Source organism: Aquarana catesbeiana, linkage group LG01 (genome assembly GCF_042186555.1).
Source record: "Aquarana catesbeiana isolate 2022-GZ linkage group LG01, ASM4218655v1, whole genome shotgun sequence".
Lineage (NCBI taxonomy): Eukaryota > Metazoa > Chordata > Amphibia > Anura > Ranidae > Aquarana > Aquarana catesbeiana.
The window spans coordinates 462,677,292-462,821,470 of NC_133324.1; positions in this window are offsets into that span (position 1 = coordinate 462,677,292).

Sequence of the window (144,179 nt, forward strand, 5' to 3'; positions counted from 1 at the left end):
GCAATTTCTAGCACAGGTACTGCAGAAATTTGGTTTTGAGGGCTCTATATACTCAGCCATTATGGCCCTTTATTCCCAGCCCTCAGCTCAAGTATTCATTTCAGGTGCACTTTCTACTCCATTTACAATTAGCAACGGGACTAGGCAAGGGTGTCCCTTATCCCCTTTGATATTCAACCTATTAATGGAACCATTGGCCTCCCATTTACGATCAAACCAACATATCACTGGTATACATATAGGCTCAAGACAACACATAATTAGTCTGTTTGCAGACGACATAATACTGATGCTCACGAAAGTTGACACCTCATTGAACATGGTTCACAAAGCACTACAAACATTCAATAGAGTGTCGTGCTACAAAGTGAACTAGACCAAATTATATATCCTAAATTTAGGAATCCCGGAACAAACCAAACAAAACTTAGAACAACAATTCCCTTACATATGGAAGGCAGAAGGGATCAAATACCTAGGTATCATACTAACCCCTAAAACAGAAGACCTAGTAGCCGCCAATTATACCCCATTTCTGAAATCCCTAGAAGACAAACTAAAGGCACTAGCCAGAAATGAATTATCATGGCTAGGTAGACTGGCAGCTTTCAAGATGCAAGTACTACCACAATTATTATACCTCTTTAGAACCCTTCCAATCCCACTACCGAATTCATACTTTAATACCCTACAACCAATACTGGACAGATATTTATGGCAAGGGAAAAAAGCCAGATGTGCTTTCAGCAAATTAATCAAACACAGAAAAGCAGGAGGGATGGGTTATGTACACCTACAGGACTACTACTTTGCAACGGTACTGGCGCAACTTCAACACTGGCTAGTCCCGGATTCTAAGACACTATGGACAGAAATAGAGCAAACACAAATACCAAAGGGCTCTTTGAGAGACTTCCTAATGACAGCTCACCTTAACACCTCTTTAGACAGCAAACTAGCCCCCCCATACTAGCCTCCATAAGAGCCTGGGTCCAACTCAGAAACTACCCAAATTGGTCAGGCACAACACTACCACTAAAACTTCCTATCTCAGGACTTAGCCAATTAATTCCAGACATCAACTTAACAACATGGCAGGATAAAGGAATCCATTATCTGGAAGATATATTACATACTATCTCAAATAAAACATTTCATACATTAAACTTTGAGTTTCAACTCCCAACAACGGAACAATATAAGCACATACAAATCTCACAACTTCTTAAGAAGAAACCTCATATACTCACCATACTACCCAAACAGATAACCCAATACTACCTACAAACCCTGAGAATACATAAAGGAATATCAATTTTATACTCTCCAAGAGAAGATCATGTGTGTAAAGTCAAATTCTATGATAGCATGGGAAAGAGAACTGGGAATAGATTACCCACTAAAACAATGGGCGAAATCATTTAAATGTACCTACGCATCTACCAAAAGCACAGATTTGTGGGAAATGCAACAAAAAATTTTCCTTAGATGGTACTTGACCCCAAGTCGTATATCAAAGATTTACCGGAACACCTCACCGAATTGCTGGAGGCTGTGTGATGGATCTGGTACATTGATACATATATTATGGAGCTGCCCCAAGCTGAGAAAACTTTGGTCCCAGACCGAAAACATCATAAGTAATATTACACAGGTGAGCCATACACTTATACCAGGAATGGCCATACCATCACTGAAACTAGAGTCCATACCACCTCCCCACAGAACTATAATATCTTACATTATGCTAGCCACTAGACTGACAATTCTCAGACACTGGAAAGACACAGAGATACCAACAATATCGGAAGTAATAGCAACTGTCCATACACATGGCACATATGAAGTCTTACATTCTTCTGAAACGGGGAAATATGACATGGTGTCCAAACTGTGGACACCATGGCATGACTGGTATTCCAAAGGAATAGTGGTATAACAAGCTGATAATACTGTATTAATACAAAAGATATGTAACACATGCTGACTGATTTCCATTTTTATTTTCATTTTTATTTCCATTTTCATTTCCATTTTCACTTTAGTTTATTTGTTTAACTTCCAGAAGTTATTATAGAATCGATTGATTCCTTTAAACCATACACAAACCATGGCAATCCTTTAAAGCATTTGAATAGACACAAGATCAAAAGGGATATTTGTATGATAGTATATAGCGAGTCCGGTTGAGGCGACCATAAAGAGAGATCGCATAAGACCGTACTAGTTGAAAGACCTGGTTACTAAATATGAATTGTATATTCCTTATGCTATATAGATCGTTAACTTAGATAATTACAAAATGTATAACATAATTGATACTTATATGAGGACAAATGGAATGTGTATAATGTTAAACCTTTTTGTAAACCTTTTGTTGTCTCAATAAAAAAGATTGAAATTAAGAGGGAAAGAGAAGCTGATATAAAGAGATTAGAGGATGAGTACTCAAAACTCTGGGCTCTTCACAAATTAAACCCCTCCCCTTCCATGGTATCCCAACTTGACAAGGCCAGGTCGGAGCTCAGCCTAGCTCTGACAGCTAAAGTGGAAAAACAAATCCGTTGGAACAAACACAGGTACCCAAGGGGACAGGATGGGCTCCATGCTGGCCCGCTAAATTAACACCCCAAATTAAGTCATATATAATGCCAAAAATAAGAATTCCGGGCCAAGGCACCACGGCTGACCCCTCCAAAATCCTGAAAGCATTTCATGTTTTTTTTGACAACCTTTACTCTCCATGCATGCCCCCCACTGACGCTTCATTAGGCACATTTTTAGACGGCCTCTCTATACCATCGCTCTCAGCAGAACACAAAGACAGCCTAGAAGCCCCATTCACAGAAGGCGAGGTGCTAGGAGTGATAAAGGCCTTGAAGACTGGCTCTGCCCCTGGCCCCGATGGCCTGTCAAATCCCTATTACAAAGCCTTCTCCAACATCTTAGTCCCGTATCTAACAAAATTCTTCAATGCAAAAACGAAAGGAGACCCACTTGATCCACAACTCAATACCGCGTACATTGTAGTGATACCTAAGCCGGTCAAGAATCCGGAAGAAGTAGGAAATTATTGCCCTATATCTCTTATTAACTGCAAAGTCAAGATTCTAACCAAAATTCTTGCTAACCGTATAGCTTCCTTTATCAACACATATATAAACAAGGATCAAGTGGGTTTCATCCAGGGCAGACAAGGCCCAGATCAGATAAGGCGGGCAATAGATGTGGTATCCATTCTCCAAATTAATTGGGAGGGGGGCCCTAAACAATCAGGGATGCTCCTGTCATTGGACCTGCAAAAGGCCTTCAACTTGGTCTCATGGCCCTACATTTTTGCTATTTTGGAATGTTGGGGCTTTGGCCAGCGATTCATGGGCCTGATGCAGGCACTATACTCCAACCCCACAGCCCGTATACAGCTCCAAGGCTACTATTCCAAGCCCATAATGATAAAAAAGGGGACTAGACAGGGATGCCCACTCTCGCCGCTTATATTCGTGATAGCTATAGAAACACTCGCCATAGCAATTTGCCAAAACACGAATATTAAGGGTGTGTCATGCGGCTCCCAAACCCACAAATGTGGCCTTTTCGCGGACGACGTACTGCTTTTCCTCACCTCACCCATAACCTCTCTTTCCAACTTTTGCCAAACCTTGGATGCCTTCACTAAGATATCAGGCTTACAAGTAAACTATTCTAAATCCCAGGCACTAAACATTTCCCTACAAACCGACACAGTGGCTTTTTTACATAAATCCTTCAAATTCAAATGGAGCAACTCCTCCATTAGAAATTTGGGAATTAATTTAACAGCTAAGACTGTGATATGACTGATTTCTGATTGGGACTCTAAAACAAAGTTAATACTGCAGCTACAGGAACAGATTCACAGGACTCAATCACTGTGTTTAAAATGTCCGTTCAGTGAAAATTTATTATCACATGTTATTTTATACATAGATAAGAAAGGGGTGGTGTGAGATGTTATTAATAACTAACAAATAGAAATATGTTATTAAAAGCTAACAAATAGAAATATATTATTAAGAACTAGCGAATAGAACAATTGCAAAAGTAAAACCTTGAGAAGGGAGGGGGGAGTAGAGAGCATTTAGTAGGAGAAGTGTCTGTGCGTTAGGTGAAGGTTACAGAACACATTTCAACAGTGTGAACAAAATGTAGTCTCTTGTGCTTAAATGAACAGTACAGTGAATGTCCATGTCAACTGAAACCATGTATAATCATAACTATCCTCCCATGTACCGCAAGCTAGAAGCAGATCTATGCACCTGGTCTCAAAATAACATATCTTGGCTGGGGAGGGTAAATTTGATTAAAATGACGCTACTCCCAAGGTTATTATATCTTTTCCGCTCTCTACCCATCCCCATTCAGAGGGACCATATTAAATCTTTCCAAAGCAAACTTCTGAAGTTCACTTGGGGGCTATAGAATCCCTCAAAGAGCCCTATACACACATAGGAAAAAGGGGGGCCTGGGCCTGCTCCACCTCTACAAATATTAGCAGGCTGCCAGATTAGCCCAATTGTCAATAGTTTACTCTAGGTTCGAGAAACCTGATTGGGTTCAGATAGAAAAACATGCTGTCCCTAACTTTACTTTAGACTTCCTGCTTTGGAGTCCCCTGAAAAATAGACCCTCGATCCTTGCACCTACTCTGTCCCACTCCTTTGCCCTCTGGGACTCCCTACGCTCATTACCGGCACTAGTCTCAGCCTATTAAACCCATGATTCATCTATATAATAATACAAAAAAAAACCTGGAAAAAATGTCCTAGCTTTTAAATGGTGGGTGGATAAAGGACTCTATAGGATAGGCCATTTCTTCACTGCTGTAGGCCCCTTCACCCTAAAGCACTGCATCAAAAAGCTTGACCTTCCAAACTCTGAACAATATAGAGGGACCCTGGACCCTCTGTGTTTTAGGGGCTGTCAACTCACAGGCACAATGTCCCATATTTGGTGGGAATGCCCCAGAATACGTTCCTTTTGGAAAAAAATGTTCAACATAATTGACAAGCTGGTGGGGACCCGGGTTCCCAGGACTCCTATGGTGGCCCTCAAACTGGTACATTTTGTGCTCCTAGGGGCTAAACTCATGATTGCCAGGGCCTGGAAACAACTGAGAATTTCTCTCTTACCAGCAAAAAGGAAAATATCCTGGATAATGTCCCAGGAAAATCTATCCAGTATTGTGCAAGATACAACCAATACATTTGAGACTACCTGGGAACCGTGGGCTCAACTGGTGGGCACACCCCTTGGCCCTTCTAATATGTCAATATAAAATGCTCTCAGAATGAATAGTGATGCTCCTTTCCTTCCTCTACCCCTTTTTCTTTTTTTTTTTCGGTCCACTCTGGACCTTGGTTTTATTTTTACTTACTCAGTGTCTTTGTTAGTCTAGACATGAAATTGAACAGTTAAAGTGCTAAGGGTTGGGTAAAGAGTTGATAACCCTTTGATTTTTAGCTCTCTGATCTATATGCCCTGACGTTTCACCTTTTTTGTATTAACGGAGCTCGGGCTGCCAGTGGTGATCGGGGGCTTCCCCTTCTGGCACAGAATGCTCCCGTTAGGGGTGCCAGGAGGTGTGAAACCCTCTGTCAATCAGGCTGACTTACTCTTTAGCTTGTCCGACAGTCGGTGTGCTCCTATGGCTTGACATGGATCGAAGGTTCCTGAAAAAGTCAACTCTCTGCCTACAGATAACCTATGTATATCTCATATTTCATCTGTTGCTTAATTTTTTCTTATATATGATAAAGTATATTTCTGTATTTTAAATGTGCTTTAATTCAAAATAAAAATCTTTTGAAATAAGAAAGAGAGCTTCTGCTAAAGCCCCCCTCCTTATTACTAGACCCTACAATCTTTAGACATATAAACTGATAATATTTAAGATGATAATACATTAGTATTATCAGTAGTAGCAGTAATAGTACCACAACTACTATTACTATATAAAAAGAATATTTTTTGTATTTTAAATAAAACCAGAACTTAGATAATTAAATTAGTAATCTACCAACTTGTCCTAGTTGCTTAAGTTCCTTGCCGGTTCAGGCTTTTGAAATATGTCTCAAAGTGAAACATAAAAAAAGATTCATAAAGGTTATGAATGTCATTTATGTTCTCATAAATTTTACTTCACTAGGCTTCTGGAATTTACAGTTATGAGGTATTGGGGTTGATTAACTACAAAGCAAAGGCATATATTCTAGTATAAGTCAGCAAAATCAAGAAAATTAACATGCTTTTGCCTCCTGCAGAATTTTCATTCTGGTTTTAGAATTGTTTTTAGAACTGTTTAAACATGTTAATATTGTGGAAAATGCCAGTGAAGGTGTTTTGTGGAGACATTTAAAGTGGATGTAAACCCTAAATTTTTTTTTTTTCTTTTTTTATATCATACTGTAGAGTATACGATTTCCTATCATTTGAGCCCAGTCTTGCCACACAGAGTTAATCTCTCTGAGCAATCCTTTTTTATTGTTCAGTGAGAAAAATCTTGACAAACTGAGAAAAACTTTGTCAAATCCTCCCCCTTGCTGTGAGTGACAGGTGATTTACATCTCGTGCACTAGCCTAAGACACAGGCATTATTTTAAATTCCCTCCCCCACTCCTTTCTTCAGCAGCTCTGCCAGGATTGGCTGTTCCACACCTCAGCATGATTTGGCATGCTGAAGTCATGTGGTTACTTTCCTGTCTTTTTCACTGGATGTTAGAGATCATAGCAGAAGTTCAGCAGAAGTTCAGTGTTAGAAATACACAGGAGAAATGCATATTGACAAGGGGAGTGTAGAGGTGGGCGGGGAGTCTACTGACATCACGACTCCACCCACCGAGCTCCAGACAACAGACCCACCCACAGAATATGCAGTTTTTCGGGTCTAATAACAGACAGAGGGGAAACATTTGACAGGTAAAGATACATGCAGGAGGCATGTATATCCTTATAGATAACCCCTATGGCAGTAGTTTAGAAAGGATGACATTGGGTTTACATCCACTTTAACTGCTTCACCCCCTTCCTGCCCGGACCAATTGTTAGCTTTCGGCACTGTCGCACTTTGAATGACAATTGCGCATACACTGTACCCAAATGACATTTTTATAATATTTGGGGGACAGATAGAGCTTTCCTCTTATAGTATTTAACCACCACTGAGTTTTTTTTTTTTTGATTAAAAAAAAAGTTTTTCTTAGTTTCTGTTAGAAAATTTTGCAAATAAGTAATTTTTCTCCTTCACTGGTGTGTGCTGATGAGGTGGCACTGATGGGCACTGATGAGGTGGCACTAAAAATGCACTGATGAGAGGGCACTGAAGGGCACTAATGAGGAGGCACTAATATGCAGCACTGATGGGCACTCTATTGAAGCTAATGGAACACAGATTGGGGAAAATGACAGCCAACCCAGGAAGTGATATGTGGCTTCAAGGTTCTTACGAGATAGTGAAGATAAGCGAATGAACATTCACTGGTCTCCTTCCCCTCTACCCAGTCACACTGCAATACCAGTCCTGGGTTTGCAGTTGGGAGGCGCACTACCAGGGGTGCATGGAAGAAATTGGGCAGCTGTACAGCCACCTGATTGTTTTCACCTTGCAGCCAACAGTTGTTATGTCAAATTACACACTTTCCTATCTGCTATAGCAGCCAGGAGTGTGTGAAATGTCCCCTGCTGCTGCAGAAATATGCCATGCATCAGTGGCAGGGAAAGGGTTAGTTTACACATATTTCTTTATGCATGCAAAGGATTTCATACAGAGTGTCCCCCCATTTTTCATTCTGGTCTGATGAGCTGTGATTAAGTGGTAAAGAAGCATGAAATGCGTTAGATGGTGATGCAGTTCCCCTCTATTTGTTTTTTTTGGATATGTTTTCATGGACTTGCTGAAATAAAGGTGACTTCTTCTCCTCTCCCTCCCATTGGCTTTCAGCTGCTGCAGAGAGAGCCATACAAAGGATCAGATCCAGTAATTGCACCCCCATGCCACACCGATCACCCTCTCTGTGCACCATACATTTCTCCCTGCTGCCCAGACCCTTCTGTGTGTACCCCCAAAATACTGATTGCTTCCATCCTCTCCTTTCTACTGAATGTTTGAGAGTGGGGGAAGGGTCTGGTAAAAATATCATATTTACCAGCCCCTTCCTTTCCTGAATGAACACAGTGAGTGACCAGTATGGGGCCCCATGTCAGATTGTCTGTATGTGGCCCTATATCAGGTTGTCTGTATGGGGCCCGTGGTTTCTAACAGCAGCATGCTGAGTGTGTTTTCCCAATATGCCTACATTGTCTGCAAGATAGAGGTTGCCAAAGTGGTCTGAAATGTACAAATCTCTGGTTTGGTATTTGTGAGCTGCTTGAGCTCATAACAGCTGGGAGTTTAAGCTTTAATCTCTCTACAGTAGGTCAATAATCTAGGTGCCCAGGTCTCTAATTTCGTTAGTCATTTTTGTAGTAGGCTTTTCTGCAGCACAATTAAGTTCTCTCTGTAGCAGGAGATTACATTTTTCTAATAAAGCAAAATCTCAACATGTCACTTCATCTGGACTGTTTGACTGAGTGGCAGATATACCAAAGTTAGATGTGTTGCCTAAGTCGTTAAATAACTCTTATAAAGAAAGCTGTAGTGCTGGAAAAAGTTGTTTGACAGCCACTTGCTGGTGTGTAGTTCTTTGGCGAGCAGCATTTGATTTGGTTTGCTTTGCTTTGGCTAGTTCTACAAGGGTTTTTCTCCATGAGGTATATCATAAGATAAGAGCAATCAGTACCATATACCACTGACCAAAAATGGCATAGATTTTGTTTGAACAGTATGTCCCATGATTATTGCAGCCCTGAGGCCCTGTGGATACCATTCAGTGTTAGTAATGGTATGGTTAAGGAGTATTGTCTCTTGCCTGTTTTGCCTGGGAAGCCTTGGGACCCTATTGGGCACAATGTTATAAATAAAATTTTAGGTCAGTGCAATGAAGGTGTACTGGCTGGAAGAAAGATGGTCATGTAGTGTCATATGCAAGGGGAATGTAGAAACATGTTTATTCAAGGGAGAATAGGCAGTGGGCAATGTTGGTAGGACCCTGTAGGCACTTACCTCCTGGTAGCCACATTTTAAAAATCCTTACACTTCTGTGGGCCAAGGGAGCCAAGCCAGTTGAGGATAAGGGGACTCAACCTTATAACTGGGTATGTATCAGGACCTGGATAACTTGCTGGTGGCACTGTGCTTCCCAGAGTGGAAAATTGTAGTTCCGATGTCCATCAGGGGCATCTCCCAGCAGATCCCGGTAATCAGTTTCCACCTGATGCTGGCTGCTGGGAGGGTTTTGGGGTCCTCCCATATTAGTGCCCCTCACTCCAGTGTTTTGCTGCTGCCAGATTTTGTTTGCCATTGATCCTGATCTTGCTACTGCCCTGTACCTTGCACACTGTTGCCTTGTACCTGCTCTCCCTTGTTCCTGATCCCAGTTTTGGTTCCTCCTTCCCATCTGCTCCCTGTACCTCCAGTTTTCCCCTACTTTTCTGTGTTCCCCATTTTGTATGTATTGTATATCGTTAATTGTTAGTTAGGTTGATTAGTTAGATATTCTGTCACTGGGTTTTCGGTTCACTTATATTTTCATATTTGTTGTGTGTTTGTGTTTGTATGGATTTTGTTTCACTTTAAGTAAATCTCACTTAAAGAATACATAGTCTGATCTGACAGGCGTGTGGCCACCCAGATATAACCATCCCTGCTGCTCATTCCTGATAGTATATCTGGAAATGCCAGGTATAAAGGAAAACTGGTTGGGGAGGTCTGGGATCATAACAGCTGATAGATAAAGTAACAAACACACCTAGATGGAGTAGATCATTATATGGGCTTGTTCAGCTGCTTATTTGCACCCCCTCCCCATTCTGGCCTATTTCAATGCTAATTTACAAACAGGACTAAGCTCAACTTATGTTTGGACCAAACACTGGCCGATAGAGCATTCTTCCAAGTGCTGAATGTTTAGAGTGTTTGGTGTAAACGAACATGACAGCTTCCAGCTCTCATTGGTTGCTAAAGAAGTAGATGGTGCTTGCATCCGCCATGTCCATCTGAACCACTGATGTTACTCATCTCATTTATCTACATGGCTAGGAATCCCTGGCCTCATAAACAAATAGGTGGAAATTGGAGTTGTTACATCATTTCCTATATATTGGCACATGACTATATTTGGACAGTAAGATTACCTAAATATGGCCATATTTGGACAATAATGTCAACACTATCCCCTCCCCTTTCCTTGTGTAGCTTTGTGTAACATTGGGATTGGTCACGTGCACTGGGTCATTGTTTTTTTTCTGGCGAGTCGGTAGGTGTCTGGTATCATGATTGATGATAAAGTTACAATAAAGGACTTTTTTGGGGGATTTTTATTTTTTTAATAAAGGACTTTGGGTGTCTTTTTTAGGTTACATTTCTTTTTTTGAAGGAATGGGAAGAGACTTATCAGAATAATAAAGGGCCCTGGATATTGTCCCCTTCCGAGGGGAATGTATTTAGGGTACAGCATCACATCCCCATCCAACTCTTGCCATAGCTGTTAATAATGCCAGGAAATCACCCATTAACACCATGTATGGAAGGCCTAAAAGGAAAGGTAGCGGTTGTTTCTGTACAGCTATTAGGGGTGAGCAAATTCTGTATCCACAGGCCAAAGCAGTGGTCAGGGTACAACATCAAGAGGCTTGGAGACTTTGTCCTTCTTTCCTGACTGTGAACATGCTATACAGCCAGAGCATAAGGAGGAGATGGTGGAGTAAGTAATCAAGCCTATATCATCTTACTCCTCCTTCTCCCAGGTTCCAGATAATGTCCCGGCCTTCCTTCTTATCCACAGCTAATCTTGCAGTGGAAGAATCACCTGAATTATTTGAGCTCAGCATCAGTAACTTTCTGGAGGAATACATGCAGTAGGTAATTTTGGTAGAGGAGGAGCATAATGGGAGAATAGCATGGGACAACAGGCAATAGAACAAATTGGCACCAAGGTTCCTGCAACTTACTCTCAATGGCTAAGCAATGAGGGGTGTGGGAATAATGAGAAGGGTTTTGACCATATCTTGGTGTCAGAGATAGTAGAGATGAAAAGTAGGGATGAGCCGAACACCCCCCTGTTCGGTTCGCACCAGAACATGCGAACAGGAAAAAAATTTGTTTGAACACGCAAACACCATTAAAGTCTATGGGACATGAACATGAATAATCAAAAGTGCTAATTTTAAAGGCTTATATGCAAGTTATTGTCAGACCTGAAGGGTCTGGTATGGAATTTAGGGGGACCCCCCATGTCATTTTTTTTTTTTTCATTTTGGCTGGGGTTCCCTTTAATATCTGTACCAGACCTGAAGGGCCTGGTAAGGCATTTAGGGGGACCCCCACATAATTTTTTTAAAAATTTTGGTTCGGGGTTCTCCTGTGGGGAATTCCCATGCCGTTTTTATCAATGAACTTCTATGTGTATTGTCGGACCAGCAATGCATTAATAGCCGCGAGTAGTTTTAAATGACTTTTTTTCCTTTGAAATGTCATTTTGCTGTCAGACTGTTCTACACACAGGAAACATGCACCCCTTTACAGGCATACTATAGACACCCCCCAGGTACAAAATTTAAAGGGATATTACACTTTTATTGTTTGACTTTAAGCATTATTAAAATCACTGCTCCTGAAAAAACGGCCGTTTTTAAAACTTTTGTTTGCATTGATCCATGTCCCCTGGGGCAGGACCCAGGTCCCCAAACACTTTTTATGACAATACCATGCATATAAGCCTTTAAAATTAGCACTTTTGATTTCTCCCATAGACTTTTAAAGGGTGTTCCGTGGCATTCGAATTTGCCGCTAACACCGCAAATTGTTCGCTGTTCGGCGAACTTGCGAACAGCCCATGTTCGAGTCCAACATGAGTTTGACTCGAACTTGAAGCTCATCCCTAATGGAAAGTGAGGTAGAGGCATAACATCAGCAAGAACAAGAGGAGTGAAGAGGAGTGAAGGGAACAACTACTCTATTCCACTGGATTGCATTTCTCAATGGGTGCTGACCACTGTTTTGCTCCTGTTCACTCCTGTAGCTCAGCTATGTGGGCCATTTTCCACACATGTGCTGCAGACAGCACCATAGTATTTTGCAATCCATACCAGTTGTACCTCAAGTGTGGTAATTCCATCAGTCATTTGGGTATCACATGTATGATAAGATACATGACTGCTCACCAATATACTCAGTGGGAGCAGCATATGAATGTTAGCAGTCAGAAACAAAAAGGCTGCACTCTTTCCTGTTACTCATTTTCCACCCATTCCCACACAATACAAGATTCCCTGCCTGCACCCCCCAGAGATAGAGATGAAACTCTTTCAAGGAGGGTTATAGACTTACCTTACAGCACTTCCAGTGCAAAAAAGGATCGACATGGGGCCACACAGAAAAGGGGCGAGCAGATGCTGAACTTTGTTTCTGCACATCCCACCCTACCCTTTACAGCTTTATCACCGAGCAGGCAGGCATATCTGTCCCAGCTGCTTGAATGTAAGAAAAAATATGCATCCAGTATCTCCCTGTCAGCTTTGCAAAATGTATGTCTTTACAACTGCTCCCTTTTCAGGTAAACATAAGCAAAAGCGAAGAACACACAGGCTCTGGTGCAAAACATTTTTATTAAATGAGAATAAATAATTTAAAATCAATACACTCACAAGCATGGGTGAGGATAGGCATATTATCCACAGTAACCCAGAAGTCCACAGCTCCATGTGCCGGATGTATCCCAGGTACTCAAGATGAATGGTTTGGGAGACCAGGTCAGCTGAGTATGCGTGTGCAGCTGCTGCCAGGCTGCACTCTGACAAGTCTCAGTGACAAGTCCTGCTCCCTTTTCAGATAGTGGCGTCTGCCTCCTTCTGTTTGTGGCCTGTGCTGTAACACAGTGGCAGGTTCCCAGCCAACATTTTTTATCTCCCAGAAGGCCATCCCTGCCTTCCACCTTTACATGGAAGGTAATATTTCTATGTTGCTGGATTATGCGCTTAGTTGCAGTGTCTACATGACCACTGACAAGTAGTCAAGCAAGGATAGACAGGAACATTATGGGATAGATTTACTAAAGGAAAATAGACTGTGCACTTTGCAAAGTGCAGTGGCACTCTGCGAGAGCAGTTGCTTCAGAGCTTAGTAAATGAAGAAAAGCTCTGCTGAATTTCATCATCCAATCATTTGCAAGCAAAAAGGCTGTTTTTAAATTTTTACTTGCACCTGATTGGGTATTCTTTGCAAAGTGAAGCTTTACCTCATTTACTAAGCTCTGGAGCAACTGCACTTGGAGAGTGCAATTGCACTTTGCAAAGTGCACAGTCTATTTGCCTTTAGTAAATCAACCCCAAAATCTCATTCACAGCCTACTAACTTTGGTGATGGCCACAAATCATCAACTTGGTGGTGCAGCAGTTCTTAGTTACCCTGGGTCCCAAAATCTTCTTAGACTAGGCAGAGGAGTGTGTAGCCAATTTAGGTTGTCATACCAAGCCAGTTATTAGCTGGGTGAAATTCAACACCAACTCCACCTGCCTGCAAAGCATCTGATATGTGATGTGACTCACTCAGTGGAACTCCACCTTGGCTATCAGTTGTACCAGCAACAGGAAGGCCGCACATTGGGAGGCAAAGTAATATTTTTCCTTTATTATAATTGCTAAAAGGAACAAGTTTTAGTCTGACATGCTTCGTGCTTTTCCAAATATTCTATTTTGATAAAAAATAATATTATTTTTCATCTAAGTGTGCAGCATTCCTGTTGCTGGTACAATTAAACACTTTGGTGGAAATGAGCCTAGTCAGCACCTGAGATGCGATCATAGTGTGTGGAGCTTGATCTTGCCTGAATCAACATGTGAAATATCCAACACTGGCCATGGTGAAGCAACTGCACATGCATCAGCAGGCCATAAATTAGTATCTGTGTGAGCAGGAAGCATATACTGCATTGTCATCATTTGAAGAGGCAATCAAAATGGTGAACCTAGACAAATCATGCATAGGCAATACTATTTCTATAATGTTCCTGCTGGAGCACACACTGCATGATTAATAAACATACAACTGGAGGCACAGAAGCAGGAGAAAAAATAATTTCCTGATTTGTCATGGCACGCTTTATCTTGACTTCCTGTGAGGTCTCACCAGGCACAGGTGAATAAAAAGGAGGAGGATTATGAGTATGTTTGCAATTCCAGTTTTCAGGTGGAGGCAGATTTTGGGCAGGCTTCCAAGGGTGAAGTTCAACCCTCACTAACCCCGCAAGTTGTGTGTAGTTGGGGGGAGGTAGCTGAAAGGAACCTTTAGGATTTGTGCCATCAAGTAGAAAGACCATTACTGGTTGGCCACCCTATTGGATTCAATATTATAAAGGGAAGTCACAGAGCTCATATTGCCATTACAGAGAGAGCAAAAGATAAAAACACCTTGAGGATATGCTGTACTGGCTTTCCAAAGCCTGGCAGTATATCCTTTAATGATCAAAATGGCCTGGAGCCTCTTGTTTATGAAATGAGGAGCAGTGTCTTCCTAAATGAGGCTTTTAAATCATTCTTCAGTACTCCATCCAGGGCTTTGTGCTGCCAGCATCTATAAAACTCACCTGAATCATATGGGCAGATTACATGGGGCCAAGGCTGGATGTAAACACCTTTAGAACATATTACTCCCTTGACTATAGGGGATTAAAGTGATCAAGACACAGACCCAAACAATAGGCACCATTGTCCCTTAAATGAACAAAGAAGAAAAACCATATTGGGGAATATGGGACTTTAAGGGTGCTTGTTAGTATAAATGGATATCACACTAAATTTAATTTAAAAAAAAATATTTTTATTACAGAAAAGATAAACATTAAAAAAGTCACTTCCTTCATACAGTTTTCCACACAATCATTTTACATGTTTCACTCTACGGCTTCTTCAAGAAAATGCGTGGACTTTATTTCTAGTAAATACAGTGGGGACGGAAAGTATTCAGACCCCCTTAAATTCTTTGTTATATTGCAGCCATTTGCTAAAATCATTTAAGTTATTTTTTTTCCTCATTAATGTACACACGGCACCCATATTGACAGAAAAACACAGAATTGTTGACATTTTTGCAGATTTATTAATAAAGAAAAACTGAAATATCACATGGTCCTAAGTATTCAGACCCTCTGCTCAGTATTTTGTATAAGCACCCTTTTGATCTAATACAGCCATGAGTCTTTTTGGGAAAGATACAACAAGTTTTCCACACATGGATTTGGGGATCCTCTGCCATTCCTCCTTGCAGATCCTCTCCAGTTCTGTCAGGTTGGATAGTAAACATTGGCGGACAGCAATTTTTAGGTCTCTCCAGAGATGCTCAATTCAAGTCAGGGCTCTGGCTGGGCCATTCAAGAACAGTCACAGAGCTGTTGTGAAGCCACTCCTTCATTATTTTAGCTGTGTGCTTAGGGTCATTGTCTTGTTGGAAGGTAAACCTTCGGCCCAGTCTGAGGTCCTGAGCACTCTGGAGGTTTTTGTCTAGGATATCCCTGTACTTGGCCGCATTCATCTTTTCCTCGATTGCAACCAGTCGTCCTGTCCCTGCAGCTGAAAAACACCCCCACAGCATGATGCTGCCACCACCATGCTTCACTGTTGGGACTGTATTGGACAGGTGATGAGCAGTGCCTGGTTTGCTCCACACATACCGCTTAGAATTAAGGCCAAAAAGTTCTATCTTGGTCTCATCAGACCAAAGAATCTTATTTCTCACCATCTTGGAGTCCTTCAGGTGTTTTTTAGCAAACTCCATGCGGGCTTTCATGAGTCTTGCACTGAGGAAAGGCTTCCGTCGGGCCACTCTGCCATAAAGTCCTGACTGGTGGAGGGCTGCAGTGATGGTTGATTTTCTACAACTTTCTCCCATCTCCCAACTGCATCTCTGGAGCTCAGCCACAGTGATCTTTGGGTTCTTCTTTACCTCTCTCACCAAGGCTCTTCTCCCCCGATAGCTCAGTTTGGCTGGACGGTCAGCTCTAGGATTAGGGAGGCCACTGTGCTCTTAGGAACCTTAAGTGCAGAAGAAATTGTTTTGTAACCTTGGCCAGATCTGTGCCTTGCCACAATTCTGTCTCTGAGCTCTTTAGGCAGTTCCTTTGACCTCATGATTCTCATCTGCTCTGACATGCACTGTGAGCTGTAAGGTCTTATATAGACAGGTGTGTGGCTTTCCTAATCAAGTCCAATCAGTATAATAAAACACAGCTGGACTCAAATGAAGGCATGGAATCATTTCAAGGATGATCAGAAGAAATGGACAACACAAAAGGACCTAAATACTTAGGACCATGTGATATTTCAGTTTTTCTGTTTTAATAAATCTGCAAAAATGTCAACAATTCTGTGTTTTTCTGTCAATATGGGGTGCTGTGTGTACATTAATGAGGAAAAAAAATGAACTTAAATGATTTTAGCAAATGGCTGCAATATAAGAAAGAGTGAAAAATTGAAGGGGGTCTAAACACTTTCTGTCCCCGCTGTAGATACAGAGATAAATCAGCAAAAGAAAAAAGTGCATATGCAAAACAAAAAAAGAAAAAATTCAATAAGAACATGTTAATACATACATAGATGCATCCATGTATATAGCAGGAATTTCCCAACCAGAGGTTCTAGCCCCAATGTTCTGAGTCCCCAAAACATTGGGGCTAGAACCTCTGAAATTGGGGCCTATAACAATGATTAAAAACGGCACAGATAATCTGTACAATATTTTGCACCTTTGTCATAGCAACACAGTTTTTAAATTACAGATGGAGCCTGACTGCTTTCTCCTTATGGAATTGCCTCCTATTATACAGGATGAGATTTTGTGCAACAATTGAATACATTTTTTTATATTATTTCTCAGAAAAATACAGTGTAATTAAATATTTATTGGCTTTTAGAAATTGCAGCACATACAAAAAGACCTAAAAATGTGCTTAGAATCTGTACATTTTCCTTTAATTCTAGATGCAACCTGCTTATTTTCTACTTCAAAAGTAGCAGCATGTCCAAAGTTGTGCTTCAATACTATTTGCAGATGCCTGCTCATTCCTATAGAAATCATGGTCTGTCCAAAAGAGATTAAAAACTGTAGTGCAAATGTGTGCAATTTTTACGTCTCCAGTCTCTAAAAAACGCAATCTTTTTTTTCGGATGGAATCTGCATGCTCTAATCTTCTGAAGTTGTAGCCTATCAAAAAAAGCTGAAAGCTTGTGCTGCAAATCTCCTTGCTCCCTCCCTCTGAAATAATGGATTATCAAAAGGATGAAAGGCTGTGCTACAAATCTGTACAATTTCTCCGTCTATGGTCACAGAAAAAACACACTTTTTATTTTCAGATTAAATCTGCTTGTTGAAATTGACAGGGCCTGGATCTGAAACCAGGACCTCCGCTGCATCTGGCTGTAGCTCTTCTTACTGTGCCGAAAATCAGCACAGCTTTCCTGCCTTTAGTTTCAGAAACATTTTTGTTTTTATTGCCAGATGAAATCTGCTTCCTCTCTCCCTCTGAAATAGTGGCCCATCAAAAAGAATGAAAGGCTGTGCTGAAAATCTGTAATGTTTTTCTGTCTTCAGTCTAAAAAAGACACAAATGTTCTATTTACAAATTAATTCTGGTTTCCTGCTCCCTCTGAAATGGAAGCCCCAAAGGTGAAGCTTGTGCTGCAAATCTGCAATTTTTTTCTGGATTCAGTGACAGAAAAAAAAACTGCATTTTTTCATTTCATGATAAATCCTCTCTCCTTCTATTGTAGCTGTTTGCAGCATGCCCTATGCAATATTTCTGGGTTTTGACTCAGACATATTAAAATATCATTAAAAACTGCCTCATCGATTCTTCTAACTTAGTGACCTAGTAAAACTGCTTTCATAATGTGCAGATATTTTATGCAATATTTCTGCCTGCTGTCATTGAAATAACAGATTCTTAATAATATTTTTTTTTCTTAAAAATTGACAACCAAACATGGCACTGCATTTTTTTTGTGGTATAAAAACTGCTTAACTTTTGGAATTTGTGTTGGTGGTTTTTAGGTGTTTTGGTGCACTCTGTGTTGACAATTTGTTAAGCTTTGTACTTAATACAATGTGGTAGTGAAAGGAAGATCATAAACTATATTATGAAACTTATTTTGCCACTTTTTGACAGATTACATGTAGTTTATGTCTCCTATTTCCACCACCCAAGTCTGGCCTAGTATTGCTATAAAAAGTACATAAAATACTGTATATTATCTAAGAAGAAAAAAACAATTTTGGAAGGAAGATTAATCATATTGGGTGGGTTTTTGCTGCTGTATGTACCCTAAGGAATAATTTACAGGTAAACAATATTATTACACATCTAATTTTTGTGATGTCAGAATATGGTGTTGTGGATGCTGTCCCAGAGAATCATAATGTTCTGAAAGACCATGTACAGCTTTAAGGCTTCCTTTAAGTGTGTTATTTGAATAATTTGCCCTTTAGGCCTCCTGAAAATGCCTTCTCACTGCCATTGTTTTATTAAAAAGGCAGTTTACAGCTCTGTATGCCCTTTGTTTGACTATAACCAACCTGTGCTAAAAATAAAATAATAATAAAAAAAGAACATTAACTGGGAGCTTGCTGACACTACAAACCTTTAATCAAAAACCAGTGTAGCACTGCCCTATTATGAATCAGCAACCAATTCCCAACTGATATCAATATATAAATGAACAAGTGTATACCCAAATCAAAATTCTGTGTCACAGTATGATACAATAATCATAAACAAATAGTTGCAAATCAGTGCATACAATAAATGTGCAACAAATATTCACAAACGTAAATCACACGAAACACTGAAATTAAATATTTAATAATAGAGAACAAGTCACCATGATGTGTAAGACAGAGGAGTGTGTTCAGTAAATGGTGTCTCTGCATTGTCCTGTGATGTGTCTGGACTAGACGGATTACATGTATTATATATATGCACTATTTCTGCACAAAGCTGTGAGTGTATTTTTATTTTATACAATAAAACCATTTAGTAAGCACGGTGAGAGCACTTTTCTCTTACTGTATATATGGGTCTGATAATGCTGAGATAATAAGTTAATATAGGTTTTAAATCATATGAATATGAGGATGGATATTAGCGGTGAGTATAATGTAGATTACAATTAATATATTAGTATATGAAAATAAATAGTATTTTAGGGGTTGTTTAATATGATGTTTAATTTTTCTTTGTTTTTATTTTGCCACAGTGACTATAATGTGTAATAATGAAGATCAAAATTTGTTACGTAGCCGATCATCTTATCACTTGGTGTGGACTTCAGGGATATGAAGGATTGAGTGAGAATAGTAGAGTAAGGCTCCATAGAAAATGGAGGTGTTAAAAAAAGAAAATTGGTTATAGTAGTTTGATGTGTACTTCAATAATATGGTGCCAGATAGTCTAATAGAAAATAGAGGATTGGTTGTAATATAATGAAGCAGGCTACAACAAAATGGTGCTGACTACTGGGTCTATAACATAGTGTAGGATGTTCAATCACAGTCCCCCTGACAAAGTCACATATCCCAGTGACAAAATGCATAGGGACAGGGCTTATTGGGTGATTTCATCACGCACTGTGAAACCCAGAAGTGTGGTATCTGTACAGTTAGCCAGGGCTGAATACCAGCAAAATATTTTTGATTGTGGCTTTTACATATGGGTGCAATATATGCACCAAGAAATGTGAGTGGCATTTTTTAAACTGGTAGTAAACTGCAGAGAAGAAAAAAATGGGCTCTGGGCATTTTAAGTCACAATGTGCTAGTATGCACCACATACTAGCACATTATGACAGACTTACATGAAAACAAAGCCCTCTAGTGGCATGCTGTGACCGCTGTAGGCACTTCCATCTTCACTCAGGCTTCCTTCTGGGTTCACGGGCTTTGGCAGTGTGAATGGCCCAGCCACGATGATGTCACTCCCACACATGCATGTGGGAGTCGCAGTTTACGGCACAGAGCTCTGAAGGAACGGCACGGTTTTGCTGTTCCTTCAGAGAGCATGCACCAGTGACGTCACCAGCTGCTTCTAAAGTAAATATCTTTTAAACAGTGGACATTTAGGAGACATTTATGGTACCTATAGGTAAGCCTTATTATAAGCCTGTTGTAGGTGACCCCGCCCCCCTCTGATGCAATGCAGGATTCCCATTGCATCAGAGGGGGTGGGGTCACCCATTCACATCACTGGAAGACCTCAGCAATTTCCCCTTGTCAGAGGGGGACGGGGTCATATGATGGGTGACCCCGCCCTCAGCTACATAAGAGCTGTCAAGCTAGCGCTGTCATTGGCTGGGAGGCAGGATCCTGTGCGTGTTCCTCACTGGAGTCGCTGGAGATCATCCATCATTGGAGATCGAGAATTGGATTACATCGCTGGAGTAGGAGCATGGATTTATTGGATTATATCCCTGGAATCTCTTTTTTTTTTTTAATAAAGGACTTGTCCCAAGCCATCTCCTGTGGTTTTTTAACATTTTTACACTTTCTTTTTGTGAAATGGTAGGGGTACAATGTACCCCTTACCAATTCACATGGGGGGGCGGGATCTGGGTGTCCCCTTTGTTAAAGGGGGCTTCCAGATTCTGATAAGCCTCCCACCCACAGACCCCCACAACCACCGGGCAAGGGTTGTGGGCATGAGGCCCTTGTCCCCATCAATATGGGGACATCCTCCCCATGTTGAGGGCATGTGGCCTGGTACGGTTCGGGGGGGTGCTCTCTCATCCCCCCTCTTTTCCTGCGGCCTGCCAGGTTGCGTGCTCGGATAAGGGTCTGGTGTGGATTTTTGGGGGAACCCCACAGCATTTTTTTTTTATTTTGGCCTGAAGGGCCTGGTAATGGAATTTTGGGGGACCCCCATGCAGTTTAAAAAAAAAATTTCAATGACTTTCAATGACTTTTATGTGTATTGCTGGGACCGACAATTCATTAACCTCCCTGGCGGTATGATTATTTCAGATTTTAGGTGCTGAAAGCAGTACCATTATTTTGCACAGAAATTTGGCGTTTTATATTGTAGGCCTGTAATTCTTAGGAATAATTCACTTAAATCTGTCCAAACAAGAGTCTAGTAGACATCCCGGGTATGATAAAGTTTGAAAAACAAAATAAAAAATTATAATATAATAAATAACTATAAATAATTATAACAAATAATAATATAATAATAATAAAAATTATTCAATAATGTAATCAAATCAAAAACCCTGAAATTTGCTCAGTTGCAGAATTGTCACTTTCGTTACTTTTAATGTTTGGTGACGGATTTCCCCAGAAATCACTGTCGCTCAATTCTGCGAGTGATTCTAATTTATTATCACTGTTTTCTAGCTGGTCTAAAGCCACTTTTTGATGTAAAGGGCCAGTTTTGGTTGCTATGGACAATCTCCAGTTTCCAGGCAGAAAGAACAGTTTTTATAATATAAAACTGCATGCAGGACACTAGGCAGACCACTAGGGACAAAAGGGATGTGTAATTATTTGATACAGTACTGTAATCTGTAAGATTACAGTGTACTGTATCTATACTGTGTGTTTTACTTTTTGAATTTGCCGCCGAACTCCGTCCCCGTGTGTTGCAACACTCGCAGGGAACGGAGCTTGGCACTGTGAATCTAATGAGACACGGAGGCTCGCTGATCACAGCGGGGAGACATAGCAGGATCCAGGAAGCTCTTCCTGGATCCTGCAATGCAATCCCGAATCTGGCTCGGGGATACCGCTTTTGGTATTGAAAATCCACCCCGAGCCAGACTCGGGAATACCGCCAGGGGGGTTAATAGCTGGCACTAGCACCAGCACTTTTAAATTACTTTTTTTTTCCTTTAGAAATGTCATTTTGCTCTCGGACTGTTGTAAACACGGGAAACATGTGCTACTTTACAGGCATACTATAGACACCCCCCCAGGTATGAAATTTAAATGAATATTTCACTTTTATTGTTTCACTTTAAGCATTATTAAAATTACTTCTCCTGAAAAAACTTTTTTTAGTTTTTAAACCTTTATTTGCATTGATACGTGTCCCTTGGGGCAGGACCCAGGTCCCCAAATACTTTTTATGCCAATAACTTGCATATTAACCTTTAAAATTAGCACTTTAGATTCCTCCCATAGAATTTTAAAGGGTGTTCCGCGGCTTTTCGAATTTGCCGCGAACACCCCAAATTGTTCGCTGTTCGAACCAATGTTCGAGTTGAATTCATGTTCGACTCGAACAGATAGCCCATCCCTAGTCCACAACAATAACCATTTCAAATTTGAAGATACAATACATAAACATAATTGTGGAACAGTGATAGGCGACTCAGTAACTCCCTCATTTGCCAATTTATTTGTGAGCTAACTTGAGGAAAAATAACATATGTATTCACCACTGGGACCATGTAAATGCATGGTTTTAGTAAATAGATTATATATTTGTGGTGTGGACATATACATAGATGATATATTTGTGGGCTTGACCCAGATTGATCAAGGCTTTTTAATATTGTTGAATTCAACCCTGTTTCTTCCATAGTTGCAATCCTGAATGTCTCTATATCTATTGATCATAAGTATAAGATTTCCACCAATACATGTGTTAAACCTGCTGATAGGAACACCACTTTACACTGGGGTTCCTTTGTAGACATGTGCACACTGAAATATTTTATTTCGGAATTTTGTTTTTGTCTGAAAAATAAATTTTTTTAGTTACTCCCGAAATTCGTTTTTATTCGTTTTTATTCATTTCATTTTTCGTTAAAAATTGCATTCGTCTGAAAATCCAAATTAATTAAGGTTGAATCTGTCATTGAAGGCTTATGGTGTCTGTCGAATGTTCAAAGAAGATTCGACGGAGCAGCTAAACTGTACGACGCTGTGTAGTTTAGATGCTCCGTCGAATCTTCTTAGAACTTTCAACAGACACCATAAGCCAAAGATTTGATGCTTGCACGTTTTTCGCTGCTCATGTTGAATGTATATAGTTCAACCAGAAAATGGACTGGTGATAATGATCACTGATCAGACAGGTAACAAGATAGGGTATAAAGAATCTATATAGAATCTCAATCTATAATATAAAATCTATAATAATAAATCCCTCCCCCACAATATGGGCAGCCTCTGAAGCTATCACAACACTAGCAACACTAGTATCACTATCAAGTTCACAACACTAACACAATAGCAGCAGATTATTATGGAAAAGTTAAGTTGAACTGTAGCTTGCTTCACTATTGTTCTGCTGCTGTGCTTATGCTTAATTGCTAAATAATTCAGGTTCTCTGACAAACGGACCAGCTAAGATTGACTGTCTTCTGAAATGATTCAGTGTGTGTCTCTCTCTGCTAGCAAATCGTAAATGAAAGTAAGTTGGTTGTACATGTGTACTTAGTTCTAGCTATTTTACTGCTCCTCCTCTTTGGTTACAATCAGCCAATAACATTCATCATCATCATTACTTTTATTTTACTTCCCCCACCCAATTCCAGCAGCGATCTTTTCTCCCCTATATCGAATCTTTTCTCTCTATGTCAAATCTTTTCTCTCTATGTAGAATAATCTTGGACTAATAGAGCTAAGGTTAGGCACATTCAATCACACGTTTGATGGACACAGATTGTTATTGTCAGCATCATGTCGAATCTCCTATCTATATCAAACTGTTGTAGCAAGGAAAATGAAAATAAAGAATTTGTTTATGTTGGATCTTTCATTTTTCGGATTCTGCACTTTCGTTATCGTTTTTTAAAACGATAAGGAAAATACCTGAAATTCAAACGAAAATGCATTCGGACGAAAACGAATGCACATGTATATTTCTTTGTTCAAACATATATTTTTTGTCCAAATGCATCAAAAAGCTAAGAAATAGACAAAAACATATCTTGGCAGGTGACAGGGAATTATGTGCAAAGGTGAGAACCCCCCACCTCCCCTGTACAAACACACACACTTATAGTTGGAGTAAAAATCTGAGGGATGCCCTAGTCAGGGCAGACACTAGACCAAATGCCAGAAAATAGCTTTTATGATATTAAAAAAAGGCTGCTACAATTGTCATGATTGCAATATGTGCAATGCATTTTTTAATCAACTTTCTCTCATCCTCATACAGGTCACATTTACCACTGCATTTTGCAACTGCAACAAAGATTTTTGCATTTATTAATTAAATAGTCCATGTTCACACTTCGGGAAAGATTTAGTGAAAATGCCAGTAGCATGGAAGTGACATTCTATCAGTGTTTATTTTGGCAACAAATTTTGATTTAGTTTTAGTCTTAGGACTAAAATGCCATTTTAGTTTTGGTCCCATTTTAGTCTTCTGCAATTGTTTTAGTCATATTAAGTTGACTAAATCTCCAGTACATTTTAGTCGACTAAAATGTCCTATGTTTTAGTCGACTAAAAGTTTGAAAAAAAATAATTTTAGTAAATTATTATAAATTAAATATAATTGTTGTAATTAAATTGTAATGCATTAGTTAACATTTCTCTACAATTTCCAAACTCATTATATACTACTGGAGTGAAACATCCCATATGTTATTATTTATGATTTTGAGGTATGAACATGCACCACAGACCATTGTTAATTTTGAAGTCAAATTTCAATTTAGTTTTAGTCTTGGTCTTTTGACTAAAATGTCGTTTTAATTTTAGTCCCATTTTAGTCTTTTGACTAAAATACCATTGTAGTTTTAGTTATATTTTAGTCATCTCAATTGTTTTAGTTGCATTTTAGTTGACTAAAATAGTATTCATTTAAGCTGGCCATACACCTATAGATTATCTGCAGATTTTCTGTGGTTAGATGGAAAAAGTGCAACAGATTTCTCCATGTTCGCTAAACTGTGTGGGTGGAGGAATCTCCCACTTTTTTTTACCAGATCTTTACCCTTCAGGAGGGTCTGATTTAGATTCTAATGGGGAAACCCCATACAAAACAAATACAGTTGTGTTTCCCCAAAAAATAGATATCAGGCCTTTATCCTTGATGAGTGTCTGATATGGATGTCAAGGGAAACCTCACAAAAGAAAAAAAAGGCATAGGACCCTTCCAAATACCATACCATGCAGTGCACCTGCCCCCCTCCTGAACTATACCAAGCCACAGCACCCCCACCCAGCAAAGCACCTTATCCCCATGTTAATGAGGCCAAAGGCCCCACAAAACCACCCCCATGTGGATGGAGACAAAATACTTATTTCCATAAAAAATGAAAAATAAACAAATTTACAGTTTTTGACAAGCCCTTAAAAAAGTATCACAATGGCGGGGACAATTCCTGCTGGAGGGGCTGTGTTATCGTGGGAACCATGACCATTATGCTTTGGTCCTGTCTCCATATGCGGAACTATTGAAACTCAGTGTATAGACTCCTTGCAGAAGTGACGGGGGTCTTGGTAAAAGCGAACGTAGAACAAGCAATTCCCTCCATTAATGTAGACAGATACCCACCACAGCTGAGATCTATGGTTGTCAACATCTTAGCAGTGGCTCGCCTAATGATTCTTAGAAAATGGAAATCCTCTGCTTTCCCTAACATCACTGAAGTAAAATGTCATACTGACATTTTATATTCCAATATGAGCAATTAATGGCGTATAAAGATGGGTAACAATGTCAGCTTTACCAGCGTTGGAATCCCTGGCTGAAATAAAAATCACAGACCCAAAAAATGTATCTTGTCTCTTGTAAGATTTTATATTCAGATGTGTATAACAGATTTTCAGGAGAAAAATACCACTACTGTTGGTTTCTTCGGATTTGAGACCACAAATGTCTGTTACATGTGATTTTGTTATGTTACTGGACACTTTGTACATCATACAAATGTTATTATTGCCTATGCTTTGCTTTTTTCAATATAACAAGTTGCAACAAAACTTATTTGACTAAAAAAGTCTCACAATATGCATCCATCATCAATCATGTTGTTCAGATCCACATAAATAACAATGAATGACACTTGATGCCTGCTGAAAGAAGAAAAGCCTGCTGACTGGAGGACATGTCTGACCCTATCACTGACTGATACTGAATGACATCTCCATCACTGACCAAATATGGCCATGGCCATATTTTTCAGTGATGTCACACTAACACCAGTCATTTGTTTACATGGATTTCCAGCTAGTAAATGAATGAGGCTGACATCTTAGTTGTATAGATGTGGTGGGTGCCAGCACCTGCCACTTTCTAAACATGACAGCAAGTACACTGTCATGTTTAGTAGCAGTATTTGTACCGATACCATGCATAGGGGTTGATTTACTAAAGGTAAATAGACTGTGCACTTCACAAGTGCAGTTGCACTCATTTTCCCTGGAGCTTTTTTTATTATCCTTACAACTGATTGGGTATTCTTTACAAAGCAAAACTTCCCCACATTTAGTAAACTGGAGAAAATGAGTGCAATTTCACAGTGCATAGTCTATTTGCCTTTAGTAAATCAACCTCATGGTGTTTAACTTCCGACAAATAAACTAACTTCTAAAGTGTGATGTAAACTTATGTTCAGACTGAATTTTGAGCTTATCACAATGTCATTAATACTGTCTGTCACCTGGTGTTTCTGGAATGTTCTGTTATTGACTTAAGACTTCAGTAAACTTCTGGATGTGGTCCTTGTGTGCTGTTTTTAATTACCTGTTGGATTGGATTTACATGGTACTATTGTTTGGCATGCAGTAACCTTCATACCTAAAGTGGTATTACCAACTCTTAAATGTGATGGCTGTATTAGTTTCCTTTTTTTAAGGCTTTCTTTACTTTATTTTTATCTGATGATCCTGCCAGCAGAACAAGCACTCCTGCAAATGTATAATTTAAGAGTGTTGAGACAAACCATTTACTACTGACAGGGGTGCTTACAATGATTAGCTTTTATTTATTCATGTAAAACCTTTATTCCAAAAGAAAAACACTGTTGCTTTAACTGCAATGTGAGCTGGAGTTTGAATTTAATTTGTTAGTGTATTTATATACATCTAACACTCCCCTCCCCATATTAACAATGCTGGGGGCGTGGCTTGACCTTGCAGGAAGATGGACGCCTGAGAGAAGAACTCCCGCCGCTATCCATCCTCCCCACTCCTACAGAAGCCTGATATCACTCTGCCACACGCCGAACTATGTGGACATCATCGCAAAACTCTTCCACCTCCCGCTCCCGCTCTCCACGGAGAAAACCGAGCGGTCTGACTCAAAGCCTCCCAGAGTTGTTCAGAATCCAGAGAATTAACATGGTGGCCTCCAGCCAGGGTCGGTCACAGAGCACCGCACCGTCTCAGCTCAGCGCTCCGCCTGTCAGCCCCACATATGAGTCAGGGGATCATGCCGCCCACCAACAGCAACACCCCAGCCTCTTTGATCTGAGAACGGTGGCGGTAGATATTAAGGACAATCTGACAGCGGCTATAGCAGACCTGCACCTAGACATTCGTGCCCTTGGTGACAGGGTACAAGATGTGGAAAAAGTATCAGCCCAGCAGGGAACGGTCCTCTGTCGAGTGACCCAGAAGGTAAATGCCCACACCTTACAATTGAGAGACCTCCAGCGTCACATGGAGGACCTCGACAACAGAGGTAGGCACCATAATCTGAGGGTCAGGGGTCTACCGGAAACAGTGGAAGCTGAACAGCTGACAGCCACCGTTACTGGCCTGTTTAATAACTTACTAGACAAACCAGCACAGACAATAGTGGAAATGGAGCACATCCATTGCGCGTTTAGATCCAGGGGGAGAGACACTGACCCCCCCAGAGATGTAGTGTGCTGCCTGGTGGACTACAAGCTGAAGGAAGACATACTCCACAAAGCAAGGAACAGGATCCAACTCTCACATGGGGGCGCTGACATCCACATATACCAGGACCTCTCGGGCATCACTTTGCAGCATAGAAGAGACCTGAAGCCATTACTGGATGTTCTGCGTGCCAAGGGCATCCACTACAGATGGAAGTTCCCCTTCGGCCTCTCTGCTACTAACCAGGGCCGCACGGCACTGCTATGAGTCCTGGGAGAACTACAGTCCTTCTGTGAAACCCTCGATATCCCAGTGATGGAGGTTCCAAATTGGTATGCCGAGTTTCACCATCGTCCGCCGCCCAGCAGGGAACAACGACGAGAGGGACCGATGGAAGCTCAAGACACTCGATACCGCCGGCGCAGATCCACTTTGGGTTCCAGGTCTCACGCATCCAGCAGAAGCTCCCACAATGGCTACAGTCCGAGCGACTCCCCGCGATCACGAAGGGCTAGACGTGACTTCGAGCCGAATCATGAACATTCTCCGGGGACCTGAATAGAGGATCACCGTTCCAACAGATAAGTCTCTGACACTGTTTCTTTCTTTTGTTTGTTTAGTAGGTATTTTTCACTTTTTCCTCTGTTGCTCAGTTTTGAGCCTACACAGTTTCTTACTAAAATTGACGACCCTTGTTCTACTGGGTTTTTTTTTTTTTTTTTTTTTTTTTTTGCCTTGGGCAGAATGAACAATGTCTCACGGGTGCGGCTGCATCCGACGCGAACTGCCAGTGTCCCAAGGGAGTATTGTCGGCTTTCTCTGCAGTCTACTACAGGAGTAGGCTGTGCACACAACTGGCAACTATGCAGATGCCCTACCACCTCCTGGAGACAAGGTGCCCTTCATGTCAGCACCAGACCTCCTCCATGGATGAAGGACACGTTTACCCACAGATGCATTAGCAGAGAATGTGTCCAGGTTAGACACTTTCCGTTTTCAGGGTTACAGGGTGTGTACAGTCGGGACTCTAATTAAACATATGTATACATCTCACACAAAACTGCGTGATTGTATGTACAGAGGAGTAGGGTGCAATATTAGGCCGCCCACCTTAATGGTGCTGATTCTATATGTTTGGGTAATGCAGGCATAGCAGGAGATTTAGCGGACCTGCTTGATTCCCCCTATAACCACCTCACCCCATAACTGCAACCATGGGACCTTATGCACTGTGGGGTTCCCTCTAACATTTATATGCACTGCACAGGCTTCCACAATGGGCCCTATGTAGTCCCACCCCTTTCCCCGCTAATCTGTTTGGTTCACAGAGAGCCACCACTACCTACCTCCAGGACTCCACCAGGCCCGCTCAGATATGCCTTCCAAGTTCTTTTCATGGACCATGCCCGTTACTACTGTAATCACCCATCGCAGGTCACAGGGTTTTCGGTGTAGCACACTGTAATAGGAGCAGATTCACGATCCTCACTCTAGGAGGGCGTCTCGGGCACTTACCCTTGACACTAACTAAATTGCATATAGATTGGATAAGTTAATGAACTCCCCTACTGCTCCTAGGAAGGGGACAGATGACCCTGATTATGCACCGAAAACCTGGAAGCCATATTGCTCACCCAGGACGCCAATGGTTGCACCTATCCCCCACTTAGCCTTCGTACTTAATGAGCATGAACACACGTTGCTCGTGCAGACTCCCTTCACGGAAGTAGACCATAATGAGGCTAGATATGCTGTTTACCGTGTATCCCTATTTATATGTGTTCGCAGTGTTTCAACAGTCAGAAATTTTCAGCTTTTGTCTTATTGAGACTTAACATGCAGGTATCCCCATCCCCCTCCAGAGCTTCTCCTTCACTGATTTGTTCTGCTTAGACTGTAGACTGATTCAAAACCCGATATCTCCCCAGTGACAGACATTCTGTCTGACTAACAAGGGAGCTCTGACCAATTGCCCTGCTCCCATGATTTGCAGACCCTGATCACTGGCAGCAGTATACTCTTTCACTCTGCACGCTTCCCAAACGTATACACATATACCTGACGATGGAGGTAATAGCGGCAGGTCACACTGTTACACACTTCGTTCTTCCCCGACTGGTCTTTCTCAACTCCAATACAGTAGTGTAGATTGGAGTGGGTCTCCCTCAGGTAGACACTCTTCATTTTCACTCTGTACCTCACCGACATCTTTCTAGAAGATCGGGCTGGTCCCCCACCTTCTCGGTTTCCAGACTAGGAGTACGATCCTCCTACCCCCTCCTCTATTCCACAATCCTATCCCAAATCTCCCCACCCCTCAGGCCCCCTTGTTACCTCAGCATCTTCTGCTCATACAGACAGTGCCAATGACTCCCCCCCTGCGCCGGGGGTCCTCCCCCTCAGGTCAAGCTATACTCACTAAACATAAGAGGACTCAACACCCCTGAAGAAAGGTCACAGTTACTTCTGCTCTTAAAAAGGACCAAGGCTGATGTGGTGTTTCTCCAGGAAACGCACTTCAGATCGGACAGCATCCCCAAACTTCACAACTCTTTTAATCCTACGGTGTATCATGCGACTAACGATTACTCCAAATCCAAGGGAGTGTCCATTTTAATTTCCAAAAACTGTCCCCTTCAAGTTCAAGACACGATGCTCGACACCAATGTGCACTACATCTTTCTCAGGGGCAAACTACACACCAAACCTATCACACTGGCCAACCTTTATGCCCCCAACAGGCAGCAAGTCCCCTTTTTTCGCAATACCCTCCAACTTCTCACATCATTTCACAGAGGCATGCTGGTCGTAGGGGGTGACTTTAATCTGGCCCTCTCCCCATCTCTTGACTCCTCCTCTGGTTCCTCCACCATAACATTCCGAGCATTGCGCGCAATCAAAACACAGCTCGCAAATTTAACCCTGCATGATGCATGGCGCACATTACACCCCAACACTAAAGATTTCACCTTTTACTCTTTACCACACCACAAATATACGAGAATAGATTTCTTCTTCCTGACTCAAACAGACCTAGACTCCTTACTAACTGCCACCATAGAACCTATGATCCTGTCGGATCACCATCCCATCTCCATCACCATCACTTTGCCTGCAATTCCCACAAGGCCAATGATCTGGTGATTGGACAACTCCCTCCTCAATGAGCCGGAACACATACAGAGAATAAACACATGCCTACAGCAATATTTTCGAGAGAATGCCTCCTCTGATACCCACCCACTGTCCCTTTGGGCCTCACACAAATGCGTCGTCCGAGGTGAACTAATATCCATCGCCACGGAAAGCTAGGCAAGCACGTATCGCTGAACTATCGGAGTGCATTCATTTTCTGGAAAAGAAGCATAAACAATCACTAGCAGATAAAACTTCTAAAGATCTATTGACGGCCAGAGAAGACCTTCTTGAGGAACTAGGTAAATAAACCAAACACAAGTACGCCCTCTCACAAGGCATTTACTATGAATTTGGGAACAAATCTGGTAAATTACTCGCCAGGACCCTTCAAAACAAAAAAGCTACCTCAACCAGCCACTTGATATTAGTTCCTACAGGCCGCAAAATAACGACTTCCACTGGCATAGCAAACCAATTCCAACAATTTTATTCCAAACTCTATAACTTGCCCTCCCCTTCGATGACAGACCCCACCCAGGACAGGAAGAAAATGATAGAAGACTTCTTAACCCAATATGGCCCACAACCCATCTCAGAAGATGAGGCCGCAAATCTAGACAAACCACTTACATGGGAAGAGACTATCATAGCCCTTAAACGAATGAAACCGGGCAAAAGCCCAGGCCCTGATGGCTTCTCCATTAGCTATTACAAAACATTCAGAGACCCTCTAATCCCACACTTCCTGAACACATTTAATGCAGTGCCCACCCCCCTCACTATCAATCCGGACATCCTAGAGGCACACATTACGGTGATTCCCAAGCAAGGCAGAGATACAACATTGGTTTCAAACTATAGACCCATTTCACTCATAAACGTCGACATGAAGCTATACACAAAAATATTGGCAAACCGCATACTTCCTTTACTCCCCACGTTAGTACCTTTGGATCAAGCGGGCTTTATCCCTAGCCACGAGGCCCGAGATAACACCCTGAAGGCCATCAGCATCCATCACTGGCTGTCATCATCTAACACCCCAGGCTTTTTTCTTTCCCTTGATGCGGAGAAGGCTTTCGATAGAGTGGCTTGGGACTACATGACTGAAACATTACGCAAAATGGGGTTTCGAGACCGTATGCTTCAATATATTCTTGCCCTTTACTCGTCCCCAACAGCAAGAATCAGGGTCAACGGTCACCTGTTGGACGCCTTCTCCCTGTCGAACGGAATTCGGCAGGGCTGCCCCTTATCCCCCATCATATTCATCCTCACGCTGGAACCCATGCTTTGCAGGCTTAGGACTAACCCAACTGTCAAAGGAGTTGCAATTAAGGATAACCATTATAAATTGGCCGCATACGCTGATGACATCCTTCTATTTCTCACTGACCCCATAACCATGATTCCCAATTTCCTAAAGGACTTCTCTCTCTTCAAATCCCTCTCTAACCTCCAAATTAATTTTGTTAAAATCTAAGGCCCTTAATGATTCCTTACCCGACTCTTTAATGACGCAATGCCAGGCCAACTTTCCTTTCGGGTGGGAAACACACGCCATCACCTACCTGGGAATCCAGTTACCAGTTAAACTAGATGATCTCTACACCAGAAACTTCTTACCCATTATTAAGACTATTAAAAAAGACCTCCAAGACTGGAATAGGGGCTCTTTTTCATGGTTTGGGAGGGCAGCTATCCTGAAAATGAACATACTCCCCAGACTCTTATATCTATTACAGACTGTACCGATCAAACTTCCTCCCTCTTTCTTCAGCAGTTATAAAAATTTTTGTTTGAAATTTATTTGGGCTGACAAACATCCGCGTATAAGATGGGAAAAATTAGTGACGCCCAAACTGAAGGGTGGTATCGGTATCCTGGACATAAGAAAGTACTATTGGGCATGCCATCTGGCCAGAATTGTAGATTGGCATCTGCACAGCAGACTTAAGACATGGATTGGCCTTGAGGAGGTGTTCTCCCCATTCCAAATCCATCATTTCCCATGGATAAGCTCTCACAGGACCGCGAGGGAGATCTTGTCACATTCCCTAATCGGCCCAACTTTACAGATATTCCTTACTGTCTGCAATAAGAAGGACATTGCTTCCTCACTCGGCCCTCTGACCCCATTAGACTGAAACCCAGACTTCCCTCCGGGAATAACACACCTGAGTAAGTTCGACAGGCCCATAAAGCACTCAATCAGAGCAGGAGCCCTCTTCGACAAAGGGAAGATGATCTCTTTCCAAACCCTCCCGTCCAAACTCCCAGGCACAGATATTTCCTTCTTTAACTTCCTCCAGATCAGACATTTCTTGTTCAATTCCACCCCGCTTCCCCAATGGGATAGAGATCTAACGCCTTTAGAAGCTATGTGCACCAGATCTGAACCACAAAGACATGTCATATCAGATATGTATGTCTTACTGTTTGCTAAAATCTCTACTAAAAACAACACCGCCAGCCAAAAATGGGAAAAAGAACTAGATACTGAACTAACTCAAGATGACTGGGACCGCATCCTTACTCACATACATAAGGATCCCTAAACGTTTCCACTCAGGAAAACAGATACAAAATTCTCTCACGGTGGTATAGAACTCCCAATATAATTCACAGATTCCATCCTGGCATCCCTCCACTATGCTGGTGGTGCAACATATGGTGGGAATGCCCCCAAATCCTACCCTAATGGACAGAGATACACCGTCTTACTTCACAAATCACAACCTACACCCCGGACTTTACACCAAGCCCAGTACTTACTCCACCACACTTCCATCCCACAAGGGGCATACAAAAAGTCCCTTACCTTACATCTGATCAATGTGGCAAAACTTTGCATACTCAGTCATTGGAAGTCTACTTCTCCCCCTAGCATATGCAAATGGTTACGTAGAGTGGGTAAGATAGCTGAGATAGAGGATCTAATTCACCAGTCGAGAGACACCCCTTCCAAATTTCATACATCGTGGGCATGCTGGTTACATTTTAAGGAATCTGCAGAGCACTGTAACCTCCTTTCTGACTCCCTGTAGCTTGACCTGAGGGGCTGAACCGGCTATCTACTGCATGAGCAGGATACATCTCTACAGATACATCCCCTCCCCTTCCCTCTATAACCCTTTTACCCATTTTATATCCCCTCCTCAGCCCCCTCCCCCCTATAATCAAATACTGGCCTCACAGACAGAACTTTAATGTATGACCATTACTCCAAACTCATATGATATTACCTGGACAGAGCCGCCATAACCAAACCACTCTGTTGAAAGCATCACACAACAAGCCAGGCAGAGGAAGCTTCCATCCAGACACAGTAAGATCCCGACGGGGGTGTTTGGGTGCGGTAGCTTAATACCCGATCTCTCTGAGTACTGCACGCTACAAGTCAGTACAGAATCCTTCAAAGGGGTATGATGTACCATTTTAGTTTAAAGGCATCCTATAGTTGTAACTGTTCTGAGTTTTATAAGTTAATATTTGATTGTACATCTTCTGTATTGTATTTGCATACCAAAACTGTCAATGCATCTCAACAGATTTTATGATTTTGAGATTGTAATGACAATGTGCTCAATGTCTTATTTTATGTACGACTCAAAATCTTGAATAAAAACATTGAAACAAGATTAACAATGCTGATGTCTGCTGTGCCCCTGTGCTCCTTCATCCAGAGTGTGGACACTCTAATACAGGAGGTGTGTTACTGGCCAGATCACCAGGTGAAAACAGTGGAAAAGGGCTTAAAAGGAAAACGAATGCAGCCACTACTTTTAAGGATTGGTAAGCTGCATTATATATCATTTTGGTTTTAAGTTTACCAATAACAAGAAGTCAGTGCAGTGCGATTTATTTATAATTGAGGTCTTTACTTCTGACTGTATCCTCACTATGAACATTTTTTTATCTGTCTGTGTACCACCCTTACAAAACATGGGCATGTGGTTGTAATTTGGAAAGGGAGGAATGGACAGCAATGAAAGCATTGGGGGAGATTTACAAAAACTGGAACACTCAGAATCTGCTGCATCTTCTAACTTCAGCTTGCTCACTTAAGCTTTGACAATAAAACCTTGAAGTTGATTGGTTTCTATACAGAGATGCACCAGATTTTGCACTCTCCAGATTTAGTAAATTCCCCCAATTGTTAGACATACTAAAAGTAGCTTACTTACTTAGTGTAAAAACACTATTTGTCTGCATGACTGTTGGATTCCACAGCTGAGAAACAGACTGCAAAAAAAAACATAACATTTGGACTGTTTGAAATTTACTATTGGAAGCTTTTTGTTATAACTCTTTTGAAAGTGCAAAACTAGCTCCTGATCTTGTCATAAATCTTGTTAGTTGATAACTTCCTGTGCCCTTTGACTATGCTGACTCTTAGCAGCTAAATTGTTTTGTGTGGATTCCAAAATGACGCCCTCTATGTTTTCAACAATAACAAGGGGTGCAGTATTGTCTTGTTTCTGTTGGGTAGGGTGAGCGGTGCCATCCATGAAATGTATTTGTGCTACTGGCAGAATTGCCAGGTGAATATAAAGGAAAAAAGTTTGAAATAAGAAAACTAATGCAACCACCACATCTGACCAGAAGTGGTAAGCTTCAACATATTACATTTTTATTTTTCGGTTTATATACCCAATAAAACCTGACAGAAGTTCTTATTTTCACTGCTCCATCAAAGATAAATAAAAAGTGTGGCTGGAGTTGGGATTTAACAGATTTTACATAGTTGTCATAAATGTTTAACAAGCATTTACAGAAATGTTATGAAACTTAAAAAAAAAGAATTATTTTATTTCTGTAAGATATGTTTATGGAAAACAGGTGGTTTAAAATGGCTTAATAATTTTGAAATACAGTATGTGCTGCATGTTTTTTTGATGCTGTATGTATAAACTGTTAAAACTCGCTTAGCTTGGGGTAAAAAAAATAATAATGTTTTGTCAGTAAGAACATAAAAAAAATTGCCACACTGGACATGCCATGTTAAATATTATTTTACACTTAATATTTTTTTTTTAAATAAAGAGGGTTTTAAGTGGCACTTAAATCATGTGAAAATATAGAAATGGATTCCATAAGGAATAGCTATCCAAGAGCCTGTCTTGTTATCTGTAAGGAAAATGTGTTTTATTCATAAGGAAAACTTGCCATCTAATTAAAAGCCTGTAGCATAGGCACTCAAATCCCTTGTGGGCAACACAGCAGATAGATATAATAAATCTGCTGCACTTCTACAGATTTAAAACAACATTTTGGTTAACAAGGCTTTACTTAAAACTTCTTTAAAATAACCATCTTAAGATATACAATTGCACATATCTACTGTTTTCAAGACCGTTCACAAATGAGTTAAAGGTCATCTTTTTACAGTAAATACAAGTCTATTTATACAGACAATATTTTACTCTATAACTACTAATATGTAACTTTAATTTATATTTGCAACTGCAATACTGTGTAAGTTAAAAGAAAAATTGGATCATGAATGCTGATAGAACTAATCAGGTGAACCAGTTTTGACCAGAAGGTGTTGCAAGTGACTCTGTAGTAAGTTCCCCACCAATTCTGCATGTTGGCCTTGTTTCTATGTTTTATTAGAACTAAGATAACTAGGAAAATGGACTTTAGAGGCACACAGGTATTTTATCTAAAAAACGTAAAAAATGATTTTATTGAATGATAATCTACAAAAATGGAGACAATACTATCGATAATACATTTCACAAATAAAAGTTATATGTATTCAATATTTCCTGCCCTGCGTGCAACTAAGACACCACTTAATATAATTTGTAACTGTAATAAAACATTGGAGAACAAAAAGAGGAGCCTGGATTGCCGCACTTCCGTGAAAAAAGCACCTTTATTGTGGTAAAAAAACACAGGTCACATTAAGGATGGATGACACAGGACAACTACTAGCTAACGCGTTTCACATCAACAGATGCTTACTCATAGCTAAGTGGAAGGTTATCACAGCAGAGACATATAACAGGTAGGTGATTAAAAACATATAAAACACCTGACAATAAACACTGAACAAGGCAGAAAAACCTACACCCCATGCTCATTACATATGTTAACCTTCTAGTGCCCAGAAAACAACAAATGTGTAAATAAAGAGATTGGGTTAAAAAACATTATTTTAGTATATGATAAGATTCTGGACAATCGCAAAAAGTCAGCACGCTACTTAGGATTATTGTCAACTAAACCACACATATTGATGTGTTAATAGAACAGTTGTGAGTTAAACGTATCTAAATGGAAAAATATAATGAAAGTAAAAATAAAAAACACATCAAAAAGTGTAAACAAACATGTTGTAAATGTATACACTATGTGGAACAACACTTAGTATCAAACGTGCTGAAAAAATGCGAACCTCATTCACATTCCAGAGGACCCCTTCCGAAAAATGTCAATTGTCGAAATAATTGAAAGACTGCAAGAGCAAATAGCCAAAACTCTGTTATCATATTAATTCCTTTCCCTTAATGCTATGTCCCTACAGTGGGGCGCTCCGCAAAGCATTCAAGCAGTGGGGTACACTGGTGTGTGAATGTGGACAAAATGCTCGAACATATGACTACAATGTACCAAAAATATGGAGCAAATATATACGTAAATCCCTCAAAAACAACATACCAGTAGTAATGTAAAGAGAATTTTTTGTATAAATGTATAACATGGTGAATTATAAACCGACTGAACCACAATATTAGCATCATTAAATGGTTGTCATCAATAAAAATTAAATAATGCTAAAAAACCAAAAAAACAAACCATGTACTACTTGCAAGTAATGTCATAACTCATACTCAGAACAAAAAACAAAAATCAAATCCCAGCACATACAGTGGGCAGCTCTAAAAAGTAGAAAGTCACACTCCGTGTGCCGCAGCACACGGTTGCAGTGCCAGAAAACAAGAAGTCTCACTCCATGTGCAGCAGCACTCGGCTCGCTAGTGACTAGCCATCTGAATCATTGCCATGTTGTGAAAAAGCACAGCAGCATCGGTTGAAATGTATGGACCAAGAAGGGAAAACACACCGTCTAGGCAGAATGTAAACCACAATAACAATGTCATAAGAAACAACAACACAGCCGTAAAATTAGCATAAAAAATCTAGTATCTAAACCGTGTACTGCTACGGGCATATGCTATAACCTATGCTCAAAGCCAGAATTAAATCCCAGTTCACAGGGTGAGCAACGCTGAAAAGCAAGTAGTCTCGCTCCGTGTGCTGCAACACCCTGCTCACTGGCAATGTTTGATCCAACCCAATACCGTGTTATGTAAAGACACTACTAAAATGTATGTCTTACAAAACGGAATGTAAACGAGGGACAGTAATCACTAGAGACTGGAGAGAAAGAAGTCTCCCTCTGCATATTACAATACTCATTTATCTGAAATATCCAACCCCATAAAGGTATTCTTATTGATGGAGGCTACTAAGATATACACTAATATTAATGCGGCTGGTGGTCCTTTGGGTAATGCCATAACTCATACTTAAAGCATAAGATGAAAACCGAAACCCAGCACACAAAGTGAGCAGCTCTAAAAAGTAAAAAGTCACACTCCGTGTGCCACAGCACATAGTTGTAGCGCTGAAACACAAGAGGTCTCGCTCCATAACATATACAATGTATCGTGTATTACAATTTATAAAAGAACGTATCCTATGCGTATTGACCGTAGAGGCTGATACCACGGTGTTACCTTTATGAATGAAAGGGCAGTAGGTACACTCATGGCCCCCACATCTAAAGGTGCCCTGAAACGATAGCCAGGTGCTAGAAAATTCCGTGCTAGAAAAAAGGCTAGGTGATAAAAGGCTACCTAAGGATGCGGGTCTTCTAGAAACAGTACATATCCTTTTTGAAGAATCTGGTAATATATAGGGTCATGTTGCAGTATTGGAAGATACTTCTTAACTATTTTCTTGATTTTAGCAAATTCTTCGCTATAGGGGGGTAGAAAAATAAAAGTTATATGTATACAATATTTCCTGCCCTGCGTGCAACTAAGACACCACTTAATATAATTCGTAACTGTAATAAAACATTCCAGAAACAAAATGGGGAATAAATTCCCAGGCCAATGTTATGGATTGTGACTGTAGAGTGACAAATTGTGGGTCTGATTGCAGTTCCGGGTAGGTACTTTCTTATTAGCTCGACATATAAAATATAAACACAAAGCATATTTCAGGGTAGGATGTGAAGCAGTAAATGAGGTATAGGGTGTGCTCCAACCAAGTGTGACAGTCGCATGGAAACCCCCACATAGGAACTGGTCACCCGGGGGCAAACAGTAAAGCCAGGTAACTGGGGAACCTATTGTGTAATATATATATATATATATATATATATATATGTATATACGGTATGTATCAAGATACTAAGTTCATATAACCCAATATAGGGTAGATTATTTGTTCCTCCAAATCCAAAAAAGGGGAGGTACCAAAGGTAAATATTGATAGGGTGCAGGGATAGCGGTATTTTTGCCACAGTTGCTGAATAAGTATTGATACACAGACACATATACACATATATTAAGGGGAAGTGAATCCAATATACTAATGAATACAGGTATTTAAAAAGAAAATTTAAAAATAGCCAGAAAATGTATATAAACACTGCTTACCCTGTGTAGTCAGGTATGATGGAACACAAATAGATGTAACCTTTCAGCTGGTAGGCTAGATAATCACTTAATTATATTAAAAATAGCGGTATATGGGGCGTGTCCAAGATGGCGACCGTAGCGGACGTGTAGTGAGATAGCTCCGCTGCCTTCCCGACCTACAGTCCTGCTTCCCTGCAGATTATTGCCCCTTACCATTCCAAAACAGCTGCAATCCACAGCGGAGGTGGGTGAGACACAGGGGGGGGGGGGGAAGTCGCACCCCACGGACCCTACAGCGGACACCTGGGACCCGCTGTGGTCGCGCCTGCTGCTAGGCCTAAAAAACGCTCAAAAGACAGCAGCAATCCACAGCGGAGGAAGGTAGGAAACAGAGGGAGAGACTAATATACACCCCACGGATCCCTTAGTGATCGCCTGAGTCCCGTTACGGTCGCGCTTGCTGCTAGGCCTGAAAGCCTACTCCCGGCCTGAAGTCCTGTATCCCTACAGACTGTTGGCATAGACCGTTCCAAAAACAGCAACAATCCAAAGCGGAGGAAGGTAGGGAGAGACTAATATACACCCCACGGACCCCTCAGTGGTCACTTGGGTCCCGCTGCTGCTTCGCCTGTCTGTAGGCCTGAGACCCTGATATATTAAAGCCCGCTCCCTCTACGCGGCCACCACAAGCTGAGGTAGGAGTGGAGGGAGGTATGACCAGAGGGAAGAGTGCTATACCAGCCCGCAAGTCCCAAAAAAGTGCCCCAAATACCCCCGCGCGGACCCCACGCCCCGCCAAGGGCTCCAAGATGGCGACGCAGCCTGAGGACATGGAGCAGGCCCCTCCGGAAGGGGAACAAGAGCAATCTAACTTTGAGGCACTTATGCAGGCCATTACCAACTGCCAGACCACTCTCACGGGGAAAATTGAGCAAGTGCAGCTAGATATTAGCCTCATAAGACGAGACATGGACACATTCAGAATCCGCCTTACTGAGGCTGAACGCCACGTGGGAGACGCGGAAGATGTTTTGCAAGACCATACAGTCTCACTTCGTACGCTGCAGACAAAAATTAAATCTCTTGAAACCCGGGCAGAAGATGCCGAAAACAGAAATAGAAGGAACAACCTCCGTATAGTGGGTCTCCCGGAGGGAACTGAGGGTACTGATCCCACGTCGTTCACGGAAAAACTCCTGCGTGAATTGTTACCTCAAGCGGCATTTTCAGATGTCTTTGTGGTGGAGAGGGCACATAGAATGCCTGCTGCCCGGGGGCCCCCGGGAGCTCCTCCATGCACATTCATCCTGAAATTATTGAACTTTAGAGATCGGGACCTTGTTCTCCGTGAATCAAGGAAGATTGAGCAGCTGCGATATGAGGGGGCTAAATTAATGATCTTCCCGGACTTTTCAGTTGATACCCAAAAGCAACGACGTTCATTTGATCAAGTCAAAATGAACTTACGCAACAAGAAAATAAAGTACAGTATGCTGTTCCCGGCGAGGCTAAGGGTCCAGGATGGAGAGAGGGTGCGTTTCTTTACCTCCCCTGAAGAAGCGTCGCAATGGCTGGAAACCATCCAGAGACACTAACGAGCTCCCTCAGACACAAGATTACAAAGAATAATGCAGCCAGAGAAGACGTGAGATAGAGCATCTCTACTGCTCGTTTTCAGCAAAGCAATCCCTCTGTTTGTACCACTGAGGAGGCCTAAAGAAGATAACAAGTTCAAGTTATGTGCCCCCGGAGGAATGTGTTTATCTCTCCGGGTGAAGTTGACTCTCATATTCTGCAGGGAAAGATCATCCTTCATCAGCAAGGGGAGGCTCGGTCCCCTTCTTGCACATTTCCCCAATTGGCAGTTGCCATGAGGGTTTCTGGGGGTGAAGCACGCCAAGGTTTGGGGGGTGGTGCGGGGTGGGGGGGGGGATGGATGGGGAGCGCAAGTTTTTGCTCCGAGTTGGGACTTTTGACCTTTTTTTTACTTTTTTTTTCCCCTTTTTGCTGCTACATATACTCAATGTACTGTGTTACTATATGTTGTATTGAAGAACAGGGCTGTTCACATATTTGTCCACCAGGTGGCATGAGAAGTCTAGTATTTAATTATCAGGGCAAAAGATGTATACTACTGTTGCTCTCATTTTTCCTCTTTAAGTTTACAGTGACCCCGACGGGGGTTGGCTACCAACCTGCTTTTATATTTTTTACAGCGAACCAATGCCACCACTGACAGTAATGTCGTGGAATGTTAGAGGGCTGAATTCCAAAATCAAGCGATCTCTGGTTTTCAACTTCCTGAAAAAATATAACCCGCATATATGTGTGTTTCAGGAGACTCACCTGGTGGGGAGCAGGACGCTGGCACTACGGAAATCGTGGGTGGGTGCGTATTACCACTCGACTTATTCTTCATACTCCCGGGGTGTCAGTGTCCTGGTCCACAAGTCGGTGGGGTTTACACTGTTGGATCTTCATCTGGATCCAGATGGAAGATATGTGGCTATACATGCAATGTGTGATGGAATAGAGTTACTCATAGTAGGTATATATATCCCCCCCCCGCCACGCTGGAGATCCTTAAGAAAATTACTCCAATAATAGCTCAATACCCTTCAGCTGGGGTAATTATGGCAGGAGATTTCAACATGACCCCAAACCCAGACCTGGATAGGATGGGTGTGAGACCATCCGGGGTGACCCCCTTGACACTATGGGCTGACAATTACGGATTTACAGATGTCTGGAGGATGAGGCATCCGGATGAGAGGCAGTACACGTGCCACTCTGCGACGCATGCATCCTTCTCTAGAATAGATCTGATATACTCCTCTGATTCTCTCCTCCCCAGAGTACTTGAGGTAGATATTCTGCCTCGGGGTATTTCGGACCACGCCTCCCTCCTATTAAAATTGCAGACAGATTCCCCCGTGGGCAACGCCCTTTGGCGACTCTCGGGACTTTGGATTACAGATGAGAGAGTGGTCCCCCTGGTAGAGGGTGAGCTGGGGGTCTACTGGACGATCAATGAGGGTACGGTCTCTCCCCCTACGCTTTGGGATGCCTTTAAGGCCTATACCAGAGGACAATATCAAACGGCAATTGGGAGGGTTAGGAAAGATACCCAGTTAGCATTAGAGGAAGCTGAGAGAAAGGTACTCCTTTTAGAAAATGAATATGTGCACACTAGAGATGTATTAACATATGATGCTATGCAATCCTTGTATAGAGAAATCTCTCTTTTGTGGATTGAGACCACTAAGAAACAGTTGCTGGCTCAATCGCAAAGGATCTTCGAGCAGGGAGAGAAGACAGGTAGAATGCTAGCCTGGTTAGCCAAGGAGCGTTCCTCTTCCATACACATAGCCCATATTAAGGATGACGGGGGCGTGATCCACTCGGACCCCAGGGATATAAATGGGCAATTTACACAATACTATCAACAACTATACACCTCTAGGGTCTCCTCTACTGAGGAAGATATGTGTGAATTCTTAGATCAGATTGATTTCCCCCAACTAACTACAGAGGCCAGAAACAAATTGGAGGAACCAATCACTCTTAAAGAGGTCCAAATAGCAGTGGCATCTCTTCAGTCGGCAAAAACCCCAGGCCCTGACGGCCTACCTGCAGAATTCTATAAGGCAAACAAGGAACTTCTCAACCCTATATTTCACAGACTGCTCCTCACAATGCTAAAAGAAGGCGCCCTCCCTCCCTCAATGTCGGAGGCGGTGATTGTAGTTATAGCTAAACCCAATAAAGACCCCGCGTTATGCTCATCGTATCGCCCCATCTCACTTTTAAATGTGGATGCCAAAATAACTACCAAAATCCTAGCAAATAGACTCAATTCGGTTATTCTATCTATTATAAATGGCGACCAGACGGGCTTTATGCCAGGTAAGGGCACGGACATAAACTTACGTAGATTATACACTAATATTTCACACGCAGAAAGGTCCCAATCCTCGGGCGTGGTGGCCTCCCTCGATGCCGAGAAGGCCTTCGATTCGGTAGAATGGAGGTTCTTGTGGCATGTGTTACAGCGATTCAATTTTGGCCCCCGGTTCATCTCATGGATAAAACTGCTTTACACGCACCCCACAGCAAGAGTCCGAATGAATGGATTACTCTCCCCCCCGTTTTCTTTAGAGAGAGGGACCAGGCAGGGGTGTCCACTGTCCCCGGGTCTGTTTGCTCTAGCCATTGAGCCTTTGGCTATTTTGCTTAGAATGTCCCCGGAGGTTGGGGGCATAAAAGTTGGTCCGCTGAATGAGAGGCTTTCGTTGTATGCTGATGATGCGTTGCTGTACCTTCCCGATGCGTCGGCATCGTTGTCAGCAGCCCTTAAAATCATCGACCAATATGGATCCTTCTCAGGCATTCGGATTAACTGGACTAAATCCATCATATTCTCGCTGTCTCCGACGTTGCCGGATGTTGACCCTTCAAGCCCTCTGGTTTTGGTCTCTAGGTTTAAATACTTGGGGATTGAGATTCAGAGAGAACCACACATGTACTTAATAGACAATGTATATCCAATCTTACACCAGCTTACTGCTCGATGTCAGGCTTGGAGGTCCCTTCCGTTGTCACCAGTAGGTAGGGTTAATCTTTTAAAGATGACGTTCCTTCCCAAATTTTTATACGTATTCCGCAACACCCCAGTCCCTATCCCCAAATCTTTCTTCGACAAGCTGGACCAGGTTGTTAGCTCATTTGTATGGGGGGGATCTTCCCCTAGAGTGGCGGGGACCACCCTTCAACTCCCCTTAACGTTGGGAGGCTTGGCGCTCCCTTGTTTTAAGAAATACTACTGGGCGGCAGTAATAGTTACTGTCCGGTGGTGGTTCTCCCAGCCGAAATCTAACCCCTCACTCAATCTTGAGGCAGCAATAATGGGATCATACTCAGCTTTGAGTAATCTGGTCTTTAGAGGGGTCAAGACACATAAGGATATGACAACTCCGATGCGAACGACGGTCGCAGTATGGGAACAGATGTCAAAAAAGATTGCAGGACCTAATACTATCTCCCCTCACACACCGCTGTGGGGCAACCCTAAACTAAAGCATCTCCGGACAGTCCCAGAACCAGCCCTATGGGCGGGTTATGGAATTAAAACAATGCAGCAAGTGTGGTCTGGGGATGGAGTCATCCCGTATGACACTCTTAAAAATAACTTCCAACTCCCCTCTAAAATGTTCTTTCGTTATCTCCAACTGCGACATGCAGTACGGGCCCAATATCCAGGCGGCGTTACTTTGCGGTCGCATGGGGTAGAGAAGCTTCTCATTTCTAAGCACCTAGATCGAACTTTGTCATCCCTATACAATCAAATCCTCACTGAGGAACAGACTGGGGAGATGAGATTGTACGATAAGTGGAAGAGGGACGTTCCAGACCTGGCGCCAGATGATTGGGAGGAGGGCTTGCAGCAATATATTCCTCTTATGATCTCGGCAAGGGATAGATTCATCCAGCTCAAGTTTATACATAGAGTATATTACACACCACAGAGATTAGCTAGAATATACCCGACACAAACAGACAGATGCCCGAAATGTATGGGGGAGCTGGGTACGTTTATACATGTAGTCTGGGAATGCCCGCTTATACAAAAATTCTGGACAGAGGTGGTTGAAGTGATTAATGCAGTAGGTAATCTAAATATTCAGAGAAATCCGATTATTTTACTCCTCGGGGTATGTGACAATGTTATACCTAGTGTGCACAAAAGACTGTTTGTATTCTATGCCTCATTCTATGCCAGGAAGGCTATCCTCCTCAGGTGGAAACAACCCGACCCCCCCACGGTAACTCAATGGAGGGATATGATAAATTCTGTTCTACCGCTCTATAAAGTCACGTATATCAACCGTAAATGCCCCCAAAAATTCTCCAAGATCTGGGGAGCCTGGACCAAACAGTAGCAAGGTTCAGCAGTGACCCGCCCAACCTAGGCTATTCGCCTTTTTCTTGGTGCCCTCCCCCCCCCTCCCTCCTTTGGCCTTTCCCCCTCCCCTCCTCCCCCCCCCCCTTCTCCCCCTTTTTTCCCCTTCTTTCCCCTTTACCCTCCCTCCCTTCTCCTGCTCCTTATTGACAGACCTATCAATATTTAATGAGGGAATGATATGGCAAGTAGCTAACATGCTGATTGCCTGCAGCTGTTTAAACTACTGTAGAGGTAAACCTGGATAAATTGGTATAAATGATACGGGAGTTCTTCCCTCCAGTTGGGAGGACGCACAAAACAATAATAACACAGTAAGATGTATAGTATGATTTGCACTGTATGACTAGGAACTATGCAATTATTTATATAAGTATATTTGGAAATATGTAGCAACATTATGTTCTCTGTAAAAATGTTTGTATGATGAATCATCTCCGGCTGGAGACAAATAAAAACTTTTCTGTTAAAAAAAAAAAAAATAGCGGTATATGCAGGGCATTGCAGGGGCACCATATGTAGCCAAGGCTCCCGTTTTGAAGGTGGGCGTCAGTAAAAACTCTTGTACGTAACAGTGAGTTAATGATTTGAAGAGGCTAATATTTATAAGGTAGAAAAAGAAAATAGAAAAAAAGAAAAAAATAGAAAAAAATATAATATAAAGTATCCTTTTATATTAGCAATCTCTCAATGAAAATCAAAGTAAGAAAGGTTACAGGCTTCAATGGAAGCAGCTTACCTCGAGTTTGATGTGGGGGGGCTCAGCATCTGCTGACTATGAGGCAACGCTATGTGAATTAAATAGATCCCCCACCGGAAATGCGACGGGCCCAGAAGGGCGCAGCGCATCCCGGTCCGATCCCTGGCTGTTGCGCATGCGCCAAAAGGCGCTGCCAACACAGCTGCGCACGGCTAGCGTGACAACAGCAAGGCGGGGACTAGAGAGAACCCACTGGCTACCGCGCATGTGCCGAGCGACGCCACCAGTACGGCGGCACTCAGCCAATGCAAAAACAGCAAAGGCGGGGACTAGGAGGGAGCCCGAGGGCGCCCCGTGTCTCCATCAATCGCAGCACATCCGGTCGAAGGAAGGGAATGGATGTGCGGCGCTGGGTGGTCGAGTTTACTGACCGAGGACCATAAAGCCAGCCAGAGCGATCAGGACCAGGGGAAGGAACCATGGGACCGTGAACGAGGCAGGAGCAGACAAATAAGATAATATGCAAAAAACACAAACACGATTGAATAAATAACAATATACAAAATAAATATACACATAAGAAAATTATACAATACTCAAAGAGTGTGTACAGTGGTATCCACATTTGGAACTAGATGAGATAGATAATACATTTATAAACCAAGCAAACATCTTTGTAAAATAAAATAAACAGTCTTAAACATAGTTAGTATTTCATTGTAAGCTAGCATGGAAAAATGGCTACAGATTATTGTGTTTATTATGTAATTGATTATGGCTATGAACTAAGTTTAATGAAATATATGAGGTATTGATATAATTACATAGAAAAAGCAATGTTAAAAAATCCAAAACTATGAAATCTGAACAAGATTAGACCCAACTCTAAGATAATTGAAGTATATATGCTGATAGGGGTTCTATTATGGGAGATGGGGTGCATTTAAAGAAACAGTTTATATGATTGGGTCTCATTGAGCCCTGGCGCTCGGGTAGCATTCAGGCGCTCTATCCATAAAGTCTCTTTTTGTAAGATGAATTTATCCCATTCGCTACCTCTGGGGTTCTTATGGATGCCAGCCAGAACAGCGAAAGAGACAGAGGAAATGTCAAAACGATGGTAGAAGTCAAGGTGTCGGCTAATGGGAGTGAGCATTTTGCTGTTCCCCAAATAATATAAGTGGTCACTAATCCTCTGTCTCAGCTGTCTGGCCGTCTTCCCTTCATAGAAGGCCCCACATCTGCATGTCATCAGATATATCACACCTTCTGTACTACATGTAGTGGAAAATTTGGGATAGTAAACCTCACCATTAGGGAGTAAAACTTGGTGTCCAGGTGGTACCCATGGGCAGAATGTGCAGTTACCACAATGTGATGTGCCCAATGGTAATTTGGGTGCATGTAGATTATGAGCGGTGTAGTGACTGGACACAAGTTTATCGCTAAGGGAATTGGTGCATCGAAATATAATTTCCGGGTACGTGTTAACATATTTTCTTAGAACTGGGTCTTCTTGTAAGAGATGCCAATGTGTACCCAAAATGCTCCTAATATCCTCATGCTGGGATGAGAATTTAGTGATTAGTTTGACTGTGGGTTCGTTTGAATGGGTTCTAGCTTTATACAGTAGGTCATTGCGTGTTTTGCGTATAGCTTTGTTGTAAGCCTGACGCAGCAGGGATCGACTATAACCTTGTGCCAGTAAGCATGATTTTAGAAGGTTAGCTTGGTGTTGAAAATCTGATGTATGTGTACAGTTATGGCGAAGTCGAATGTATTGTACATATGGTATGCTTCGGATGAGTGCTGGAGGATGTTCACTGGCGACATGCAGTAATGTGTTTCCAGCTGTCGTTTTGCGAAACAGGTTTGTTGTTAGAGTATTGTTTGCATCCTTGTAAATGACAAGGTCTAAGAAGTTAGTTATTCTAATATCACAATTGTAGGTAAATTTTAAATTGAATTGATTAGTGTTTAGGATTTGAATGAACTTCTCAAGAGATTTATGGGTGTCCGTCCAGATGATGAAAACGTCATCTATGTATTGTTTCCAGCATAGTATATGATCAGTGAATTCTGTCAGAGATTCTTGGGAAAACAAATGGCGCTCCCACTCCCCCAGGTACAGGTTGGCGTAGCCAGGGGCATAACAGGTGCCCATGGCCATGCCCTGCACCTGCAGGTAGTGGGAGTCCATAAATTCAAACCAATTGTGGGTTAGAATAAAACTTAGTAGTCTCAGAATGAAAGCATTATAGTTCCAATGGTGGTGGTCCTCCTCATAGAGGAAAGTACGGACCATCTCGACTCCCTGCTCGTGAGGGATGCTGGAGTACAAAGCCTCCACATCCAAAGTCACGAGCAGGGAGTCGGGAGGGACCGACAGTCCCTCAATCTGTTTGAGTAAGTCTAATGTATCTTTGGTGTATGAGGGTAGGGCTATAACATGTGGCATTAGAATAGAGTCTACCAATTTGCTGGCATTTTCAGTAAGGCTACCGATACCCAAAATTATCGGTCTCCCAGGGGGCGACAAAGGGTCCTTATGCACTTTGGGAAGTGCATAGAATGTCGCCACCCTGGGAGACCAAACATTCAGGTAATCGTAGACATCTTTGTTAATCAGACCCCTAGAGTAGGTGTCATTAATGATGTCAAGAAGTTCATTTCTGAACGAAGAGGTGCGTAATATAGAGATCTGTTGGTACCAATGATGATTAGATAAGATGTTAAGGCACATTGTTTCGTAAAAATTCCTAGTCATGAGGACTATATTGCCACCTTTATTGGCTGCCATAACGACTACATCGGGGTGATTTTGTATTTTCAGAATGGTCTGACGTTGTGTCAACGTTAGGTTGCTTTTTTTGGGAAGAATATGCATACGTTTGATGTCACTAACGACATTTTGTAAAAAGACCCAAGCTTGGGGATTTGAGGATAGGTCAGGAAAATGTTTAGATCTAGGTTTGAATTTAGTGACTGGGGGTGGGAGTGTTTCATGAGTGATGGTATCAGTAATATTTGTGTCATCATTTTCATCTAGGAGTAGCATTAAGTCTCCGAGGGCCTGAAAGTCCTCCATTTTAAAGTGCTTGATGCTTTCTGAAAAAATCTCATTCTTCTTTGGCTCTCAAACATTCTTTGTCAAATAGGAATTTGTATATTAAGTTTCGAGTAAACATGTAAACATCTTTGATGGTTTCATATTTGTCTATTGATTGTGAGGGCCAAAAGCTTAGGCCGAGTTTGAGTACACTGAGTTCTTGCTCAGTGAAGTGGTAGGGGGTGAGATTAATAATATCTAATTCTAAGTTTGGGGCAGCTGCGTCCCCAGTGTTGGAAAATATAGAATAGGTGTGGTTGTTTGATTAATGTGAGAATCAAGGGTACTTTGCTTTTTACACACTTGTAATTGTGTTAGAGAAAGTGAATTGGGTGTATTCAGTGAATTGGAGAAGTTAGGTTGGAGTGTAGTGTTCATGGGTGTATGAATTGGTTGTGTGTTGCTGAATATTCCTCCCACTGCACCTGGTGGTTGTGATGTGGTAGCTAAATTGTTGTTTCGTCCCTGAGAATTTAATATTTGTAGTGCTTTTTGAGCATTAGGTCCCATGTATTTGGCTTGTGAACTATTCCCACCACCTCTATCAGAGTTAACACCATGATGAAGTGAGGTGTCCATTAATCTAGTATCATGATTGTCAGATCTTTTCTTAGGATAGGGTGTGAAGTGCCCCCCATCATGTTGTCTCTTATGTGCACCAGTGTCGTCATACGTCGTGTTTGTTCCTCTTCCCATTGGCAGCTGTGAGGGAAAGGTAGACAGAGAAGAATCAGAAATAACTTCAGTATCCTCATCAGTAGTACCCATTTCATTTCCTGCACGTCTCCTTCTAGGGTTCGTTTTTCTAGGTCCACGACCTTGAAAGGGAGTATGCCAGCAATAGGCAAAGCCTTCAGCAAATGCTGTCCTATCTTTAATTAGTTTGTTCTGTTTTTTGAAAATAATGTCCTTATTGATCTTAGTAATATATTCCTTGACTTCTTGCCATTTTTTGTTAAATTGTACATGGTTTTTGAGTGTTTCACTAACAGCTTGAAAGGCAATGATTTCTTGGTCAAGGTTAGTTAATTCAACCTGATAGTGGACAATCAGAAGATTAATAAGATCAATACTACATTGAGTCAGGATTTTCTCCCAGGAGGAGAAATGGAAATTATGGAAATAATTGAACCCTAAGGCCGATAGGGCTTATATTTTCACGTGCATATTGCTGAAGGAAATCAACATGCCAGTGTAAATTGGACTTTTTCTTAAGTAGTCTTTTCATCTTACTGATGTATTGGTTGAGTCCTATTTCTTGTCCTGTATCAGTTGGACAGCTGGTTTGGATTTCATTGATGTAGCCTAACCAGGCAGTCCCTACAAAGTCCATGATAAGTACAACTATCAACTAGTCAAAAAATATTGGATACCAAAAAATAATATTACATTTGTTAGAAAAAATATTTAATTTTTAAAAACGTCACCTTTGAAAGAGGGAAAAAAATGGGTGCTTCCACCCCGATAGTTATTTGAGAAGTTCCCAAATAAATGTGTACCTAAAAACAGGGTGACACTGTAGGTACACTGTAGGTACAGCTATAGTAGTGTGCCAACGTCCCAATATTGCATTATTAGAACTAATGCTGTCCACTCATGCTGAATGATTTGGGACATCCCAAGAAGTCAGGACTATGAAGTGCCCTGTGTCCTGAAAATGATTAATTATAATTTGTGGTTAAAATAAAATAAAGCACCTTGTCCCCCCATGCTCACGTACAAATGAAAAACACCTATGTAGGTCTCAGAAGCATATGTAAATGGTGATTGCACCACACATGTGAGTTATTGCCCCAAAAAGATGCTATATTGTGTATCTTTAAAATTTGCAAGACAATACTTAAAGCCAAGGACATCTCCACATCAGAATAAAGAAAAGGCAAAATGTGTCCCACAACATAGATCAGGGGAAACCTATCCCGAGGAGACACCAGGTTACTGACAAATAAATAAGGATGTGTAAAAATAAATGGTGCACCATTCCCTTCTAAATGCTGATATAACATGTGATAATTACTATGTGAATCACCAAAACAAGTGAGTATACAAGAGTAAAGTACAACTGCACAGATGAATAACAAACATATAATATTGAATCAAAAAATATCAATAAATCATTAAACTCAAAGTCCATAGGATCCACTTATATCAAATATATAAAAACAGTCCAACACAAATGTGTCAAATAAAGTGTTTGGTGCTTATGGACAAAAATCCACTTTAGAAGGTGCCCCAGTGCTCCAAAAAGTGCTCCTTAGAAAAAAAAGTAGCCTCTTACCAAATAGTATAGATCTCAATTAAAGAGATCAAACAAGCCTGGAGTCTAATGCGTTATTGATATTTTTGATTCAGTATTATATGTTTGTTATTCATCTGTGCACTTGCACTTTATTCTTGTATATCCACTTGTTTTGGTGATTCAGATAGTAATTATCACATGTTACATGAATATTTAAGGGAACAGCGGACCATTTTTTACACATTTTCAACAGTCTAGTATTCAGATTTATTGGGTTGCAGCAGTTCTCAATATTGGTTAAGCACAATGCTTTTTTTCTTTAAATAAATGAGGGTCCCTGGTCTTGGATAGACACAAACCTGTCCAATTTCTTTCTCCCAAATTGGGACACTGTGAGTTGAGGAAATGTGCATAACAGTGTCATGACAGATATACCTCAAAATATCATATTTAGGGGGGGGGGCGTGGCGACCGGACTCCAAGATGGACGTGTAGTCTAGGAGCTCCGCTCGTCCACCGGAGATATCCGCATCCATCGAACACCATCGGCGGTATCAGAGCCCACAAATACCTCCACCGAGACAGCGGATCCCCGCTCTCCGCAACAAGGATGCCCCGGCATCGAAAGAACCCGCAACAGCCGCGGAAATTGGACTCCTTTTTCGGCACAGCGGCGCGCGGCCTACAGCAAAATGGCCGTGACGGAGCTCAGAACACACAGCAGCGGCATCCGTCTGGAGCGCCCATGAGAGGCCAGGGGACATCACCCAAAACTACCCATCCGCAACAGTGCCCCAGCGAATCCTCCTCTGGGACATCCAGCCCCACTACCAGGAGCCCGGCCAAGTCCAGGCAGAGAAGGGATTCCCCTGCTAGGCCGCGACCCGACCTGAGCATGGAGGTAAGCGGGCCACAAAATGCCAGCACAAGCCAGCATACACAGGGGGGGGACCCCATAGCGGACTTTCCCACAGCAGACAGACCAGTGTCAGACACGATGCTTAAAAACATGCTACTGTCTTTGAGATCCTCACTACAGGCAGACATGCTCCAAGGCCTAAATGATTGCCAGAGGGAAGTTCAAGCCATAGGCCACAGGGTAACCCATGTTGAAACTAAAATGGAGGAATACACTTCTTCATATAACCAGCTGGTAGACGCACACAAGGCACAGGGAGAAGATATAGCGTGGTTAAAGGACAAAATGGCGGACTTAGAAGACAGGTCCAGGAGGAACAACCTTAAATTAAGAGGAGTCCCCGAATCAATCCCTCCTAACCAGCTCCTGCAGTTTGCCCAAACCCTTTTTTCCACCCTGATGCCGGGAGCAACGGCCCAAGATTTCCTTGTGAATAGGATCCACAGGATCCCCAAACCTTCATTCCTATCTGACGACACCCCAAGAGATACACTCCTCAGAATGCATTTCTATCACATCAAGGATCAAATCCTTCAACTCTCACGCAAACAGGAGAATTTACCCCAACAATATGCTAACATCAGGATGCTCCCTGACCTATCCAGACACACACTGCAGCGTCGTCGCAACTTGCTGGCGATCACCAAAGCGTTGAGGAACCACAACATTCTACACAAGTGGAAATATCCTGCAACCCTGTCTATTACACACAACTGGAACACAATATCTGTGTCTAAATTAGAAGAAGGCCTCACAGCTCTACGTCAATGGGGCATCATCACTGATCAAAGTCCCCAACCAGCTGAGTCCACAAATCTACAACACATGCAAAACGAATGGCAGGTGGTATCCAAGAAACGTTCACCCAAGAAGAAGAAAGCCGATGGTCTAACATAAACCCACTTACACAATCCAATCTCTCCGGGATAGAGATATCTAACTAGATTCTCATCCATTACCCTCCGCACAGTAGTAGCAGCTAAGACTGCACGAGGATCAGTTTTCAGATCCATTTCTTATGTCCACCCAGTTAACTTTTCTTGTTTTCTTGTTATTTTTCCTTTTGTTTCGTTTTTTGGATATACGCAGCATCCTTTACAACACCATGTTACCCACCGCTGAAGAAGACGTCCACCAGATACTCTTCTCACTTCCATCGTCAGAGACACGAATAATAACCACCAGGAACTGTAAGTACCAACAACACACAGCCACCAAACCTTGTTCCCTCACACTATGACGATTAAAATTTTATCAATCAACGCCAGAGGCTTAAACCATCCGGCAAAGAGATTTTCTCTGTGGAAAGAAGCCTGTAAACAGGATGCGGACATTCTTTGTGTCCAGGAAACACATTTCCAATTACACAACACCCCAAAATGCCTGCATACCGCATACCCAACTATCTACATGTCCTGCGATCCCAAAAGTAAAAAAGGAGGAGTTCTCCTAGCCATAAGAAACTCTCTTCCGTTCCAACCCAAAGAAGTTATTACAGACGTGGGAGGACGTTATATAATTGTCACGGGAGACATCAACTCCAACCCATACACGATTGTCACGCTGTATGCCCCAAATTCACATCAATTGCGTTTCCTAAAGAAAGTCCTCATCAAAACCAATGCCATGAAATATGGTAACCTCTTGATCTGTGGAGACTTCAACGTAACTTCAGATCCTCTCTTAGACTCTTCCTCAGGTAAACCCACCAGCAAGCTGTCCCTCCATAATATCCTGAAACAGGAAGAACTATTTGATGCATGGAGATGTCTCCACGCTAACGAAAAAGACTATACTTTTTTCTCCAGCAGACATGGTTCTTACTCACGTAAAGACATGTTTTTAACAGACAAATGGCTCCTGCAAAATATTGAATCAACAAAAATACACGATATTACATGGTCAGACCATGCTGCCATATCTATGTCTGTTACAGAGAGGGGAGTCTCCTCATCACCACCCATCTGGCGCTGTAATTCACGCATTATCCAAGACCCACACTTCCAAAAGTCAATTTCTCAGCATCTCACAAATTATTTCTCAGACAACACAGATTCAGTCTCAGACCCATATATAGCCTGGAACGCCCATAAGGCCTTCATAAGAGGCATTTTAATACAAATAGGAGCTAGAGAGAAGAAGAGACAGGCCAAAGAATTTACTGAGATTCTCACAAAAATACATACCATAGATGCACAAAACAAACAAGCACCATCAGCACCTCTGATTAAACAACTATCAATCCTTAGGGAAAAGCTAAGAGAGTTGCTAACACAACAATATGATAAACACCTCAGACGCCTGAAACTAAATTATTATCACAATGCCAATAGAGCAGGCAAATACCTGGCGAACAGACTTAAGACGGCCCGTACCAAATCTAGAATAGCATACTTGCTACACCCCTCTGATAAACACAAAATTATCAATCCCAAAGACATAGCGAACCAATTTGCCACATATTATAGCTCACTATATAACCTACACACTGACACATCTACATACCAACCAACAGCAGATAAAATACAAACGTTCCTGGAAAAGATAAACCTCCCATCTCTATCTGAAAATCAACTAAATACTCTTAATAACCCCATCACAGCACAGGAAATAGAAAACACAATATATTCTCTACCAAACGGGAAATCACCAGGTCCAGACGGCCTTTCTAATGAATACTTTAAAGCATTCAAATCCATACTCTCTCCACACATGTCCAAGGTATTCAACAAAGCAACAACCGCCGCAACCCTCCCACAAGAGATGCTGAGAGCACACATAGTGACACTTCCAAAACCAGGGAAAGACCCTAATACACCAGCTAATTTTAGACCCATATCCCTTCTCAACTCAGATACTAAGGTATATGCAAAATTATTAGCCAAAAGACTAACTAATATCATACCTACATTAGTCAAAAGCGACCAGATGGGCTTTGTGAGGGGGAGACAGACCTCTGATGCCACCAGGAGAATCATTAATGTGCTGCATCATGCTGAGCAATCTCGAACGCCTTCTCTGCTGCTATCCATAGACGCAGAGAAGGCGTTCGACAGAGTCCATTAGACATACATGGAAATGGTTTTACACAAATATGGTTTCAAGGGCCCCATTTTAAAAGCAATTATGGCCTTATACTCTTGTCCTTCCGCACAAGTATATTCCAATGGTTTTCTGTCCACAACTTTTAAAATATCAAATGGGACGAGGCAGGGCTGCCCCCTGTCTCCGACCATTTTCAATCTAATGATAGAACCCTTGGCTGAAACCATTAGGACTCACCCGCAGATTAAGGGCTTTCAGTTTGGCTCCAACACACACACCATCAACCTGTTTGCGGATGACGTAATCCTCCTATTGACTAGTCCACTCACATCTCTAACCGAAGTACACAATATCCTCACTGAATTTGGGGATATCTCCTATTACAAAGTCAATTTTACCAAATCAGTGATACTAGATCTGGGAGTACCTCCCAATACCAGAAGCACCCTACAAACAAACCTACCTTATACATGGAGCTCTGGAGGAATCACTTATTTAGGAATAAAAATTACTAATAAAACATCTGCACTTGCTAAGGCTAACATGCCTCCACTAATAGCCAAACTGGAAGCCCAGTTCAAGGACATGTCTAAAAAAGAAACATCATGGCTGGGTAGGATAACTGCCTACAAAATGTTAATATTGCCTCAAATACTCTATTTGTTTCACACCCTGGCAGTACACATTCCAAGTCATTACCTCAAGAGCATTTCAAATCTCAGTTGGAGATACATCTGGGGTGGGAAAAAAGCCAGATGCTCACGAAATAATCTAACAGCACACAGAAAAGCAGGAGGGGCTGGACTAGTAGACATATATGATTACCTATGGGCGGTACGTCTAGACCAGATTAAATACTGGTTTCAAGAGAATGACACCCCATTATGGGTGGACATTGAAAAAACAATTTCACCAACAAAACACCTAGCACTAATGCTTATGAGCGACAGCTGGGACCACTGGGAAACACACAAACTATCACCTACATTGCAGACCTCTCTGAAAGCATGGAGATACATTGTAGAACAACAAAGACAGGATAACCAAATGATAAACTATAAATTGCCACTAGCTCTGTTAGAATCCAAAATACCAATGATAAGAGTCAAAGATTTGACGGATAAGGGCATCACACATATCTCTGACTTATACGAGGGAATACAACACAAATCAGTAGACCGCATTATGACACAATACCAACTCAAGAATGACACAAGATTCCTATGCATGAGGATTGCCCACTTTCTTAAAACACGAGCTACCCCAACCATATCCATACCAAGCACAATATGGCAATTCTACTCCACATCCAAACAAGACACAAAAGGCATATCATTCTTTTATAATTTAATCCAAGGAAAGCTACAGTTCACAAAAACCATAGCAATGAAAAAATGGGAGGCAGATCTCGGTACCACCTTCTCAGATGACCAATGGATGCACTCCTTTAGAGAAACTCACAAAGCGTCTCATTGTGTTAAACACTGGGAACTTATAATTAAAATGGCCAATAGATGGCACTATACTCCGTATAGAATAGCTACCTTCTTCCCAGGTGCATCACCAAAATGCTGGAGAGAATGTGGCCACATAGGAAACTTGATACATATGCTCTGGCATTGCCCAAGCATTAAGAGTCTTTGGAATCAAGTATTCCAATTAATCTCCTCCATAACAGGAATGCTTACAAAACCTGACCCAGCCCTAGCGATCCTACACTTGAACATAGATAAATTCCAGACGGCCTTTAGACCTGTCATAACTCACATACTCCTAGAAACACGTTTACTGATCCTACGCAATTGGAAATCCAGTAAAGCTATATATGTATCTGACGTAATCGCAGCAGTTCACAGAAATTATACGTTTGAACGTCTTATAGCCATAAACTCTATGACCTGTAAAATGTTCGACAACTATTGGTCTATATGGCCTAAAAACTCTGACAAAAAATGAGAAGTTAATATCTCAATGATAAGACAATATAAGTTAACTATGTATATCTGATGATGCGTATGTCAATGTACCTTTCAAAGTACCTTTCATGTTATGTTTAATATGAAAATATCCAAGAAAAAGTATTAAAAAAAAAAAAAAAAATATCATATTTAGATTTAGACTGTTAAAATCTGAGTCAGCACTCTCAAAAGAGCACTTCCCCTCCCAACAGAATTAGGTGACTAATAAATACGACCCATTACAAACAGATTCTAAACAGAAACTTGATAAGAAACCAGTTGCCAAAAAGTCAGAATGGGTGGTCAGACCAAAGTTACAAAACTTTTAATTCAAGAAAGGCTTGGGTAAATATGCCCTATTGTTTCAGAGGATGATATTGCCTTCCTAGCCACACCTCGATATTGACTCAGGCTTTCTCCCCAGACAATGGGTGAGAGGCAACGTTAATATTACATCAAATAACACGCACAGACTTAAATCTCTGAACCGTATATGTGACTAAATTGTCTAACAGGAGAGATGGTTTGAATGTTTAAAACTTGTACATATGTGATATTATATATATATATATATATATATATATATATATATATATATATATATATATATATATATATATATATATATATATATATTTATTTATTTAGAAGTGATGCAAACCCTATATCTCAAACGTTTTAAGAAAACACTGATAACCTATATACATGTTGCATTATAAATACTTGTGATATTAAAAGTAAGAATCTGATGTTTTAATATAGGATGAAGGAAGAACTGTATTGTAGATAACAGCATGGGTGTAAAGACATAGAAACCGTAATCACATCTACATAAAAGTTACATATACGTTTTCACAGGATGGGCAGGAGTCATGCCTCTATCCATATAAGTATCCATTGTGTGTATATTAATAAAATTCTTACTAAATGATTATATTTTATACCAGTTGCTGGGGGTTCATAAACAATTTATACATATATTCATAGCCCCAAAATATAGATAATACCCTTTATGAAAGAAAACATTTTTTTCTTTTAACAAATAAGTAGAACACATTTTTGCCCTCAGACACACCTGGTGGCTGAAGATAACATTACCTAATTGTACTTGGCAAATCGTTAGAATTCCCCAATTAATGGAGAGTTAGCCAACCTTCTGGGCTGAGTTTATGATAATTTTATGAGCTCATTGTCCCAAAAAGGTGTAAAGGTTGTGAGGGCTCTAAGGAAAGGATCACAGACCCATATACCAGATGTACTCCTAGATATCAAGAAGTCTGCTGATATTTGACCCCCCCCCTCTTGCTGGACCTTGTGATTGGAACCACTTGATGTGCTTAGATATTGGTGGACATCTTCCCCTTTTAAGCTGATTGGTAAGATACAGATCATACTGATTTTATTTCATCTTCTCTCTCAAAATTGTAGGGATTATATTTTATAGACATGTGCATTCGTTTTCGTCCGAATGCATTTTCGTCCGAATTGCAGGTATTTTCGTTATCGTTTTAACAAACGATAACGAAAGTGCAGAATCCGAAAAACGAACGATCCAACATAAACAAATGCTTTATTTTCATTTTCATTGCTACAACAGTTCGATATAGATAGGAGATTCGACATGATGATGACAATAACAATCTGTGTCCATCAAACCTGTGGTCGAATGTGCCTAACCTTAACTCTATTAGTCCAAGATTATTCTACATAGAGAGAAAAGATTCGACATAGAGAGAAAATATTCGACGTTGGGGAGAAAAGATAAATAAAAATAATGATGATGAATGTTATTGGTTGATTGTAACCAAAGAGGAGGAGCAGTAAAATAGCTAGAACTAAGTACACACGTACTTTGGCTTATGGTGTCTGTTGAAAGTTCTAAGAAGATTCGACGGAGCAGGTAAACTATACGGCGTCGTACAGTTTAGCTGCTCCATCAAATTTTCTTTGAACATTCGACAGACACTATAAGCCTTCAATGACAGATTCAACCTTAATTTGGATTTTCGGACGAATGCAATTTTTAACGAAAAACGAAATAAATAAAAACGAATTTCAGAAGTAACTAAATAAATTTATTTTTTGGACGAAAACCAAATTCCGAAACAAAATATTTCAGTGTGCACATGTCTAATATTTTATAGGTTATGTACTGACATTGATTGACTGTCTAGGCTGTCATCATTATAACCGCGTTAAAGGGAATTCAGGCAACATATTGACATCAATTTAAAATTCTGTGGTCCCATGGAGAGTTTTATTGTTCCATTTAATTTTAGTAACTTTAGTGTCAGTTTAATACTTATTTCAAATTGACAGTATTGTTCTGTTGACTTTGTGAGACATACTTTGGATTCCTTCCAGACGGAGAAATTCAGAGAACTGTTTCCCCGAGCAACAAGGTATATTGCGTTCTTGAATATAAAGCATAAATTACCACACATATTTTTCCAACAGACCAATTTGGACTCCTCTGAGTAATTATGTATTCAGATATTGTTTCATTGTTGTGTTGATGTTTTGATAATGTATGTGTGAAATATCAATCACCAGAAAATCTAGTTCTGTATGACATTGTATAATTATACTTGTTAATTAATAAAGTCAAATTATTTACTTATTAATTTTGTTGGGAGATATTTATACTTTGGTAAGAACACCCCATAAATTAACAAACTCGGGAAAGGATGGTGGTATGCACTGATATTATGAACTAAGTTCATAAAATTACCGTAAGGTTGGAGGCACTAAAAACTAAACACTGAGATCTTAATTGACATTCCATACCACACTCACAACAACAGAGAGGACTGAAACCTTAATTTCTGCCCAAAACAAGATTAGGTCAGCTTTTTTATGAGCAGGCAGCATCTTGTCCCTCCTTGACAGTAATTTACACCACTAGTGTGACATAGTCCAACTATACTCTGACAGCACAATTACAAAGTTAGACAACATTTGAGCCTTTGGGTTCTTCTCATGTGAACAGGCATGGTGCCGACCCAGGAAAGCTGCCTTATGGAGTCTTCCAAGGCATCTACTGAAAAACATAATGGTCTCCGAAATGTCTCAGAAACTGCTATATGGCAGGATCCTCTGTACCCAATCAATTCTCTGGAATGGAGAATACACTTTTCCCATGCTTTAAGGGTTTGGCAAACTTCCACCACAGCTCTAAGTTGATGAGCTGCTTCTATCAGAGACAAGGATGCCTTGAAGAAGACCTCTTATTTGTGGCTTGCTTACACACTTGGATCTCATCCAGAGTCTTTTTCAATTTCTTGTGGCATTTCTCCATGGGTACTGCTAAGCAAAGTTCTTCAGTGGTCAAAACACCTTCTATGGATTAGCACAATCAGCATACATTTCTTGCTGTAAGTCATGGCAAACAGGAAAAGTCTTAAGATGTTTTTCCCACTGCAAGGACCCAAATCCAATTACTTAAGGAGAAGAGGAGAAGTTAGTGTACACCACATGAGCTCAGCATGGTCTTCTGTGTCAGAAACAGCCCTGTACCATGAGATTCCTCCTGGGGGGCACTTGTCTATAGAGGATTCCCTATACTCAACAGCTTCATTCTCTTCCTCATTCTGAGGATGCTATTTAATTTAACTGAGAAATAACAGGCCACAGAGCACAACAATAATGTCCCATGTTCCCAATGTTATCTAGCTTTGGAAGAGTCTTTTAAGATCTTTAATGACATTTAGGGTTATTACACCATGGGGTGATTCAGACTACTTTCACACTGAAAGCGCTTTCCATTTTCAGTCGCTAGCAGGGCACTTTTAACTCCAAAAAAAGGTTATAAACTCCCATTTTGCAACGCTTTCAAAGTGCTGCCTATTCATTCTAATGGGTAGGGCGTTTTGGGAGCGCTAAATACAGCACTCCCAACCCACCCCAAAGATGCTGCTTGCAAGACTTTTCGGGATGTCCCGCAAGCGCACTGCCCGAGTGTGAAAAGTCACACTGGAAAGAATGGGAGGTGGTTTTCAGGCGCTTAGCAGAGGCTATTTCCAGCACTAAAGTGCCTGAAAACCACCACAGTGTGAAAAGGGTCTAACTGAAGGCAAACAGACTGTTTACTTTGAAAGGGAATTATGTTTTAGCTTAGCTAATGTGGTGAAAATTCACTTTACAAAGAATGCCCTATCACGGAAAGGAGGAAAGGAAAATAAAAACACAGTACTTTTGCTTGCGCATGATTGGATGATTGGCGTAGGTTAATCCTCTGCTCACATCCAAGCAAAAATATTGTTTTAGTGTTTTATGTGATTGGGTATTTTTTGAAAAGTGAATTTTCCCAGCAGTCAATAAGCTAAAAGAAAATTCAGAAATCAGCCTGATATTTCACATGCATATTGTATATTGCAAGTCAAAGAAAAAATCTATCCTTCCCCATGTATTTTTAAAATGCTGATAAAACAGTGAAAGCAGTGTTTCGAGGATAACTATAGCTTCCAATTTTCACAATGCCATTATCCCCAAGGACCAAATCCAAAAGATTGCTAAGGAGGTACATTTGAAAACATAGCTTATAGGTAGAAAGAGTCATTTTATTTATACAATTGCTCTTTTGACACTAATCTTGATGCTGAACTACCTGACATTTATATTCACATGCTGGGGTTACACAAATGTTCATGTTGTTGCTTCTGATTGATAACCCTGGTGTATGATGAACTTGCAGTGTTCTTGTTTTATTCTAAGTAGAATATATAAATGCACCGCATATTATTTTCTGATTATTCACTTTAGTACACATACATTTCTGTTTAATGGAACAGAAAATGAAAGGAAACTGAAGGTCATGCAATCATGAAGCTATAAAGATTTCCATAGATGATTTTCTAGCAGCTGCATTATATTTAAGAGGTGCTGGCAATAAAATGGGACCTAAAAGTAAAATATTGAACACATTTTCTGTATGATTACAGAAATTAGGCCCTAATAATTTTATATGATTCTAGTCTATATAGTTAATTTAGTGATAAGGGGTGCTAGTGAGTTTAATTAAACATCTGTTAAACCATAAGTGGTACTTTTCAACCATAAACACCTAACGTACTTAATAAAGTGCTCTATGCCAAATAATATATATAACAATGTACAAATCATATACTGTATTAATACAGTATTTCAAAGTCAATTAATTCTTCTGTATTGTTTTCAAAGCTCAAACACCATCACCATTTGCAGACACTTGACAGTTGCACCCAATGTGTGTAATTAGATTTCCTACTCACCAGAAGACCATGACCTCTTTAACTAAAGAGAAGGTCACAATGGGCTTTTGTTTGTGGATCTTTAGACTTGTTTCTATGGTAGCTGGACACGAACCATGGTATTTTTCAAACTACAACCTCTTCTCCTCTGAGGTAACCCATCAGAAATAAGATGGGAAAAGTTCCATAGTGTAAAATCATTTATTATAAACTAACATGCATAACAGATGGAGGCGCATTCCAGTCATGTCATTTACGAATCCCAAACTTCCAGTTTATCATACTGCAGCAGTGAAAAGCACGCCATCCCATGAGTCCAGGACAGCCCAAATCCCTGCCATAGTATCATACACAAGTGTCCCCAATGCCAGGAGAAGGCACTTTTAAATGTAAGTAGCCAATTGGCATCTGTTATGCATGTTATTTTTAAATAAATGGTTTTACACAATGGCACTTTTTCCATCTTATTTCTGATGGTTCATCTCCGGCTACCATAGAAGCAAGTCTAAAGATTCACAAACAAAAGCCCACTGCGACCTTCTGTTTAGTTAAAGAGGTCATGGTCTTCTGAGTAGGAAATCTAATCACACACATCGGGTGCAACTGTCAAGTGTCTGCAAATGGTTTTTGAGCTTTTAAAATATTACAGAAGAACTTATGGACTTTGAAACACTGTATTAATATATGATTAGGGATGAGCTTCGAGTCGAACTCATGTTCAGCTCGAACATTGGCTGTTCGCCCGTTCGCCGAACAGCGAACAATTTGGGGTGTTCGCGGCAAATTCGAAAGCCGTGGAACACCCTTTAAAAGTCTATGGGAGAAATCAAAAGTGCTAATTTTAAAGGCTTATATGCAAGTTATTATCATAAAAAGTGTTTGGGGACTTGGGTCCTGCCCCAGGGGACAAGGATCAATGCAAAAAAAAGTTTTAAAAACGGCCGTTTTTTCAGGAGCAGTGATTTTAATAATGCTTAAAGTGAAACAATAAAAGTGTAATATTCCTTTAAATTTCATACCTGGGGGGGACATTTCAAAGGAAAAAAAGTCATTTAAAACTGCTTGCGGCTATAATGAATTGCCAGTCCGACAATACACATGAAAGTTCATTGATAAAAACGGCATGGGAATTCCCCACAGGGGAACCCCGAACCAAAATTAAAAAAAAAAATTATGTGGGGGTCCCCCTAAATTCCATACCAGGCCCTTCAGGTCTGGTATGGATATTAAGGGGAACCCCGGCCAAAATAAAAAAAAAAATGGCTTGGGGTCCTTCTCAAAATCTATACCAGACCCTTCAGGTCTGGTATGAATTTTAAGGTGAACCCTGCTCCAAAATTAAAAAAAAAAAAGGTGTGGGGTCCCCCCAAAAATCCATACCAGACCCTTTCCAAGCACACAACCTGGCAGGCTGCAGGAAAAGAGGGGCCCCCCTCCTGAACCGTACCAGACCACATGCCCTCAACATTGGGAGGGTGCTTTGGGGTAGCCCCCCAAAACACCTTGTCCCCATGTTGATGGGGACAAGGGCCTCATCCCCACAACCCTTGCCCGGTGGTTGTGGGGGTCTGCGGGCGGGGGCTTATCGGAATCTGGAAGCCCCCTTTAACAAGGGGACCCCCAGATCCCGGCCCTCCCCCCTGTGTGAAATAGTAAGGGTTGTACCCCTACCATTTCACAAAAAAACTGTTAAAAGTTTTAAAATGACAAGAGACAGTTTTTGACAATTCCTTTATTTAAATGCTTCTTCTTTCTTCTATCTTCTATCTTCTTTCTTCTATCTTCTATCTTCCTTTGGTTTCTTCCTCCATCTTCTTCTGCTTCTGGTTCTTCTGGTTCTTCCTCCGGTGTTCTCGTCCTGCATCTTCATGTGCGGCGTCTTCTTCCCTTCTTCTCCTCGGGCCGCTCCACATCCATGATGGCATGGAGGGAGGCTCCCGCTGTGTGATGCTTCTCCTCTTCTGACGGTTCTTAAATAACGGGGGGGCGGGGTTACATAACGGGTGACCCCGCCCCTCTCTGACATCACGGGGAATGCCACAGGGAAGTCCCCGTCAAGTCCCCGTGTGTTATAGGGGGGCGGGGTCACCGGGTGGCCCCCCATTATTTAAGAACCGTCAGAAGAGGAGAAGTGTCACACAGCGGGAGCCTCCCTCCATGTCATCATGGATGTGGAGCAGCCCGAGGAGAAGAAGGGAAGAAGACGCCGCGGATGAAGATGCAGGACAAGAACACCGGAGGAAGAACTAGAAGAACCAGAAGAAGAAGAAGATGGAGGAAGAAACCGAAGGAAGATAGAAGAGAGAAGATAGAAGAAAGAAGAAGCATTTAAATAAAGGAATTGTCAAAAACTGCCTCTTGTCATTTTTAACATTTTTGACACTTTTTTGTGAAATTGTAGGGGTACAACCCTTACCATTTCACACAGGGGGGAGGGCCGGGATCTGGGGGTCCCCTTGTTAAAGGGGGCTTCCAGATTCCGATAAGCCCCCAGCCCGCAGACCCCCACAACCCCCCATAGACTTTAACGGTGTTCGCGTGTTCGAACAAATTTTTTGCCTGTTCATATGTTCTGGTGCGAACCGAACAGGGGAGTGTTCGGCTCATCCTATATATGATTTGTACATCATTATATATATTATTTGGCATAGAGCACTTTATTAAGTACATTAGGTGTTTATAGGAAAAATAAATAGCTGGATAGCTGCACTCCAAAAAATTCACCTTTATTGTATAAAAATGGATATCAAAGCATCACAGATGGGTACAGATTAACTGTACAGCCACTGACGCATTTCACACCAAGCACGGTGCTTAGTCATAGCTAGATGCTACATATACAGACACATATATACAGTTTAAACAATTTAACCTAATGGCCAAAACATGTGTACCATTAGTGGTCGAGTTGAAAACACCTGTGAGCGTCTAGAATCTACATAATCACCACTGAATGAAAGTGTGCCCCCCACTGGGGAAACTATATATCAAAGCATATGAAAATAAACACATTTTGCTAGAAAAAAGACACCAAGTGCAACAAAACATACCATAATCTTATAAAATGATCCCATGTATAGTAAAATCAACATGGACCAGCATAAGCGACAAGGAAGGCGACAAAAACGCCTATCACCCGAGCATAAAAACAGGTGCATGATGCACAATGATTTTGATTTTCTACAACATTAAGGCTCTGTTAAGGCTCCGCTTCCACTACTGCGAGTTGTTGTGTGACTTGACACATGTGAAGTCACATGACAAGTCAAAACCCATATAATTCAATGGTGCTAGTTCTAATTGGTGCGATTCAAGTTGCAGCAATGCCAAAAAAGATTTTTGCACTACTTTGATCCGACTTCGGTGCAACTTGTACTCAAATGGTTTTCACCGGTCGCATAACATTGCATAAAAAAAATTGAATTGCAAAGTCGCACTGTAAATCATGCGATTTTGGGGTTGCATTAGTGGAAACAGAACTCCAAGCTATCCCTTCTTATATTTATATAAAAATAATCCTTGGTAAATAATATTTAATATCTAATGACATTATAATCAAATAAATAGTTACATTCTTACAGACTACTGATCCATCCTAATTCCATAAAAACCTCCCTGTTAATTTATAAAAGATAGACCACAGTTAACCAACAAAACAAAACAAAATCGGTCATGTTTGTAATGACTCCCGATATATGCATGTTTCTGTATATACACAGGCATAGGCACATAGCCACAAACAAATGAAGTCACCAAAGAAATAGATATACCCATTAATAAAGCAGTGTACAAATAAGTGTCAATGTAATGGACAAATATGTAACGACAGCAAAAGGGGAATGGTGACTGTGGCTAATCTCCAGAAATATATATACTTGTATATGTGGCTCTAAAAAAAGGTGGGTACCAATCTCAAAAGGAGACAATGAGAACAGGAGAGGCAAAATAAAAATAAATATGATGGGGAGTGATAGGAAGAATGAAGAAGAGAGATATATAGCAGAAGTAAAGCAATGAGTAAAACAGAACTATGATGGAATATTACAGCAAACAGCAGGATGCAAAATGATGTAGTATGAACATCCTGCAAGAGAACACCATAGAACAGATAACCATTCTAGAAAGAGAACTACCCATATCGATCTCAGGCCCAATGTACAACAGAGTCCAAATTACCAGTACGGGGCATACCATGTACAAATCAAATATATCATTCATAAAAATGTGTAATATCCCACTCAAAGTTGAGGGCAATGGGCTGCCTGGTATTGAGGTGGAAAAACCTTTTTGGCACCATGATTTTCTCAACTCCCTTAATGCGTAGGCTACTGACATCCCTATTGTGACACAGGTTCCAGTGCCTAGCTATGTTGGTGGAGTGATCCTTAGAGATGTCATATAGGTGGTCATACAACCTATTCCTCAGCCTTCTGGTCATGCACCCCACATATTGAATGGAGCATTGTTCACAAGTGACCACATATACCAAGAATCTAGTGTTGCAATTAATAAAGGAAGATGCCTTAAAATCCTTATTTAAAGAACATTAGGTGTTTATGGTTGAAAAGTACCACTTATGGTTTGACGGCTGTTTAATTAAACTCACTAGCGCCCCCTATCACTATCACTAAATCACAAAGCTAGTATTGTTTACACTTTGAGGGGAGCAGCTTATATACTATAATTAGACCCCTTTCACACTGGGGGTGTTTTGCAGGCACTATAGCGTTAAAAATAGTGCCTGCAAACCACCCTAAAACAGCTGCTCCATTTACTCCAGTGTTAAAGCCCGTGGGATTTCACACTGGAGCGGTGCGCTGGCAGGGCATCAGAAAAAGTCCTGCCAGCAGCTTCTTTGGAGCGGTCAAGGAGTGGTGAACTCACTGCTCCTCCACCGCTGCTCCCCATTGAAATCAATGGGGCAGAGCTGTGATACCGCCGGCAATACACCGCTCCGGCGGCCTTTGGCGGGTGGATTTAACCCCTTTTTGGCCACTAGCGGGGGGGTTAAAACTGCCCTACTAGTGGCCGAATAGCGCCGCTAAAACAACGGTAAATTGGCGCTAAAAATAGTGCCACTTTACTGCTGATGCCCGGGGCGGCTCGGTGTGAAAGGGGTCTTGGATTTAAAACTACCAAATTCACTTAAATCCATAGAGCGAGGTCTATACAAAATCACTATATAGTTAATTTGCCTGTATTGCAAGTAACTAGGAATTGGGTTCAAAATTTGATGCATTAACCATAGTTTACATTTATGCTGTGAGCTGATCTAAAGCAAAAGTAAAAATGGACATGTTTTTTTCATTTTTTAGGTCTTTACTGTGCTGTCTGCTGTGTGCCACAAATCTACCAATCTAGAAATCTATTTCCTGGGCTGTTATTTTTTCAACCATGCACAGAAGAACCTTATTCACTCTTACACCAAGGCTGTCTGTTGTACATGCCAAAACTGGACAGCCTTTCCACAGGGATTTTGTATCTACAGTTATGATTTATTCTGTTTAACCGCTTCAGCCCTGGAAGATTCTACCCCCTTCCTGACTAGTGCACTTTTTGCGATTCGGCACTGCATTGCTTTAACTGACAATTGTGCGATGTTGCACCCAAACAAAATTGACGTCCTTTTTTTCCCATAAATAGAGCTTTCTTTTGGTGGTATTTGATCACCTCTGCGGTTTTTATTTTTTGCGATATAAACAAAAAAAGAGCAACAATTTTGAAAAAAACTTATTATTTTTTTACTTTTTGCTATAATAAATATCCCCCAAAAATATATAAAAAAAATGTTTTTCCTCAGTTTAGGCCGATATGTATTCTTCTACATATTTTTGGTAAAAAAATCGCAATAAGCGTATATTGATTGGTTTGCGCAAAAGTTATAGCGTCTACAAAATAGGGGATAGATTTATAGCATTTTTATTATTAATTTTTGTTTACTAGTAATGGCGGCGATCTGCGATTTTTATCATGACTGTGACATTATGGCAGACACATCAGACAATTTTGACACATTTTTGAGACCACTGACATTAATACAGCGATCAGTGCGATTAAAAATGCATTGATTACGGTAAAACTGTCACTGGCAGTGAAGGGGTTAACACTAGGGAGCAGTGAAGGGGGTTAAGTGTGTCCTAGTGTGTGTTCTAACTGAAGGGGGATGGGGACTGTGCAGGGAGGATAACAGATCGCTGTTCATACTCTGTATGAACAGACGATCTGTCACTCCTCCCCTCAGAGAACCGGAAACTGTGTGTTTACACACATAGTTCCTGGCTCTCCGTGTCTCAGTGGCGATCGCGGGAGCCCGGTGGTGATCAAGACCGCCGAGCACTCGCATTGGCTCGGGGGGGCGAGCGGGGGCGCGTGCGTACCCCCTAATGGCCACAGGGCGAAGCGATGTTACATAACGTAATTTCGCCCAGCCGTGCCATTCTGCCACAGTACAACTGCGGTGGCTGGTCAGCATGTGGTTAATAACACTCAATTTTCTTATGGACTTTGCTGCTGTAACCAAGTCCATTTACTTAAAATACTTTTGTACACAGTGGTTTGTTCTCTACTTCTGAAATGTTTGTAAAATTTGACTTACTGTACTAAATGAGTAGAACATGTTCAATTTGCAAAATCAATTTTCACTTTGCAAGTGAATTTACACTTAGCTTGGTGGAAGTGGTAAAAAATAAGTTCACGTAGAATTCCCAAACACAAGCAAGATCATTAAATAATATATTTTTACCTGCACATGATTAGATGATGGAAGTCAGCAAAGCTTTACCAGATTCACAAAGCTAAGGCAAAATTGCTGTGCAAAATAAATATTCACTTGTTTAAGTTAACAGCCTAATTGCTTTTGGTAAATTAACCCCATTGTTTTTGCATTTCTACTTTCAAAGATTTGTATTAATTTTTATGAAAGTAGCAAAGCATATTGATGTGATGACATTAAAAAAGATAACATCCATAGAGACTTAAAGTACAGGATATGACCAGAATTATAAGTCTGTAGCAAGGGTGTTGAGAAGCCGGTAAGTGAAATGTAGTAATAAATTAGGATTAGGGTGACTTGAGTGGGTACCCACATCCCACCCACCAACTGCACCCCTAAGGCCCCTTTCACACTGGGGAGGTTTGCAGGCGCTATTGCACTAAATATAGCGCCTGCAAACCTACCCGAAACAGCCGCTGCTGTCTCTCCAGTGGGAAAGCCCGGGGGCTTTCCCACTGGAGCGGTGTGCTAGCAGGACGGGAAAAAAAAGTTCTGCTAGCAGAATAACAGTATACACCACTCCTTCACCGCTCCTGCCCATTGAAATCAATGGGACAGCGCGGCTATACCGCCGGCAAAGCGCTTCTGCAGAGGCGCTTTGCGTGGTTTTTAACCTTTTCTCGGCCGCTAGCTAAAACCGCCTCGACAGCGGCTGAATACCGACGGTAAAGTGCCGCTAACAATAGCGGCGCTTTACCGCGGACGCCACCCTCTCCCCGGTGTGAGAGGGGCCTAAGGGGAGTTAGCTGTGCTGGAGGGGAGCGGAAGGGATCCCCCTTGTCCTTGTCCTCTGTAGACCAACCAGCTTGTATGACAAGAGAAACAAACATATAAAAGACAAAACTTTGCCCCCTGCCTGTACTCTGCTTGGGGATTTGAAGAACATGGGAGTGAAGGTGTCTCACGGAAAAATTATTATCATCGTATGTCAATAACTAAACTTCAATTGGGGTAAGATACCCCAGTGGGGTGGAGATAGGGAAGAAAGAGGACAGGGTCCGAAAAAAGAAGGAAGGAGGAAAAAAGTCAGGGAGGAAGAGGCTCAGCCACCAGAGCTCCATGGTTTGAACTTAGGATTGGGAGAGACTAGGGACTAGGTGAACTACTACGTAGGTGGCCCAAGGTTCCCAAGTCTCCTGGAACTGGATAGAGGTGTCCAGTAATGAGCTCACCAGTCTCTCTTGTGACTAGACATGTGCATTAGTTTTCATCCAAATGCATTTTCATCCAAATTTCGGGTATTTTCATTAACATTTTAACAAACGATAACGAACGTGCAGAATCCGAAAGCCGAAAGATCCAACATAAACAAATGCTTTATTTTCGTTTTTGTTGCAACAACAGTTCGATATAGATAGGAGATTCAACATGAGCCTGACAATAGCGATCTGTGTCCATTGAACCTGTGGTCGAATGTGCCTAACCTTAGCTCTATTAGTCCAAGATTATTCTACATAGAGAGAAAAGATTTGACATAGAGAGAAAAGATTTGACATAGAGAGAAAAGATTCAACATTATAGAGACAATAGCAAAAAAGGTCGAATGTGCCTAACCTAACTCAATTAGTTCAAGATTATTCGACATAGAGAGAAAAGATTTGACATGAAGATTCGATGAAGCAGTCGCCGCGAGTGGACATTTATGGTTAAATGCTCCACCCATAGGCTATAGAAGAATTCTAATGTTGGTTGACAAATAATAATAATTAATACATATAATTACTACTAGTGTCATACAACATTAGAATTCTACTATAGCTTGTAGGCAGAACATTCGACCGGAAATGTACGATTGAGGCGTCGTACAGTTTAGCTGCTCCGTTGAATCTTCTTAGAATATTCGACAGACACCATAAGCCTTCAATGAGAGATTCAACCTTAATTATTTCAGATTTTCTGACGAATGCAGTTTTTAACAAAACAAAATAAATAAAAACAAATTTCGGAAGTAACTAAATAAATTTATTTTTCGGACGAAAACGAAATTCCGAAACAAAATATTTCAGTGTGCAGATGTCTACTTGTGACATGATTCAGGAGATCTTGTGCTTGGCCTCCTGAATGGAGACCTTAGGGAGTTTCCAGGCATTAGCTATGGAAAGTTTGGAGCCCAGGAGAATGAAAAAGATACATTTTGAGAGTATTTCAGGACCTTAGGGATATGGATGTTCAGGAGGGCCGTTTAAGGAGACTTGGGAATCGCGAACCCCGTTACCTTGGATATTATTTGGAAGATTTTGTTCCAAAAACTTTTGATTTTGGGGCAGTCCCACCATATGTGTAACATGGATCCTATCATCTGACATCCTCAGAAACATGGAGGGTTTTGACAGTATTTCAGGACCTTAGGGATATGGATATTCAGGATTGCCATTTAAGGAGACTTGGGAATCACAAACTTCCTTACCTTGGATATTATTTGGAAGATTTTGTTCCAAAAACTTCTGATTTTGGGGCAGTCCCACCATATGTGTAGCATGGATCCTATAATCTGACATCCTCAGAAACATGGAGGGGACACTGAAGGAAAGATGGTTTCCTGGCTTTAATGGAGTCATATACCATCTGGTAAGAACTTTCAGGCTAGCTTTTGTTAGGGAAGTGTTGAGGATACCTTTACAAGATCTAGAGGAGGCCCTATGCCATGTTTCTAGGTCCCAGACTTCGACTGGGTTAAAGCAAGTGACAAGTAAATTATGGATATGCCTCCCCTCTGCTCCATGACCTGACCACACCATAGTTCGTAGGGTGTTATTTGAGGGGGTTTAGGTTTTGTCAACCAGATAGAGTGAAGGAAATGGGATATTTGCCAGAACCTGAACCGTTCTGAGTCAGGTAGATCAAGTTTTCTAACACAGTAGGCAAGCGAGATGGGGCCTGCTGAGGTGAAAAAGTGACCAATCCGGTACATCCCTTATCCAACCACCACTAAGGGGAACCCTGCGCCAAAATTAAAAAAAATTGGCTTGGGGTCCCCCCAAAAATCCATACCAGACCCTTATCTGAGCATGCAACCTGGCAGGCCGCAGGAAAAGAGGGGAGGATGAGAGAGCGCCCCTCCTGAACCGTACTAGGCCACATGCCCTCAACATTGGGAGGGTGATTTGGGGTCCCCCAAAGCACCCTGTCCCCATGTTGATGGGGACAAGGGCCTCATCCCCACAACCCTTGCCCGGTGGTTGTGGGGGTCTGTGGGTGGGGGGCTTATCAGAATCTGGAAGCCCCCTTTGTCAAGGGGACCCCAAGATCCCGGCCCCCCTGTGCGAAATGGTAAGGGGGTACAAAAGTACCCCTACCATTTCACAAAAAAAGTGTCAAAAATATTAAAAATGACAAGAGACAGTTTTAGACAATTCCTTTATTTAACCACTTCACTACCCGCCTATAGTCATATGACGTCCTGGGATGGGATCTCCCATCCTGGGTGGACGTCATATGACGTCCTGGGATTCCCGGCCATCTAGGGGGCGCGCGCCCGCCGCGCTGCTCGGGACCCGGTGCGTGTGCCCGGCGGCCGCGTTGTCCGCCGGGCACCCGCGATTGCCCGTTAACCGGGCCGGACCGTGGATCTGTGTGTGTAAACACACAGATCCACAGCCTGTCAGCTCTGAGGAGAGCGATCTGTGTTCCCAGAATGGAGGAACACTGATCGGCCTCCTCCCCTTGAGCGTCCCCTCCCCCTTCAGTTAGAATCATTCCCTAGGAAACATATTAACCCCTCCCCGCCCCCTAGTGGTTAACCCCTTCACTGCCTGTCACATTTACACAGTAATCAATGCAATTTTATAGCATTGATCGCTGTATAAATGTGAATGGTCCCAAAAATGTGTCAAAAGTGTCCGATGTGTCCGCCATAATGTCGCAGTCACGAAAAAAAATTGCGATCGCCGCTAAAAAAATAAATAAATATTTTTTTTTTAAAAATGCCATAAATCTATCCCGTATTTTGTAGACGCTATAACTTTTGCACAAACCAATCAATATACGCTTATTGCGATTTTTTTTTACCAAAAATATGTAGAAGAATACGTATCGGCCGAAACTGAGGAAAAAAATTGTTTTTTTAAAAAAAAATTGGGATATTTATTATAGCAAAAAGTAAAAAATATTGTGTTTTTTTCAAAATTGTCGCTCTTCTTTTGTTTATAGCGTAAAAAATAAAAACCGCAGAGGCGATCAAATACCACCAAAAGAAAGCTCTATTTGTGGGGAAAAAAGGACGTCAATTTTTTTGGGGTACAACGTCGCACGACCGCGCAATTGACGTTTAAAATGCGACAGTGGTGAAAACTAAAAATTGGCCTGGGAAGGAAGGGTGTGAAATTGCCCTGTATTGAACCGGTTAAAGTCTTCTTTCCATCTTCTTTCTTCTATCTTCCTTCAGTTTCTTCCTCCATCTTCTTCTTCCTCTGGTTCTTCCTCCGATCCTCTGCTTCTTGCTCCAGTGTTCTCGGTTACATAACGGGTGACCCCGCCCCCTCTGACATCACGGGGAAACCCATAGGGAAGTCCCCGTCAAGTCCCCATGTGTCAGAGGGGGGCGGGGTCACCGGATGGCCCTGCCCTCCGTTATTTAAGAAGTGTCAGAAGACGAGAGGCATCACACAGGGGGAGCCTCCCATCATGGATGCGGAGCGGCCCGAGAACAAAGAAGGGAAGAAGACGTCAGGAGGAATATGCCGGACGAGAACACCGGAGCAAGAAGCAGAGGATCGGAGGAAGAACCAGAGGAAGAAGAAGATGGAGGAAGAAACTGAAGCAAGATAGAAGAAAGAAGATAGAAGAAAGAAGATGGAAAGAAGAAGACTTTAAATAAAGGAATTGTCAAAAACTGTCTCTTGTTATTTTTAACATTTGTGACACTTTTTTTGTGAAATGGTAGGGGTACTTTTGTACCCCCTTACCATTTCAAACAGGGGGGTGGGATCTGGGGGTCCCCTTGTTAAAGGGGGCTTCAAGATTCTGATAAGCCCCCCGCCCGCAGACTCCCACAACCACTGGGCAAGGGTTGTGTGAATGAGGCCCTTGTGAAAAACACAAGGGTTAAGGCGCCTCTGGGTGTAGATAAAAAACAATTTATTAAAATCTAATGTGCAAACAGCTCACATTTTTGTAGTTAGCAAAAGGCATGTAGCAGAGTGAAAAGGTTAATCCATCATAGGAACAGTTCATCAGATCGGTCAAATTGCCTCTTCTGGCTTGCCGGGTGTGTGGCTGTGCTATACACCACTAGATAGTAAAGCCGTCCGCGGTGGAGATGGGACCCAGAACAAGGCCAGGAACCCAGATGGAGGGCAGGCGAGGAGAGGTGACGCACTGGTAAGCAACCCCAATGCACCCTCCCAATGGGACCTCAAAGCTCCCTCCCAATGTTGAGAGCATGTGGCCTGGTACAGTTCAGGAGTTGGGCCACTCTCTTGTCCCCCCTCTTTTCCTGTGACCTGCCAGGTTGCGTGCTCGGATAAGGGTCTGGTATGGATTTTTGGGGGGACCCCACGCCATTTTTTTTTTAAATTTTGGCGCGGGGTTCCCTTTAATATCTATACCAGACCTGAAGGGCCTGGTATGGAATTTAGGGGGAAGCCCCACGCCATTTTTTTTTTTTTTAATTTTGGTTCGGGGTTCCCTGTGGGGAAATCCCATGCTGTTTTTATCAATGAACTTTTATGTGTATTGTCAGACCGACAATTCATTAATAGCCACGAGTAGTTTTAAATTACTTTTTTCCTTTGAAATGTCATTTTGCTGTCAGACTGTTCTAAACACGGGAAACATGCATCCCTTTACAAGCATACTATAGACACCCCCCAAGTATGAAATTTAAAGGAATATTACACTTTTATTGTTTCACTTTAAGCATTATTAAAATCACTGCTCCCAAAAAAACGGCCGTTTTTAAAACTTTTTTTGCATTGATCCATGTCCCCTGGGGCAGGACCCAGGTCCCCAAACACTTTTTATGACAATACCATGCATATAAGCCTTTAAAATTAGCACTTTTGATTTCTCTCATAGACTTTTAAATGGTGTTCTGCAGCTTTCGAATTTGCCGCAAACACCCCAATTTGTTCGCTGTTCGGCAAACTGGTGAACAGCCGGTGTTCGAGTCGAACATGAATTCGACTCAAACTCGAAGCTCATCCCTAGCCAAGAGAATCAGTGTCCCGACTTCCCCCAGACATACAGTGGGGACAGAAAGTATTCAGACCCCCTTAAATTTTTCACTCTTTGTTATATTGCAACCATTTGCTAAAATCATTTAACCTCCCTGGCAGTATGATTATTTCAGATTTTTGATGCTGAAAGCGGTACAATTATTTTGCACGGAAATTTGGCGTTTTATATTGTAGGCCTGTAATTCTTAGGAATAACACACTTAAATCTGTCCAAACAAGAGTCTAGTAGACATCTCGGGTATGATAAAGTTTGAAAAACGAAATCAAAAATTATAATATAATAAAAAAATATAAATAATTATAACAAATAATAATATAATAATAATAAAAGCTATTCAATAATGTAATCAAATCAAAAACACTGAAATTTGCTCAGTTGCAGAATTGTCGCTGTCATTACTTTTAGTGTTTGATGACGAATTTCCCCACAAATCACTATTGCTCAATTCTGCAAGTGATTCTAATTTATTATAGCTGTTTTCTAGCTGGTCTAAAAGCACTTTTGAGGTAAACAGACATTTTTTTGGTTGCTAAGGACAATCTCCAGTTTCCAGGCAAAAAGAATAGTATTTATAATATAAAACTGCAAGCAGGACACTGGGCAGACCACTAGGGACTAAGGGGATGTGTAATTATTTGATACAGTACTGTAATCTGTAAGATTACAGTATACTGTATCTATACTGTGTTTTTTTATTTTTTGAATTTGGCGCTGAACTCCGTCCCCGTGCGTCGCAGCGTTTGCAGGTAATTAAGCTCGGCACTGTGAATCGAGCGAGACATGGCGGCTCGCAGACCACAGCGGGGAGACATCGCAGGATCCAGGGAACAAGGTAAGTAACCTCTAGATGGATCCTACGATGCGATCCCGAGTCTGGCTCGGGGTTACCGCTTTTGGTACTGAAAATCCACCCCGAGCCAGACTCGGGAATACCGTGAGGGTGGTTTAATTCATTTTTTTTCCTCATTAATGTACACACAGTGACCCATATTGACAAAAAAACACAAAATTATTGACATTTGTGCAGATTTATTAAAAAAGAAAAACTGAAATATCACATGGTCCTAAGTATTCAGACCCTTTGCTGTGACACTCATATATTTAACTCAGGTGCTGTCCATTTCTTCTGATCATCCTTGAGATGGTTCTACACCTTCATTTGAGTCCAGCTGTGTTTGATTATACTGCTTGGACTTGATTAAGAAAGCCACACACCTGCCTGTCTATATAAGACCTTACAGCTCACAGTGCATGTCAGAGCAAATGAGAATCACGAGGTCAAAGGAACTGCCTGAAGAGCTCAGAGACAGAATTGTGGCATGGCACAGATCTGGCCAAGGTTACAAAAAAAAATTCTGCTGCACTTAAGGTTCCTAAGAGCACAGTGGCCTCCATAATCCTTAAATGGAAGACGTTTGGGATGACCAGAATCCTTCCTAGAGCTGGCCGTCCGGCCAAACTGAGCTATTGGGGAAGAAGAGCCTTGGTGAGAGAGGTAAAGAAGAACCCAAAGATCACTGTGGCTAAGCTCCAGAGATGTAGTCGGGAGATGGGAGAAAGTTGTAGAAAGTCAACCATCACAGCAGCCCTCCACTAGTCGGGGCTTTATGGCAGATTGGCCAATGGAAGCCTCTCCTCAGTGCAAGACACATGAAAGCCTGCATGGAGTTTGCTAAAAAACACCTGAAGGACTCCAAGATGGTGAGAAATAAGATTATCTGGTCTGATGAGACCAAGATAGAACTTTTTGGCCTTAATTCTAAGAGGTATGTGTGGAGCAAATCAGGCACTGCTCATCACCTGTCCAATACAGTCCCAACGGTGAAACATGGTGGTGGCAGCATCATGCTGTGGGGGTGTTTTTCAGCTGCAGGGACAGGACGACTGATTGCAATTTGAGGGAAAGATGAATGCGGCCAAGTACAGGGATATCCTGGATGAAAACCTTCTCCAGAGTGCTCAGGACCTCAGACTGGGCCTAAGGTTTACCTTCCAACAAGACAATGACCCTAAGCACACAGCTAAACTAACGAAGGCGTGGCTTGTCAACAACTCCATGACTGTTCTTGAATGGCCCAGCCAGAGCCCTGACTTAAACCCAAATGAGCATCTCTGGAGAGACCTAAAAATGGTTGTCCACCAATGTTTACCATCCTATCTGACAGAACTGGAGAGGATCTGCAAGGAGGAATGGCAGAGGATCCCCAAATCCAGGTGTGAAAAACTTGTTGCATCTTTCCCAAAAAGACTCATGGCTGTATTAGATCAAAAGGGTGCTTCTACTAAATACTGAGCAAAGGGTCTGAATACTTAGGACCATGTGATATTTCAGTTTTTCTTTTTTAATAAATCTGCAAAAATGTCAACAATTCTGTGTTTTTCTGTCAATATGGGGTGCCGTGTGTACATTAATGAGGAAAAAAATGTACTTAAATGATTTTAGCAAATGGCTGCCTTATAACAAAGTGTGAAAAATTTAAGGGGGTCTGAAAACTTTCCGTCCCCACTGTATTTAACAATTTTGCTTTGGAAGGAGCCCAAGTGGTCCTTCCTGATTAGAATTGGGAGGGAGTGGAAAAGATATAACAGTCTCGGGAGGAGAGTCATTTTAACGGAGTTAATTCTGACCAACCAGGAGAGTTCATGTTGAGCCCAAGCTTTGAGGTTGGTTTCAAGTTTCTGGTAAATAGGGGGATAGTTAGGGGAGTACAGTTGTTCAGAAGTAGGAGTAAGGTTTATCCCCAGGTACGGAATAGTGAATAGTGGAATCGCTTAAAGGATTCCTTCAGCTGTACCACCAGTGAAGGCTGAAGAGAAACATTAAGTGCTTGTAATTTGGTATAATTAACCCGCAGTCCTGAGACCTTGGAGAATTCTTTAAGAGTTTGCATATGACAGGGAGGGAGGTGACCTGGGAGGTGATAAGGAGGAGTAGGTCGTCAGCAAAGAGACCACATTTATGTGTGTTGGGTCTGCACTTGACCCCTGCTATATTTGGTTTTGTTCGGTTGGCTATTGCCAGTGATTCTATTGCAAGGGCAAAGATCAATGGAGATAATGGGCAGCCCTGGCGAATACCTTTTTCTATTTTAATGGGATCCGAGTAAAGGCCCTGCAGGCAAACTCTAGCTTCCGCAGTGGAGTATAATGCCTTGAGGAGGCCTGTAAAGTGGGGGCCGAATCCCCAGTGGTCCATTAAGGCAAACAGGTAGGGCCAAGAGACAGAATCAAATGCCTTTTGCAGATCCAATGACAGTAACATACCTTCTTGTTTAGGACCGCCATCCCAACCAGATTGTAAGAGAGAGAGGATGTCTACTGCTCTTCTAATTTGGTCTGGGCCCTGCCTTCCAGGGATAAACCCCACCTGATCTTTATGAATGTATACACCTATAAAAGAAGCGAGGCAGTCAGCCATGACTTTAGTCATGATCTTTAGATCATTGTTGATCAGGGATATTGGTCTGTAATTGCTCACCTCACCTGGGTCCTTATCTGGTTCAGGGGTAGTAGTTATAAATGTGGAGTTCAATTGTGTGTCAAGAGGGTCTCCTTTGGTTTTAGAATTAAAATGTTTTACCATATAGGGCGCCATCTGGCACTGGGGCTGAGTTGTTCTTTAAATTTTTAATCACCTTTAGCACCTCCTATGTAGAGAAGGGGGCTTCAAGACTGTTTCTGTATTCTGGTGCCAGGGTGGGGATATGGAGGTTGTATAGAAAGCTAGAGATGTTCGAGGGACTTTCAGTGTGCTTTGCGCTGTTTAAGTTATCATAGAACTTATGAAAGGCTTGCATTATAATCATAGGGTTCACTGCTGGGAGTCTACCTGCAATTTTGAATTTAGGGAAGGAATGTGTGCGAGCACGGGGTGAAAGCCTGGATGCCAACAGGAAGCCTATCTTGTTTCTCTGATGGTAATAGCTCGTCCCACTCCATCTGATGCTTTTCTCTGCATTGGCTGTCAGTGCTAAGTTCAGTTCTAGTCGGGCTGTGTCTAGGAGGGAGGTGGGTACTCAAGACAGGTCTTTCTTGTGTTTAACCTGAAGAGAGGAGTAATTTTTCTCAAAATTTTCAATGTCTGCATGTCTCTCTCTTTTTAGTTGGGGTGGCAATTTGAATGATTTTACCTCGAATAGTGACTTTGTGCGCCACCCATAAAGTTTCCAGTGAAATACCATTTACATCGTTTAGGGTAAAGTATTTGATAAAGGCCTTTTCTAGCTCAATTTTCTTAAAAGGGTCAGATAGGATGGCTACGTTAAGTCTCCTGTGAGAACAGTTTGATTGGGGGAGTAGGCTACATATCGTAATAACGACCATAGAGTGGTCCGACCAGATTGTGTCTTTAATTTGTGCTTTGAACACCTTGGGGATTAAAGTGTTGGAGACCAGTAGGTGGTAAATCCTGGTGTATGATTGGTGTGAGTGTGAAAAGTGTGTATAGTCTTTTTGGGTAGGGTTCAGTTCTCTCCAGATATCAGTGAGGCCCAGCTGGAAAAAAATTTTGGCAACCTTAGAGCTGCTCCTGGTTGGGCATATGGTTTGAGAATTGGGAGGTTTAGATTTGGCTAAACCTTGGTCGAGGGCCATATTAGAGTCCCCTCAAAAATTACAGAGCCTTCTAAATGGGGTCCTAGAGTCTTAAAGAGTATGCGGAAGAATTTAGATTGGCCAATATTAGGAGTGTAGTAGGACACAAGGGAATATAGATGCCCATCTAGAGCCCCTTTGATCAGGAGGAATCTGCCCTCAGGGTCTCTGTATTGTGACTTCAAAGAGAATCTACAATTCTTTGAAATGAGAATTGCTACCCCTCTGACAGGAAGAATAGGGGAAAATGAGCGTGGATAAAGGATGGATTGTACCCGGTTGGGGAATGCATTTTTTGTAGGAAGACAACGTCAATTTTAAGTGATCTCATTTAGTCAAGAACCTTTCTGTGTTTGATGGGGGAATTTAGTCCTTGGGCATTATGAGTAGCTACTCTCAAGGGAGCAGCTGATGGTGTGTTACTCATCATGGAGCTGGAAGGAAGGGCCTATACCCAGTTTACAGCCACTTACCTGTGGGGAGCCATTGATCTGGTTCTGGTAGCAGGAGTGTTTGGAAGCATTGATCTCCCAGAAGATGGGTGTACTGCACGGGGTCCGGTGCTTGGCTGAAAAAGAGAAAGAGGTGAAAAAGAAGAAAAGGTGGATATGAAAAGGTAGAATACTCTAGCCCCCGGGGGGGGGGGCAAAATGGCGGCAGGCAAAGAGGGTCCTGCTGCCCATAAAACAGCAAAAAAAGTTCACTCCCTCAAGGAGGGGTGGTGACCTAACCCAGGGAGAAGGTATGACCAAATCCATGGGGTGGGGGGGCATGACTGCCTCGGCCTTGGTGCACCAGTATAACTACTGCAAAATATTTTTAAAATGTGGAGGACCTTCTGGTCCCAGGAATGTGGCCCCAGGGGGTTTGTCTTCCCCCTTGTAGGGGAAGGACCTGAACCCCAAGGAATAAGCCCCAGAGTTTCAGGATTGCGTCATAAAGTGGATCAATGGGAAATTTCAACAAAGAGATAAAGCTGCACAGTTTAGGCAACAAAGTTCAAACCTGTAGACAGAAATAACCAAATAGCATAAGATACGCTAGTAACTAAACAGTGTTAGGTCAGGGAACCCTGGGTTGACCGCCCTGCCATCTCCAGGCCCTGAAAAAATTGACAATGAAATCAGAGTTTAGGGCTTAGAATATCAGGGGGGCCTAGTGTCCTTGGATCGTTTACGTTTAGGTTTGTTCCAGATGGTCATTGGGGGGCTCGTGGGAGAGGGACACTTGGCTAATCCTGAGCAGGAGTTAGCAAAATCCATTGCTGCTTCTTGCGAGATTAGTCTCAGGTCCAGGAGGAGGCGTTCACCTTCTTGGACGCTGTGGAAGGAATATGTCTTGCCTTTGAAGTCGAACTTTAGAGAAAAGGGGAAAGCCCATCTGTACTTAATGTCCTTTTGGGATAGGACTGTTAGGAGGGGTTTTATGTTTCACCTTTTTTGGATTGTAGTGGGTGAGATGTCACCAAAGACCAGTATGGTGTGCCCCCGACATGTCAGGGGAGACTGGAAGTGACACAGCTTCATTACTTCTTTCTTGATGGAGAAGAAGTGGGGTTTCACTACTATGTCTCTTGGAAAGCCTTCTTTTCTGTGTGGGCATGGCCCTATGAGCCTGGTCTAGCTCCAGTTTGTGAGGAGGGATGGTGGGAATCAATTGCTTGATGAAATCCTGCACAACAGTCATGGTGTCAGTGACTGATTCAGGGAGACCACTGATTCAGAAATTTTGTCTTCTAGCTCTATTTCCCAGGCCATCAATCCTGGATAAGGCTGTGTCCAATTGATCCTTGAGAACCTGAATATGATTTGAGTTTTGTTTCGTTTTAGAGACAGTCATGTCCAGCTTATGTTCCATAGCTTCCGTCCTGGACCCAAGGTTTTGGAAGTCTACCCGGATATCGCCAGTGATTTTAGCTGCCGTTTTAGCTAGGCTCCTGTCCAGCTGACAGTTTCATGAAGAGGTCAGGAGCTGTGAGGATGGAGGTGGGGGCTAGGACAGCAGGGGATGAAATGTCTGCTGGTGGGATAGAGGGGGGGCCCCAGGGGGGAAACAAGGAGATCTTCCATAGTATGTCCAATAAGGGATTCTGTGGAGGCCAGGGAAGGAGCCAAAGGTTGGTGATTACTCACATGAGATCCCTAAGGGGGAAAGATCAGGGTGGCTGGTGACAGAGTTTTTCTGAGACCGGAGAGTCCCTCTGTGCCTGGCGTGTGTGGCTGCATGGCGCCCGCCATCTTGGATTCGGTCCGTTCTGCTGCTGTGGCGAATTGCGGTCCCAGGTCTCTCAGGGCCAAGCCCGCGGACATGTAGCTGATCCTGGGGCTCTCTGACATCAGATGATGCCAGTGTGGTGGGACCCGGGCCCTGTATCCCAGGCTGGGTGCACCGTTCAGCCATGGCAGTGCAGATCTCCTGGCTTAAGCGACCATCTGGGAGACTCCCACACATGCGCCTCTTGTTTTTTCATTTCTATTTGAATCTGATGGAGTTATGTATACTTTGTTTATTACAACTTCTGTTTTGGCTTGCTTTTATGTTTGAAATAGCACAGCATGCCCCATTCTGTTCTGTGTAAACTACTTTATTTGCCTTTCTAAGTAAATCTAAATGCAATCAAATAAAGTCAAAAACAGGTCAAAAGCAACTCAAATTCAAGCCAATATACCTAAAAGCATTTTAAAGCATACAATATTTGATGTTTTATGTTTTTCTAATATCCATGTCCATAAACCCTATGGTGCTTCCAAACACATTGCATTTTGGGACTCAGGTTATGTATCATGTGCCAGACTTATGATTAATGTAGCTAATCTCTAAGGCCCCTTTCACACTGATGCACTTCTAAACTGCCAGTAAAACACTGAGCACTTTTGAAGAGCTTTTCAGGTGCTTTTGAAGAGCTTTTCAGGCGCTTTTGAAGAGCTTTCAATTCATTTCAATGGAGAGGGGCATTTTTTTACCGCCCTGCCAGCTCACTGCCCCAGTGTGAAACCATTCATTGATTTTAATGAAAATAGGTTTTCATGAGCTTTTCAGGCGCTTTTTTTAGCGTGAAAGTGCCTGAAAAGCACCTCAGTGTGAAAGGGGTCAAAGTTAAACCTGAGCCTATACTAAGTTTAGTTAAATATTTACAAGGTCCGTAGTCTTGGCACAGATGCATTTTAAGGAAGAACACTGCTATGCTCATTTGCTTTAAACTAGCTGTGTTAAATAGCTGTAGGCCAAGGAGCCTGAATGGTGTTCCTTTTCTCTTCCCAGCTATTTAATAACCTTTAACCACTTCATCCCCGGAAGGATTTTCCCCCTTCCTGACCAGGCAATTTTTTGCGATACAGCACTGCGTCGATTTAACTGACAATTGCACGGTCGTGTGACATTGTACCCAAACAAAATGTATGTCCTTTTTTCCCCCACAAATAGAGCTTTCTTTTGGGGGTATTTGATCACCTCTGCATTTTTTATTTTTTGCGCTATAAACAAAAAAAGTGTAAATTTTGCAAAAAACACAATATTTTGTAATTTTTGCTATAATAAATATCCCCAATTTAAAAAAAAATGTTTTCCTCAGTTTAGGCCGATATGTATTCTTCCACCTATTTTTGGTAAAAAAAATAGCAATAAGTGTATATTGATTGGTTTGTGCAAAAGTTATAGCGTCTACAATATAGGGGGTAGATGTATGCACTTTTTATTATTATTATTTTTTTACTAGTAATAGCGGCAATCTGTGATTTTTATCAGGATTGCGACATTGTGGCGGACAGATCAGACACTTTTGACACTGCTTTGGCACCATTGACATTTATACAGTGATCAGAACTAAAAATAGCCATTGATTACTGTGTAATTTACATTGGCAGGGAAGGGGTTAACACTAGGGGGCGATCAAGGGGTTAACTGTGTTCCCTAGTTGTGTTCTAACTGTAGGGGGGATGGCACTGACTAGGGGAGGAGAGAGATCGGTGTTCATACTTAAGGAAGGAGATTGCTGCTCTGAAATCTCCAGACCTATAGAAACACCTACACGGTGTAAAACGCGTTAGCTGCTTCTCCCTGTTTCTCTTGTATATGAAGTGACTACTTTGGATTTGTAATTATCAATAAAAATGCCTTCAGCAGTGTGAGGTGTTCATACTTAGTATGAACACATGATCTGTCTCCTCTTCCCTGAGAGAACCGGGATTTGTGTGTTTACACGAGCGATTGCGGGTGTCCGGTGGTCATCGCGCCCACCGGGCATGCACATCAGCTCTGGGGACATGGGACACGGGACACGCCGGCTGCATCATCTTAAAGGTGCGACATACAGCTATGGCGGTTTGCCCCTCAAACGTAATTTTTTTGGAAAAAATACACTTTTTTGAATTAAAAAATAAGAAAAAAGTAAAGTTATCCCAATTTTTTTTTGTATAATGTGAAAGATGATGTTACACCGAGTAAATTAATACCTAATATATCATGCTTTAAAATTGTGCACGCTCGTGAACAAACTTTGATACTAGAAATCTCCATAGGCGATGCTTTAAGTTACAGAGGAGATCTAGTGCTAGACTGAATGCTGTCACTATAACAATCACATGTGTGGTTTGAACGTTTACATATGTTAACATATGTGGGCACGACTTGCGTATGCATCCACTTCTGTGTGCAAGCTTGGAGGGATGAGGTGCTTTAAAAAAATGTTCTTATTTATTTTAATTTTAATTTTTTATTTTTAACACTGTCCCTTTTAAAAAAAAATGTTGATCACTTTTTTCCTATTAGAAGGAATGTAAACATTCCTTGTATTAGAAATAAGCAGGACAGGGCCTCTTTAATGTGAGATCTGGGGTCAAAAAGATCTCACATCTCACATTTACACTTAAAAGCAATAAAAAAAATAATTTTTATTTTTCCAAAATAAAAAATGGGCCCTTTAAGGCCTTGCAAGGTCCGAAGGGGCCATCTCGCCCTCATTCGGCTTCCCGCCCCTCTGTCCATCAGATCCATTTCCACTGCTGCTGATCTCTCCAGTAAGCAGTGGGAGGGGGGGCACCTCTCTTGCCACCCATAAAAGTGATCTCATGGTGAATCTGCCACTGAGACCACTTTTTATATGAAAGAGGATCGCTAGCAGTGGATAAATATACTGGGTTTATGGCAGCTAGCTGCTGCCATAACAATAGTATTAAACTTCAAAGTAGTGATGTATATCCATGGTGGGTGGTCCGGAAGTGGTTAAGGAACTCCTTGGGACCTCTTCTCTCTTTTATTGGTGGACTTTCTCCAGTTAAGGTGTATGAGCATATTTATCACAGCTCCCCAACACATGCACATTTTCTATGTTATGCCTTTTTTTTTTTAAATGTTTATTGGGTTTTTTACATAAGTGCATGGTAAATGAGTTTTGACTCATATACAGTCACGTAAAAACATAGAGAAAAATCAGTAGCACAGTAATTACCTGTATGACAATATTATAGCATCAGGATGATGTGACAGTACAAACCTTAGTGCCTTTAGGAGCGGAAGCAATGTTTAGAGTATAAAATAAAAATAATAAAAATAAAATAATAAAATAAAAATATTAAACTGGCTGTATAAGTGACGGTGGGTGAAGTTTACAGGTGAGGGTATGGAAAAATCACAGGTGTCAAGGAGCTTCAAAGATTTGTTTTCATGGTTCAGGGCGGCAGAAACGCAGAGAGGTCAGATAGATTGAATAATTTAAGGTTGCCTAAGGAGTTTGTAAGGTCTCATTTGAGATACCAATCAGTGTAATGGAAAGGTTGCATGAGATTCTGTAGATCCTTTTGGGTGAACATGCGTTCCATGAATTTCCATCATCTCGTGAAGAATCGTGAGGTGGAGCGAAAGTTCAGTACGATGGTGTCTAATCTTTCCAGATAGAAAAGCGTTAAGAGGGCTTTTTTCACCGCCGGTAAATTTGGCGGTGTTGATTTGATCCAATGGGACAATGTAGTCCTGCGGGCCACCAGGAGGCAAATATGCGTCCAGTGTGAGATGCGAAGCGGACTCTTTATTGGTGGCATGGATAAGGGTGGTTCACATCTGAATAGACATATAAGGTAATGTCTTGGGATCCTTATTTTAGTGATCTTGTAGATAAATTTCAGTGCAGCGTCCCAGTATGTAATGATGTGTTGGCATTCCCAGAGGGGATGAAGTAGTGTTGGGCATGGTGTGGAACACCAGGGGCACCGCTCTTGGGCTGGTTCCTTATTGATACGAAAAGGGTAGTACGCCCTGTGGATAATTTTGAATTGCGTCTCACGCCATGTTTCAGATATGGTAAGTTTGTGTACTTGTCTGTATCCTTCAAGGATTTTCTACGATAGGTCTTTGTCCTCAAATATTTGGGACAATTTTTGGAAAGGGTTTAAGATGAAATTTGACAGTCTGATGGGCAATAAGGTGAGAGTATAGGCTGGAAATGGAATACTCATCTCTGCATAGTACAGTATTAATAAAGGACTTTTGGAGGGGATCCTTCCCAGGTCCATAGCATGAGCGTAAATAACTGACCAATTGGTGGTGGAAGAAGGTGTGTGTCTCTGGTAGAGAGAATTCCCTTGATAGGGTTTGGAAGGATTTAAACTCTCCAGGGGTATTAAGGGACATTGAGGTAATGTTGGTAAGACCCTTAGCGCTCCATTGTTCAAAGGCTTTGTGTAGAGTGTATAGGAAAAACATAGGGTTGCCTTGGATTGGCAGGTAGCAAGAAATACTGAAGGGTAACCCCAGCAGTCTCTGCACCTCTCTCCAGGCTATAATTGTGTCCTTGATGAGTACACTTTATTTGAGGTACGTTGGTAGTTTGTTAGAATTTGAGTGGAGAATGGCTGGCAAAGCATGTGGAAAGGTCGAGGCCCCCTCGAGTACGGTATTGGAGTATCTAGATCTGCCAGATAACCAGTTAAGGCCTTGTCTGAGTAGGCAGGCAAGATTGTAAAAACGTATATTGGGCAGGCCCTTCAGACTTCAGGAGACACAGTTTTTGTAAGGCAATGCGTGATTTTTTTGCCATTTGAGACCATAGAAAGGTGGACAGTGCCCTATGAATTTTTTTTACATCCGAGTGCTTCAATAGAAGAGGTATGGTCTGCATAGGGTAGAGTAGGCATGCAAACAACACCATTTTAAAAAGGTGATATCTCCCAAAGAGTGAGAGGGGGAGGGCTGCCCAAGCTTCCAGCTCCTTTAAAAATTTTTTATATCAATGGTGGGAAGTTAAGCATATATAAAGTGGATGGCTCTCGGCCGATGTGAATGCCCAGATAAAAAAAACACCAAAACATAGGTCTGGTGCAAAAAGCATCTATCAAACAGCAAGGACTTCACTTTTTTCCACATGGGGTTAAATCGCATGGCAGAGCCCCCGCCATACGCCTGCTCCTCTCCTAAGGATGTAGTGCAAGCTTCAAAGGAGGAAAGGTGAGGGGAGAGAAGAGAGGAGAAAGGGTGGAGGGGAAAAAGGGAGGATAAAAGGGTGATTACTAGTTGAGTGGGGATTAGTTAGGTAGCAATGCAGAGATGAGTGGGGGGTTTAGTTTCTGGGAGGTCGCAGCACATTTTAAGGGTCATCTCAAGGAGGGAGCAGGATATTCGGTTAACAGTAGGTAACGTGAGGGTGACTGCTCATATAAGCAGAGAGTATTCTAGGTAGTTAAAGAGGGAAAATAAAAACAAAGGGGAAGAAAACCTAGCGCCCACCTTTAGGTGGTGTAGGGTATTAGTCCAGTATGTGGAACATAGAGTTCAGTCAGTGTAATAGTAATAACAGTGGTGTGGGAGATGTAAAACACTGAGAAAAAGGGGAGATGATACTACCCGTCTCTCGTGGGCCTCCGCCGATAGGTAGTCTCTGAGATTCGGGTTCAACGATTGCTGGAACGTTCCACCTGATGGGTGAAGCGACTTTGTTTGTATGGCGGCTGGTGTTGTTTGTGGGATGCAGAGGGAAAGGTAGCCAGAGATGAGGAGGAGCCTTCCGCAGAGTTGGTGTGTTCAATTTCTGTGCCAGCTGCTGCAAGGTATCGATCCGCTTCATCAGGCAAAGTAAAAGTGAGGTGTTCCCCTGACTGCATTTGTATACGTAGGGTGGCCGGATATGCCAGGAAGAATCTCACTTGATTGTGGTATAAAGTTGAACAGATTGTGGAGAATGCTTTACTTGCTTCATCACCTCGACCGAGTCTGCAAAGAGTAAGAGTTTAGTCCCGTCTAGTGATAGGGAGCGGCGGAATGCCTGCATAATGGCGTTTTTGTCGGCGTAATTCAGATACTTTACAATGACGTGTCTGGGTTTGGCACGATTTTCCACGTACTGACCGATGCGATGGGCGCGCTTGATAGTGCAGGGTATGCGGAGTCCAAGTTGTTCAGGAATAACCTTAGCGCAAATGTTTGTAAACTGGTTGTTGGATATTGATTCTGGCAATCCAAGTATGTGCAAATTGTTTCTTCTGGAACAATTTTCAAGATTGTCCAATTTTTCCCATATTTCTCTGTTTTCAGCTGTTATGCGGGCTATTGCTGCTGACCGTGCAGTGGTATCATCTTCCAGGGATGATATTCTGTCCTCTGCCTGTGTGATTCTCTGGGCTTGTGCTTGTACCTCAAGGTGGAGCTGTTCTAGCCCTCTGTGTACTGCGGCATCCACAGTGGCAGCCAGAGAGGGTCCCAGCAGGGTGACTACATCCTGGGCAATACCTGCTGGTGATGCAGGTTTGATTACCTGTGTTGCTGAAGCAGCTGAAATCGGAGGGAGGGCGGCGGGAGCTGTGTCTAGCTACCGCTGTCCCATGTGGCGCCGGAAATGGAAGTCGTTATGCCTTTTTAAAACTACTGAAAAATATTCAAATGGGACAGCATGCAGCTCAGATAAAAAATGGTATAGGTTTGATTGGCAACCCCATGCTTTTTAAAAAAAACATTTTTATGTATTTTTAAAATCCATACCAGACCCCAAATCAGTCAACCAAACCTGAACTCATCACTATCCATAGCTGTCCTGCTTTACATTCTTTATACCTTGCTTTTTTGCCATATCAGTTGTTTCTTCCCTCTTCTGTAATTTCATTGAAGCAATGACAGTGTTGTTAATCCACTTGAGGATTGCATTTTTGTCAAAATATATCAGGTATTTCTTAGTACATATTCAGTCTAGTAAAGGCTGATGAGTTAGAGATTTTGTGTTTTTGACTTCAGAATATTGTGGTTGAGAAGATGATGTGCAGTGTGCCCCATTCTAATGCCCCGTACACACGGTCGGATTTTCCGATGGACATTGTCCGATCGGAGCGTGTTGTCGGAAATTCCGACCGTGTGTGGGCTCCATTGGACATTTTCCATCGGATTTTCCGACACACAAAGTTGGACAGCAGGAGATAAAATTTTCCGACAACAAAATCCGATCGCGTCAATTCCGACCGTGTGTGGCCTGTTCCGACGCACAAAGTGCCACGCATGCTCAGAAGAAATTCCAACACGGGACAGCTCGTTCTGGTAAACGTAGCGTTCGGAATGGATACAGCACTTTCGTCACGCTGCAATGTTCAAAATGGTTTAATACAGCGCACTCTCTTCTTCTTTATAATGTGACAAGAATTAAGTAGTTTTGCTGCTCATATTCACACACACTTCTCACAAACTTATTTTGTTACTATTTATCGGGATTCCCTCAATATATTTAGATTTCTCACATCTGACAACAAAATTTTTTTTTATTTTTGGACTTTAATGTAGATTCTTTTTTTGTGTTTCTCTTTTTTATTTTTTTTTGGTGATTTTGATTTGTACTCCCGAAAATGTTTGTGTGTGTTTTTGGTGACAAGTTCCCACAACACCACTAATATGTTGTTCTATTTAATCTGTAGGAGATTGTTTGGTGTTGTTGTCCCTTGTTAATTTCACATTGTACTTTAGAAATGTACCTGAATCGTCACCAACAAACTGTCCTTTTTGGATGAAAACACACACAGGAGAGTAGAATTTACCCAAAAAAATTTTATTAAGGGGTCACAACTATAAACAAAGAGGGAGGCAACGCTGGAGAAACTGCAGAAGTGGGTGAAGCCTGGGACCCCCAGGGCAGACATCAATTATTTAAAAGCAAAATTGGTGGCCTGAGGAGTCCATATCTAAGGGAGGGCAGTCTGGTCCAGAAGTCCCAGAGATCCGGAAAGCAGCAGATGACATCTGTGTCCCCAGGCTGTGGTCATACGAGAGACTGCATCTTCTGTCAGACCAGACTGAACCCAGGGTCATCACTCTTTGGTCTTCTTTCCACGCTTCCTTACAGGCTTTGGCTGTGGTGGTGGAGTTGTGGCAGCAGGAGGAGGAGGAGGAGGAGGATCGTCCCTCTCAATGACATCCGTCTTGTGTGTCAGTTCCCCACTCAACCCCTTACGAAGGACTTTATAAATCAGGTCCTCAGAGATCTTGCGTTGACCCTCCTGCATGCCCTGCAATTTTGTAGCAGCCATGCAGGCAAAGGCCTCTTCAGGACTGGGGAAGGCTCGGAGGGACGCCGAAGCCTCCTGGATCAGCCTGTACGCTGAATCCTGCACGGGACTCGGAGTGGCCTTCCTGGCTCATTTATATGGCAGGCGGAGGGGAGGGACCTGAGACTCAGTCAGGCTGCGACTTGTCCCAGGCTTCTCTTGGCTGCCACTTAGCCCCGCCTCCTCCTGGCTGCCACTAATCCCCGCCTCCTCCTGGCTGACACTAATAATCCCCGCCTCCTCCTGACTGCCACATTCCACAGCCTCCTCCTGGCTGAGGCCTGTGTATGAAAAAGGGACATAGTTTTAGTTTTTTATTCATCAATCACACACAATTTTCACCTCCTGACTGCTGCAAATTCAATGTTAACAAATATAACAGACTATCCTTCTGAGCCCAGCAGTTTTCATTCTTTTCCCAATTTTGGGTGCCCACTACTGTCTATTGATATGTAAAGCACTTTTTTTAATCAGCAATTAGTGATCAATAATAACATCTAATAAACATCATTTATTTATTGCCCAGAAATCTGTAGAAGAATGCTATACCTGACTCCAGCTGGGCTCCTCCACTTCTTCCTGGCTGGAAGGCCCAGGTTGGACATCGGAAGCCTCAGCTGGGATGGAAGGAAGCATGGAAGGAAGAGTGGAGAGGGATTCCCTGACTTCAGTGTGGTCTGACAGAAATCGCAGTCTCTCGTAGTACCACAGCCTGGGGACATAAATGTCATCTGCTGCAGCTCCGGATCTCTGGGAATCTGTGACCTTCTTGCGCTCCCTTAGATAAGTGCTCCTCAGGCCACCAATTTTTGCTTTTAAATAAGGGATGGTTGCTGTGGGGACCACTGGCTTCACCAACTCCAGCAGTTTCTCCAGCACTGCCTGCCTCTTTTGTTTATGGTTATAGTGGGGGTGTCTCACTTGCCACAGACAGGGCAGCTCCCTGTACTTGTCAATAAACAGGGGCAGGAAATTGTGGTCGTTGAACCCATCCATTTTCTCTGCAAGACACAACACAAGACAAAGCCTAATGTCAGGCCAAACTCCCCTAATCTTGTTACAATATAGGCTTCCATTTCGAAGCAGTATAGGCCCAAGTTTAGATCCTACCTTCGTTAGCACGATCGGTGTCTCCGATGCTCCTTCCTCCGCTCACAGATCGTACGTAAGACGCGCGCGTTACGATTTATACACACTGCGCATGCGTATAACTCCGCCCGCCCCTGGCGTTCTTTCTAGTCTATTCCCCGCCCCTTTTCGTTCGGCGCAGTGGAGGAAGAGCACATGGCGGAGAGACAGCAGGATAGTGCTAAGTACAGCAACGAGGAGGAGGAGGAGGAGGAAAGGCTGGAGCCTGAAACGTCCCGATCCAGAAGGAGATTAAAGGACTCAAATATGTCCTTTGGGGAGATGTTGGAGATGGTGGACATCCTGAAGAAGGCCGACTATGATGGAAAGTATGGGCCTTACCCCAACCCCAATGTCAGAAAGGCCAAGATCATGGCGAAAGTGGTCAGGAGTCTGCACCGGAAATTCGGGGTACGACGATCGAAAGATCAGCTCAGGAAGCGGTGGTCGGACCTGAAATTACGAGAACATGAGCAGTACAGAAAGATCCGGAGAGTGCTGCAAAAAAGTAAGTAGTTGTGCTGTGTTCCTATTCTTTTTGTGTTTATTACGTTCGTGCTGCTCCATGTGCTTTTAGGAACTGTTGTACAGTTTAAAATGGCAACTTTCATGTTCATGGGCACATTATTCGTTCGGATCACACATTGTTATTTCGGACGATAAAATACCATTGTTTAGGCCATATGCATTTGGCCACCATTTTGACGCCCTATACTTGTCTTCAAAGAATTGGGTTGTGTAGATGGCTTTGTTACTAGAATGAAATGCAAACTAGATTGTGTGTAAGGAGAGGACACTGAGCAGCTGTTTTCACATCTGGACACTGGAGCACTAGTGTGGGACACAAGAACACCATTTTTATTAGGGGGGCCACACAGGTGCTCCAGTGTATACTATAGGGGGGTCTCCATCTGTGAAGCTTTTACCAAACAGGTAAAGTATTGCAGCTTGACAAAGGGCACTAAAAAAGCTACATCTTGGAACTTGGCTAAAATAGACAATTGTACCCCACTTCCAAGCAATGTTTCATCTTTATAGTTCTGACTAGGGATGAGCTTCGTGTTCGAGTCGAACCCATGTTCGACTCGAACATCGGCTGTTCGATCGTTCGCCGAATTGCGAACGTTATGGGCCGTTCGCGCTAAATTCGTGTGGCGCGTCACGGCCCATAATTCACTGCGGCATCGCAGTGCATTGCTGGCTGATGATTGGCCAAGCATGCACTATGACCCGCATGCTTGGCCAATCACAGCGCTGTCAGTAGAGAGAGCTGTAATTGGCCAAAGCCAGGGTGGCTTTGGCCAATTATGGCTCAGGGGATTTAGTACACACCCCACACTATATAAGGCCGCCTGCACGGCGGCCCTGTGTAGTGTGTGTTCCGGTGTGCTGAGAGATAGAGAGAGAGAGAGAGACAGTGTCATTTGATTTGAGTTAGATAGATTAGGCAGAACAGTCAGTCAGTTAGCTGCACTTACAGTGTATTGTGTATATATATGCATCCCAGGTGTTGCATATATATATATACACTGTATTCAGTTTAGCTAGATCCGTTCCTGTTATCTTCTATCTAGACTATTTACATTTAATGCAGTGCGTCCTGCTCACAGTGTTCAGCTAGATCCGTTCCTGCTATTTACATTTAGTGCAGTGCGTCCTGCTCACAGTGTTCAGCTAGATCCGTTCCTGCTATTTACATTTAGTGCAGTGCGTCCTGCTCACAGTGTTCAGCTAGATCCGTTCCTGCTATTTACATTTAGTGCAGTGCGTCCTGCTCACAGTGTTCAGCTAGATCCGTTCCTGCTATTTACATTTAGTGCAGTGCGTCCTGCTCACAGTGTTCAGCTAGATCCGTTCCTGCTATTTACATTCAGTGCAGTGCGTCCTGCTCACAGTGTTCAGCTAGATCCGTTCCTGCTATTTACATTTAGTGCAGTGCGTCCTGCTCACAGTGTTCAGCTAGATCCGTTCCTGCTATTTACATTTAGTGCAGTGCGTCCTGCTCACAGTGTTCAGCTAGATCCGTTCCTGTTATCTTCTAGACTATTTACATTTAGTGCAGTGCGTCCTGCTCACAGTGTTCAGCTAGATCCGTTCCTGCTATTTACATTTAGTGCAGTGCGTCCTGCTCACAGTGTTCAGCTAGATCCGTTCCTGTTATCTTCTAGACTATTTACATTTAGTGCAGTGCGTCCTGCTCACAGTGTTCAGCTAGATCCGTTCCTGTTATCTTCTAGACTATTTACATTTAGTGCAGTGCGTCCTGCTCACAGTGTTCAGCTAGATCCGTTCCTGCTATTTACATTTAGTGCAGTGCGTCCTGCTCACAGTGTTCAGCTAGATCCGTTCCTGTTAAATTCCTACTGACCGGCAGGCTTGTCTGGTTACAGTATATAAAGCTACCTGAAGAAAATTACAGGTGTTCTATTTGATCCTATTAGTACCACGGTCAGGCAGCTAGACTATTTACATTTAGTACAGTGCGTCCTGCTCACAGTGTTCAGCTAGATCCGTTCCTGTTATCTTCCTACTGACAGGCAGGCTTGTCTGGTTACAGTATATAAAGCTACCTGAAGAAAATTACAGGTGTTCTATTTGATCCTATTAGTACCACGGTCAGGCAGCTAGACTATTTACATTTAGTACAGTGCGTCCTGCTCACAGTGTACAGCTAGATCCGTTCCTGTTATCTTCCTACTGACAGGCAGGCTTGTCTGGTTACAGTATATAAAGCTACCTGAAGAAAATTACAGGTGTTCTATTTGATCCTATTAGTACCACGGTCAGGCAGCTAGACTATTTACATTTAGTACAGTGCGTCCTGCTCACAGTGTTCAGCTAGATCCGTTCCTGTTATCTTCCTACTGACAGGCAGGCTTGTCTGGTTACAGTATATAAAGCTACTTGAAGAAAATTACAGGTGTTCTATCCCAGCTTAGTGCAGCTACAGGCCATTAGTATGTCTGGAAGGCCAAGAAGGAGAGGCAGACAGTCACAAGCCAATAAGAGAGGGCAAGCAGGCTCTGTGTCTAGTGCTGGTCGTGGAGACGGTGCATCCTCATCAGCACGTGGCCATGGGACACGCTTGGCCTTTTTTTCGGCAGCTGGCCATGTTGAGCCGCAACATGCGGAAGACTTGGTCGAGTGGATGACCAAGCCGTCCTCATCCTCCTCATCCTCTCTCACCCATGCCCAGGGTGCTTTGTCTGGCAAAGCAGCGGCCTCTTCCCTCAGCTCAATGTCATCAGTGACTCCTTCCCTAGCTCCACCATGTCCTCATGAGGATTCCCTCGAACTGTTTGACCACAGTGTTGGGTACATGCTCCAGGAGGATGCCCAGCGTTTGGAAGGCTCTGATGACGATACTGAGCTCGATGAAGGCAGTAACATGAGCGCGGACAGAGGGGGTGCCCAAGAAGGACAGCAATCTGGCAGTCATGCTCCCCCTGCTGCAGCATACTGCCAGGTTTGCTCCAGTGATGAGGAGGGAGGGGATGATGAGGTCACTGACTCAACATGGGTGCCTGATAGGAGAGAGGAGGAGGAGGAGGAGGAGGAGGAGGCGGCAGCACATCACCAACGAGGCAGGATGCCCTCCAGGGGCCAGCCTAAGGGCAGCACATTGACTGCATCACACCCCAAAGCTCCACATGTGCAGGGCGCTGCAGTCTCTGCGCGTTATTCAAAAAGTTCTTTGGTGTGGGCCTTTTTTGAGACGAGTGCATCAGATCGCACCGCTGCTATTTGCAACATATGTCTCAAGCGTATCTCGCGTGGCCAAAACATCTCCCGCTTGGGTACCACATGCTTGACCAGACATATGTTGACCTGCCATGCAGTTCGTTGGCAAGCGTATCTAAAAGACCCACACCAAAGAACAAAGAGGATCTCTCCTTGCTCCTCATCAGCTGAGATTTCCAACCCCACTAGACCTTCAGTCCTCTCTGAGACCTGCAGTGAGAGGAATGAAGGTGTAGAATTAGGTGTGTCACAGCCAAGTACTTGTGGGCAATCTGCTTTTGGTACACCGACGTCAGATTGTACCAGGCAAATTTCCCTGCCCCAGCTGCTGCACCGCCGAAAGAAGTTTGCTCCCAGCCATCCACATGCCCAGCGGTTGAATGCTAGCTTGGCAAAATTGCTAGCACTTCAACTGCTGCCTTTTCAGTTGGTAGACTCTGCCCCCTTCCGTGAGTTTGTGGAATGTGCGGTTCCTCAGTGGCAGGTACCCAAAAACCACTTTTTCTCACGGAAGGCGATTCCGGCTCTCTACCGGCATGTGGAAGGCAATGTCCATGCCTCGCTGGACAGGGCGGTCAGCGGTAAGGTGCATATTACCGCTGACTCATGGTCCAGCAGGCATGGACAGGGACGTTACCTAAGTTTCACGGCGCATTGGGTGACTCTGCTGGCAGCTGGGAAGGATGCAGGACAAGGTGCAGTAGTGTTGGAGGTTGTTCCGCCACCACGCCTCCAAAATGCTGATTGTGACACACCTCTCTCCTCCACCCCCTCCTCTTCTTCTTCCTCCATGGCCTCTTCCTCGGAACCAGCGGTGCTCCGTAGGCATTCAAGGGGCTACGCAAGTACGCAGGCCAAAAGATGCCATGCGGTGCTTGAGCTGGTGTGCTTGGGGGACAGGAGCCACACTGGGGCAGAGGTTCTGTCAGCTCTGCAGGGGCAGGTTCAGAGGTGGTTGACGCCACGCCAACTTAAGGCAGGAATGGTGGTTTGCGACAATGGCACCAACCTCCTCTCTGCCCTCCGACAGGGACAAATGACCCATGTGCCCTGTTTGGCTCACGTCCTTAACTTGGTGGTGCAGCGGTTCTTGGGCAGGTACCCGGGCTTACAGGATGTCCTGAGGCAGGCCAGGAAAGTCTGTGTGCATTTCCGCCGGTCATATAATGCCAGTGCTCGGCTGACGGACCTCCAAAAGGAGTTTAACCTGCCCAAGAACCGCCTAATCTGTGACATGCCCACCAGGTGGAACTCAACGTTGGCCATGCTGCAGCGGCTGCACACGCAGCAGAGGGCCATCAATGAGTACCTGTGCGACTATGGCACCAGGACAGGGTCAGGGGAGCTTGGTTTTTTTTCCCCACGCCAGTGGGCCATGATCAGGGATGCATGCACTGTCCTGTCACCATTCGAGGAGGCCACGAGGATGGTGAGCAGTGACAGTGCATGCATCAGTGACACTGTCCCCCTTGTCCACCTGTTGGAGCACACGCTGCGTGGAATAATGGACAGGGCACTTGAGGCAGAACAGAGGCAGGAAGAGGAGGACTTCCTTAGCTCTCAAGGCCCCCTTTATCCAGACAGTGTTCCTGCGTGCCCGCCGATCACACAGGAAGAGGACGAGGAGGAAGAGGAGGAGGAGGAAGATTGTGTCAGTATGGAGGTGGAGCCTGGCACTCAGCATCAGCAGCAGTCTTTAAGGGATCAGTCCCAAGAAACACATGGACTTGTACGTGGCTGGGAGGAGGTGGCTGCGGACCATGTCGTTCTTAGTGACCCAGAGGACTCCGGACCGAATGCCTCAGCAAACCTACGCTGCATGGCCTCCCTGATCCTGCAAAGCCTGCGTAAGGATCCTCGTATTCGTGGTATCAAGGAGAAGGACCAATACTGGCTGGCAACCCTCCTTGATCCACGTTACAAGGGTAAGGTTGCGGACCTTATCTTGCCATCGCAGAGGGAGCAGAGGATGAAACATCTTCGGGAGGCCTTGCAGAAAGGTCTGTGCAACGCGTTCCCAGAGACTGGGAGGTTACAAACTCCTGTTTCTGGACAACGTGTTGCTGAGGCTTCGGTCAGTCAAAGAAGGAGCGGTGGAGAAGGTGGCCGTCTGACCGATGCGTTCAGACAATTTTTTGGTCCGCAGCCCCAAGGTATGATCGGTTCCAGCAACCATCGCCAGCGTCTGTTTTACATGGTGCAGGAATACCTAGGGGCAAGATCAGACTTGGACACCTTTCCCACCGAAAATCCTCTGGGTTACTGGGTCTTGAGGATGGATCACTGGCCAGAGCTTGCACAGTATGCAATTGAGCTACTGGCCTGTCCTGCATCCAGCGTTCTTTCGGAACGCACATTCAGTGCTGCTGGAGGCGTGGTAACCGATCACAGGGTGCGTCTGTCCACCGACTCGGTCGATCGGCTGACCTTCATAAAAATGAATGAGTCTTGGATCACCACCAGCTACCAAGCACCTGATGCTGATGTAACCGAATAATTTTTTTTGAAATCTCAGATCCCTTCAAAGACTGCCTATGCTGATGCTGAGTGACTATCCCTGAGTAATTATCCTCTTCCTCCTCAATCATCACGCTGATAGCTTGTAAGAACATTTTTGGTTCTGGGCGCCACCACCAGTGCCTAAGGCACAATTTTTCAGCCCCTGTTTAACAGGGGCGTGTAATTACAATTTTTGATGTAATACTTTGCAGCAGGGCTCGTTCCTGCATTCCAACTAGAGTGTCTGTGAGGGGTTGCAGTGTTGTGGCACCAGCACCAGTGCCTAGGGCCCAATTTTTCTGCCCCTGTCTAACAGGGGCGTGTAATTACAATTTTTGATGCAATACTTTGCAGCAGGGCTCGTTCCTGCGTTCCAACTAGAGTGTCTGTGAGGGGTTGCAGTGTTGTGGCACCAGCACCAGTGCCTAAGGCCCAATTTTTCTGCCCCTGTCTAACAGGGGCGTGTAATTACAATTTTTGATGCAATACTTTGCAGCAGGGCTCGTTCCTGCGTTCCAACTAGAGTGTCTGTGAGGGGTTGCAGTGTTGTGGCACCAGCACCAGTGCCTAAGGCCCAATTTTTCTGCCCCTGTCTAACAGGGGCGTGTAATTACAATTTTTGAAGCAATAATTTGCAGCAGGGCTCGTTCCTGCGTTCCAACTAGAGTGTCTGTGAGGGGTTGCAGTGTTGTGGCACCAGCACCAGTGCCTAAGGCCTAATTTTTCAGCTCCTGTTCAACAGGGGCATGTAATTACAATTCTTGATCTAATATTTCACAGCAGGGCCCTGTGAGGGCTTACAGTGTTGTGGCCACAGCAACACCTAAGGCCCAAATTTCTGCTGAGTATATAGGGCAGGACCCTACTTTCAAACATCTAACTTACAAACGACTCCTACTTGCAAACGGAAGGAGACAACAGGAAGTGAGATGAAATCTACCCCTAGGAAGGGAAATTCTCTCCTGTAAGAGTTAATATGGGAAAACAAGTTCTCCTTTCCACTGATGCTTTCCAATCCTTGTTCCACAAAAAAACCCAAATTTTCAAAAAACATTTTTCATTGGGACAAAAAAGTGAGGTGAAATCTTCTGAAGAGGAGGAAAGACAGCAAAACAAATGTCACAGGGGTGATAACCCTTCCCTATGTTTTCCAAAAAGCTTAGAAAAGATTTTTTGGCTGGAGCTAAACACGTTAAAAATGTTCAAAATTACAAACAGATTCTACTTAACAACAAACCTACAGTCCCTGTCTTGTTTGCACCGCCTGTATACTGCTGTTCAGAGTATATAGGGCCTGGTGGCCCCACACCTTTCCTTATTTTAATTTGGGTGCGGGGTTCCCCTTAATATCCATACAAGACCCAAAGGGACTGGTAATGGACTGGGGGGTACCCATGCCGTTTGTCTCACTGATTTTCATCCATATTGCCATGACCCGACATGACATTAAACCCGCAAGCAGTTTTAAATGAGATTTTTTCCTTTAAAAATGACATTTGGTGCAGGGACTGTTCTAAACATGGGAAACACGCGTCACTTTACAGGCATACTATAGACACCCCCCAGGTACGATATTTAAAGGAATATTTCACTTTTTTTTTTTTACTTTAAGCATCATTAAAATCACTGCTCCCGAAAAAACGGCCGTTTTTAAAAGTTTTTTTTGCATTGATACATGTCCCCTGGGGTAGGACCCGGGTCCCCAAACCCTTTTTAGGACAATACCATGCAAATTAGCCTTTAAAATGAGCACTTTTGATTTCGAACGTTCGAGTCCCATAGACGTCAATGGGGTTCTAACGTTCGTGCGAACTTTCGGTCCGTTCGCGGGTTCTGGTGCGAACCGAACCGGGGGGTGTTCGGCTCATCCCTAGTTCTGACATCAAATATCTGTGTGCTAATTATCCCATTTTTGTTTTACATAGGGGAGAAAAAACTCGGAGGACACCCCTCATCCGAGGAGACCAGAGCCCCCCCCTCTGGAAGAAGGGGAAATCCACCCAACACAAGATGAGCAGGAGGATGAAGACGTGGTGGAAGTAGTTACCACAACAGGTGAGTGTCTGCAACCACAGGCTCAGATAAGAGATGGATGGCGGCATTTTTTTGAAAACTAATTTATTTTGGGTTCCTCTCTTTTTAGGTGATCGTGATGTTGTGGATCCAGATCCTTTCACATCCGAAAGTGCCCAGATCCTGATCGGGGAGATCATGGGGTATAATTTACAATTGCAAATCATCAAGCAAAACATCAATGATGTTATTCCAAAATATAAAAACATCATTGATGTTTTGGGGCGAGTTTAAAGCCCCTCCAAATCACTTTCTTCTTTTGTGTGCTACAATGTGCGAAATGTTTTTGTGATTTTTCCCAAAGCCAAATTTGGAGGATGCACACAGTGTGTCAACATGTGCTATCTGCCATCACGGGAGATCAATGGGCGCGTTTTGGGGGTGCAACCCCTTCCTCAATAATAAAGTAGCGGTGAGGAAGGGCTTTCTCCCCCAAAACACGTCCCTTGATCCCCCCTGATGGCAGATAGCACATGTTGACATTGTGAAATTTGTGTGCATCTTCCAAATTTGGCTTTTCCAGGTGTGATTTCCCCCCATCTGAACGCAATATCAAACACAGTTCCTAAATACTCATGTCTGATATTGCCTTCAAGTTCTACCTAATGTGAACTTTGTAAGATCAAGATTTGTGTCTTTCTTGTGGGTTTTACACAGGCCTGTTTTCTATAAAATGCACATTTTGATTTTGGATAATGACACCACAAAAATTGTTATACAACAAACATGTTGGTTTGTCGGAAAAACCTTTGGTAAATGCACATGCGACTGTGCTGGTATTAAAAAGATTGTTCATCAAGAATTTGTGGATTATTGTCTCAACACTACAACACTTTTGGGGTGATGTAATTGTTGTTTTATGAGAAAATGGGGGTAATTTCCTAAGGGGAAATCCACTTTGCACTACAAGTGCAGTTTCAGTGCAGTTGCAAGTGCACTTGTAGTGAAAAGTGTCTTTGCATTTAGTAAATAACAGCCAACAGTGCTTTGTATAAGGTTACCCAATCACGACATTTTCTGCACTCCACACATTTCTGTCAGGGTCAGCTCAAACAAACACAAGCAGTAAATGTCCACAAAGAAGAGCCTGGGGGGAGATGCCTGTCGAGAACTTCAGGTCCTGCAGACTTCTCCCTGTGGCCAAATACCGCAGGGTAGCGATCAACCTCTGCTCCGGAGTGATGGCTTGCCTCATGCAGGTATCCTGCCTGCTGATATAGGGGGTCAGTGAAGCCAACAAACGGTGAAACACGGGGTCCGTCATCCTGAGAAAGTTCCTGAAATCATCAGGATTATTCTCACAGATCTCACGGAGCAAAGGCATATGACAGAACTGGTCACGCTGAAGCAACCAATTCTTGGTCCATGAACTCCTCCCCACCCTGTTCATGGACTGGACTTGTGTCAAGGTCAGGACCCCAACACCAAGCCCCCGCACAGCACGAACTGTACGAGGAGTACGCATACGAAACATGGCTAGAAAACGGTCGGCTGCTCAGAACGAAGTAACAGAACGCACTGAAGAACAGCAAGGCCTGTGAAGAGTGACCTGAAAAACAGCAACGAGCAGGCAAGATCACACAGAAAACTCTGATACGAACTGACTGCACGCACTGAAGAGCAGATACAAACCCACAAGCACAAACTGAACGGAAGAAAACGATCTGAAAGCCACGAGTCTAAAAAAGCGCGAATCGTCTCTCACCAAACTTTTGATAACACGAGATTAGCAAAAGGAGCACAAAGGGTGCCACGCTTGGTTCTGAACCGGCCTTTTCTAGTCTCGTCGTACGTGGTGTACGTCACCGCGTTCTTGGCGATCGGAAATTCCGACAACTTTGTGCGACCATGTGTAGGCAAAACAAGTTTGAGCCAACATCCGTCAGAAAAAATCCTAGGATTTTGTTGTCGGAATGTCCGAACAAAGTCCGACCGTGTGTACGGGGCATAAGGCAGTATAGAATTGCTAGTGCTGCTTTACTAGGAACTTTCAAGTTTTTCTTACTGAGAAAACCAAGATATCAAAGAAAGGTCTCTAGGTTCCTGTGCAGAGTGAGCTGCTTCTGTCACTGTGGCTTGTTATGATGCAAGTGTAATCTTGAGGTTTTCAGAATGTTACATTTACTGTGAAAAGAGACTTTCCAGTTAAAAAAAGTTAACATTTTTGACAAAATACAATTGTGTGAACTCCAATTAATCCTATTGTACCACAAAAAAGTTCACATCTCAAAAATGGGGTAGATTGAGACTATAGAGACTATGATCTACTAAAGGCCAATATAATGTTCCTTTTCCAAGGAAAATTGCACTTTGCAAGGGAGAGAACTTGGAGAGCTTGGAGTTATAGTCAACAAGAATCGATGACCTTCTAAAATTGCTGTTACTCCCTCCTCTCCATGACATCTTTGAAGTGAGAGGGAGGGATATGAGTGGTCATTTATTGCTTATAAACTTGAGAAGCACTAACAGAGTGATAATAAACCTAGGTCCAAATGAGGTCCTATACATGACAGATGAAGGATTTAAGTAAGAGTGCACTGTTTGAAAAGCCCTAGAAATGTGATTTCCATCTGCTGCATAGCCATTCAGATGGAGTTATTGAGGAGAATTCTGTGTTATTTGGTTAATATTTTCATTCTGATTCATTCTTCATAGGGGAAAGCTCTCACTCATTTGCCCGGATCTTTTTCTCTCTAAACCCATGAAAGAAAGTTTACCTATCAACAACAAACGCCATGCCCCTTTATCCTTACATTTAAATCATGCACTCCTGGGGACATGGCTAGTCAGCGGAGCGGTTGGCAGCACACTGACACAGCTCCTCTCCACAGCGGGCCATCAGAGAATACTACACCGACTAGAAGCATTGGATTTAGTGGCCAGAGTTTCTCTGCGCTTCTGGCACACCACCGGATTACATCCAGAAAAAGAAAGGACCGGGCCAAACTGGGAAAAATTACAGATTTTTTCCTCATGCACACCGCTACCCAAACAAAATGGCACCGACGGCCCTGCCAGCCCTGCATGAGGCCCCACAGAAGGACACAGCTCAGCTCCTCAGCATCACCCAACACACAGTAAAGGTTCAGGACACAGGAAGGGTGACTATTCTCACCCACCTTCATCATCCTCAAGCCCAGTGAAAAGCAAAAAGAAGATGCAGGACTCACCAGCGACTAATCTGGAGGTGAGCAGATTCAATTTTTCCCTAGAAGATACAAGGGAACTACAGGACTCCATATCAGAATTTACTACAAAAGACCAGCCAGTCATTGATACCACACTAAAGGACATGCTAGTGTCCCCGCATATTGCCAATGACAGAGTAACCCATATTGAGTAAAAATGGGGAAATTTGCATCCACGTTTAATGACCTAGTAGAAGCTCATAATGACAGAGATGACGAGATATGGTGTATGAAAATTAAACTTTTAGATCTGGGAGATAGATTGCAATGTAATAACATCAAGATTTGGGGGTCCCAGAGTCAGTCAAACCTCCAGATTTGAACAAATACTTCACAAATCTACTAAAAAAAGGTGCTCCCATAGGCACCATTAGAGGATCTGGTCATTGACCATATTCATAGGCTATCCAGACCCAGACATATCCCCTCTCACCTACCAAGAGATACCATTGCAAGAATACATTTTTTTTATATCAAAGAAAAGCTTATGAAGGTCACATGAAATCGAGATAATCTACCATAAAGTTAACAAGATCTTTCTTTCTTTGCGGATTTATCGGCTTTTACAATGCAGCCATCACAAAGCCTCTACACAAACACCTATCGCTGGCTGTACCCTGCCAAATTGCTTATAACAAAAGATGATGCCACCTTTGTAGTTACAACTGTGAAAGAGGAAATACATCTACTGCAAGATTGGAACATACTAGAATCCCAAGGTCCGACTGATGCAGGTCCTCCTCACTCTCCCCCAACTACCCAGGATGAGTCAGATACAGAGGTGGGTTGATACATGTGCTTCATCACCATAGAGTGGATAACCTTATCTCTGGCGGCCCAAGAAAATGCCACATTGTTTACTTCTTTTCGACCCCACTAATTTGAGCAGGTTTATTCACTGTATGCACAGATTCTATCAGAGAATCATCTGTTTTTACCTTTTGTTTATCTTTGTTAATTTTTTTACGTTATATCTGCTATAGTTTTCAATTTACAGCTCTTCACCATCCAGAAGCCTACATCTAACGGTACATAACTTCTATCCTGTCATTCAGCTACCCATTTTCGAAAGCTCTATCATCCATTACCCAAAGCATCCAACTACCAAGTAATTCATATCTGCTGCCTTGTAATTTCTTTACGCTGTAAGGTAACAACGCAACTGGGGGTCCTAGTACAGTAGACAGGCTCAGCAATGGCATGTAATGCCAAACTGCTGCTAACAAAGCAAACAGAATATTGGCATGTGTTAAAAAGGGGATTAACTCCAGAGATAAAATGATAATTCTCCCGCTCTACAAGACTCTGGTCCGGCCGCACCTAGAGTATGCTGTCCATTTCTGGGCACCAGTCCTCAGGAAGGATGTACTGGAAATGGAGCAAGTACAAAGAAGGGCAACAAAGCTAATAAGGGTCTGGAGGATATTAGTTATGAGGAAAGGTTGCCAGCACTGAACTTATTCTCTCTGGAGAAGAGACGCTTGAGAGGGGATATGCTTTCAATGTACAAATAACATACTGGTGACTAGGGATGAGCCGAACACCCCCCCCCGGTTCGGTTCGAACCAGAACCTGCGAACGGACCGAAAATTCGCACGAACGTTAGAACCCCATTGACGTCTATGGGACTCGAACGTTCGAAATCAAAAGTGCTCATTTTAAAGGCTAATTTGTATGGTATTGTCCTAAAAAGGGTTTGGGGACCCGGGTCCTACCCCAGGGGACTTGTATCGATGCAAAAAAAACTTTTAAAAACAGCCGTTTTTTCGGGAGCAGTGATTTTAATGATGCTTAAAGTAAAAAAAAAAAAGTGAAATATTCCTTTAAATATCGTACCTGGGGTGTGTCTATAGTATGCCTGTAAAGTGGCGCGTGTTTCCCGTGTTTAGAACAGTCCCTGCACAAAATGTCATTTTTAAAGGAAAAAATTTCATTTAAAACTTCTTGCGGGTTTAATGTAATGTCAGGTCCTGGCAATATGGATGAAAATCAGTGAGACAAACGGCATGGGTACCCCCAGACCATTACCAGGCCCTTTGGGTCTTGTATGGATATTAAGGGGAACCCTGCACCCAATTAAAATAAGGAAAGGTGTGGGGCCACCAGGCCCTATATACTCTGAACAGCAGTATACAGGCGGTGCAAACAAGACAGGGACTGTAGGTTTGTTGTTAAGTAGAATCTGTTTGTAATTTTTAACGGGTACATTTTTAACGTGTTTAGCTCCAGCCAAAAAATCTTTTTTAAGCTTTTTGGAAAACATAGGGAAGGGTTATCACCCCTGTGACATTTGTTTTGCTGTCTTTCCTCCTCTTCGGAAGATTTCACCTCACTTTTTGTCCCAATGACAAATGTTTTTTGAAAATTTGGGTTTTTTTGTGGAACAAGGATTGGAAAGCATCAGTGGAAAGGAGAAATGTTTTTCCCATATTAACTCTTACAGGAGAGAATTTCCCTTCCTAGGGGTAGATTTCATCTCACTTCCTGTTGTCTCCTTCCGTTTGCAAGTAGGAGTCGTTTGTAAGTTAGATGTTTGAAAGTAGGGGCCTGCCCTATATGCTCAGCAGAAATTTGGGCCTTAGGTGTTGTTGTGGCCACAACACTGTAAAGCCCGCACAGGGCCCTGCTGTGAAATATTAGATCAAGAATTGTAATTACATGCCCCTGTTGAACAAGGGCAGAAAAATTGGGCCTTTGGTGATGGTGGTGCCACAACACTGTAAGTCCTCACTCGCTCTTGGTGGGTGCAGAAATGGGCCCTGCTGCAAAGTATTGCATCAAAAATTGTAATTACAGGCCCCTGTTAAACAGGGGCTGAAAAATTGGGCCTTAGGCACCGGTGCTGGTGCCACAACACTGCAACCCCTCACAGATATTCTAGTTGGAGCGCAGGAATGAGCCCTGCTGCAAAGTATTGCATCAAAAATTGTAATTACATGCCCCTGTTAAACAGGGGCTGAAAAATTGGGCCTTAGGCACTGGTGCTGGTGCCACAACACTGCAACCCCTCACAGATACTCTAGTTGTAACGCAGAAACGAGCCCTGCTGCAAAGTATTGCATCAAAAATTGTAATTACACGCACCTGTTAAACAGGGGCTGAAAAATTGGGCCTTAGGCACTGGTGGTGGTGCCCAGAACCAAAAATGTTCTTACAAGCTATCAGCGTGATGATTGAGGAGGAAGAGGATAATTACTCAGGGATAGTCACTCAGCATCAGCATAGGCAGTCTTTGAAGGGATCTGAGATTTCAAAAAAAATTATTCGGTTACATCAGCATCAGGTGCTTGGTAGCTGGTGGTGATCCAAAAATGATTCATTTTTATGAAGGTCAGTCGATCGACCGAGTCGGTGGACAGACGCACCCTGTGATTGGTTACAAAGCCTCCAGCAGCAATGAATGTGCGTTCCGAAAGAACGCTGGATGCAGGACAGGCCAGTAACTCAATTGCATACTGTGCAAGCTCTGGCCAGTGATCCATCCTTAAGACCCAGTAACCCAGAGGATTTTCGGTGGGAAAGGTGTCCAAGTCAGATCTTGCCCCTAGGTATTCCTGCACCATGTAAAACAGACGCTGGCGATGGTTGCTGGAACCGATCATACCTTGGGGCTGCGGACCAAAAAATTGTCTGAATGCATCGGTCAGACGGCCATCTTCTCCACCGCTCCTTCTTTGACTGACCGAAGCCTCAGCAACACGTTGTCCAGAAGCAGGAGTTTGTAACCTCCCAGTCTCTGGGAACGCGTTGCACAGACCTTTCTGCAAGGCCTCCCGAAGATGTTTCATCCTCTGCTCCCTCTGCGATGGCAAGATAAGGTCCGCAACCTGACCCTTGTAACGTAGATCAAGGAGGGTTGCCAGCCAGTATTGGTCCTTCTCCTTGATACCACGAATACGAGGATCCTTACGCAGGCTTTGCAGGATCAGGGAGGCCATGCAGCGTAGGTTTGCTGAGGCATTTGGTCCGGAGTCCTCTGGGTCACTAAGGACGACATGGTCCGCAACCACCTCCTCCCAGCCACGTACAAGTCCATGTGTTTCTTGGGACTGATCCCTTAAAAACTGCTGCTAATGCTGAGTTCCAGGCTCCACCTCAATACTGACACAATCTTCCTCCTCCTCCTCCTCCTCCTCTTCCTGTGTGATCGGCGGGCATGCAGGAACACTGTCTGGATAAAGGGGGCCTTGAGAGCTAAGGAAGTCCTCCTCTTCCTGCCTCTGTTCTGCCTCAAGTGCCCTGTCCATTATTCCACACAGCGTGTGCTCCAACAGGTGGACAAGGGGGACAGTGTCACTGATGCATGCACTGTCACTGCTCACCATCCTCGTGGCCTCCTCAAATGGTGAGAGGACAGTGCATGCATCCCTGAATATGGCCCACTGGCGTGGGGAAAAAAAACAAGCTCCCCTGACCCTGTCCTGGTGCCATAGTTGCACAGGTACTCATTGATGGCCCTCTGCTGCGTGTGCAGCCGCTGCAGCATGGCCAACGTTAAGTTCCACCTGGTGGGCATGTCACAGATTAGGCGGTTCTTGGGCAGGTTAAACTCCTTTTGGAGGTCCGTCAGCCGAGCACTGGCATTATATGACCGGCGGAAATGCACACAGACTTTCCTGGCCTGCCTCAGGACATCCTGTAAGCCCGGGTACCTGCCCAAGAACCGCTGCACCACCAAGTTAAGGACCTGAGCCAAACAGGGCACATGGGTCATTTGTCCCTGTCGGAGGGCAGAGAGGAGGTTGGTGCCATTGTCACAAACCACCATTCCTGCCTTAAGTTGGCGTGGCATCAACCACCTCTGAACCTGCCCCTGCAGAGCTGACAGAACCTCTGCCCCGTGTGGCTCCTGTCCCCCAAGCACACCAGCTCAAGCACCGCATGGCATATTTTGGCCTGCGTACTTGCGTAGCCCCTTGAACGGCTACGGAGCACCGCTGGTTCCAAGGACAAAGCACAGGAAGAGGCCATGGAGGAAGAAGAAGAGGAGGGGGTGGAGGAGAGAGGTGTGTCACAATCATTAGCATTTTGGAGGCGTGGTGGCGGAACAACCTCCAACACTACTGCACCTTGTCCTGCATCCTTCCCAGCTGCCAGCAGAGTCACCCAATGCGCCGTGAAACTTAGGTAACATCCCTGTCCATGCCTGCTGGACCATGAGTCAGCGGTAATATGCACCTTACCGCTGACCGCCCTGTCCAGCGAGGCCAAGCTAGCATTCAACCGCTGGGCATGTGGATGGCTGGGAGCAAACTTCTTTTGGCGGTGCAGCAGCTGGGGCAGGGAAATTTGCCTGGTACAATCTGACGTCGGTGTACCAAAAGCAGATTGCCCACAAGTACTTGGCTGTGACACACCTAATTCTACATCTTCATTCCTCTCAGTGCAGGTCTCAGAGAGGACTGAAGGTATAGTGGGGTTGGAGATCTCAGCTGATGAGGAGCAAGGAGAGGTCCTCTTTGTTATTTGGTGTGGGTCTTTTAGATACGTTTGCCAATGAACTGCATGGCAGGTCAACATATGTCTGGTCAAGCATGTGGTACCCAAGCGGGAGATATTTTGGCCACGCGAGATACGCTTGAGACATAAGTTGCAAATAGCAGCGGTGCGATCTGATGCACTCGTCTCAAAAAAGGCCCACACCAAAGAACTTTTTGAATAACGCGCAGAGACTGCAGTGCCCTGCACATGTGGAGCTTTGGGGTGTGATGCAGTCAAGGTGCTGCCCTTAGGCTGGCCCCTGGAGGGCATTCTGCCTCGTTGGTGATGTGCCGCCTCCTACTCCTCCTCTCTCCTATCAGGCACCCACATTGAGTCAGTGACCTCATCATCCCCTCCTTCCTCATCACTGGAGCAAACCTGGCAGTATGCTGCAGCAGGGGGAGCATGACTGCCAGATTGCTGTCCTTCTTGGGCATCCCCTCTGTCCGTGCTCACGTTACTGCCTTCATCGAGCTCAGTATCATCATCAGAGCCTTCCAAACGCTGGGCATCCTCCTGGAGCATGTACCCAACACTGTGGTCAAACAGTTCGAGGGACTCCTCAGGAGGACATGGTGGGGCTAGGGAAGGAGTCACTGATGACATTGAGCCAAGGGAAGAGGCTGCTGCTTTGCCAGACAAAGTACCCTGGGCATGGGTGAGAGGGGATGAGGAGGATGAGGACGGCTTGGTCATCCACTCGACCAAGTCTTCCGCATGTTGCGGCTCAACACAGCCAGCTGCCGAAAAAAAGGCCAAGCGTTTCCCACGGCCAAATGCTGATGAGGATGCACCGTCTCCACGACCAGCACTAGACACAGAGCCTGCTTGCCCTCTCTTATTGGCTTGTGACTGTCTGCCTCTCCTTCTTGGCCTTCCAGACATACTAATGGCCTGTAGCTGCACTAAGCTGGGATATATATATATATATATATATATATATATATATATATATATATATATATATGTACTGATACTGCAGCTAGCAAAATCAACTGCCTGCCTGTAGTATGAGAACACCACCAACCTTCTACAGGTAGCTTTAGCTGAACACTGTGCAGAGCTCGCAAAAAACTAACTTGTAGCTTTTTTAGTTGCCTGCGGTAGTGATAGGATCAGGAAAACACCACCAACCTTCTACAGGTAGCTTTAGCTGAACACTGTGCAGAGCTCGCAAAAAAATTACTTGTAGGTTTAACTGGACACTGTGAGGAGGACGCACGACACTAACTTGTAGTTTTAGCTGAACACTGTGAGCAGGACACACCGCACTAACTTGTAGGTTTAGCTGAACACTGTGAGGTGGACGCACCGCAATAACTTGTAGTTTTAGCTGAACACTGTGAGGTGGACGCACCACACTAACTTGTAGTTTTAGCTGAACACTGTGAGCAGGACGCACAGCACTAACTTGTAGTTTTAGCTGTACACTGTGAGCAGGACGCACCGCACTAACTTGTAGGTTTAGCTGAACACTGTGAGCAGGATGCACTGCACTAACTGTAAATAGTCTAGCTGCCTGACTGTGGTACTAATAGGATCAAAAGAACACCAGCAATTTTCTTCAGGTAGCTGTAAATACTGTAACAAGACAAGCCTGCCTGTCAGTAAGAAGATAACAGGAACGGATCTAGCTGAACACTGTGAGGTGGACGCACAGCACTAACTTGTAGTTTTAGCTGAACACTGTGAGCAGGACGCACAGCACTAACTTGTAGTTTTAGCTGTACACTGTGAGCAGGACGCACCACACTAACTTGTAGGTTTAGCTGAACACTGTGAGGTGGACGCACCACACTAACTTGTAGGTTTAGCTGAACACTGTGAGCAGGACACACCCCACTAACTTGTAGGTTTAGCTGAACACTGTGAGGTGGACGTACCCCACTAACTTGTAGTTTTAGCTGAACACTGTGAGCAGGAAGCACCACACTAACTGTAAATAGTCTAGCTGCCTGACTGTGGTACTAATAGGATCAAAAGAACACCAGCAATTTTCTTCAGGTAGCTGTAAATACTGTAACAAGACAAGCCTGCCTGTCAGTAAGAAGATAACAGGAACGGATCTAGCTGAACACTGTGAGCAGGACGCACCGCACTAACTTGTAGGTTTAGCTGAACACTGTGAGGTGGACGCACCACACTAACTTGTAGTTTTAGCTGAACACTGTGAGCAGGACGCACTGCACTAACTGTAAATAGTCTAGCTGCCTGACTGTGGTACTAATAGGATCAAAAGTACACCAGCAATTTTCTTCAGGTAGCTGTAAATACTGTAACAAGACAAGCCTGCCTGTCAGTAAGAAGATAACAGGAACGGATCTAGCTGAACACTGTGAGCAGGATGCACTGCACTAACTTGTAGCTTTAGATGAACACTGTGCAGAGGTCTCACTACGCTAACTTGTAGGTTTAGCTGAACACTGTGAGGAGGACGCACAGCACTAACTTGTAGTTTTAGCTGAACACTGTGAGCAGGACGCACCGCACTAACTTCTAGGTTTAGCTGAACACTGTGAGGTGGACGCACCACACTAACTTGTAGGTTTAGCTGAACACTGTGAGCAGGACGCACCCCACTAACTTGTAGGTTTAGCTGAACACTGTGAGGTGGACATACTCCACTAACTTGTAGTTTTAGCTGAACACTGTGAGCAGGATGCACTGTACTAACTGTAAATAGTCTAGCTGCCTGACTGTGGTACTAATAGGATCAAAAGAACACCAGCAATTTTCTTCAGGTAGCTGTAAATACTGTAACAAGACAAGCCTGCCTGTCAGTAAGAAGATAACAGGAATGGATCTAGCTGAAGACTGTGAGCAGGACGCACTGCACTAACTTGTAGCTTTAGATGAACACTGTGCAGAGGTCTCACTACACTAACTTGTAGGTTTAGCTTAACACTGTGAGGAGGACGCACAGCACTAACTTGTAGTTTTAGCTGAACACTGTGAGCAGGACGCACCGCACTAACTTCTAGGTTTAGCTGAACACTGTGAGGTGGACGCACCACACTAACTTGTAGGTTTAGCTGAACACTGTGAGCAGGACGCACCCCACTAACTTGTAGGTTTAGCTGAACACTGTGAGCAGGACGCACCCCACTAACTTGTAGTTTTAGCTGAACACTGTGAGCAGGACGCACTGCACTAACTGTAAATAGTCTAGCTGCCTGACTGTGGTACTAATAGGATCAAAAGAACACCAGCAATTCTCTTCAGGCAGCTGTAAATACTGTAACAAGACAAGCCTGCCTGTCAGTAAGAAGATAACAGGAACGGATCTAGCTAAACTGAATACAGTGTATATAAATATATATATATGCAACACCAGGGATGCATATATATACACAATACACTGTAAGTGCAGCTAACTGACTGACTGTTCTGCCTAATCTATCTAACTCAAATCAAATGACACTGTCTGTCTCTCTCTCTCTCTATCTATGAATGCCGGAACACACACTACACAGGGCCGCCGTGCAGGCGGCCTTATATAGTGTGGGGCGTGTGCTAAATCCCCTGAGCCATAATTGGCCAAAGCCTCCTTGGCTTTGGCCAATTACGGCTCTCTGTTCAGGCGGCGCTGTGATTGGCCAAGCATGCGGGTCATAGTGCATGCTTGGCCAATCATCAGCCAGCAATGCACTGCGATGCCGCAGTGAATTATGGGCCGTGACGCGCCACACGAATTTGGCGCCAACGGCCCATATCGTTTGCAATTCGGCGAATGGGCGAACAGACGATGTTCGAGTCGAACATGGGTTCGACTCGAACACGAAGCTCATCCCTACTGGTGACCCCACAATAGGGATAAAACTTTTTTGCGGAAGGGATTTTAACAAGACACTCATTAAAATGAGAAGAAAAGAGGTTTAACCTTAAACTACATAGAGGGTTCTTTACTGTAAAAGCGGCAAGGAGGTGGAATTCCCTTCCAAAGATGGTGGTCTCAGTGGGGAGCATTGATAGTTTAAAAAAACTATTAGATAAGCACCTGAACGACCACAACATACAGGGATATACAATGTAATACTGGCATATAATCACACACATAGGTTGGATTTGATGGACTTCTGTCTTTTTTTCAACCACACCTACTATGTAACTATGTAACTTATTCTACAATCTACAACGGTACAAACATGGCCTTCAACATTTCCTCCATGAACATTAAAGGCTTGAACAGCCCACACAAGAGGCGAATGGCTTGGAAAGAAGCCTGTAGTCTCAATTGCGACATCATGTACTACCAAGAATGAAAACCCCCCTCATGGGTGGGTGGGACTTTAAAAGTGACCAGGAACAATACATTTTTATCAAAAATAATATATTTATTGAAAAACACATATTTAAAAGAAACTTAAGTCAAAGAGCGACAGAAAGTACATATAAGAATTGTATTACATAATGTGTGAAGACACAGATAGGCTATGATAGGATGAACCCAACGTTTCCGGCTAGTTGCCCTTCTTCAGGGTTTTTTTTAGCATCCAAAGCCTGGTGTCTAATAAAGAAATATATGTACATATAGAAAATTGTTTAGTAATTCATATAAACATTGTCAGCAAAATAAATCTATAACTGTTTATATATTTAACCACTTGAGCCCCGGACCATTATGCTGCCTAAGGACCAGAGGTCTTTTTCCAATTTGGCACTGCGTCGCTTTAACTGCTAATTGCGCGGTTATGCAATGCTGTACCCAAACAAAATTTGCGTCCTTTTCTTCCCACAAATAGAGCTTTCTTTTGATGGTATTTGATCACTTCTGCAGTTTTTATTTTTTGCGCTATAAACGGAAAAAGACCGAAAATTTTGAAAAAAAATGATATTTTCTACTTTTTGTTATAAAAAAAATCCAATAAACTCAATTTTGGTCATACATTTAGGCCAAAATGTATTCGGCCACATGTCTTTGGTAAAAAAAATGTCAATAAGCGTATATTTATTGGTTTGCGCAAAAGTTATAGCGTCTACAAACTAGGGTACATTTTCTGGAATTTACACAGCTTTTAGTTTATGACTGCCTATGTCATTTCTTGAGGTGCTAAAATGGCAGGGCAGTACAAAACCCCCCCAAATGACCCCATTTTGGAAAGTAGACACCCCAAGGAAATTGCTGATAGGCATGTTGAACCCATTGAATATTTATTTTTTTTGTCCCAAGTGATTGAATAATGACAAAAAAAAAAAAAAAAAAAATATTTACAAAAAGTTGTCACTAAATGATATATTGCTCACACAGGCCATGGGCCTATGTGGAATTGCACCCCAAAATATATTCAGCTACTTCTCCTGAGTACGGGGATACCACATGTGTGGGACTTTTTGGGAGCCTAGCCGCGTATGGGACCCCGAAAACCAATCACCGCCTTCAGGATTTCTAAGGGTGTAACTTTTTGATTTCACTCTTCACTGCCTATCACAGTTTCGGAGGCCATGGAATGCCCAGGTGGCACAACCCCCCCCAAATGACCCCATTTTGGAAAGTAGACACCCCAAGCTATTTGCTGAGAGGCATATTGAGTCCATGGAATATTTTATATTTTGACACAAGTTGCGGGAAAGTGACACTTTTTTTTTTTTTTTTTTTTTTTTTTGCACAAAGTTGTCACTAAATGATATATTGCTCACACAGGCCATGGGCCTATGTGGAATTGCACCCCAAAATACATTTAGCTGCTTCTCCTGAGTATAGGGATACCACATGTGTGGGACTTTTTGGGAGCCTAGCCGCGTACGGGGCCCCGAAAACCAATCACCGCCTTCAGCGTTTTTAAGGGCGTGAATTTTTGATTTTACTCTTCACTGCCTAACACCGTTTCGGAGGCCATGGAATGCCCAGGTGGCACAAAACCCCCCCAAATGACCCCATTTTGGAAAGTAGACACCCCAAGCTATTTGCTGAGAGGCATGGTGAGTATTTTGCAGCTCTCATTTGTTTTTGAAAATGAAGAAAGACAAGAAAAAACTTTTTTTTTTTTTCTTTTTTCAAATTTCAAAACTTTGTGACAAAAAGTGAGGTCTGCAAAATACTCACTATACCTCTCAGCAAATAGCTTGGGGTGTCTACTTTCCAAAATGGGGTCATTTGGGGGGGTTTTGTGCCACCTGGGCATTCCATGGCCTCCGAAACTGTGATAGGCAGTGAAGAGTGAAATCAAAAATTCACGCCCCTTAGAAAGCCTGAAGGCGGTGCTTGGTTTTCGGGGTCCCGTACACGGCTAGGCTCCCAAAAAGTCTCACACATATGGTATCCCCGTACTCAGGAGAAGCAGCAGAATGTATTTTGGGGTGTAATTTCACATATTCCCATGGCATGTTTGAGCAATATATCATTTAGTGACAACTTTGTGCAAAAAAAAAAAAAAAAAAAAAAATTTGTCTCTTTCCCGCAACTTGTGTCGCAATATAAAATATTCCATGGACTCGACATGCCTCTCAGCAAATAGCTTGGGGTGTCTACTTTCCAAAATGGGGTCATTTGGGGGGGTTTTGAACTGTCCTGGCATTTTATGCACAACATTTAGAAGCTTATGTCACACATCACCCACTCTTCTAACCACTTGAAGACAAAGCCCTTTCTGACACTTATTTTTTACATGAAAAAGTTTTTTTTTTTTTGCAAGAAAATTACTTTGAACCCCCAAACATTATATATTTTTTTAAAGCAAATGCCCTACAGATTAAAATGGTGGGTGTTTCATTTTTTTTTTTCACACAGTATTTGCGCAGCGATTTTTCAAACGCATTTTTTGGGGAAAAAACACACTTTTTTAAATTTTAATGCACTAAAACACACTATATTGCCCAAATGTTTGATGAAATAAAAAAGATGATCTTAGACCGAGTACATGGATACCAAACATGACATGCTTTACAATTGCGCACAAACGTGCAGTGGCAACAAAATAAATACATTTTTAAAAGCCTTTAAAAGCCTTTACAGGTTACCACTTTAGATCTACAGAGGAGGTCTACTGCAAAAATTACTGCCCTCGATCTGACCTTCGCGGCGATACCTCACATGCATGGTGCAATTGCTGTTTACGTTTGACGACAGACCGCCGCTTGCGTTCGCCTTAGCGCAAGAGCAGGGGGCGACAGGGGTGCTTTTTTTTTTTTTTTTTTTTTATTATTTTTTTGCTTTTTTATCTTATTTTTATACTGTTCCTTTCATTTTTTTTTTTTTTAAATCATTTTTATTGTTATCTCGGGGAATGTAAATATCCCCTATGATAGCAATAGGTAGTGACAGGTACTCTTTTTTGAAAAAATTGGGGTCTATTAGACCCTAGATCTCTCCTCTGCCCTCAAAGCATCTGACCACACCAAGATCGGTGTGATAAAATGCTTCCCCAATTTCCCAATGGCGCTATTTACATCCGGCGAAATCTAAGTCATAAAATGCTCGTAGCTTCCGGTTTCTTAGGCCATAGAGATGTTTGGAGCCACTCTTGTCTCTGATCAGCTCTATGGTCAGCTGGCTGAATCACCGGCTGCATTCTCAGGTTCCCTGTTGAGACAGGAGAGCCAGAGAAAAACACGGAAGACGGTGGGGGGGGGGGCATTCCCTCCCACGGCTTGTAAAGGCAGTCTAGAGGCTAATTAGCCGCTAGGATTGCTTTTACATGAAAGCCGACCGCTGGCTGAAAAGAATGATACCAAGATGATACCTAAACCTGCAGGCATCATTCTGGTATAACCACTCAAAGTTGTGAATGGCGTACCTGAAGACAAAAAAATGGTTAACAATAAAGCACAGTAAACAATAAAGTATAAATAATTACATACCTGAAAAACAAACATGATAAAACATAATAACAATAACAATAACAATAACAATAAAACACTGCAGAATAGAATACAGTAAAAAAAGAGCAGAACAATAGAGAGAGAGAATAGAGAGAGAGAACAATAAAACGACAACTATTTTTTTTATTTTATATATATATTTTTTTTTTTTACACTTTTTTTGTAACTAACTTTTATAACTGTAACCGGTTCCAGGTTCGGGTCTCTCAAAATGCGATGGCCTCTTGGGAGACCCTGTGAAAGTGTGCCTAGTCTGTGCAATGCTGTACCCTACGCTAATACTCAACTAGTGTATGGTAGCGTTCAAAACATTCACCAATGCAAAGACCAGGATTGTCAGGACAGGAGGGACAATAATAGCGGGTGTCACGCCTATATCCGCGTTTGCTGCAGACACAACATCTTTTTGGGGGGGGTTCGTTGGGTAGGGGTACTCGGGAGCACATAAAAATGCCTCTCATGCAGCCGACTGCATTTCGTTGGGGGATGTGAATGGGGGAAGTACGGGCGCTGCAGAAGTGGTGGGTTCCCAATTAGGATTGGCGAATGCAGCAGGAAGGGCACTATGGGCACGACGGGCCTGTGTTTGTCTTTTTGGTGGCAGCGGGACACTACTTGTGCTTGTCACCTCACCAGCTTGAACTGCACTTATGGGACTCGCCACGTCACCAAGTGTTACTGCAGTGCTGGTTTGACTACGACCGGGGTGTACTAGGCCGCTGGTGCTTGCCAGTTCAATAAAAAGCTTCCAAAAAAAACTGTTAGCGATCGCAGGGATCAGGCCTGACTCTGCGAACGCTGCAGTTATGCGTTTAGTGTTTTGTAAGTGACAGTGATCGATCGATACTGCACTTGGGTGGGCTGGACTGGGCCGGGCAGAGGGGCAAAACGCAGGTGCTAGCAGGTATCTGGGTTGATCCCGCTAACACTGCGTTTTTGGGAACCCTAAACTGCTGGGGACGCTAGTATAGATCTGATCTGATCGGATCAGATATTGATCCGTTCAGATACTATACCACTAAAGGAGGCGTATGCTGCGTGCGTGGGTGTTAGTGGTACTGGCGCTAACCTGACGCTGCCTGGGGCCGGTGCTTGCTAGTTCACCAAAATGCTACCAAAAAAACTGTTAGCGATCGCAGGGATCAGGCCTGACTCTGCGAACGCTGCAGTTATGCGTTTAGTGCCTTGTAAGTGTCAGTGATCGATCGATACTGCACTTGGGTGGGCTGGGCTGGGCCGGGCGGAGGGGCACAACGCAGGTGCTAGCAGGTATCTGGGCTGATCCCGCTAACACTGCGTTTTTGGGAACCCTAAACTGCTGGGGACGCTAGTATAGATCTGATCGGATCAGATACTATACCACTAAGGGAGGTGTACGGTGCGTGCGTGGGTGTTAGCGGTACTGGCGCTAACCTGACGCTGCCTGGTGCTTGCTTGCCAGTTCACCAAAATGCTACCAAAAAAACTGTTAGCGATCGCAGGGATCAGGCCTGACTCTGCGAACGCTGCAGTTATGCGTTTAGTGTTTTGTAAGTGACAGTGATCGATCGATACTGCACTTGGGTGGGCTGGGCGGAGGGGCAAAACGCAGGTGCTAGCGGGTATCTGGGCTGATCCCGCTAACACTGTGTTTTTGGGAACCCTAAACTGCTGGGGACGCTAGTATAGATCTGATCAGATCAGATATTGATCCGATCAGATACTATACCACTAAGGGAGGCGCATGCTGCGTGCGTGGGTGTTAGCGGTACTGGCGCTAATCTGACGCTGCCTGGGGCGACGCATATCACTGCCGGGCGATCAGGGGGCTAAACCTTTATTAGGTAATAAACGGCGGGTGCCCTGACACTATAAAAAATAAACGAACTAACCTGCGTCACCCGTAACGGTTATACGGTGATCAGTGGTGAAAGGGTTAACTAGGGGGCAATCAAGGGGTTAAAACATTTATTAGGTAGTATATGGGGGTCCCTGTCACTATAAAACGCTGACGGCGAACCTAAATATTTACCTCACTAACTAGCGTCACCAGCGACACTAATACAGCGATCAGAAAAATGATCGCTTAGCGACACTGGTGACAGGGGGTGATCAAGGGGTTAAAACTTTATTAGGGGGGGTTAGGGGGGTATCCTAGACCTAAAGGGGGGTAATACTAACTGTCCCAACACTGTAACTGTCACAAACTGACACCAATGCAGTAATCAGAAAAAAAAAAAAAAAAAAAAAAAAAAAAACTGCTGGTGTCAGTTTGTGACAGGGGGGGGGGGTGATTGGGGGGGGATCGGGGGGCGATCGGGGGGGGGATCGGGGTGTTTTGTATGCCTGGCATGTTCTACTGTGTGTGTGTGTGTTGTGCACTCACATTGATGTCTTCTCCCCTCGGCGCTGGAACGGAAACTACCGAGCCGAGGGGAGATGACATCATTTCCTTTGCTGCTGTTTAGCATACAGCAGCAAAGGAGTGTTCCCATTGGCCGGCGGCGATCGCGAGGGGGGGGCCACGAACGGATGGCCTCCCCCTCATCTCGGATCGCCGGGGAACAGAACGGGACCGCTTCGGGCACCGGGGGGGGGTCCGATCGGACCCCCCACCTGCGAGAGGCAAATCACGTACATGTACGTGATTTTGCCTGCCCGTGCCGCCTTGCCGACGTAAATCGGCGTTAGGCGGTCCTTAAGTGGTTAACAAGACAGTAAAAAGTTGAGCAAAGTACACAAAAATACATATGTTATGCACCACATAAGAAAACATACCAGGAGATAGTGTTTATTAGGGATGAGCTTCGAGTTCGAGTCGAACCCATGTTCGACTCGAACATCGCCTGTTCGACCGGTCGTCGAATTGCGAACGATATGGAACGTTCGCGCCAAATTCGAGTGGTGCTTCACGGCCCACAATTCACTGCGGCATCTCAGTGCATTGCTGGCTGATGATTGGCCAAGCATGCACTATGAGCCTCATGTTTGGCCAATCACAGCGCCGTGTGTACAGAGAGCCGTAATTGGCCAAAGCCAGGGTGACTTTGTCCAATTATGGCTCAGGGGGTTTAGTACACGCCCCACACTATATAAGGTCGCCTGCGTGGTGGCCTTGTGTAGTGTGTTGTGGCGGTGGAGAGAGATAGATAGACAGAGAAACAGTGTCATTTGATTTAAATTAGATAAAGTAGGCAGGTCGAGTCAGTTAGCTGCACTTACAGTGTATTGTGTATATATGCATCCCAGGTGTTGTATATATATATATATATATATATATATATATATATATATATATATATACACTGTATGCAGTTTAGCTAGATCCTTTCGTGTTATTCTCTTCCTAATATACTGACAGGCAGGCAGGTGTTTTTACAGTATTTACAGTAATGCCCTGTACACACGGTCAGATTTTCCGACAGAAAATGTGTGATAGGACCTTGTTGTCAGAAATTCCGACCGTGTGTAGGCTCCATCACACATTTTCCATCGGAATTTCCACCACACAAAGTTTGAGAGCTTGCTATAAAATTTTCCGACAACAAAATCAGTTGTCGGAAATTCTGATCGTGTGTACACAAAGTGCCACGCATGCTCAGAATAAATTAAGAGACGAAAGCTATTGGCTACTGCCCCGTTTATAGTCCCAACGTATGTGTTTTACGTCACCACGTTCAGAACGATCGGATTTTCCGACAACTTTGTGTGACCGTGTGTATGCAAGACAAGTTTGAGCCAACATCCATCGGAAAAAATCTATGGATTTTGTTGTCGGAATTTCCGATCAATATCTGACCGTGTGTACAGGGCATTAGTGTACTGTGTACCATGCACAGTTGCACCTACAGTATAGCTACCTGAAGACAAGTGCTTGTGTTCTTCTTCTGATCCTATTAATAGCACAGGCAGGCTCTTGAAGTATTTACAATTAGTGTACTGTGTACCCTGCACAGTTGCACCTATAACTACCTGAACACAAGTGCTTGTGTGCTTCTTCTGATCCTATTAATAGCACAGGCAGGCTCTTGAAGTATTTACAGTTAGTGTACTGTGTACCCTGCACAGTTGCACCTACAGTATAGCTACCTGAAGACAAGTGCTTGTGTGCTTCTTCTGATCCTATTAATAGCACAGGCAGGCTCTTGAAGTATTTACAGTTAGTGTACTGTGTACCCTGCACAGTTGCACCTACAGTATAGCTACCTGAAGACAAGTGCTTGTGTTCTTCTTCTGATCCTATTAATAGCACAGGCAGGCTCTTGAAGTATTTACAGTTAGTGTACTGTGTACCCTGCACAGTTGCACCTACAGAATAGCTACCCGAAGACAAGTGCTTGTGTTCCTCTTCTGATCTTATTAATAGCACAGGCAGGCTCTTGAAGTATTTACAGTTATGCCCTGTACACATGGTCAAATTTTCCGACAGAAAAAGTGTGATTGGATTGTGTTGTCGGAAATTCCGATCGTGTGTGGGCTCCATTGGACTTTTTTCCGCCGGAATTTCCGACACACAAAGTTTGAGAGCTTGCTATAAAATTTTCCGACAACAAAATCCGTTGTCGTAAATTCCGATTGTGTGTACACAAATCCGATGCACAAAGTGCCACGCATGCTCAGAATAAATTAAGAGACAAAATCTATTGGCTACTGCCCCGTTTATAGTCTCGATGTACGTGTTTTACGTCATCGTATTCAGAACGATCGGATTTTCCAACAACTTTGTGCGACCGTATGTATGCAAGACAAGTTTAAGCTAACATCCGTTGGAAAAAATTCATGGATTTTGTTGTCGGAATGTCTGATCAATGTCTGAACGTGTGTACAGGGCATTAGTGTACTGTGTACCCTGCACAGTTGCACCTACAGTATAGCTACCTGAAGACAAGTGATTGTGTTCTTCTTCTGATCCTATTAATAGCACAGGCAGGCTCCTGAAGTATTTACAGTTAGTGTAATGTGTACCCTGCATAGTTGCACCTACAGTATAGCTACCTGAAGACAAGTGCTGGTGTTCTTCTTCTGATCATATTAATACCACAGGCAGGCAGCTTAAAGTATTTACAGTTAGTGTACTGTGTACCCTGCACAGTTGCACCTATAGCTACCTGAAGACAAGTGCTGGTGGGCTTCTTCTGATCCTATTAATACCACAGGCAGGCATTCTGCTAGCTGCTGTATAATCAGTATATATATATGTCATGAATATTGGAATAGTGACTGATGCATAATGCTGGGACAGATACTGTTAGGAGATGCTGATGTAAATTCCAACACCTGTCTGTCTATTGTCTGCTAAAATGTGTATTGTAAATAAGTTTACTATGGGATCTAAGAGTCATTAGATCCCCATTGTTATTTGTGTTAATTAACTCTGCTAATGTGTGAAGAAGAGTCTATGTTGATTGTGATAATGTTGATTGGATTTTCTGAACTTCAAGATGGCCAGTCTGGCCTAACGGTCATGTCTGAGTCATCTAGGCTGTCTAAAGGGATTAGTTAATTAGCTCATGTTAATTAGGTTAATTAGGTTACAGCTGTATTGTTAGAGTAATATGAGCAGGAGGTCTGCACTTCCACTTTGAGTGTATAAAAGCCTGTATTTTGGCAAATAAAGAGATTCCTGGTTGAACTTACATAGAGCCTGCCTGGTGTTTGTTCTGAGCTATCACAACTGGGTTAGAACGGCACATAGCTGTAATTCTTATCCCGGAGCATTGGATGACCGAGCAACCAGATGGTGCGATCTGCAATCTGATTCAATAGCTGCAGAGGAGTGTCAGGAGAGTGGAACCGAGCGAGCAAAGGGGCTCGTTACATTGGTTGGCAGCCGTGGGATTTGCTCTCCAGTTACTGGGACACTCCAAACCACCACAGTGAATATCCAGCTATGCAGCCTGCAGGAGAGCCACGCTGAAAGACTTACTTGAGAGCCGTGGAGGGACTGGTGGGACAAAGAACAAGGCCACCTTGATCAGTGAGCTAGCCAGGATGGATCAGAGGGATGGTGATGCGGGACCCCCGTCAGTTGAAGACTTGTTTCAGCAACGAGTTCGAGAGCGGTTGGCATTATATGGTGCTAACCCATCAGAGACCGCCATACAGAATGCCATTAGAGACATCCAGCTGCAGGATGAGCGACAAGAGAGAGAACTAGAGCGGAACCATGAGCGGAGAATGGCGGAAATACAGCAATTGAAGACAACACCTAAAGATACACCGCCTTTCCGTAAGTTGCCCTTTCGGGCGTTCAAACTATTTAAGGAAGGAGAGGAGGAAATTGAAGCATTCCTGCAGGACTTTTAGAGACTATGCCAGATACATAATGTACTGTCCCAAGATTGGGTTGCCTTACTGGCGAGTAATTTGACTGGCAGAGCAGCCGATGCATATCGGGCCCTGGAGGATGAGGACGCTAAAGATTATGACCGGGTAAAAGAAGCTCTGCTAGCCCGATTTGCCATTACACCCGAAGCCAGTCGGAGTAAGTTTAGAGAATCCCGGAAACAAGCCAACATAGCATACGTGGAGTGGGCACATCGTCTGCAGCGGAACCTTAAGGGCTGGTTCCAGGGAAGCCACGCTCATACCATAGAGGACATCACCCAGCTAGTACTCTTAGAACAGTTCTTTAACCACACCCCTCTGGTAGTACGGGATTGGGTGCGAGATAAGCAACCACAGACTGTACAGCAAGCGGCTACTTTGGCTGATGAATATCTGGACTCTCGAAGGTCAGGTGAAAGCGAGCGCTATCCACTATCTCGGCCCAGTTTACCAGCCTCTAACCCAACTTCAGTACCTCAGTGGTCTGCCTCTAGACCCCCAACCCGACCCAACCCTCCTAACGGACCTAAGTGCTATACCTGTAACCAAACCAGTCATCTGCAGCGATATTGTCCTACCCGATACACAAGGTACCGAGAGACTGCTCATCCATCCAGACCAGTGGCTCATTGCTTCCAGAACGAGCCCAACCATCGAGATGTTCAGGAAGAGTTTGGTGAACTTTTTGAGGCTGACCCCGTCCAAGCTGCTGCCGGAGATAATCGGCAGCACCATCGTCAGGCAGTATGGGTTAATGGGCAGCTGGCCCAGGGACTCTGCAATTCCGGGGCTACGATTACCCTCATCCAGCCTCACATGGTTCCCCAGTCGGCCCAGACTGGCCAGACTGTTGCAGTCAGGGTAGCAGGGGGCAAGGTGCTACGTTTATCCACCGCTCAAGTCCTCTTGGATTGGGGCTCAGGGGAGCGACAAGTGCGAGTGGGATTATTACGTGAGTTACCCGCGGAAGTACTTTTGGGGAACGATTTGGGGCATTTGACTTCCTCATATGCCCCAGAGGCTGCCATGGCCGTGACCACCCGACGTCAGAGCCAACTTCAAGGCAACTCCACTCCTATGGGGACCCAGGTAAGACCAAATCCTCCTACATTACCCCGACTTGACAACCCTGTGTCCTGGGATTCTCCCTCCGACATTAGGCAAGAGACTCAGAATGACCCAACATTAGCTGGTTATCGGGACAGGGCGGGCAAGGATCCAGAGGGGTTGGGGGAAGACAGAATAGAGTGGAAGGGGGGTTTCTATATCGTTACACTGAGGGAATGGGTACCGGTAAGCGACAGGGTCCCCACAAACAGCTAGCTGTACCCCAGAAATACGGACGGGAGCTATTGCGGCTGGCTCACGACATCCCCTTGGCCGGACATTTAGGGATAGCTAAGACCCGGAGTCGGTTGTCTCATGCGTTCTTCTGGCCCAGGTTACATGCTGAGGTGCGAGAATACTGCCAGACCTGTGAGACTTGTCAGAAAGTAGGGAAGACAGGGGATCACCCAAAAGCCTCGCTGCAACCCCTGCCGATCATTAGAGAACCCTTTAGCCGCATTGCGGTTGATATTATAGGCCCACTGGCCCGCCCCAGTGCCACTGGGAAGAAGTATATTCTTACGGTGGTGGATTACGCCACCTGGTACCCGGAGGCCATTCCCTTATCCAATATCCAGGCTGATACAGTAGCAGATGCCTTACTGCAGGTATTCACTAGGGTAGGGTTTCCCCAGGAGATATTGTCAGATCAGGGTACCCAGTTCACAGCCGAGCTGACGCAGCAGCTCTGGCGTCTCTGTGGGATTAAACCCCTCCAGAGCGCCCCCTACCACCCTCAGACTAACGGGCTGTGTGAGAGATTTAATGGGACCCTGAAGCAGCTGCTTCGGGCCTTCGTGGAGAGTAGGAAGGATTGGGAGAAATATCTTCCCCATCTACTGTTCACCTATAGAGAGGTACCCCAAGAGTCCACAGGGTTTTCCCCATTTGAGCTGTTGTATGGGCGAAGGGTTAGGGGGCCCTTAGACTTAGTGAGGGCCCAGTGAGAGGGGGTAAAGGATCCAGAAGGCCTCCCCATCCTTAGTTATGTCTTGGAACTCAGGGAGTGCCTGCGGGAATTTACCGATCTAGTCCATGAGAATATGCAATCGGCCCAGAGTCAGCAGAAGGTTTGGTATGATCGGTCTGCGCGGAATCGCACCTTTTATATTGGACAGAAAGTCCTGGTACTAAAACCCCTGAAGCAAAATAAATTACAGGCCTCCTGGCAGGGCCCCTATCAGGTGGTAAAACAGCTGTGCGATACTACCTACGTGGTTGCCAGCTGTGCAGACACAAACATTAAGAGGACGTTCCACATTAATATGATGAAGGCCTATCATGAGAGGACTGAGGCCGTAGCCGCCATATGCGCTCCTGCCACTGGGGACTCTGAATATCTACCGATGCTGGAGCTTCCCGAAATCAGTAGCTGTTCCAGGGGTGTGGAAGATATACGGCTAGGAGACAGATTAGGATCCCAAGAATGAGAACAGGCCAGAGAATTACTCCAGGACCGGCAAGAGATGTTCTCGACACTCCCTGGGTACACTCACATAGCTGTGCACAAGGTAGAGACCCCCGGGCCGAAGCCCCTGAGACAACCAGCCTATAGGATTCCCGGAGCAGTGCAAGAAGGGATGAGAGTGGAGATTAGGGAGATGCTCGAGTTAGGGGTGATCGAACCATCAGCAAGCCCCTGGGCTTCCCCTGTAGTATTAGTCCCAAAATGGGATGGCACAACCCGATTTTGTGTGGACTATAGGCGACTGAATGACTGTACTGTGACAGATGCCTACCCTATGCCCCGAGTGGACGAATTGCTGGACAAAATAGCTCAGGGACATTATCTGACGACTATTGACTTATGTAGGGGCTACTGGCAGATTCCCTTGGAAGCGGAAGCAATTCCAAAGTCTGCCTTCATCACCCTGTTCGGCCTTTACCAGTTTCGGGTAATGCCATTTGGGATGAAGAATGCTCCGGCTACCTTCCAGCGGATGATAGATGAACTCCTCGATGGTCTGCAAGATTTTGTATGCACATTTCTTGATGACATCGCAATCTATAGCCAGACATGGGAGGAACATCTTAGACACCTGGGAATAGTGCTAGATAGGATCCGAGCCGCTAACCTGACCCTGAAGCCAGACAAATGTAATATCGGGATGTCTGAGGTGCAATATCTGGGACATAGAGTGGGATGTGGGAAGCAGAGGCCAGAACCTGCAAAAATCGAGGCCGTCCTAAACTGGCCAGTTCCCACAACCAAGACCCAGGTACTTGCATTTTTAGGGACAGCAGGGTACTACAGGAAGTTTGTACCCCACTATAGTGACATAGCCAAACCCCTGACAGACCTGACTAAAAAGACTCTCCCTAGACAGGTCCTGTGGTCCCCTGAGTGCGAGACAGCGTTTCATCAGTTAAAAACCACCCTAACGCAAGCTCCCATACTGGCGGCACCCGATCCTAACAAATGCTTTGTCATTCATACAGATGCCTCTATGTTCGGACTGGGAGCCGTACTAAGTCAAGTTGGCGATGACGGGAAAGAGCACCCGGTGGCGTATCTCAGCCGCAAGTTGTTACCCCGTGAAGTTGGATATGCTGCCGTGGAAAAAGAGTGTTTGGCCTTAGTCTGGGCTTTAAAGAAACTGCAGCCCTATGTGTATGGATGCTCTTTTACCGTCATGACGGACCACAATCCTTTCATATGGCTTAACCGGGTGGCGGGAGAGAACGACCGATTACTAAGGTGGAGCCTGGCTTTGCAACCGTACAATTTCACCATACAATATCGGCCATGGCCTCAAAACGGGAATGTGGATGGGTTATCCCGGCAGACGGACCTGGAACCTTAAGACTACTTTTCCAACATCCTCGAGTTGACCCGTTTGGGGTCCCACTGTGGCTGTTGGACTGTTTCCCGGGGGGAAGTATTGTCATGAATATTGGAATAGTGACTGATGCATAATGCTGGGACAGATACTGTTAGGAGATGCTGATGTAAATTCCAACACCTGTCTGTCTATTGTCTGCTAAAATGTGTATTGTAGATAAGTTTACTATGGGATCTAAGAGTCATTAGATCCCCATTGTTATTTGTGTTAATTAACTCTGCTAATGTGTGAAGAAGAATCTATGTTGATTGTGATAATGTTGATTGGATTTTCTGAATTACAAGACGGCCAGTCTGGCCTAACGGTCATATCTGAGTCATCTAGGCTGTCTAAAGGGATTAGTTAATTAGCTCATGTTAATTAGGTTAATTAGGTTACAGCTGTATTGTTAGAGTAATATGAGCAGGAGGTCTGCACTTCCACTTTGAGTGTATAAAAGCCTGTATTTTGGCAAATAAAGAGTTTCCTGGTTGAACTTACATACAGCCTGCCTGGTGTTTGTTCTGAGCTATCACAACTGGGTTAGAATGGCACATAGCTGTAATTCTAATCCCGGAGCATTGGATGACCGAGCAATCAGATGGTGCGATCTGCAATCTGATTCAATAGCTGCAGAGGAGTGTCAGGAGAGTGGAACCGAGCGAGCAAAGGGGCTCGTTACAATATAAATCCCAGCTTTGTGCAGCTACATCTCACTGCAGTGCAGGCCATTAGTATGTCTGGAAGGCCAAAAAGGAGAGGCAGACAATCACAAGCCAATAAAAGAGGGCAAGCAGGCTCTGTGTCTAGAGGCAACAGTGCTGGGCGTGGATACGGTGCATCCTCATCAGCACGTGGCAGTGGGACACGCTTGCCTTTTTTTTCAGCAGCTGGCCACATTGAGCCGCAACATGCGGAAGACTTGGTAGAGTGGATGACCAAGCCGTCCTCATCCTCTCTCACCCAGGCTCAGGGTACGTTGTCTGGCAAAGCAGCTGCCAACGCGGCCTCTTCCCTTGGCTCAATAGCATCAGTCACTCATTCCCTAGCCCCACCATGTCCTCCTGAGGAGTCCCCCGAACTGTTTGACCACAGTGTTGGGTACATGCTCCAGGAGGATGCCCAGCGTTTTGAAGGCTCCGATGATGGTACTCAGCTAGAGGAAGGCAGTAACGTGAGCCCAGACAGAGGGGGTGCCCAAGAAGGACAGCAATCTGGCAGTCATGCTCCTTCCCCCAGCTGCAGCATACTACCAGCTTTGCTCCAGTGATGAGGAGGGAGGGGATGATGACATCACTGACTCCACATGGGTGCCTGATAGGAGAGAGGAGGAGGAGGAGGAGGAGGCACATCACCAACAAGGCAAGATGCCCTCCAGGGGCCAGCTTAAGGGCAGCACACCGACTGCATCACACCGCAGAGCTCCGCATGTGCAGAGCGATGCTGTCTGTGTGGACCTTTTTTGAGACAAGTGCATCAGATCCCACTGCTGCTATTTGCAACATATGTCTCAAGCATATCTCGCGTGGTCAAAACATCATCCGCTTGGGCACCACATGCTTGACCAGACATATGTTGACCTGCCATACAGTTTGTTGGTAAGCGTACCTAAAAGACCCACACCAAAGAACAAAGGGGACCTCTCCTTGCTTCTCATCAGTTGGGATCTCCAACCCCACTATACCTTAAGTCCTCTCTGAGACCTGCACTGAGAGGAATGAAGGTGTAGAACTAAGTGTGTCACAGCCAAGTACTTGCGAGCAATCTGCTATCGGTACACCATTGTCAGATTGTACCAGGCAAATTTCCCTGCCCCAGCTGCTGCACCGCCGAAAGAAGTTCGCTCCCAGTCATCCGCATGCCCAGCGGTTGAGTGCTAGCTTGGCTAAATTGCTAGCACTTCAACTGCTGCCTTTTCAGTTGGTAGACTCTGCCCCTTCCGTGAGTTTGTGGAATGTGCGGTTCCTCGGTGGCAGGTTCCCAAACGCCACTTTTTCTCATGGAAGGCGATTTTGGCTCTCTACCGGCATGTGGAAGGCAATGTCTTGGCTTCGCTGGATAGGGCGGTCAGCGGTAAGGTGCATATTACCGCTGACTCATGGTCCAGCAGGCATGGACAGGAACATTACCTATCTTTCACAGCTCATTGGGTGACTCTTCTAGCAACTGGGAAGGATGCAGGACAAGGTGCAGTAGTGTTGGAGATTGTTCCGCCACTACGCCTCCAAAATGCTACTACTGGTGATTCTGACACACCTCTCTCCTCCACCCCCCCTCTTCTTCTTCCTCCATGGCCTCTTCCTGTGCTTTGTCCTTGGAACCAGTGGTGCTCTGTAGGCGTTCAAGGGGCTAAGCAAGTACGCAGGCCAAAAGATACCATGCGGTGCTTGAGCTGGTGTGCTTGGGAAACAGGAGCCACACTGGGCAGAGATTCTGTCAGCTCTGCAGGGGCAGGCTCAGAGGTGGTTGACACCATGCCAGCTTCAGCCAGGAATGGTGGTTCGCGACAATGGCACCAACCACCTCTCCCCCCCACCGACAGGGACAACTGACCCATGTGCCCTGTTTGGCTCACGTCCTTAACTTGGTGGTGCAGCAGTTCTTGGGCAGGTACCCGGGCTTACAGGATGTCCTGAGGCAGGCCAGGAAAGTCTGTGTGCATTTCCGCCGGTCATATAATGCCAGTGCTTGGCTGGCTGACCTCCAAAAGGAATTTAACCTGCCCAAGAACTGCCTAATCTGTGACATGCCCACCAGGTGGAACTCAACATTGGTCATGCTGCAGCGGCTGCACATGCAGCAGAGGGCCATCAATGAGTACCTGTGCGACTATGGCACCAGGACAGGGTTAGGGGAGCTTGTTTTTTTTTCCCCACGCCAGTGGGCCATGATCAGTGATGCATGCACTGTCCTGTCACCATTTGAGGAGGCCACGAGGATGGTGAGCAATGACAGTGAACACATCAGTGACACTGTCCCCCTTGTCCACCTGTTGGAGCACACGCTGCGTGGAATAATGGACAGGGCACTTGAGGCAGAACAGAGGCAGGAAGAGGAGGACTTCCTTACCTCTCAAGGCCCCATTTATTCAGACAGTGTTCCTGCGTGCCCGCTGATCACACAGGAAGAGGAGGAGGAGGACGAGGAGGATTGTGTCAGCATGAAGGTGGAGCCTGGCACTCAGCATCAGCAGCAGTCTTCAAGGGATCATTTACAGTCCCAAGAAACCCATGGACTTGTACGTGGCTGGGAGGAGGTGGCTGCAGATCATGTTGTCCTTATGTGACCCAGAGGACTCCGGACCGAATGCCTCAGCAAACCTACACTGCATGGCCTCCCTGATCCTGCAAAGCCTGCAGAAGGATCCTCGTATTTGTGGTATCAAGGAGAGGGATCGTTACTGGCTGGCAAGCCTCCTTGATCCACGTTACAAGGGTAAAGTTGCGGACCTTATCTTGCCATCGCAGAGGGAGCAGAGGATGAAACATCTTTGGGAGGCCTTGCAGAAGGGTCTGTGCAACGCGTTCCCAGAGACTGGGAGGTTACAAACTCCTTTTCCTGAACAACGTGTTGCTGAGGCTTCGGTCAGTCAAAGAAGGAGCGGTGGAGAAGGTGACCGTCTGACCGATGCGTTCAGACAATTTTTTAGTCCGCGCCCCAAGGTATGATCAGTTCCAGCAACCATCGCCAGCGTCTGGTTTACATGGTGCAGGAATACCTAGGGGCAAGATCTGACTTGGACACCTTTCCCACCGAAAATCCTCTGGGTTACTGGGTCTTGAGGATAGATCACTGGGCAGAGCTTGCACAGTATGCATGTGAGCTACTGGCCTGTCCTGCATCCAGCATTCTTTCGGTACGCACATTCAGTGCTGCAGGAGGCTTTGTAACCAATCACAGGGTGCTCCCATCCACCGACTTGGTCGATCGACTGACCTTCATAAAAATGAATCAGTCTTGGATCACCACCATCTACCAAGCACCTGATGCTGATGTAACCGAATAATTGACTGCCTATGCTGATACTGAATGACTATCCTGTTATGCTGAGTGACCATCCTCTTCCTTCTCAATGATCATGCTGATAGCTTGTAAGGTTACTTTTGGTTCTGGGTGCCACCAGTGCCTAAGGCCCAATTTTTCAGCCTCTATTTAACAGGAGCGTGTAATTACAATTTTTGATGCAATACTTTGCAGCAGGGCTCGTTCCTGCGCTCCAACTAGAGTATCTGTGAGGGGTTGCAGTGTTGTGGCACCAGCACTAGTGCCTAAGGCCCAATTTTTCAGCCCCTGTTAAACAGGGGCATGTAATTACAATTTTTGATGCAATACTTTGCAGCAGGGATCATTCCTGCGCTCCAACTAGAGTATCTGTGAGGGGTTGCAGTGTCGTGGCACCAGCACCAGTGCCTAAGGCCCAATTTTTCAGCCCCTGTTTAACAGGGGCGTGTAATTACAATTTTTGATGAAATATTTTGCAGGAGGGCTCATTCCTGTGCTCCAACCAGAATATCTGTGAGGGGTTGCAGTGCTGTGGCACCAGTGCCTAAGGCCCAAATTTTCTGCCCCTGTTCAACAGGAATATGTAATTACAATTCTTGATCTAATATTTCACAGCAGGGCCTGTTTCTGCGTCCACCAAGAGTAACTGTGAGGACTTACAGTGTTGTGGCACCAGCACCACCACCACCACCACCACCAAAGGCCCAATTTTTCTGCCCCTGTTCAACAGGTGCATGGAATTACAATTCTTGATCTAATATTTCACAGCAGGACCCGTTTCTGCACCCACCAAGAGTAACTGTGAGGACTTACAGTGTTGTGGCACCAGCACCACCACCACCAAAGGCCCAATTTTTCTGTCCCTGTTCAACAGGGGCATGTAATTACTATTCTTGATCTAATATTTCACAGCAGGGCCCGTTCCTGCGCCCACCAAGAGCAACTGTGAGGGCTTACAGTGTTGTGGCAACACCAACACCTAAGGCCCCAATTTCTGCAGAGTATATAGGGCAGGCCCCTACTTTCAAACATCCAACTTACAAACGACTCCTACTTGCAAACGGAAGGAGACAGCAGGAAGTGAGATGAAATCTACCCCTAGGAAGGGAAATTCTCTCCTGTAAGAGTTAATATGGGAAAAACATGTCTCCTCTCCACTCAACAATCCTTGTTTCACTAAAAACTCCAAATTGTCAAAAAACATTTGTCATTGGGACAAAAAGTGAGGTGAAATCTTCTGAAGAGGTGCACAGACAGCAAAACAAATGTCACAGGGGTGATAACCCTTCCCTATGTTTTCCAAAAAGCTTAAAATAGTTTTTTTGGCTGGAGCTACACTTTAAAAATGTACCAGTTCAAAATTACAAACAGATTCTACTTAACAACAAACCTACAGTCCCTGTCTTGTTTGCACCACCTGTATACTGCTGTTCAGAGTATATAGGGCCTGGGGGCTCCACGCCTTTCCTTTTTTTTAATTTGGGTGTGGGGTTCCCCTTAATATCCATTCAAGACCCAAAGGGCCTGGTAATGGACTGGGGGGTACCCATGCCATTTGTCTCACTGATTTTCATCCATATTGCCGGGACCCAACATTACATTAAAGCCGCAAGCAGTTTTAAATGCTCCTTTAAAAATGTCATTTTGTGCAGGGACTGTTCTAAGCACGGGAAACATGCACCACTTTACAGGCATACTAATTTATATATATATATTTATATTTATATATTTATATATTCCTTTAAATATATAGATATTTAAAGGAATATTTCCCTTTTTTTTTAAGCATCATTAAAATCACTGCTCCCGAAAAAAAGGCCGTTTTTAAAACTTTTTTCTTTTTTTGCATTTATACATGTCCCCTGGCACGGGTCCCCTAACCCTTTTTAGGACAATACCATGCAAATTAGCCTTTAAAATTAGCACTTTTGATTTTGAACGTTCGAGTCCCATAGACTTCAATGGGGTTCTAAAGTTTGCGCAAATTTTCGGTCCGTTCGCAGGTTCTGGTGCGAACCGAACCGGGGGTTGTTCAGCTCATCCCTAGTGTTTATCCACATGATTGAGAGATAAAGAGTTCTTTTATAAAATGACAAGAAGAGGCTGCTTGCATGAGACCTTCGCTTCCCCCAGGAAAGGTCCACACAGACCATGGGCTTGAACCAAATCAAATGATCTGAAAATAATGGAGATATGTATGCACCAATAAATTGTGGACGTAAAACGATATATGAGAAGATATCTAAACAGAATCCCCATAGGATAGTACCTACCCAGGAAGATAGTATGTTGGGAGTATCACTGCACAAAGAGGGCGCATCCAATATATATGGACCAGCTAGAGGTGTCTATGGTATAGTTCCAGCTCAGGCAATATACCTGTAATGGTGCATATAGTTGTGTAAATAAATGTTTATTAAGCCATCAGTGGGATAAAGAGTATAAGCCTAAAAGCATAAAGGCTAGTATGTGCTCACTTAGATGGACCGAGCGCCGTGTGATGTGCGGGTAATCAGAGCTGTCACAGCTGTGTTTACATGCTGCGAACAGCTTCGATAAATACTCCCTAGTAGAGTGCGCATGCGCGATGGTGAGATGACGCCACACGCATGTACAGTACAGCGGAATCACAGAAATCACTGAGCATGCGCACAGGCCATAGTGTACGGACCGACTGTCCCCAAAGCGCAGGCTGCCACACCAAGAGGAAGTGATGGGGCCCTGCGCTTAGGGGACACCGGCGCATAACCAGGTGCAAGGACCACAGCCAGAGCTTAATAGAGCCTGATCATGTCATAGCTCCTGAGGAAAAAAGGGGGCATCTCAGCACTAACGCATGCCAAATATCCCCTGGGTGCGCCGGGTGGGGAATCAAAGTGAAAGCATGTCAAGGGGGAGAAAACCCATACAAGCAGACTAATACTTCAACTTGAGCAGAGGAAACAAGGAATCAGGGGAAGGAGAAATGAACGAAAAAAGGGGGAGAGGAAGGCCACAATAGGAGAGAAAAAGTCAATACAAATGCAATTAACAATGTAATGTCATGTAAGTTTATTTAATTTAAAAGAAGCAAAACCACATAGCAGACCGTATTCAACTGATGATAAGGAGAATAAATATATGTATATTTTTCTTTTCTTCCCATCCACCAGACGAGAAACCTTCCAAAAAAGGACGGTAACTGACCATGTCATTCAGGCCTGGTGGTAGTGTGGCATTTAAATTTACTATCCAGCGAGTTTCACGTTGCAGCAAGATCCTATTCCAGTCGCCCCCTCTTTCACTGGGGTGTATTCTATCCAAAATTAGGAACTCTATTTGAGGAATTTTGCTGTCATGGACATCCCTGACATGTCTGCCCAATGGAGATCAGAATTTGATTTTTTTCATGCTTAGAATGTGTCTATATGCTCTTTTATGGAATTCTTGTTTAGTTTTACCAATGTAAAAAGATCCACATTGGCATACCAGCATATAGACAACTCCTGCTGTTTTACAGTTGACAAAGTGTGCGGGTTTAAAATTTTCACCATTGGACAGATTAATATTATTTGCAATATACATATATTTGCAGTGATTGCAACCACCATATCGAAATGTACCCAAGTGTCTGCAAGGGTCATCACCAAATTCTCCCGTGAACACGCTTTGTGTAAAAATGTCCTTTAGGGGGGCATGGTTTGCCTTGAGAGAAGATGGCTGCTTAATTCTTTAGCTCCGTAAGCCCACAGTCTCAACTCAGCTTTACTTGGGGACCAACACCGCTATTTAACCACTAAAACATGGAAACATCCTCCCGTGGTACCTCTGCATCCAGATCGCGTTCACCAAGGGAACACGGTGGCCGTGGAGCTCAGAATATCCCAGAGTTATTCCGCTCCCTCACAGGAACAAAGCGGAATCATTTTGTCTCCCACTGAACCTCCTCCACCTCCTATGATGACCAACCAAACATCACACCAGCAGCCGAGCCTTAATGATATCCTCACAGTGGTGGCAGATATAAAGGACACACTATTTGCAGCCATCGTGGATCTCTGTCATGAGATTCAGGCAATAGCGGGAAGAGTACAAGATGTGAAGAAGAAGGCCGCACTCCAGCAGACCGCAATAAAAAAAATTCACCACAAAGTGGATACAAATACTTTTCAGCTCCGTTATCTCCAGAGACACGTTGAAGATCTGGACAATCGAGGGAGAAGGCATAACCTGAGGGTAAGGGGTCTCCCTGAAAGTGCCAGCACTGACCAGATAATCCCCACAGTGACAGCCCTGTTCAATCAACTCCTTGACAAACCCCGCCAAATGCCCATAAACATGGAGCGAATCCACAGAGCCCTCAGACCATGGGGAAGAGAGACTGACCCCTGAGAGATATTATATGTTGCCTGACTGACTACAAAGTCAAGGAAGAAATCCTCAGGAAAGCCCGGAACAAGATACAACTAGAACATGAAGGGCATATCATCTACATATACCAGGATCTTTCAGCTATTATGCTTAGACACCGCAGAGACCTGAGCGCTTTACTGGAAGTTCTTAATAACAAGGGAATATAACACCATTGGAAGTTCCCGTTTGGGCTATCAGCAACATATCAGGGATGCTCAGCATTACTCAGAATTCCAGAAGAGCTGGAAGCCTTTTGTCACACCCTTGACATACCATTTGTGTAAGTACTAAATTGGTATGCCGACTTTAACATCTCCCGTGCATCCACACAGACACCCAGAGAGGAACCGATGGAAGCGCAAAGCATACACTTCAGAAGACACCGATCCCCTTCGGCTTCAGGAACCATCCCAGCTCTGATGTCTCAACATCAGTTACACAGCCCCACGGCAGCGCCCCTACCTCGCAGAGAAGGTCGAGACCATTAAATAGACTTCTGAAAGTTGCCTAGATCAGTTAAGTTTACAATTCTCTCTCTGTCTTCTTTCCCACCTTGCCTATTTGCTACCCTGATACACCTGTAAGCTACACCCAAGACACTGATAAGACCGAAGTCCCCTTAAGCCACTGTACCATGCAGGCAACAATCAAAATTTAAGGAACTGCTTCCCGATCTCCACATACTGCACTATCACTTTCCCTATAAGATCTGCAGAGCCTCTATAAGACTCATAACTGCCACAGAACCTACCAGTACTATTCATCGGCAAATACAGCTGATGCCCAGCACACCTATCACTTTGCTATCTGTCATACCCTCTTATTTGCATGACTGTACGAAGCAGTTGTACCCCCCACCAGTAGAGACGGTTTAGGACCTCTGACGCCATCCGGACTTACAAGGGGATCATGACACCCACAGACGGTGATTCCTACACAGTCCTACGAACATGTTTTCAATAAGGAAAAAGTTATATTTTCAGCTGGAGCTTGTCTCCCTAAGCCGTTCACGAATGGTCATACACAGTAGGACATTTGTTCAGCTCAATGTCATCACAAATAGTCCGGCTGTCCACATTAAAGGTGACACCAACAGAAAGGTTCATTTGTCGTGAAGCGTATGTAATATTTCTGCTTCAAATACCCTGAGTAACACCACCACAATTAAGGGACTCTAATATACACTTTCATTATATAGCCCCTACCCCAATAACGCAGGATACAAAACGCAATAATTCACACTTAATCTCCGCTCCCCACCCAATAACAACTGTGACAAACTGAGACCAAGGGTCTGATGGCACATCTAGAATACCACTTCCTTTCACTCAAACCACCTCCCGTACAGTGGCAATCTAACGTGACATAACTCCTTACATCAACGGCATATCCAGACGGCACTGAATTCTTCCGGCCTATACATCCCCATATTTGGACAGCTGAGCAGGCTCTCAACTGTCACCAGAACCTCCCTCTCTAAACCTTAAGTCTTACCCTAGATACCCGAGTTTTGCTGTACCACCCCACTTTACTAATCAGCTCTTCCAATAATATTCTTCCCTCGGTTATACCTTTTACACGTTATTACCTTTAAGAGGATAAATCTCTGAGCTGCCACAGCTCTCATAAACTTTGCTCTTCCAAGATCTAGTAGATCCACAAAATGACATTATCAATGGCCTCAACATCCCTTAACATTAGTACACTTCCAATCAAAATCATATCTCTAAATGTAAAGGGACTAAATGTCCCAGAAAAAAGATCCCAGCTACTCCTAACCATGCAACGCAGCAAAGCGGAATACTATTTCTCCAAGAAACTCATTTTCGCACCGACTCTATACCGAAATTACAAAACCATTACTACCCCACAGCTTACCACTCTACAAACTTAGAGTCCAAATCCAAAGGGTCTCCATATTACTGGCACAACACTGTCCTTTCCAACTAACGGATATGATGAGTGATGAAAAAGGTTGATTCCTTTTCCTAAAAGGATCTTATAAGGGTAAAGGAATCACTTTAGCTAACATTCATGCCCCAAACACTAAACAGGTTACATTATTCCTTGAAATCGTTCAGGCACTGACGGTCCTTCAAGAAGGCACCCTAGCATTGAGAGGAGACTTCAACATCCCCCTAAACCCTATTCTTGATACCTCCACTGGCACATCATCTCTCCCCTATTCTGGTCTGCGATGTATCAAAACCCAACTACAAACACTGTTACTTCATGACACGTGGCGCACTTTAAACCCCAACAGCAAAGACTTTACTTTTTTTTTCGACACCGTATAACAAATACTTGAGAATTGACTATTTATTCTTTTCGCAAAACAATCTTCCCATCCTCCAATGCACATCTATTGACCCGATGTTTCTCTCAGATCAGCACCCAATTTCTATGACTATAGCATTCCCTGACACGTATACTCGCTCACAGTCATGGAGATTAGGCCCCTCTCTACTCACTGATGCTCCTATCACTTCAGAAGTAGACCACCACATCAAACACTATTTTATGGAAAACATAAATGTGTCATATGGGGCATAAATGTGTCATACGGGGCGTATTTATCGCAGCTGCTGCTAAACGTAAAAAAGAAAGATAAAAACATTTTAATGACCTTGTCAACCAGATACGTCGGCTGGAAAAAGCACACAAACACGCACAAGCTCTAGAAACTCTAAACGCACTAATACAATCCAGAAAAGAGAAGCTGGAATGAATAGGCAAACAAATTAGAGGCAAATACATTCTGTCCCAAAATAACTTTTATGAATATAGTAACAAGGCTAGTAAATTACTGGCTAGAGCCCTGGAAGCCAAAACGGCCACCACAACAATACACTCGCTCTCAGATGCATCAGGTCACAAATTAAATTCCACCCCTGACATAGCGAAACAATTTGTAACCTATTATTCTAATCTATACAACCTACCCTCATCAAACGCAAATAACAACGGGCTGGCAAGAAAACAAATGATAACTGACTTCCCAAACCAATGCAGCCCTACCCCGATTTCGGAAGCCTCTTCTCAAGACTTGGACAAACCACTGACTAAAGAAGAAGCCATATTAGCACTCAAACAAATGAAGACAGGTAAAAGCCCAGGACCTGATGGACTGACTGTAGGCTATTATAAAACTTACGCGGACACTCTAACCCCTATTTTTGTATCGACTTTGATGCTTGTGCATCACCCATCACACCCCCACATGACCTATTGACGGCCCACATTGCTGTTATTCCTAAACCCAGAAAAGACTCCTCAAAATACTAGCGAATCGACTTCTTCCCCTGCTCCCCAACATGGTCCACCTTGACCAAGTCGGATTCATCCCTGGCAGAGAAGCGAGAGACAATACTCTCAAAGCTATTAATATTCACCATTGGCTTACATCCAATCAATGCCGGGGGTTTCTACTGTCCCTGGATGCGGAGAAGGCATTCGATAGAGTGGCCTGGGACTACATGACAGGATACCTAAAACACATCGGCCTTCCTCCCCGAATGCTAAATCTAATACTCATGTTGTACTCCACTTCAACTGCAAGGGTGCGAGTCAACAGCCACCTATCGGATGCCTTCTCCATTTCAAATGGTTCTCACCAGGGTTGTCCCTTATCCCCTTTAATCTTCATTCTCACATTGGAACCGCTCCTTAGATGTATCAGAGCTAATCCGGACATAAAAGGAATAAAAGTGTCTCAGCACACTTACAAAGTAGTAGCTTTCGCAGACGATATACTACTTTTCCTGACTGAACCACTGACGACTATCCCAAACCTACTTAAAGATCTCGACCACTTTAAACTCATATCGAACCTTCAAATCAACTTTTCAAAGTCCAATGCCTTAAACGTTACCCTACCCACTGAGGTGTGTAAACTATGCCAACACAACTTCCCGTTTAAATGGAACAGTCACAAAATTGTGTATCTAGGCATTCAGCTCACTACCTCCCTATCAGACCTATGTACTGCAAATTATCTGTCTTTATTACAAAACATATTACATGACTTAAAGAAATGGTCTGTAGGACTTTTTTCCTGGTTTGGAAGAGCTGCAATCATTAAGATGAACATACTACTTAGGGTATTGTATCTACTCCAGGCGGTCCCGATCAAACTCCGACCTGCTTTCTTCAAAACATTTCAAAGAGCATGTACAGAGTTTATCTGGAATACATTATGACCCAGATTGAGCTTTTCGAGACTTACTATTCCTAAACTCAAGGGATGCTTAGGCCTACCCGATATAAGAAAGTATCAGCAAGCCTGCCATTTAACTAGAATCATCGACTGGAATATTCACTCCAAAATTAAAGATTGGGTCTAATTGGAAAACTCCATATCAACTTTTCCTCTGGATCAAGCTCCATGGATGGCGTCAAAACATATTCACCCAATATGTAACTCTCACTCGTTAATCCACCCCACGCTTACCTCCTTTCGAAATGCCTGTAATAAACATAAGATTTCATCAACCATAAGCCCAATTACCCCACTTAGGCTCAACAATGACTTTATCCCGGGAATACAAGAATCATTCCTGAAAGACACATGGCCACACCCAAACGTTAGAGCAGAACACTTCTTCGAAGGATTAGGAAATTATGGTTTTTGGATGATGGACTTTTTAGGCATAACACAATCTTGGAAAAAATTTATATTTATTACAAATTTAAAATCAAGACAATTACATAAAATTTTCATATAATTCATGCACCAGAAATCGCCTATGAGCATGAAAAACGCACCACCTATATACCATATAGTCAAAAAACTCGGTGGACCAAACTGATCACTCTTGAGAATTATAGAGTTTTGGCGAGGTAGCGTGTCATAAAATGCTCAGCTCTGCTCTACATGTTGTGCGTAAAGGAAACACTTCTTCAGGAGCTATGGCAAATTATTTGATCACAGGTAAGGAAGGGAGTGTAAGGATGAAACAGAGAGTAGTATCCTCAATAATGGTAAGGATTCAGAGGAGCTCACAAGGATAGCACTTCAGGAACCATCTAAGTTTTGTCTATAGGGTAATTATATGCCACTATCAAAAATAGATAGTATTCTTTGACACAGCAAATGATGCACAGAACCGCTGGTAAAATATTGACTTGGGCAGTTTATGGAATCCTCCCGTTATATACGTGCCTAGTAGCCCATAAATACCGGTCCCTATAGAGTGTCTTAGAGGCTGCACAAGTAGCTGTATTTGGCCAGGAATTTGCCATAGGGAATAGATTTAATTAGTGGTGCTGGGTGGGCACTACTAGGGTGGAGAATGGTGTTACTTGCTGTCTTCTTACGGTATAAGGAGGTAGCAAGTGTACCATCTTCTAGTTTGTGAATCATACCATCCAAAAAATTAATTTCTGAAGTAGAATAGGACATGGTAAAGTTTAGGTTGCATGAGTTTTTATTCATGACTGAAATACAATCACTTAGTAATTCAAGTGACCCCCCCCCAGACAATCAAAATATTGTCTATGTAGCGATACCAACTCAGTTCCCCCAGGTACAGGTTGGCCTATGAGGGAGCACAGCAAGTCCCCATAGCCACACCCTGTACCTGGAGGTAGTGGGAACTATCAAATGAAAAAGTGTTATGAACCTATACGAATTCCAACGCTGAAAGGATAAATTCATTAAATGGACGGTTGTCCTTATGAGACTGAGAGATGGCATGACTGATTGCGTTGATTTCCTGCTGGTGGGGGATGGAGCTATATAAAGCTTCAACATCAACTGCCACCAGCAGGGCATCAGGCGGCAAAACCATTACTTCTAGATTTTGAAGAAGCAGAGTATCCCTGATATATAAGGGTAAGTTTATAACATATGGCGTGATTTGTTCATCTATGAATTTACTTAAGTTTTCTGTCAAAGCCCCACACCCAGAGACTAAGGGTCATCCGGGGGGGTTATTTTGTTTTTTGTGAATCTTTGGCAAGCTGTAGAAGGTTGGTAACTTTGGATGGGGGGTTCGTATAAAGTCCCAGATTTGTTTATCAATTATATTGTTACGATAAGCATTATCTACCAATATATACAATTCTTTATCATATTTTTCTATCAAGGATCTTGGGATTGGTCTATACCATGACTTATTATTCAAGATTTTTAGACACATATTTTTATATTGTAAATTAGTAATTATAACAATATTCCCACCCTGGTTTTATTGTGAGGTGAGTTTGATTAGTTAGAGGAATTATGGCTGCCTTTTCTCCTACTGATGTGTTAGGGGGTGTACCAGAACAGACACTGAGTTTATTTATGTCTCTGGTGGTCATAGCCAGAGAGGCTCCTAAATTGATGTTAGAACTGAGTGGGGGGAACTTGTCAGATTTCTTTTTAAGGGTAGATTTAATTGTTGATTATTTCTACTCTTTGGTAGTAGTGTTCTCTTCGAGGAGAGTTTCTAAATCAATCCTATCAATCATGTCTAGATCATCTTGTTCATCAACCAATTCAATTAAATTGTAAAGGTCCATTTCATTATGAGTCTTCTCCTGTTGGGTAGGTGGAGTGTCTCTATTATATATACTCTTCAGTAAAAGTTTTCTCGTGAAAAGTTGCAAGTCTTTGACAATTTCAAATTTGTCTGTGTCTGATTCTGGGCAAAAGGAAAGACCCTTTGACAGAACAGACATTTCATCATGTGATAAAACATACGCAGAAAGATTAATTACGTCCAATATATTTGCACTTGTAGAATTGAAGTGGAGCTATGAGACAGCATACTCTCGAATATGGCTCTGAGAGAGATCATTGGCCACAACGGGGCCAGAGACATCTCCAGAGTCAATACCTGTAGTTTGTAATAAAGGAAAGCAAGAAACAGATTGCCCAGAGGGGCCACCGCGTGAATCAGTTACCTGTATACCTACAGGACCCTTAGATGGGTGTGAGGATTGTGCATTTGAAGAGGCCTCCACCATACGTTTTTTTGGAAGTTGTAGTTCTTTATTTGGTGATTTCCATTTGTTTTTCTGTCGTTTTTTCTTTTTTGCTTCCAAAAGTAGACTGCGAAGAGGATGAAATAAAGGAATTAAGTGAAGTGTTAGAACCCCTTTACCCCTTAGCCCCTTGAGTAAAATTATTTTTGGAACATGAACGGATATTTTTATTGGCATTGTGCCAACGATATTCTTTCCCTTGCTGAAAAGCCACCTCGTCTCTCCAAAATTTTCGTTCTTTCATGGACAAAGTTTCCTTGGCTAGTTGGTCTAAATTAGTTCTAATATTGTCCTCCTGTTTAGAGTAGCTCTCAAATTTTTCAAAGGGTTTTAACTGCGTATACATTTTGTCTATATCATTGTTTAAAAGAGCAATATGTTTGAGGTATTCCTCTGTTAACAATTTCATCATGACTTTACTGCATTGTTGCAGATTATTTTGGAAATATTTGGATACGTAATCCGAATGGATTTATGTCATCTTTTATATATTGGCCAAAACCATCGACATGTCAATGAAGGTGGGCTTTCCTCTCAACTAGTTTGGAGAGCTGTGAGAAGAGAGCCATCATTTTGGATTTTTGTGCTTCCTTCTTTCTCTGCTCTTTATATTTGGTCATGAGACCCTCAAAAGCCATTCGCAGCATGTAAACACAGCTCTGATTACCCGCACATCACACGACACTCGGCCCATCTAGACGAGCACATACTAATCTTTATGCTTTTAGGTTTATACTCTTTATCCCACTGGTTGGCTTAATAAATACTTATTTACACAACTATATGCATCATTACAGGTATATCGCCTGAGCTGGAACTATACCATAGACTACTCCAGTTGGTCCATATATATTGGATGCGCCCTCTTTGTGCGGTGATACTCCCGACATACTATCTTCCTGGGTAGGTACTATCCTATGGAGATTCTGTTTAGATATGTTCTCATATATCGTTTTACTTCCACAATTTATTGGTGCATACTTATCTCCATTATTTTCAGATCATTTAATCTGGTTCAAGCCCATGGTCTGTGTGGACCTTTGCTGGGGGATCTGTGTTGGGAGTTTTAGGGTCTCATGCAAGCAGCCTCTTCCCGTCATTTTATAAAAGAACTCTATCTCTCAATCATGTGGATAAACACTATCTCCTGGTATGTTTTCTTATGTGGTGCATAACATATGTATTTTTGTGTACTTTGCACAACTTTTTACTGTCTTGTTAAATATATAAACAAATATAGATTTATTTTGCTGACAATGTTTATATAAATTACTAAACAATTTTCTATATGTACATATATTTCTTTATTAGACACCGGGCTCTGGATGTTAAAAAATCCCTGAAGAAGGGAAACTAGCCAGAAGCGTTGGGTTCATCCTATCATAGCCTATCTGTGTCTGCACGCATTATGTAATACAATTCTTATATGTACTTTCTGTCGCTCTTTGACTTAAGTCTCTTTTAAATATATGTGTTTTTCAATAAATATACTATTTTTGATAAAAATGTATTGTTCCTGGTCACTTTTAAAGTCCCACCCACCCATGGGGGTTTTTTGTTCTTTCTACTATTTTGGGATGTGGTGACCTTGAACTTATGACTCCATAAATCTTGGAATGCTCTTTCATGTACTACCAAGAGACACACTTTGACTCCCGCAAACCACCAGTTTTCCAGCACCATCAATTTACACACATATTTATGGCAAATGGACCCTAGAAAAAAGAGG